The following is a 142,946-nucleotide window of genomic DNA, read 5'->3' as shown; positions in this document are numbered from 1 at the left end:
TTCCTCAGTTGAGAATTCTTCGTTTAGCTCTTTACCCTGTGTTTTAATAGGGTTATTTGGTTGTCTGGAGTCTAATTTCTTGAGTTCTTTGCATATATTGGATATTAGCCCTCTATCGGATGTGGGATTGGTAAAGATCTTTTCCCAATCTGTTGGTTGCCGTTTTGTCCTATTGACAGTGTCCTTTGCCTTACAGAAACTTTGCAATTTTATGAGGTCCCATTTGTCAATTCTTGATCTTAGAGCATAAGCTATTGGTGTTCTCTTCAGGAACTTTCCCCCTGTGCCCAAATATTCGAGGGTCTTCCCCACCTTCTCTTCTATTAGTTTCAGTGTATTTGGTTTTATGTGAAGGTCCTTTATCCACTTGGACTTGAGCTTTGTACAAGGAGAAGAAACTCAAGTTATTTGTTTTTAAAAAGAAAAGAAACAGAAGAAACATAGCCAAACTCCTTCTACAAATTTAGCATTACTCTAATATCAAAGTTAGGTAAAGATACAACAACAACAAAAGAACTATAAGCAGATGAAGATAAATGGAAAAATTCTTAATAAATGACTTGCAAACTGTTTATGTGTGTATAAAATCCACCATGATCACGTTGGCTTTTCCCTAGACGATGCAGTACCTACTTAACTTAGAACCTAGACTTAAGTAGGTTCAACCTACTTAAGTTGATATATGTAATAATCTTGTAAAACAACATAAAAACAAAATCATAGCATCTCAATATCATCTTAGTAGATGTAGAAAAGTCTTTTGACAGAAATCCAACATGCTTTCATGATAAAAGTCCTAGAGAGAGTAGGGCTGGAGGGAACATTTCTCAACACAATGGAGGCCGTGCATGACAAGCCCACAGCCAACAGCATCCTCAACAGAGGAAAAACTCAAAGCCATTGCACTAAAGTTATTATGATGTCCACTGTGTTCTGTTTCTGTCTTGACGTCATCCCTATGAGCAGATAATATGCTGATACGCCAGGAATTCCAAAATTACACCTGAAACTTTCTAGAAATGAGTAACAGTTTCAGGATGGTATCAGGATACAAAATCATCTTACAACAAAAATCTTTCAAAAATCAACAGCCTCGCTACACACCAGTGACAAGGAAGAAAGAGATCAGGAGACACTCCTGATCAAGAGCTTCATAACAACAACGAAACCAGAATATGAGGGATAAACATAAGCATGGAGGTTACAGACCTCTACAGGGAGCATCTTAAGGAGAAGGCACTAGAAGACGGGAGACCTCTTCCTTCACAGGTAGGAAGAATTAACATTGTGAAAGTGACCAGCCTGCCAAAGGCGATGTATGGATTCAATGCAATCCCAATCAAAATCTTCATGACACTCTTGACACAAGTATTAAAAAGCCATTAAATGCACATGGAAGTGTAAAAGACCCAAATTGGAACCTAAGCAGAAGGAATGACCCATTTCAAGACACATGACAGAACTACAGTAAAAAAAAAAAAAAAATCATGTTACTGACACAACAACACACGTGTAGACCCAAACATGAGAGTACTTAACTACAGCCATTTAATATTTGACAAAGATGTCAAAAATACACACTGGAGGGAATACCGCATAGCATCTTCAACAGCGCTGCTAGGAAAGCTGGTGTCCACTTATAGAAGGGTGAAATTAGACCCATATGTATCACCTTGTAAAGAAACCAAGCCAAATGGACCAAAGATGTCCCTGTGAAACCCCAAACACTGAAAATGCAGAAGAAAACACGTTACGCGTCAGACCCAGATGCAGCAGGGAAGGAGTTGTGACTTGGATGACGTACGCCCAGGAAGGAAGACCAACGATTGGCAAATGGGGCCTCATAAAACTCAAAAGTTCCTGCTCAGAAAAAGAAACATATGATTGAAGAGGAAGCCTACAGAGTGGGGAAGGATCCTCACCAGCTGTGCATCTGGTAAAAGACTGATAGCCAGAATATACCAAGAACTCAAAAAACGGAGAGTTAAGAAGACAAATGACCTATTTTTTAAAAATTTCCTACAGATCCAACCGGAGAGTTCTCAAAAGAAGAAATAAAAATGGCCAGGAGCCAATTATGGTGGCACTGGGGAAGAAGAGTCAGGAGGGCTTGTGAGTTCAAGGCTACCCTAGCTAGGCATATCAAGTTTCAGGATGGCCGGGACTACACAGGGAGATGTTGTCTGGAACAAGTGGCAACGAAATATCTTTAAAAGTCTTCAGGATCCTGAGTGACCTGTGAGAAGCAAACTGAAGGCACTTTGAGGTTTCATCTTTTCCCAACCAGACAAGCTAAGATCCAGAGAACAACAGACAAGTAGTACTGTTGAGGATGCAGGGAAAGGAGAGCGCTCACAAACTGATGGGACTGCAAACTGGGGCAGCTGCTGTGGAAATCATGGTGCAGAAGCCTCACAAAGTTAAAATAGATCCGCCATAGAATCCATCCAGGCCACTCCTGGGCATATGACAGGACTCTATATCCTACTATAGAGATGCTTGCTCAGCCGTGTTCATTCACTCATTGTTGCTTTAGTTGCCATAACTGAGGATCGAAAGCTGTCCAGATGTTTACTTCCTGGTAACTGGAAATGTGGTACATATACACGATGGAATTCTATTCAGCTGCAGAGAAAGGGAAAATCATGAAATTCACAAGAGAATGGAAGGAAAATACACTGAGTGAGGTCATCCAAGCCCAGGAAGACAAGCATTGCACTTTCTCTTTTACTTGTGAACTCCTAGCTCCAACAACCTGACATAACCACAGAAGCCACAAAAGTAGAAACAGTCTCCAGAGAAGGAGATAATGAGACACCAGTGTTTCAAAGAGCAAAATGTTGAAATGAGGTTAGTCTTCTAACTGGAAGGAGAAACACAGAGGGAGAGAAGGGAAGAAAACATAAATGATATCAGACATATGAAAACCCACAAGGAAACATATGTATGCACATATATATCTAGTTTAAAGGGAATTATGCCAAATGGATAAGGAATACCTCATACACATACACAATGGAATATTTTTCGGCTGTTTAAAAAAATTATGAAATCCATAGGGAAGTGAATGGAGACTGAAGCAAGCATTGTGAGCATGACAATGCAGAGTGCAGAGGCAACCACTGCCTGCTTCCTCTCATCTGTTTGGATGTTAGCTTTGAATCTGCAGGTGTATGTAAGGACATTGGCAAGGGGATGGAGGTTGCTCTCAAGGGGAATGTGAAGGAGAATAATGGAATAGGAAGGGTTAATAGAGCAGAGAGTGGAAAGGCAGGACAGAGGAAGGGATACAAGGAATTGTAAGTAGCATAAAAGAAAGAAAGAGATCTCTAGAAAGTGTCATACAGAAATCTACTACTGCTAAAACACATACACACATGCACAAGCATATATGCACACACATGCATAAGAATATGTTCACACACATGCAGAAACATACACACATGCACAAGCATACACACACAAGCATATACATGCACAAGCAGACACACGCATGCACAAACATACACATGCACAAGCAGACACATGCATGCACAAGCATACACACACATGTACAAGCATACACACATACATGCACACAGGTACAAGCATATACACATGCACACACTTGTGCAAGCATTCATCATACACAAACACACACACACACACACACACACACACACACACACAAACACATGGGTTTGAATGGAATTACCTTAAGTGGGATAACAATGCTCCCAGTAGACACCACAAGCTATCAAGTTAAAAGTCCAATGCCCAAAATGGATTACCTCTTTTGAAATCATTGGCAAGTGGGTCTCACAGACCCCAAACATGATAGGTTATTGCCAATTCTCTTGGTTCCCCTCCAGACTCTATTGCTGAAGATACCATGGATATGAGTCACAGAACATGGAGACTGGTATTGACCAGGAAGCCTCATCTAGACTGGCAGCTCTCAGTACTGAAAGATGCCAGGCACCTTACTTGGAGAGAAAAGTAACCAGTCTTGCCCAGCTTTGTCGTCTCTGAGCTACAGTGGTGACTGGCTCAGCAAGACACACCCACTGGTACAAAACGGATCATCATGGAGCAGCCATTTTCTGATTGCATTTAAGATCCGCTTCCCACAATAAAACCAATACCTGGCACTGCAACTGGAGACCAGAGCCTGTGGCTGGGTCATGGGCCCTCATGGAGAACCAACTGCTGTTATTCTGCTCAAGGAGCATGATATTAAACTGACTTCTAATAATATATTGTTAAACCTATGGGTTAGTAGATCTCTCAACTAATATCAGAGACTTTTCTTTTAGCAACAGATGGGTACAACAAAAACCCACAATTATTCGAAGTGCAGAGATTAAGAGACTGCTCATCCCTGAGTGGGAGGTCTATATCAAACTCCTTCCTCTAAAGATGCAGGGATACCATGGAAGATGGGGCAAAAAGGCCCATGTTAGAGGTAGTAAGTGACAAAGAAACTGCCCAGACGCAGCTGAACAGCTGCACATTGGAACTCACAACAGTTGTGACCGCACAAATCCCAGACAAGTTCAAGCCAGACAAAACACCAGCATGGAGAGGGCAGGAGGGTCAGCGTCCACTCATAGCGGGAAAGCTGTCAGCATTCAATGACTACTGAAAGACGGAGAGTCCATTTTCTTTCTAAGACTGTGGCCCCTGGTAGCTTAACCACATGTGAGTGGAAGGCCACACATCCAAGAGAATATGGGAAGCACAAACTGAACGTATGGGTTTTTGTTTTTGTTTTTGTTTTTTTTTTTTTGCTGTTGTTAGAGTGTGGGTGTTGGGAGGGGTGGGCCTGTGTTTCTTCATGCATGTGTGTGTGTACAGAGTTGGGTAGATAAAGAAAAGAACGTGGAACATGGAAGAGTTAGAAGTGAATACAATCAAAACACACTGAGTGACATTCCCAAAGAACTAATTAAAAATCAGGAAATCTCTGTCCCCCTCCCCATCCCTTCCTCCTTCCACACCCCCCCCGAATAAAAAAATAGGAGAAAAATATCTTTGAGCCTGCATTACAAAAAGAGATGCTGTGTAAGTGTACAATTCAATCAATGGAATCAGCCATGTTTGTATTTTAGTTTGCATTACAAACTAAAATGTTGTGTGAGTCTGGACTGTTAATAAGACACGTTATTTGATTCCGCAACATAGACAGACATGGTGCACGTATCTGGGTCACAAATAGATGCATTGTATGACTCTGGAAGACAAGTGGCCATGTTATACTAGTCTTCAACACAAACAGCATGTCATGTGAGCCTGCAACACAAATGGAGAAGTGTATGAGTCTGTTATACCAATAGTCATGCTTGTGAGTCTTCAACACAGAGAGACATCTTGAGAAAGTCTGTAATACAGACAGGCATAATATATGTGTCTGCAATAAACAGCTTACATGAAAATGCATCACGATTAAACAAGTTGTATGAGACCACAATACAAACAGACATGACCTACGAATCTACATTACAAAAAACATATAACTCCATACATAACACAAACATGTTACATAAATGTGCAATACAAGCAAAAAGTACAGCTTGAAATATACACATGTGTGATAGTTTGTATATGCTTGGCCCAGGGAGTGGCACTGTTGGGAGATGTGGCCTTGTTGGAGTAGGTGTGGCCTTGTTGGTGTGGGCTTTAATACCTTTGTCCTAGTTGCCTGGAAGTCATTATTCTGTTAGCAGCCTTCAGATGAAGATGCAGAACTCTCAGCTCCTCCTGCACCATGCCTGCCTGGATGCTGCCACGCTCCCGCCTTGATGATAATGGACTGAACCTCTGAACCTGTAAGGCAGCCCCAATGAAATGTTGTCCTTGTAAGAGTTGCCTTGGTCATGGTGTCTGTTCACAGCAGTAAAACCCTAACTAAGACAGAAGTTGGTACCGAGAGTGAGGTATTGCTGTGATAGGACTGACCATGCTTTTGTTTGGAAGAATGTGGATTGGGGGACTTTGGATTTGGAAAGCATTGGAATGTTAAAAGTGAGGCTTAATGAGCCATCCTAGAAGGAATATGGAAGCCTTTGTTGCTGTGAGTGATTTGAACTGTGCTGACCTGGAACAAGAGGAATCAGTGGAGAAGAACTTCAGATTGTGGCCTAGAGATTGTTTTTGTAGTATTTTGGTGAAGAATGTGACTGCTTTTGCCCTTGTCTGAAGATTCTGCCTGAGGCTAAGGTGAAGAGATTTAGATTAATTACCTTGAAAAAGGAACAAGTTGAGAAAGGAAAAATGCAAATGTACACATTCTATGACTTTATGATACAAACATATTACACAAACTGCATTACATACAGTTTATATGAGCCTGCAATACAAACAGACATGTTATGTTAGCCTGCACTAAAAACATACATGTTGTATACATATATACAAAACAGACATGCCATGTGAGTTCACAATACAATCATGTTCAATGAATCCACAATGCATAGAGATATGTTGTATCAGCCATCATATAAACAAGTTGTATGAGTTTGCAAGCAGACATGTGTGTGCGCTCACAATAGAAAGGCGCACTGTGTGAGTCTTAATACAAACAGTTAGTTTGAGGCTAAAAACAGTCAGGCTATATGAATCTGTAATACAAACAGACATATTTCATGACTCCACAACTCACATAGGCATGTTGTATATATCTACAATACAAACACACGTCATATGAACTTACAATGCTAACATACATGTTGAACGAGACAATATATATAGTTTTGTTGTATGAGTCTGCACACAGACACGCTGTGATGGTATGCAATAGAAACAGACATATGAAGACTTAAATATATTATGTAAGTCCTCAGTCAGGTTGTCTGAGTACAAAATACAGACATGTTGTTTGGGTCCCATATAAAGAGACAGACATGTTATAGATGTCTTCAATACAAATAGACAGGAAGTATAAGTCCAAAATACAAAACCACAAGCTGTATGAATCCAATATACAAGCATACAGTTTGTACGAGTCATCCATACAGACACGATGTATGTGCCTGTGATGCAAATGCACATATTCTATGACTCTGAAACAAAAACAGAATGTGATGAATCAGCACTACCAAATGACATAAACATTTTGTATGGACATTCAGTCCAAGCAAACAAATGGTATCAGCATACAATGAAAGCAGAAATGTTGTTGAATTCCAGAGTACAAACTTTCCATGTCGTATGACTCTATAATAAAAACAGATGTATAAATAAATACTTAATACAAACGAACATGCTGTGTGAAGCTGTAATATGCTCAGACATGTTCAATGAATCCACATTACAAACATGCATGCTGTGTGAGCCTACATTACAGACGTGTTGTTTCATGACTATAAGCACAGAGAGACATGTTTTATGAGTCCACGAGACAAAACCAAGTGCTGTGTCTACAACATAAACACACATGTCACACGAGCTGACAATGTAAACATACATCGCAGGAGTTCATAATACAAATAGAAGTGTTGTGTGACTTAATACTAGAAACAGACATGTCGCACGTGTCGGAAATACAAGTAGTCATAAAATATGGCTTTCAATAAGAAAGATATGTTGTATGAGATTACAATACCAGTAGATACGTAGCACAGACAGGTGGTATGTGACTGAAACAACAGACAGACAGACAGACAGACAGACAGGTTGAATGTTTCTGATGTACAACACAGGATGTATGAATCTAAATACAGCTATGCTGTATGAGTCTGTATATGGACAGACTTGTATCAATCCACAATATTAACAACCATGTTAATGAAGATGAGATAACAATAGACAATTGTATGAGTCTGCAATACAAAAGCCATGCTACATAAATCTGCCATACAAACACGTATGCAAAACATGTCTGCAATAGAAACAGGCATGTGCTGTGAACCCACAATACAAATAGGCATACTGTATGAGCCTGAAGCAGAACCAGAAACATCCTATGAGACTTTAATCCAAACCAGCATGTTGTATGATTACATACATGCATATTCTCAATACAAAATTCACGTCATAGGAGTTCATGGTAAAAATACATGTGTTGTAAGTTGCCATTATGAACAGACACTTTGTGGTCATTCTGTGGTAGAAACAAACAAGTCCTATGAATATATAATATAAAAAGATATGATGTAGGACTCCATAATCCAGACATGCTGTATGTATCTGCAATGTAAATAAGTTGTATGAGACTACACTACAAACACACATGTTGTATGTATCCACAATAAAAACAAACATGTGGGAGTCTACAATACAAACATGACATATGAATCCAAATTACAAAAACATATGTTTTATTATTACACAGTATAAATTGTTGTACAACAGATATGTTGTATAAGTTGATTACAGAACAAACAGGCATGTTCTATAATCCTGCAATGCAATATGTGTGAGTATGCAATGCAAACATATATTTGAGGCCAGAATAGAAACACGTGTGTTGTATTAACCCACAATGCACACAGACAGATTATGTGAGTCTACAGTATGAACAGACATGCTACATGAATATGCAGTACAGTTTGTACGAGCACTCAATACCAACAGGTACACTGTATAAATCCACAAGCTGAACAGATATGTATGAGTCTGCAATAAAAACAGATATGTAATATGATTCCATAGTACAGACATGTGTCAGCTTGAAACACACAGAGATAGATTGCACGAGTCTGCAATACAGACGGACTTTTTGTATGAGTCCACAAGAAAAACACAAATGCTCTATGTGTCTAATATACAAATAAACATACCATATGAGCTCACAACACAATCACAAATGTTGTATGCATCCACTATTCAAACTTACATGTAGAATAAGACTACCATACGGATGAATGTGTTGGATGATCTTGCTATTCACGTAGATATCGGTATGAGTCAGTAACACAAATTCACATGTGTATGAGTCCACAATGCAAACACACAGGCTGTGTAAGTCTGCAACACAAACACAGATTTTATGAGCTGACCTTACAAACAGACCTGTTAAACAATATGGAATGCCGAGACGTTGAATGAGGTTGTAATAACAAACACTCATGTTATGTGCATTCAAGACACAAACATGTACATTATATGACCTTGAAATTGAGGTACATTGTATGAGACTCTAATACTAATGCATAAGACATGTGAGGCCACAATAACCACAGACGTGTTGTAACCGTCTGCAATATAAATAGACAAGTCGTATGAGTATATACCACACAGACAGGTTTCATGAGCCTGCAATACAAACAGACATGTTGTAGGATACCACAATAAAAACAGATTTGCTGTTCAAACCAGACATACAAATGGTAGTTTGTATGAGACCACAATATAAGCAGAAATGTTGTGTAAGTTGACAACGCAAACAGACATGTTCTATGTGTCTACGAAAAGAACGGCTGTATGAACTATGACACAATCGGCTGTTTGAATCCACCATACAGAGGTGGCATGAGCCTGCAACACAAACTCACATGTTGAATGAGTCTGCATTCATTTAAACAGAAGGGTTACATGAACCTGGAATATAAATAGATATACAGTATGACTCTGCAATGCAAACACGCATGTTGCCTGAGGCTGTGAGGCAGTTTATATGAGCCTTCAACAGACAGGTTGTATAAGCCTACAATATAAACGCATGTGTCCTATGTTGCAATGCCAACAGAAAGGTTTTCAGAGGCCGCAGTAAAAACATACATGCTGTACGAATCTGCAAAATGAACAGATATGTTCTATGAGACCACAATAATACAGATATGTTTTGTTTGTGTATGCAATACAGATATGCTGTGTGTGTGTGTGTGTGTGTGAGAGAGAGAGAGAGAGAGAGAGAGAGAGAGAGAGAGAGAGAGAGAGAGAGAGATATGCAAACATATATGTTGTAAGAGTCTTAATGAAAGCACATACATTGATTGTATGGACTCACAATACAAGCAGACATGTTTATGAGCCTGAAATTCAAACAGATATAGTGCATAAGTCTACACACAAATTTATTGTGTGGTTGTATATTGTAAACAAACTTCTCGTATGAAGTAAAACTATAAACACACATTTGTATAAGTTGATAGTACTAACACAGAGGTTGGGGTCTGGTACACAAACAGACATACTGTATGAGTCTGCAGTATTAATATATATGTTTTATGAAGATGCCACACACACACACATATTAGAATGAGATATATTTTGCTCAATTGTTGGCCAAAAGGGTCCCGTATACTCTTCCCCCAAATCACATGCTATTGCTAAATCTAAGAATGACTCTCTGAAACCTGATAAGGCTTTGTGATGAAGATAAAACTTACTTATAACATCAAACATGGAAAAACTCAAGCCAGCCAACTAGAAGGTTTGCCCATACTAACTAGTGTTCATGGTACTGGTAGGTATTTTGCATCCTACTGGAGAAAATCAGTCATCACTATCTGCCAACTACAAATCCTGTGACCCACAACAGCGACCTATCTGCAAGATACACGCATACAAATGTTATGGGAGTTGCCAAACACTTTTTAAAAGGCCCAATCCATGAGGTGGAAGCCATACCTGACACTGCTGAAATGTCCAAGAATCTGAAACTAAGCAGGTCACGGGCCCTGGGAAAACCTACCATTATTGTTCTTCTGAAAGAGCATAGCTAGGGAAATACAGCTATACCCACATAGTGATCAGTGTATCAGCCACCCCTCATCGGAGAAGCTTGTTTCTGCAGTAGACGGGATCAAAGACCTTCAAAACTGGACAATGTACAGAGAGTGAGAGACTTTGGAGCCCTCAGCTGCTCCCCTCAAGGCTCTGTGCTGAAGAGGAGGCGGAAGAGTGTGAGATTCAGAGTGTGTGGAGAACACACAAGACATGCACAGGTTCAAAAATCCTAGCACAGAGAAGGGGGAGTGGACACAAAGTCCCACCCCTAACCAAGAAGCTATTTGCAATTGATATCTACTGGAAAGGGGACAATCATTTTTCACCAATGAAGAGTCAGACTCCAGGGCAGGCCTAAGTCAAGAGTAGTAAGCTAACACAAACACACTCGGGGTGTGTGTGTGTGTGTGTGTGTGTGTGTGTGTGTGTGTGTGTGTGTGTGTGTCTGTGTAAGAGAGAGACACACAGAGAGACAGGCACAGAGAAAGAGAGAGGGAGAGAGAGAGAGAGAGAGAGAGAGAGAGAGAGAGAGAGAGAGAGAGAGGCAGGCTTAGGGTTTCCATTGCTGTGAAAAGACAGTATGTCCAAGGCAACTCTCATAAGGACAACATTTCATTGGGGCTGGCTTACAGGTTCAGCGGTTCAGTTCATTATCATCAAGGTGGGAGCATGGCAGCATCCAGGCAGACATGGTGCTGGAGGAGCTGAAATTTCTTCTACCTCTTGTTCCAAAAGCAGCTAGGAGAAGACTCGCCTCCAGGCAGCTAAGACAAGGGTCTTAAAGCCCGTGCCCACAATGACACACTTCCTCCAACAAGGCCACACCTCCTAATAGTGCCAGTGTCTGGGTGAAGCATATTCAAACCACCAGAGTGTGCATACACACATGTGTGTATGTATGTGTGTGTGTGTGTTTATACTTTTCATTTTGTTAGTTTTTTTCATTACTTTTTCTTTTTCTCTTGTTCTTAGTTTGTGTGTTTTGATTTTTATTTTATTTGTTTTTTTCAGGTTACCTGTGGTTTCAGGATGGGGAGAGACAAGAAGGCAAAGGTGAGAGGCAGAGAACATGAAATCAGGTAGGTATGAAGTTGAGAAATATCTGGGAGAAGAGGGGAGGAAAAAAGAATATGAGTAAAACACATCATATAAAATTTCTTAAATAAAACATGTAAACTACACATGTTGAATGAGTATAAATATACACATGTTTAATTCCACAAAACAAGAACAGGCACTAAGTGTTTCTACAATACAAACAAGCATATATACGTTCACAATGCAAATAAACAATTTATGAGTCCACAAAAAAGAGATAGAGTATGAATCTATTGTACAAACATATATGTTAGATGAGTCTCTATACAAACAGATATAATATATGAATCCACAATAGAAGACAATTTTTATCATTCTACAGCATGAACTTGTAATAGAGACATATTGTATAATCTATAATAAAGTTGGCGAAAGTCTATAAATGACAAAGTCTATAATCAGACATGTATGAGTCCATAATACAAACATACATGTGTTAGTCTACATATAAGCAGATATGTTGTGTGAATCTATAAAGAAACATGTTATATGTCTATCAAAGACATATTATGTGAATCCATAATACAAACAGGCATGCTGTACAAGCCCACAATGCAGACACGTCGTATGAGCTTGTTATGTGAACAGGCATGTCATGAGTCCACAATCCAAGCACACATGATATATAAATCTCCAATATAAGTAGACAAGTCACTAGAGACCACAAAACGAATATATATATGTTTTAACAGTTTGAACTATAAAGAGAGGAGTTGTATAACTCTCCCTAATTCCAACTACTACCTGGTATGAGTCTGGAATATAAAAAGACAAGTTGTGAGAGGCAAACACATATTAAATGAGACATGTTGTATGAGACCACCAAATAAACACACATGTCATATATTCTGCACTATAAAGTACATGTTGTATGAGGTCACAGTACATGCTAAGTTTTGTACCATTCTACAATCCAAGCAGGCATGTTGTATGAGCCTTTAATAGAAACAGACATCATATATGAGTCCATAATACCAACAAACATGTGGTATGAGTCTTTATACAAATAGGCACGTTTTATAAGTCTGCAATGCACACGGGACTTACTACTCCACAGTACAAACAGACATGTTGATGAGTCTGTCATGCAAAAAGACATGTTTCAAGAGTCCATAATACTAATGAGTATGTTATATCAATTCACAATAATTACAGGCATGTTATAGTAGTCTGTAATAGGACAGGTTGTATGTCTACAATAGAAAAAGACACATTGCATGAGCCTCTAGTACAAATAGACATGTGTGAATCCACAATAAAAAAACAGCCTGTTGTATGAATCTACAATACAGACAGTTTGATACCAAACTGTCATACATACAGTATGAGACCAAAATACAAACACACATGTTACACGAGTCTTCATTATAAGCAAGTATGTTGCATGACTCTATAATAATAATGGGTAGGTTGTGTGGTCCATGGTACAAACGGTTGTATACTTTGGCAACAAAAACCAGTCCTGTAGTATCAGTCTACAATACAACCAAACAAGTTTTTTGGCCATGGTGGCTCACTCCTTTAATTCTGGTTCTCAGGAAGCAGAGGCAGGTGGATCTCTATGAGTTAGAGGCCAGCTTAGACTACATAGTGAGTTCCAGGCCAGTCAGTGAGACTCTGATTCAAAACAACATAAGCAAACATACATGTTCTATGAATCTGCAATACAAACAGTGTGTATCAGCCTTCAACACAATCACACATGTTGGAGGAGCCTACAATACAGACAGAAGGGTTGTGTGGCCCTGCAATAATAACAGACATGTAGAATCAATCCTCAATACAATCATGCTACATGAAGCCACAACACACAATGACAGTTTTATGAACCTTCAATACACACAGGTTTGATGAAGCCACAGTACAAACACACACGTTGTTTGAATCCACAGAGCAGACAGACATGCTCCGTGAGACCACAATACACTAAGACATTTTGTATGCATAATCAAAACGAGCAGACAGTTAGCATGAGACTGCAACACAAGCAGAAAGGTAGTACGTGTCTGAAATCTAGACAGGCAATACAATACAAATTGGCATATAGTGTAATTCTGTATTCAGAAAGGTAGTTTGTATGAGACCACAAACTGTGCTGCTCCACAATACAGAGAGAATGTTGTTGTTTTACAATTCAACGACACAGGCAGACTGGATATGAGCTCACAAGACAAAGAGGAAAGTTGTGAGTCTACAATACAAGCAGAAACAGCAGAGTCTGCCTTCCAAAGAGATATGTCATGTGACTCTATACTAGGAATGGATATGTTGTGTGAGCTCATAGCAGCCATGGACTTTTAGTTACTGTATAACACTATCACACAGAGACATGTTGCACAAGCCTTTAATACAACAGATACATTGTATAAGATCACAATAGAAACATATAAGTCAAGTTAACTAACATAGCTATTACCTCACCTTCCCTCCCCTGTGTGGTGTGGTGTGTGTGTATACCTGTCTGTCTGCCTGTCGCCTGTCTGCCTGCCTTCCTGTCTGTCTGTATGTCTGTCTGCCTGCCTGTCTGCCTTCCTGTCTGTCTGTCTGTCTGCCTGCCTGTCTGTCTGTCTGTCTGCCTTCCTGTCTGTCTGCCTGCCTGCCTGTCTGTCTGTCTAGTCTAGTCTAGAGGTAAATATCTATTGTCTTCCTGAGCCAATCCCCATTTTACTTTTTGAGACAGGGCCCCTCACTGCACCCAAACTTGATGATTCACAGGGCTGGCTAGCCAATGAGTTCCTGGGACCCTCCTGTCTCTGTTTTTGCAAAGCTGGGACTGCAGGCACACTGTGCTCAGCTCGAGTTCCCCGTGTTAGCTTGACAAGCAGTCCACAAGTGAGCTTCACCTCGTTTATTTTTGGCAGTCTGCACACTGAAGTACCCTCTCAGTGGACGTCAGGTATGCAGAATATGGCAGCTCACTGTAGTCAGTCCACCATTGCGAAAGAGGGCTCCAAAAGCTGTTCCTCTCCTCTAACTGAAAATTAGTTCCTCTGCCTCCATCCTCTCCAGCGCCGGTAACCACCGTTTTACACTCAGTATCTGTGAGTTCAACTTCACATTCCACACGTGACTGAGGTCATGTGGCCGCTTGCCTACCTGCATGTGGTGTGTCTCACCTGAAGTACTACACCTCTGTTCGTTCAGATTGTCGTGCGGGACAGGAAACTGTCCTTCAAGTCTGGATAGTACTCCCTCATGTCTCTGCAACCACATTCTTTAATTTTATCTGTTTTTATTTATCAGCTGTGTGACAGGTTTGACCCTCCTGCTTGGATTTTATGACTGGTACTGTGACACACATAGAAATGGCCACATCATTAGTATAGAGTCCATCCCTTTGGCCATGTATGTACCCTAAGACTGCTGGACCATACACTTGCTCTGTTTCATTTTTTTAAAAATATTTTAAATTTTACACATATGGATGTTTTGCCTGCATGTTTGTCTGGGCACCACACTTGTGCCTGGTGCCCATGGAGGTCAGAAAAGGGCATCAGATCCCTGAGATTAGACTTAAAGACAGCCATGAGCTGCTATGTGGGTGCTGGGAATCAAACCGGGGTGCCCCGGAAGAACAGCCAGAACTTTTAACTGCTGAGCCATCCCTGTAGACTAATTTGTTTGGTTGGTTTTAGTCAGCCCCGCGTTGTTTTCCAGAATGACCATGCTGACTGATACCCAGAGCAGCAAGCTTTCTGTTCCTCTGAAGGCTTTCCCTTCATCTTTCCAATGACTGATGACCGACAGCCAACAGGGGGTTTCATGGTTTTGATTGACATTTAGCGACTAACGAATGAGGCTGAGCGTTTTTTTTTTTTTTTTTTTTTTTTTACGTATCTATCCACCACTTTCGGTTGTCCATCTGGGACGCGGCTAAGATCTGTTGCCCATTTTTAAACTGGTGTCTTTCTGGTCTGGACTGAGTTGTTGGAGCTGCTTGTGGTTTCCCCGGCTCTGAGGGGGGCACCCACTCCCCATCTGTAGCTGTCTTCATTCTGCTGATTCCTCCGCTGTGGGAGCCTCCGCTTTGATAGGCTCCTGGGTCCTTTTGTTTGGCTTGCAGGGTTTAGGTTAACATGTAAAACCTCATTCTTAAGACCAAAGTCATGGAGTGCTGCCTCTGCTTTCCCCTATGAATTCTACAGTTCCTGGCATTTTATCTACACTGACGGGATCTTTGGGCGTGGCCTCAAGTGAGGGTTGTTTTTGGTTTCCATGTGGAGATCTGTTCTCTACCTGTCACTTACTGAGGATGAAGATCTAATTTATTCTTTGTGTAGAAGCACTATTGAGTAAGCAAGATATCTTCTCCACACCTTTCCACCCGAGGCACTCTGTCATCTTTCCTTAAAATCAACTAATCACCATGAAAGACTTGCTTTCCGGGTTCTGTGGGATCCATGGGACCACACATCCATTCTTACAGCGCTGCTCTGCCGCTCACGTGTCTGTTCTCGAATCCTGCTATGCTGCTCACGTGTCCTTGCTACTCTTTCTATTACTAAAGCTTGGTCATGGATTTGATGCTGGTATCAGCTCACGTGTGACCTTCAGCTCTGGTATTTTATTCCGTTCGCTCGCTTTGAGGGTTTTGTGTGGTTTGCATGAATTTTAGCCTTGTTTCGTCTGTCTCTCAAAGGTCATGGGATTTTGCTAGGCCATATGTGGGATCTCTGCATCACTCGGGGTGGAACGGATAACTTAGAAATATTTTTTCCAAAGCATGACCATTTTTCCAACTGTGCCCTTAAATTTCTTTCAGCAATGTTCTCTGGCTGTGGATATATAGATCTTTCACTCTGATTACATAAATTCTTGAGGATTTTTGTTGTTGCTGCTGCTGCAGTAAATAGAATTGTCTCTCCTCTTTTCACCTAATTTAACTAAAAGTTTGTATTACATTTGCTTATTTATTTGTGGGTCTGGGCAAAGAAAACGAGCCAGCCATGGTGTGTGCATAAAGTTAGAGGACAACTTATGGAATCATATATTCCGAGTCTTTCTTGTCTCCCATTGGACCGATCTACTGCTGGGAACTCTGTAAGCACAGGGTGGCTGCACCTGTACATCTAGATGCCCCGTGCTCCCACTTCCGTGGTCTCAACAGAGTTTGTAATTTATTTCTGTCTATCGATTGTCCACACGGATGCTGTCTGAGTCCCACATCCATGAACTTTCTCAAATGTCTCCTTTTATTGATTTCCGCTTTCATATTATTCAGCTGGAAAACTTCTTTGCTAAGATTCCCACTCTTGCTAAACTTCAGATGGTCTAGTGGTCTAAAGTGGTCTATCTGGAGAAAGTTCTGGGTGTGCTGCAGCAGTGGGGTTCCTGCTGTGAGGGGAGCATTCTGTGTGTGTCTGGAAGGTAACAACACTCTTTCAACATCAGTACAAAGCGAGCCTGCAACGGATCAAGACTAATATTCCTGTGATGCTAAATGGGCCAGAACTAACAATGGTAATAAGAATGTTAGTGGAAACCAATAGTTCACATTTGAAGGATGAAAGAGAATTGATACATTGTTATTTTAATTTTTAAGTTGCACTCAGTGTGTGTGTGTGTGTGTGTGTGTGTGTGTGTGTGTGTGTGTTTGTGTGTACAGTGACAGACATATGGAAGTCAGAAGACAGTTTTCTGGAGTCAGTTCTCTCTTCCCACCTGGGGATTGAACTCAGATCATCAGCTTGACGGCAAGCACCTTTGCCTGCTGAGCCATCTTGCCAACCCCCAATACATTAGTTTGAAAAGCAGCAGATATGCAGAGACAGTCAGGTGCCCACCAGGCTTCCCCTGATTTACTTAGTAAGGAGAGAGCAGATGCCAGGGGGGCTTTTTACAGAAGTCTTCAGCAGACACATAGAAGGAAAGAGACAATGCTCCTCCCCAAGAGTCGTAGACTAGTTAATTCCAGTACCCAGCATGGGAAACACTAAGAGACTACCCAAACAGTTTAGACTATTGCTGTTTGTTGCCATTGGTTACTGACCAGAGGTTGAAGGTAAGACCCTATTGCTGAAGACTCCATGCACTTCAGATACTGGACTCAGAAGTTCCAAGCTAGATGTGACTGCAAAGCCTCCTCCCTGAATCATAGCTTCCATGGTACCAGAAGGGGCTATGCAAGATTCCAATGACCAGCATGACAAGATACACCTAAGAGTTCAGTAGTGGCACACACGTCACTGCAGCAACCAACAGCTTTCCACTTAAACTGGAGGCCCAGTCCACAAGAGGGAAATCATGCCTGGGACTAGAAACCTAATCAGTCACCTAGTGAATCTATTAAGGAGTGCCAACTACTACCACTCTACCAAACTGGCACAATTCCTAACTTTATTCTGAATTCTTAGCTTTACCCCCAGAGAAAAGTGCAGTTCTCACCGTCATCAAAGAAACTTCTCTTTGCAACCGATAGAGACCAATACAGGAAGCCACAACTGGTCAAAATGCAAAGAAAAACTGACCATAGGATGCCCAGCTCCAACTGATGTATTTACAACACAGCTCCTGAGATTGTGGCTCAGGGAATATATTGTAAGAGCCAGAAGACCAGGAAACCTCCTGGGAGATTGTGTCTGAAATCATATATACCCAAGCAATTCTAAATGGACCCAGCAGATTGTGTTTATATAGATTGTTTATATATATATATATATATATATATATATATATATATATATATATATATATATATATATTTGTGTGTGTGTGTGTGAGAGAGAGAGAGAGAGAGAATAACAAAGAAAGAGAGGTCATAAATTGAAGAGGGAGGGGGCAGTTGTAGGTGGGATCAGAGGGAGGACAAGGAAGGAGAAATGATGTAATTATATTTGAATTTAAAAATATCTAAAGTAAGTAAAAAGAAAAGGAAGGGACTGAGAAAGCTGGGTGAGGCCCTTTCCTACACGTGATGAGTTCATGAAAACAGACCTGAGCACCAACTGACGTCTTCAAGTGTGGCGTGGACAGCACCCACACCTTTCCAGAGGCCACGAAGCCCCACTGATGGAGACCTACTCACTCTAGGTCCAACTTCGAGCTTCCAAGAAATACAGAAGAAAAGTATGGTAGCACTACACGGGAGGAAGTAAGTCAGAACAATCCACACAGACAGCAATGAAGAAGGAAGAAAGGGGGCTTGTGAAATCAGAGAGACCTGAAAGTCATGCCAGGAAATGTTACTGTTGAACTTTTATTTTAAACAACCCCAAAACACTAATGAGACAATTCATGAATCAGACACTAGACACTGAGTTATATAAAGGGAATCTTTTTCTAAAAAAAAAAATTCACATTTTATTTTTTATTTTATGTGCACGGGTGGTTTGTCTGCTTGTATGTCCATGCATCATGTGCATGCAGTGTCTTCAGTGAGCAGTAAAAGGGGTGTGAGTCCCCAATAGTGGAGTTGTAGGTGGTCAAGTCACAAGCCACCATGTGGGGGTATGGAATGGAACCTGGGTACTCTGGAAGAGCAGTCAATGCTCTTAACCACTGAGCCATCTCTCCAGCCATGTGAAAAGATGCTACTGATACTTGTAGTTGTGGCCAGGGGACAGTGGCAAAGTCTTTCAGGAGAAAGTCCAGTGTCTTGGTAGTAGGAGACCCTGTGATTCTCAGGCACATTGGAGCTGCCACATAGAGGAGAAGTTCTGCAGAGTACCAGCAAGAAAGCAAGCAACTCATTAGCTTTCCATGAGTCTATTTCTACCAAAACCCACCCCCTCTCTGTGGGGATGCAGTGTGGTAGGGGGGTGTACCTGTATTATAGGGCACAGAAGCCAGAGGAGGGCATCAGGTATGTGTATGTGTGTGACTCTGTGTGTGTTTGTGTGTGTGTCTGTGTGTGTGTGTGTGTGTGAGAGAGAGAAAGAGAGAATGAGAGACACCGTATGTGTGTTTGTGTGACTGTGTATGTGTGTGACTGTGTGTGTGAGAGAGATACCATGTGTGTGTGTGACTGTATGTGTGACTGTGTGTGTATGTGTGTGTGTGTGTGTGAGAGAGAGATACCGTATGTGTGTTTGTGTGTATGTGTGTTTGTGTGTATGTGTGTGACTGTGTGTGAATGAGAGATACTGTGTGTGCGTGTGTGACTGTGTGTGTGTGACTCTGTGTGTGTGTTTGTGTGTGTGTGTGAGAGAGAGATACCGTATGTGTGTTTGTGTGTATGTGTGTTTGTGTGTATGTGTGTGACTGTGTGTGAATGAGAGATACTGTGTGTGCGTGTGTGACTGTGTGTGTGTGACTCTGTGTGTGTGTTTGTGTGTGTGTGTGAGAGAGAGAAATACCGTATGTGTGTTTGTGTGTATGTGTGTGACTGTGTGTGTGTTTGTGTGTATGTGTGTGACTGTGTATGTGTGTGACTGTGAGTGAGTGAGAGATACTGTGTGTGTGACTGTGTGTGTGACTGTGTGTGTGTGACTATGTATGTGTGTGACTGTATGTGTGTGCATATATTGGTATGGGAGTCCATCCCACGTGGAGGCCAGAGACAGACGTCAGGTGTCCCCCTCTACCTCTCTCCTCTGAGAACTTACTCTTTGACCATTTGAGCTGAAACGCATTAGATTGGGTGGGGAAGGTGGCTCAGCGAGGAAGCGTTCTGACAAACACCTGGTTTAGATCCCAGCACTCACGTAAAAAAGCTTCACATGGCTACATGGGCCTGTAACATTTTATGGTGTTCCCTGGCCACCTTTGTCACCTCAGCTGAGACCACACCTTCAGGTTCTTCTACATCAACACCTCATGCTTGTTTCCAGCATCTACTGGGATCAAAAGTTGTCTTAGTCTGGTGTCGCACCTTTAGTCACAGCTGGGGTGGATTATGAACAGAAGAAGTTATTTCCTCATAGTTCCAAAGTCTGGAAGACCATGGCCAAGGTGTTGGGGTCTGGTTAGGATCACCGCTCACAGAGAGCGCTTTACTGATGTCTCCTCAGATGATGGAAACGGGAGGCAGCTCTTCAGGACCAGGTTAGCAAGGGCATGAACGCCCTTGATGAAGACTCCGCCTCCCAGGCCACCATCACCGTTTTGGTGAGGATTTCCACAGAGAAGCTCTCTCGGGGACCGCTGGCTGTGTACGATTCTGTTATGTTAGGAATGATCAGATTCTGTTTAACGAACGTGCTATTAATGAATATTTTCACACATTCAGATGTTTTAACACTTCCTCTAATTATATGATTCTGACTTTGGCTGACAGCACAATTCATTAATGCCATTGTTAGTTCTGGCCCATTTAGCATCACAGGAATATTAGTCTTGATCCGTTGCAGGCTCGCTTTGTACTGATGTTGAAAGAGTGTTGTTACCTTCCAGACACACACAGAATGCTCCCCTCACAGCAGGAACCCCACTGCTGCAGCACACCCAGAACTTTCTCCAGATAGACCACTTTAGACCACGAGACCATCTGAAGTTTAGCAAGAGTGGGAATCTTAGCAAAGAAGTTTTCCAGCTGAATAATATGAAAGCGGAAATCAATAAAAGGAGACATTTGAGAAAGTTCATGGATGTGGGACTCAGACAGCATCCGTGTGGACAATCTATAGACAGAAATAAATTACAAACTCTGTTGAGACCACGGAAGTGGGAGCACAGGGCATCTAGATGTACACAGGTGCAGCCACCCTGTGCTTACAGAGTTCCCAGCAGTAGATCGGTCCAATGAGAGACAAGACCCGGAATATGTGACCCACCACAGCACCTGAAGGGAATGGCAGAGAATGAAGGGAACCCAGAGTGAGCTGAAGGAACAAGACAGAGCAGAAAGAAATAAAACTGGTTTTAAAATGTCATATGTACAGCTCAGTTGGGTGTGGTGGAACACACCGGAAACTCCAGGACTGGGGAAGTGGAGGCAAAGAGGCTGGACAAGGTCATTCTTAGCTACATGGTGAATTCCAGACCAGCCTGAGCTACATAAGACCCAGTCTCAAAAAAAAAAAAAAAAAAAAAAAAAAAAAAAAAAAAAAAAAAAAAAAAAGCAGCCAACCATCCAAGCAAATAAACTCACTGGAAATAAAAACAAGACAGGGGCTGGAAAGATGGCTTAGTGGTTAAGAGCACTGACTGCTCTTCCAGAGGTCCTGAGTTCAATTCCCAGCAACCACATGGTGGCTCACAACCATCTGTAATGGGATCCAATGCCTTCTTCTGTTGTGTCTGAAGACAACTACACTGTACTCATATAAATAAAATAAATCTTTAATAAGTAAAGAAACAAAGACAAGACAACCAACAAAAAGGACAAAAAACCAAAACCAACAAAATTGTGGGCTACATTGGCCATGAAGGCAAAGGTAACACCGGATGTATAAATGGCAAGGCAGTCTGTCCTGCTGACCCCGGGGCCCTGGGAGCAGAGCACCTGGGCTGCCTGTGGCTTCTTCTATGTGCAGGCATGAACTTCTCTCCCAGTGCCCCAGGGCAAACATTTTGGCGACTCTGGGATGAAGAGTGTCATAGGCCACACATGGTTTAGTGTGTCACAAGAAGCCATCCCAACAACACAACACCCACACCACCCAGTACCCCCAAATTCTACATGTTCTCTTACACCCCAGCAGATCTGAGGTCTGCTCTTCAGTCAACTAGTGTCAGGGTTTTCCTGCCTTAGCCTCCCTCCTTTCTTCCCTCCTTCTCTCTCTCCCTCCCTTCCCCTCCCGCCTTCCCACCTTCATTCTGTCCTCCCTTATTTTTTCTTTGTTTGTTTCTTTGTTTCTTTTTTAGATTGAAATTATGTCTTTACTTATTTTGTAAGTTTATATATGGAGGACATATGGCCCATGTGCTTTGTGTAAAGGTCAGAAGACAACTTGGAAGACAAGTGGAGAAGACTCTTCTCCACTTCTGCTGTTTGAGCCCTGGGGACTGAACTCAAGTTACCAGGCTCGGGAGGGAGCAAGTGCCCTTACCCCTGCCACCTCGCTCACCCACTTTCAGTTTTCTTCATCATAGTGTATCAAGTTGTGGACTTGCTTCTAACCAATGATATCTTAGGTGAGACCAAGTGACCAGCTTCACAGGCCTCCCCACTGCTTCCCCAGCTCCCAGGCTCTATCTGTCCCCAGAGCCACTGACCTTTTCCTTTCTAACAGCCTGGTGTTTCTTTGGTTATATTATTTTTAATTCTAATTAATTGGATTCTAATTAATTATGATGAAACATAAAAATGATACATATTTCTAGTGTGGATGGCATTTCCAGGCTCAGCTTCCTTCCTTCAGTATTTAAATCAAGTTGTGAATCTTTGCCCTCAGTTACTGATCATGTCTCTCTGAGAAAACCTCTGAGACCCTTTCTTGTGTCATGTCACGCCGTCCTTGCTGTCAACTGTGATGTGTCACCAGCACTCCCTCCTTTTTTTGCCTTGGCTTTCCCAAGATTCCTTCCCCGATCCTTGTGGCAGAGACTCGGAGAGTGAGTCGGTAAAGTGTCCTTGGGCCAGAACAGAAGGACCAGCTATTTGCAGAGTATGGTGTTTAATATTGCTATCAGCTGCACAAGATCTAGAATCACCAAGGAGATAAGCCTCCAGGCACACCTCTGAGAGACTGTTTAGACTAGGCTAGCCCCTGGATTTGAGTGTAGAGACTATCTTGGTCAGCTTAATTGAGGTGGGAAAGAAGGCACGCTCTAATGGAGGCTAACAGCATCCCCAGGCAAAGCCATGGGCTGACAGAAAGAAAAGAGGCAGCTGACAGAAGCCTTTTCCCCACTGCTTCTGTAAGGCCAGCTGCCTTACCCTCTTGCTGCCATGTCTTCCCGCCATGATGGATGGGACGGTTGAACTATGAGCTGAAATAAAACCTTTCCTCTTAAGTTACTCTTGTCAGAGTAATTGTCATACCAACAGAGAAAGCAACTAATACATCCCCAAACACTCCTTCAGCAGTCTATGCCTAGTGTACATCAGTGTGTGTGCTATAAGTGTATATTGTAAGTGTGTGTATGTGTAGTGTCAGTGTGCATGTTCTGTAAGCACATGTGTGTGTGTGTGGTATGAGTGTGTGCATGTGTGTGTGTGGTATGAGTGTGTGCATGCGTGTTTGGTCTTAACATATGAGGATGTAACCATGTGTATGTGTGTGTATGGTATTAGCATGTGTGTGTGTATGTGGTGTAAGTGTGTGCATGGTGTGGGTATATGTGTGGTGTAAGTGTGTGTGTAGTTTAAGCACGTGTGTGCATGTGGTATATGTGTAGTATAAGCCTGTGGGTATGCATGTGCTATGAGCGTGTGCATGTGTGATATAAGCGTGTGTGTATATTTACATGTGGAGAGGTAACTGTGTGTGTGTGGTGTAAGTGTGTGCATGGTGTGGGTATATGTGTGGTGTAAGGGTGTGTGTATGCGCATGTGGAGGCCAGAGGTTGGCATTCAATATCCACTATATTTCTGAGACAGAATCTTTTTTTCTGAACTTGGGGCTTGCTGGTTTGGGCCAGGCTGGCTGTTTGGGGCACTCTGGAGACTCTTGTACCTCTGCCCCTCCCCCACACTGGGGTTATAGGCAGCCTGAAGCATTTTTCTTGTGGACGATGGAGGTCTGAACCCTTGTGCCTAGGATATAGCACTCTAATCTGTGAACAGTCATCACCTCCTGCCACCCCCCACCACCGATATCACACACATTTTTTTTTTTGAGACAGGGTTTCTCTGTGTAGGCCTGGCTCTCCTGGAACTCTGTAGATGAGGCTGGCCTCAAACTCCTGCCTCTGCAACCTATGTGCACCACCATGATTTTTTTGTTTGTTTGGTGGTTGGTTGGTTAATTGGCTGGCTGGTTGGTTGGTTGGTTGGTTGGTTGGTTGGGTTTTCAAGACAGATTTTCTCTGCGTAGCCCCGGCTATTCTAGAACTCTCTCTGTTTTTAATCATATTCTTAAATCACTGTTTCTGTCCGATTATAACCAGTAACTTGGGAGGAAAACGGTGACTGACATTTGTCTCTGGCTTGAGGTCTCTATGTGTGTGTACAAATGCAAACACACCACATCACACAGGTGGAGATCACATGACAACCCGGGGTGCCAGGCTTTCTCCACCTTTTGTGAGTCAGAATCTCCTGTCACAGTGTATACCAGGCCACTGGCTCAGGGGCTTGCAGGGATATTTCTGTCTCCACTGCCCACCTCACCTTCAGGACACTGAGAACAGATTTGGGGCCCCACATTCACCGCTATGTGCGCTTAGGGGATCCAAACTCCTGTCCTCCAGCGTGTACACCAACTGTTTCGTCACCAACTCCTCTCCTTTCTCTGATCCACGATCTTACCAAGCCACCCACCACGTCCTCTCTGTTGACCGGTTTCAGTGGCAGCCATGTTGGCAGGTTCAATGCTCTCCCTTTGAGTCTGTGGTGAACCCTTTCCGCAGAGCTCAGGAACAGCTGGTCCATGTTACGTCATCTTCCTCCATAAAGGGAGGTGCACAGGATGGAATGAAGTCTTTCTCCACACACGTTCTTAAATCTGGATTCCTTCTTTGTCTTTGTGCAAACTGGATCTGCCGAGGTTTAAACATCCTTCCAGACACAGCTCTGGATCTGCCCCAGACATGTCCCATCTGCTACTCCTGTTAAAGAAAAACATAAGCCTTAGGCAAAGGATGGCCACCACTACAACTTCAATCTATTGCTGAATCTATTATAAGAATATTGGACCTTCTATAGGAGGGTAATGGGAATGTTTACAGACTCCCATATGGGGCAATTTCTCAATGGGTTCTTCAAGGAGCTACGCTTTTATGGATGAAGATTTAATACTTTGTTCTCTTGTACTGTCCCTTTGAATTTAACCTCCTTTGCCCACTGGTTTTTACATTGATGGTGACTGGTGAAGGAAATGTCTCCTTGGGGAGATTTCAGCCATCTTTGCATTTTGCATTTGCTTTTTGTTCTTTTTTGTTTGTTTGCTTTTTCGAGACAGGGTTTCTCTGTGTGGCCCTGGCTGTCCTGGAACTCACTCTGTAGACCAGGATGGCCTCGAACTCAGAAATCCGCCTGTCTCTGCCTCCCAAGTGCTGGGATCAAAGGCGTGCACCACCACTGCCCGGCTTGCTCCTTGTTCTTAAAGATGGGAGCCATCTTGACTGTTCTCTTAGGGACGGTAAAGACACACTTAGTCCTTACACCAGCACACATCACCAGCTGGATCCATCCTTCACCTTTGACCATTTGTCTTCGGGAGCCTCTGTCTTGGATTTCTGGCTTTACTGTTGACATATTAGTGGCCAGTTCACTGCTGTGCTGTTACAAAATCATGGCACTGGGGTTGTGAAGTAGAAAAATTAGGACAGAATTAGCCAAACTCAGCTCTGTGGAGTTCCCATCAGCCTTTGGGAGCCCAGGTCATTGCCATGAGCAGAGTCCCCACAGCTCTTCCTGGCAGCTTTCCCCTTATCCTGGCCCCTGAAGCCGGAGGCTGGGGGTTACAACTTCAAAGTCAGTTTAGGCTATACAGTGAGTTCAAGGCCAGCCCAGCAACTTAGAATCATTCTGTTCCCAAATAAAAAGAGATAGTGTAAATTAAAGAGCGAGGAAGCGCCACTGTGGTGCAGAACTTGCTTAGCATGCTTGAGGCCTCAAGATCGATCCTCACAATGGGGGAAAAAGAAGCTATCAAGGAAATGTTCAGTGGTGGCGCACATCTTTAATTCCAGCACTTGGGAGGCAGAGGCAGGCAGATTTCGGAGTTCGAGACCAGGCCTGATCTACAGAATGAGTTCCAGGACAGCCAGGGCTACACAGAGAAACCCTGTCTCAAAAAAAAAAAAAAAAAAAAAAAAAAAAAAAAAAAAAAAAAAAAAAAAAAAAAAAAGTTATCCTGGATCCTGACCAAGGAGGCTGATTGATTATTGGGAAGAAAAAAAAAAAAAACAAGGGAAAAATAATGCTTTCAGGTTTACCAGATGCTCCAAGGTGTGTGGTTTTACTTTGTTCATTTTATTTTTAGATAGAAGAAAGCTTATTTTGACTTCAGTTTGTGATTTGCTTTTGTTGTTTGTTTTTCTAACAGGGTTTCATATAGGCTGAAACCTATATGAACCTTCCAGGATGGCCTCGAACTCACTTCTCAGCCAAGGGTGACCTGGAACTTTGATCCTCCTGCATCTGTGTTGTGATCATTGTTGATTCCAGGAGTGTATGTCACAGACAGTTTGCATGGTGTTGGGTATGGAATCCCAGCTTCAGGTATGACATGCAGACATCCTGACCCCCAGCTGCATCTCCAGCTGCAGTGTGACTCTTGAAGACATTTCAGTGTTCTCTAAGCACCGCTCCATCAACACCACTGAGGAATGCCTTCAGAGTGCCCCCCCGCCCCGCCCCGCCCCGCCCCGCCCCGCCACTGCTCTGTACAGTTAGTAAGGATCACATTTTCTAACAGTCCTTAGCCTCTATTGCAAGCACAGAGGAGCAGAGAGTAGATAAGAGAACACTAGTGTGTTCTGATTCTTCACTGTTTGAGGATCTCCACCTCGTGTGTGCTATGCCACCAACTCCTTCTTCCCTGAAACCTACACTAGCACCTTCCCACTTCCCTCCCGACTCATCAGGTGCCATGCCCTTCATTTCCTTGAAAACAAACACTGGTACCTTCTGCCTGACTCAGTCCTTACTTCTGAGACCTGCCATAGTTCTTTTCAAACTGAATCTTGGCCATGAAGCAGCACTGAAGGATGTCCAAGGAAGTCTGTCTGCAAGAGCCTCGGGAATGAGTTAACATCGGTGTCACGAAAAACGAGTCAGTCGCCCTTCTGTTTCCCAGGGGCCTCAGCTCATTCCTCAACACTACCACCACTGTGTATCTCTCTGTGTCTCAGTCTCTGTCTCAGCCTCTCAGTCTCTATCTCTGTCTGTCTCAGTCTGCCTGCCTCTCTCTGTGTGTGTGTGTGTGTGTGTGAGAGAGAGAGAGACAGAGACAGAGACAGAGACAGAGACAGAGAGAGAAGATAGGCACTGCCCATTCCACAACACTACTCCCACTGTGTGTATATCTCTCTGTCTGTCTATCTCTGTCTGCCTCTGTCTGTGTGTGTGTGAGTTCATGGGCACTGCATACGTCCAGGGCTCATGGAAGCCAGGACTTCAGCCCCTCAAAACTGTAGTTATAGGAGGTTGTGAGCCACACGCTGTGGACGTTAGGAACTGAATTCAGATCCTCTGCAAGAACAGTACGTGCTTTTAGCCACTGAGTCATCTTTCCAGCCCTTTTGTTAATGTTAAAGTGTGTGCATGTGTGTGTGTTTGCACTCTTGTATTTGTGCCCATGGTAGTAAAGTGCCTGAGGAAACGAGAAAAGGGCATCAGATTCTTTGGAGCTGGAGTTAATGGATTGTACACTGCCTGATATTGGTCCTGGAAACTGAATTCTGGTCCTCTGAAATAAAGGAAAGAATCTAAGCTTCTGAACCATCTCTCTCTAGACCCTTTGTTACCTTTTATAGCATGTTAATACTTATGTTTATTTTCAATTAATTATTTATTTTATTTACATTCCAGACATTGTCCCCCTCCTGGTCCCTCCTCCCACAATTCCTCATCCCTTTCCCCCTCCTCTTTGCCTCTAAGAAGGTGCTCCCCTTCTCCCCCACTCCCAATCTCACTTCCCTGAGGCCTCAGGTCTCTACAGGGCTAGGCTCATCCTCTCCCACTGAGGCCAGAAAAGACAATCCTCTGCTATATCAGTGTTGGTGCCTTGGACCAGCCTGTGTATGCTCTTTGGTTGGTAGCTCAGTCACTGAGAGTTCCCAGGGGCCCTGGTTAGTTGAAACTGCTGGTATCCCTATGAGGTCACCCTCCCCTTCAGCTCCTTCAATCCTTCCCCAATTCTTCCATAGAGGTCTCCGACTTCAGTTCAATGATTGGGTGTAAGTCTCAGTCAGCTGCTGGTAGGACCTCTCAGAGGACAGCCATGCCAGGCTCCCATCTGTAAACACATCATAGCATCAAGTCAAGTCTTGGTGTCCACCCCCTCCCCCCCCATGAGATAGATCCCAAGTTGGACTGGTCAATGGACAGTCTTTCCTTCAGCCTCTTTTTCATTTTTGTCCTTGCAGTTCTTTTAGACAGGAATAATTTCTGGGTCAGAAATTTCGATGGTGGGTTGATAACCCAGTCCCTCCACTGGAGCCCTGTCTATCTACTGGAGATGGTTTCTTCAAGTTTCCTTGCTCCACTGTTGTTCAGATAAGGTTAACCTCATTGAGTCCTGGGAATCTATCATATCCCAGGTCTCTGGAACTTTCCTTATTAATTTTTAATTATGTGAGTGTCTGTGAGTGTGCTTGCACGCATGAGTGTGCCTGAGGAGACCGGAAGAGGGCTTCAGATCTCCTGGGGCTGGAGTTACAAGCAGTGGTGAGCTGCTTAATATGTGTGTTGGAAACTAGACTCTGGTCCTCTTCAAAAGCAGCCAGTACTTGTGACCACTGAGCCATCTCTCCAGCGCCTGATGCTCTAACCACTGAGCAATCTCTGCAGCTCTCACTCACTTATTTTAATAGCTATTCTCTAGGGAGTACTTGGGAGAGGGAAGCTACAATTTAATTAAATAATCTGCGAAAAAGTAGTCTAAATTTTTTCTTTTGGGTTCTTTAGCTTTTCCTTGCTTTGTTTTATCTGTTCAATGTCAATCATATTCTCTCTATCATAATATTAATAGCCTGGGGCATGAGGCAAATCTTCCTTGTTCCCTGTTCCGGACAGTAGTAGAAACACCTTTTGAGATTCTTCATTAACTAATACGTTGACTTCAGGATATTTCATTTACTATGTATATGTATATTGTATTTAGAGATTTTACAAATGTAATATATATGACAGTCATTATATATTAAGAAAACATTAATTTTTATTTGATTTATAAAGTATAAACTAGGATTAAAATTGGCAAAGATTACTCCATTTATTAATATTGAGTCAAACTTGAATTTCTATAATACTTGGATATAATGAGTTTTATTTTTAATACCATTTTGGGATCTGTTTGCTAATGTTTTTATATATTTACACTGATACTCATGACTGCGATAGGGGACAGTGTGCTTCAGAGACAAGGTTATATTTACTGAATAAAGCTAAACTTGAAGTTTTCCTTTTACCAGACTTTGATATAATTTAAGAATCATTTGGAATATATAATCTTTTAAGGCTTAGCACAATTCTCCTGTAAAACCGTATGGGCCTGTTGCCTTTAAAAAGAAAACAAACTTTTCTTTTTCTTTTGTTTTTTTGGGTTTTGTTTTGTTTTGTTTGTTTTAAACCTGATCTCACGGGCCAGACTCATCTGGACCCTCTATATATTCTGATATCCCAGGGACCTGGAATTCACAATCTTCCTGCCTCAGTCTCCTGAGTGCTGGGGTTGCACATGTGGTACCATGCTTTAATAAAACTTCCTGCTTAAATAAAAACTTTGAAATATAATGCACATAGCTTACCGCTCAGTAAGTTTTCTTAGCAGAATATCTTTGTTACAAGCATTTATAGGAATAAACAGAAGCAATACATACCCAGAACATTTGCTAGTCCTCTGACCCTGGCACTTACCAGGAGCCTGTCACAGAATGCTCTAATCAGGAATTTTCCCAACTGTGGGAACTGTTCTGCTTAGACTTTTGTATCTGTGGAAGTCAATTGGGATAGATACGTTTTTGTTCCTGGATGATTATTTCTTCTTAGCATCTAAATTATTTGTACTGAATTATGCAACTTAGCCTCTGAAGACTGAAAAGCAATGGGCTTTGTGCTCACCTGCAGACACTAGACTTTGCGTTAAGGTACACACGGCCCGTGCATTACAATCACATGATCATGGGGTCCAGCCAGATGTTTCTTCATCTAACCACCTCCGTCTACATGTTCCACACAGGAGGGAAGAATGAAATGGCATCTAGAAAGACAGAAAAGAGCATTAACTGGCCTGTCTATTCACTTCTGCTTCCTGCGGCTCTCGGCCACAAGAGCCTATCAGATGTGGAGGCCTGGGCCCTCCTCTGGCTGGTTGCTGAGGAACCTTAGGAGCCCCTCCCTTGGAATTCATGCTCAGCAAGACACAGCCCAGTTGTCCACACCCCTCCACAGCAGTTCTCTTGTTTACAGTTAAACACTTTCCTAATCAATACAGGCCAGAGCCAGGACCGGGAAACTAGCTGCTCGCAGAATCTGAACATTTCAATAGAGCAAAATTATCTGGAGACACAGAGGTCTGTTCTAAAGCAGAAACGGGGTAACAGTGACTTCATGACAGTCCATCAACTTGCAGGGACTTTTTATAATAAGAGCAATACATGTACACACACACACACACACACACACACACACACATTACAGCAGATACAATGTATGTATTTTGAGTTTTAAGCCCATGCTTGTATAATAGGATATGGACTGTCATCAGAGTCACAATTAACACCGTCCCAAGAGTTTAAAAGAGAGATGCTCTTTCGAGGCCTTCAGCAGTCCTGGTCCGAGGCAAAGGCCAAGTAGTTGAAGACTATCTAGTGAATTCACTAGTAATTAATAGCAACAGTACTATTGATGGTGACTTAGTGCCAGAGGTGGGGTGGCTAGTTCTTCTGTATCCTTCACACTCCTGTTTATAAAACTCTCACCTGTGGCCCAGCAGGTTTAAGACACTAGTTGCTCTTGCATTTGAATGTAAAACCCAGGCTCAGTTCCCAGCACCCACACGGTGGCTCACAACCGTCTATAACTCCAGTTCTAAAGGATCCAGTTCACATGCACACATGCAGTCAAACACTCCTACATGTAAAATAAAAACATATATTTTTATATTAACCCCTCCAGAGGCCTCCTTCTGCTCTCTTGTCTAACGGAGGCAATCCCCCAGTTCCTCCTCATTTTCCATGATCTCTATTACTTAACCCCTCAGAGGCTTTGCCTGAAGCTGCAAATGTTTTGATTGTTTAGTTGGTAAACAAGAACTGGGCTCTCTGCCCTGCTAGAACAGAAACTCCACATAAACAAACTAGCTTGCTGGCACAGATGTGCTATAAGTTTGTGCATAAATGGGATGTGAAGTGGCCAAAGCCATTCCGAAGACCTTCTGAGGGGGCTTGGTGATAACCGGGCTCTGTGGGTGTGATCCTTCCTTCTCAGATAGCTGTGGTCAACACAGGAGTGGAACCGAAGAGCTGGCTGGGTTCTAGGTCCTTCATCACAATTAGAGGGCTCAGCATCTATTTTTACATTTTGGTCTCCAAAAGGTCTTTGAACCATCATGTGGAATTCGTGGCCCAGACCCCTGAGTAAAGTGTGGCACAAATTGTTACTTTCAGAAATTGTGTTGTTTTACATTCAAATGAAGACTTAAAATTGAGCCTGAATATATATACATATACATATACATATACATATACATATACATATACATATACATATACATATACATACACATACACATATACATATATCCAAAGCAAAACAAACAAACAAACAAACAAAAAGTGGCATCTTAACGAATCTCTGAACCCTTTTTGAATTCTTAAAATTCTAGAATTTTAAATAGGTACATGACACACATAAAAATAAATATATGATGTAGTCATTATATATTAGGAAAATGACTATTAATTTTCCATTACACTGCTAAAATGCAAATTAGTAAATCTAGTACCAGGACAAAAGGCAAATGGAATTTAAAATGTCTTAAGCGGACTCGTAGGGTGAGGGAAAGAAGGTTTGAACACAACCGAGTGGACAGTGGAGTCCCTGAGACTAAGCACAGGGCCAGTGGAGAGGAAAGAGCATTCCCAGGGCCAGTCTCAGAGGGAAGGGAATCCACCCTCCCACCAGATCGTGGAATCCCATGGCACCCTACAGGATTTCCCCTTGGAGTCACATATTCTGGACTCCTGACAACTGGCATTGTGGCAGAAGACTAGGGGATGTTTTCCTGTCTTCCTGCATCTTCTAAGGCAGGATTCTATTCCATCCAGAAACCTGTCTTCATTGTTTCTCTCAGCCTTCATTACTCTTGGAGAAAATGGCGGCAATAGCCAAACAATCACCTGCTGACCGGTATTGACAATATAGGGAGTGTAATTGTACTGCCCTCCTTGTAGAACATACCGGAAGTCTCTGCAGGCTTGAGCCATGAAGGTGGAATTCTAGAGAATCATTTGACATAACTGCCCCGTGGCCTGGGAAAGTGTGTTTCCACTTTGAAGCCTATTTGGGTCATGCTAAGCCATCATATGTGTGTTGCCCAGGGGAGCCTCTAGACTGTCTATGGAGGAGGGGACTACAGGAAGCCACCTTGGGACAGGATCTGAGGGGTCAACCTTAGCTTTCCTGTTAGCTGTCTATATAGTTTTATATTTTCAGGTGAATTCGAGAGAATGAGTTTTGTTTCTGAACGTATTGAGGGGCTGTGAGGGATTGTGGGTATTCATGGGGATTGTGGGTATTCATGGGGATTGTGGGTATTCATGGGCTGCTCTGGCTATTTGCATCTAAGCCTTGTGCTCAATGGTTATTATGTTAATTGGGAGTCTTTGGAGAATTTCAGGAATTTGGGGCTGGCAATTATTTGCATAGCAAATCTCCATCATAGATTTTATATTTATTGGATAGTTTTTAGGGATTATGGGAATTTGTGGGCTTGTCTTCTTTTATTTGTTAGGCAAGTCATTGGATTGAATATTATGTAAATAGGGCGTGTCAGTGGAGGATCATGAGATTTTATGGGTATATTCAGCTATCAGCATACCAAATCATTAGATTGAATGTTTATTGTGTTAATTAATGGAGGTCTTTGTAAGACTACGAGATTTGAGGGCTCTTCTGGGTATTTGTATAGAAAGCCCCCATTTTAGATTATGTATTTATTGTCTAGTTTGGGGGGATTATGAAAATTTGTAGACTGACCTGGTTATTTGCTTAGCAAGCGACCATCTTGTAGTGTATGCTGAGCAAACAGTTTGAGGAATTGTGGGATTTTGTGGGTGTGTCTTTTAGCTGTTTACAATTGGGTAATTCTGAGAGCTGTGGGAAGTTGTAGGCCTATCATCTAGCTATTTGCACAGCAAGTCACTGGATTGGATATTTATTATGTTAATAGAAGGTATCAATGGAAGACCTTGAAACTTTGTGGGGGTGTCTTCTGGATATTTGCACAGCAAGCCTTCATCTTGGGTAGTATACTTTTTGGATATTTTAAGGGGTTGTGGGCATTTATGGGGGTGTCTTATAGCTGTTTGCAAATTAAACCTCAATCTTAAAGGGTGCATTTATTAAATAGTTTTGTGGGATTGTGGAAATTTGGGAGGGCTGTCTTCTTGCTAGTTGTATAGCAAGCCACCATCTTGGATTATGAATTTATTGAATAGTCTGAAGGGATTATGGGAAATTGTAGGTGTGTCTTCTCTTTGCGTGCCAACCCTCCATCTTGAGTTTCATGTTTATTGGAAAGTTTTGAGGGATTATGGGAATTTGTGGGTGTGCCTTCTAGCTATTTGCATATTAAGTCTCTATAGACTGCATTTTCTTTGGTAGTTTTGAGAGATCATGAGAGTTTGTGGGCCTATCTTTTGGCTATTTACATAGCCAGCCCGCATCTTTATTTCTATTGTATGTTTATTTAGGGGGAGGGTCAATGGAGGATCATGGGAATTTTTTACAGTGTCTTCTTGCTAGTTGTATAGAAGCTGCCATCTTGGATTGTGGATTTTATTGGATAGTTGTGAAGGACTGTGGGAATTTGTGGCTATGTCTTCTGCCTATCTACATATCAAGCTTCCATCTTGGAGTATATGTTTATACATATAACTTTGAGGGATTGTGAGAATTTGGGGTTTTGTCTTTTTGACTACTTGGATAGCATGTCACTGGACTGTTATGTTCATTGGGGGTCTTTAGAAAATTATGGGAACTTGAAGATGTCTTGCTATTTGCATATTGAGCCTCCATCTTAGATTGTGTCTATTGGATAGTTTGAAGGGATTGTGGGAGTTTGTTGGCTGCTTGGACTGTGTGCATAGCAGGCTCTTGGACTGAATGTTTGTTTTGGTTATTAGAGGGGTTGGGAAATTATAGGGATTCTGAAGTGTCTTCTATTTGTCCAGCAAGCCTCCATCTTGGAATACACATTCATTGGATGTTTTTGAGGGATTATGGGAATTTGTGGGCTTGCCTGGACACTTGCAGAGCAAGCCTCCATCTTGGAATACACATTCATTGGATGTTTTTGAGGGATTATGGGAATTTGTGGGCTTGCCTGGACACTTGCAGAGCAAGCCTCCATCTTTACTTGGATTATTTTGAGAAAGTTCTGGACTTGTTTTGCACCCAAATCTGCAAATTCTAATTACGAGGTTGAGGCAATGTGATCTAGTTGGGAAGATAGAGAGAGATACGAATGGTAAGAACACCTTTTGTGGTCCTTCTTGGCAAACATACTTGAGGTAAACTATAATATTTAATCTACCTGGGTTTAATTAATTTGGATAATAGAATAGTTAGTGTATTTGGTGGCCTTGGTTACAGAATTAACTTGCCTCATTTGTTTCATTACAGAGACATGGTGTGTTAATGCTGGGGTCACACTAGGCTCTTCCCTGTATGGTAAGCACAAACTCGGGGGTGTGAGTCTGAAGGGCAAAGATGAGGCAGGTACAGTAGGCCTCAGTCCCAAGCCATAATCCAGTTAGGCTTCACTTTGGGCCTCCCTACTGCCCCCCATCTCATGCCCAATCATATGTTGGGCCCCATCTCACTCCCAATCATATGTTGGGCCCCCCCATGTGTGCCCCATCTCACGCCCAATCATATGTTGGGCCCCCCATGTGTGCCCCATCTCACGCCCAATCATATGTTGGGCCCCCCCATGTGTGCCCCATCTCACGCCCAATCATATGTTGGGCCCCCCATGTGTGCCCCATCTCACGCCCAATCATATGTTGGGCCCCCCCATGTGTGCCCCATCTCACGCCCAATCATATGTTGGGCCCCCCATGTGTGCCCCATCTCACGCCCAATTATATGTTGGGCCCCCATGTGTGCCCCATCTCACGCCCAATCATATGTTGGGCCCCCCATGTGTGCCCCATCTCACGCCCAATCATATGTTGGGCCCCCCATGCATGCCCCAACTCACGCCCAATCATATGTTGGGCCCCCCATGTGTGCCCCATCTCACGCCCAATTATATGTTGGGCCCCCATGTGTGCCCCATCTCACGCCCAATCATATGTTGGGCCCCCCATGTGTGCCCCATCTCACGCCCAATCATATGTTGGGCCCCCCATGCATGCCCCAACTCACGCCCAATCATATGTTGGGCCCCCCATGTGTGCCCCATCTCATTCCCAATCATGTTGGGACCCCCATCTCATGCCCAATCATGGGACCCCCCCCATGTGTATCCCATCCCATGTCCAACCATATGTTGGGCCCCCCCATCTCACACCCAATTGTATGTTGTTGGGTCTCCCATGTGCTCCCCCTTCTCATGCCCAATCATATGTTGGGTCTCCCATGTGCTCCCCTTCTTATGCCCAATCATATGTTGGGTCCCCCATGTGTCCCCTTCTTATGCCCAATAATGAAAGCTTGTTTTATTGAATGACATGTTATGTTTTATCTTCTTTAGCAATTGGATTCACATACTTTCCCCATGATTCTGCTTATTGACTTTTCAGAACTCTTTACTTATTAGCCAGCCGTTTCTTTTACCCAATTCCACACCCAGGATATTTTTATGGGATTTTTCATTTTCTTATATAACCATTCCTTCCAACTTCCTTAATGGCAAGAACCAAAACTCTTACTTAAATGTGTGTAATTAATCTGCACTAATTCATCTTGATGGGCAGCGAGCAACCCCCTGGGGGCAGGGGACAGGACAACGGTTGGAAGCTTTGCTGTGCCAAGGATTAGGTTCTCCCTGTCTATAGTGGCAACCCCTCACCCCACTTACAGCCCTGGGACCTGTTCTCCTCCTTCCGATCGTTGCCTAGACCAATCCCACCCATGGACCCTAGGACCCACTAGCCGCAAACCAAAAAGAAACACCAGATTTTGCTCATTTTTAATTTTTATTTTGATTTTTTAATGCTGCACAACACAATATTTATTTCATTTTGAATTTCATTTATTTCTTTATTTCTGTTTGTTGCTGCTTTTATTTTATTTACTGAAGTGAGAGGGAACTTTTGTGGCCTTTTTCTTTTTCTTTTTCTTCTGTAGGCCGCCTTAAGCTTACTAAATTTGGAACATCTAAGCAAGCTGAAGGGAAGAGGGGGTTTTTCAGAATCACTGGGGAAAAAAAGGAAAGGTTGCGGTGTTGATCATGCCCTATGGTGGGTGATCAACTGCTTGTACAATTACGTTTCACTCTTAATTAATTGTGCTTAAGGCTGAATTAAATTTAAGTGTTCCCTTCTTAGAGCAGCTCGTATTGGCGGAGATGCATGCGCTGGATGATGTCACGGCAGTCGTTGAAGACACGGCGGATGTTCTCAGTGTCCACGGCGCAGGTAAAGTGAGGGTAGCAGTAGTGGCGCCCATCTCCACTTGCAGTGCTGATTCTCTGTGGGCAGAGAGACTCGGTCAGCAACCCTCTCCAGGAGGCCCTCACCCAACGCCAAAGACCAGTCAACTCTGACTGGCGAATACCCGCGAGGTGGAGTAAGGTACTACAGACAAGCCCTACTCACCAGAAACTCATCTCGGATGAAGTACTTGGCGCGGGTCACACGTGGGTCCTCTCCGGGCTCGGGAGTCGCTGCAAAAAAATATAAACATTATTAATTATGCTAATTAGCTTAGAAGACCTAGTCGTTGTAGCCCATCACCCCCAAACTTTTGATCTCTGCCTATGAAAGTGAGGGAAGTAATTGTCCCTGGCTTCCCCGTCGTGGGAGGGGCTAGCGGCTCTTAGCCACACCTTCTGCCCAAGAACCACCCAACTAAACCAGTGCAGAGAGCTTACCATCCTCAGGAGTGGTGTAGCGAGCGAACTCTGGAAAGTAGTCCTCAATCTTCGATTTCCCAGCGAGGACCTTCTCAGCAAGCAGATCTTGCTTGTTGAGGAAGAGAATCACAGAGATGGTGCGCAGCCATCTGAGGAGAGATGGACCGGGTAAGAGCTGGGGCCAGAGAGAGCTGCAGACCTACAGGGTGAGCCAAGTTGGGGAGACCCCACACACCTGTTGTTCCAGATGCTCTTGAAGAGGTTCAGAGCCTCCTGCAGGCGGTTGGTCTGGTTGTCCTCCCGAATGACCATGTTGTAGCTGCTGCTGGCTACCACGAAGATGATGGCAGTCACATCATTGAAGCACTGGATCCACTTGCGGCGCTCATCGCGCTGGCCGCCCACATCGAACATGCTGGAACAGAGAACATGGGGTTACCCTGGGCCCACCACTCTCCAGGCCAGATAGTTGGGACTCGACCACCATTCACTTACTGGAAGTTGACTTTGTCCACCTGGAACTTGGTCTCAAAGATTCCAGAGGTCAGGACGCGGCAGCGAAGCAGGTCCTAGAACAAAGAGGGGGGTCAGTGGGTCTCACCCTAATTTCCCTGAAGAGAACCAGCAACGTGGAGCCCCAGCCTTGAGGCCAGAGGTGCATACATACCTGGTCACTTGGCACGTAGTCGTCCTGCTTGATCACATCAATCTTGTCCAGGAAGCTTGGAAGAAAAGGAGACACGGTGATCAGTGTGTGCCAAATGTCCCCCACAAGGCAAGTGGCAGTGGACTCAGCGCTTGCTTTTGACATGTAAGAGAATTTTCAAATTCCATCCCTTTCCTAAAGCAAGGTACAACTGCGGCTTTAAGGGTGCACAGGCCTCTGTTCCAGGACAAAGCAGAACCAGCCCTCCCCATCTGCTTTGGAAGAATTTCATTGATTATTGAGAACTGAGCCAAAACAAGCTTCGAGCACAAAGGGGCCGTTCTTGCATGCACCACGTTGAACAGGAAGCAACCACGAAGTTCCCTTCCTATCTACTGGGTCTGTGAAATAGAAGAGCCCAGATAGCAAACTTTTACTTTAAAAGAAAAAAGAAAAGGAAAGGAAAGAAAAGTTGCTCAGCTACAGGAAAATTAACTTTTGCCTTTTGCAAGACTGGGGTAACGTAATGTGAAAAAGTAATATTAACACTCCATTGGAGGGTTGTGGGGAGTGGGGGCGGAGGGCTGGGAACTCTTTTAAAGTAGACCAATCAGAAGAGAGACTTGCAAAGGAGCACAGTCTATTTAAAGTAAGCCCCTGAGTTTTTTGGGGTGTGTGTGTGTGTGTGTGTGTGTGTGTTTGTGTTTGCCTTCCCCTTCCTTTTTACCAGTTCCGAGTTAGTCTGGCTTAGAGGATACACTAACTGGCCCAATCAATCTTACATTACAGCACAGGCCCAGAAATAGCTCCCCAGCCACCCTGGCCTCCAGCATGTTGCCATGGCAACAGAACCACAATTCTATAAATAGATCCTTAGCACCAAATCTTGTGAGAAGACATCTGGAGTGGGGCCAACCAAACTGCAGCTCAACAAACACAAACCTGGCAGCTTATGAACCAGGTCCAGGCCCAGTGCCTGCCCTCCAGCATAAAGGTAGTTAAATGGGCACACCACTGTGCACTCAGGCTGGGAAGCATCTTATACAACTTTAAACTTGTTTTCTTTTTCTTGAAGTTTCCCCTAAAACTTTGCGCGGTTGGTGCCACGTGGTAGCTTTCAGGGGTGCACTGCACTTTCGACAACAACAAGAAATCTTTAAGGTGGTATGATCCCCAAGGAACCCGGCTCAATCAGTGTTAATTAAAGAAACTGACCCCAGCAATTCCCCACCGAGTAGCTGAGCCTCCCCATCTTGTATCTGCACTTAATTTCTGAATTGGATCCAAAATACAAATCACAAACAATTCCAGGATCTCCATTTGTTTTCTGTTTCTATAATTAGTGCTTCCAGCTTTTAGTACAAACTTTTGAGAAAAATCAGGAACTTTGCTGGAGGAGGAGTGGGGGCTGGGGCCTGTGGGGACTGCTTGTCAGTTCCTTGAAAGAATATATAACTTTGTGTATTAAATCACAACATGCTATATGTAGCAGCCAGTCCCTGTGGGAGAGTGGGCCTCGGAAAGGGTCACTGTCCCCCTCCCGCCATGAAGCTCAAGAGCCTTATAAGGCACTGGTCAATAAAAAGTCTCTGTGTTTTGTATGAAGGGCCAGTATGTGCTTGCTGTGTGGTGTGAGCCCCTAAATGCTTAGAGATCATTTCCATGAGTTACACCACTTTATTACAAGTAATTATTTTGTCTTGCTCTAACAGGTATTGTTTATGTAAAATAATATCAATGTGCTATAAAGTGCAATCAAAAGCTTTATAAAACAAATGACCCAGACTGGAACTCTCTGACTACTGGTGGGTTCGTAGCTTCCTGGCTTCTGAGCTTTTGTTTTGTCCTGAAGCTGGTGGGAGGGAGGGAGGGAGGGAGGGAGGGGAGAGCCAGCAGCTACTTACTACTGGGCACAGTCAATCAGCTGGTACTCGTTGGAGCGTTCATAGCAGGCACGCACTCCCTCATCCTCCCACAGAGCCTTGGCATGCTCATAGAATTCCTGAAAGAGAACCCAGGAGAAACGTTAGCTGAAAGACGTATGCTTGCACCAGTTGGGGACCCCTGCCCCTGGAACTCTTAGGCCACCGTTCACTATGTGAGTCCAAGTGTGAGCTCCTGTGTTAATCAACACTTGGAAGGAGCCTGCAGTCCCGTTAAACACCCAGGAATCTGTATAATTAATTAGCATATTGTCATGCTTGGGAGGTGCTCCGTCTTGGGCGGCTGCTTCTGTTATTCTTGTGGGGGTAGGGACAAACAAAGTGAGTACACTTTCCCTCCAGAATTATGTGTACATTAAGAATATGTATTATCCTGTGGAAGGAACATGGGCCAAGGCTAGAATGTTGTCCAGATATCAGAGTATCGGATGTCAATGGCATCAGATGCATTGTGGGTAGGCTGCCATTTTGTCAATGGCATCAGATGCATTATGGGTAGGCTGCCATTTTGTCTCCGAGACACAGTCACAGGAGTCAGATGACTATAGAATCCATGTTGCATTTCCCCGTTTGAAATTTTTTTTAAATCAACAGCTATTTGTTTTTAAATGTACCTGCCTGTATTAATTTTTCTCATGTTTGTAGCCAAAACTCATCTAAAATATACAAACCCCACAAAAGTCTAACAAGAGGCAGCAATGACTTCATAATTTCAGACAAGCCTCTTCTTCCGGCCTTAAAATCCTTTCTCCCCCATGAAGGGTTAAATCGTACATGCTTGACACAGGGCAGTTCTACCAGCTCTAAAACTAGCTTTTAGAAAGCCAAGAGACCCTTGTCAAGAGAGTCAGGCTCCCAGGCAAAGGGGTGATGAGAACAATTTTATTTCTTGTAATGTTCCACTTTGTAATTTATGTTAGATCTGAGCATTGGAAGGTGCATATTTGTACTCGGCTGGATTAACTGGACACTCAGGACTCGTGTGCTATGTGTAACATGTGGTTTCTCTGTCCTCATGTGTATGAGGGGAATAATTGAGCTTGCCTTAGGTCAGGATCTTTCCCCCATAAAAATTTACTATCTGGTAAATGGAGGACTAGGCTGAGGGCTAGAGAAGATACAAGTTTGCTCATCCATTCTGGACAGAGCCCTAGTCAGGTCTTTACCGTCCTTTAGTCTTAGGAATATGCTTGGAATTAACTTATGCATTCACATGGCAGGTATGTATCTGGTCACTCTAGCATCCCTGATGCAAGTCTGGCCCTTGTGTTCCCTCTGGGACTCAGGGCAGGGGGAACCAGGGTTGGGGTGGAGCTTACAGGTGGGAAGTCAAAGTTCGGCACGTTCATCACGCTCAGAATGTAGTCCACTCTGAACTGGTTCTCAGGGTTGGCCAGCTCCACAGGGGGCACCAGGTTGCTCATGGCGGCCACAATAGTCTGAAAATGGTTTAGCAAAGCAGTCAGGGGGCAGCACTACGGGAAGAGGAGGTTGCTAAAAGATAAGAAGAGGCTAGGCACATACTTCAATGGCCTCCTTCAGGTTGTTTTTGATGTCCTGCACTTTGGTGGCCTTCTCACTACAGTGGGATTGAAAAGAAACAAAGAAAATCATATTGCATCCTGCCCACCAGGGTGTCATCTTCATTGGGACACATCAACTAAAAAGCATAGTATTCTGTTCTCCAAGGAGTTGTGGGCTAGATCCATAGGTTGGAGGCATCCAAATAAAAATGAATTACAATTTCCCAGCATGTCCTGAGGACAGGCCTGATTAGGCTAGATTAGAGACATGGCATCGAGAGCTTGATTAACTGTACCAGAAATTGCACCTGGTCTACCTGCCGGTCCAGCCACACCCTGCGGCTTCCTGAGTGGGCCTCACTTGATCAGCATACTGAGGGTTGTATGAAGGTAGCGTTAGTGCTTGCTTCTTATTGATGTTAGGGTTTCCCATTCCCATATTTGTAGATCTAATTATTTAAATATTTATGCATCTGTCACTGGGAGATGTTGTTTGGGTTTCTGTGGTTCATTACACTTTTGCACGGGTCCCCAGTTGTGGCTAGGAGTCCTGGTCCCCACATTGTTGGTGGGCATGGGGTTCATGTATACTGGGGAAGGAGCTAGCTAGATGTTCCCTTTGCTTATTTTAAGCAGCCTCCAGGATAACCTCTGTGGCCTTTCTGGGATGATTTGTATGCAGAGTCACAGATCCCACAGGTCACAGTCCAGTGTCTTCTGGTTATGGGGGCAGGTGGTGTCCCCCAGAAGGAATGCTAATTTACAGAGGTTACAGTGGTTCAAAATGCTGTGTCTTTTAGGAGACAGCCTATATGCCAGGTACAGCCATAGAGAGTCACAAGCTTGTATTTAGGGGACCAGCAAAGCCCCACCCGCCTGCTTGAAGCAGGCTCCATCTTGTCTGAGCCTAGTCGTCTGCATGGTTAGTGGGGGATTAGAAGACCCGCACGCATAGCACCCTCAGGGTGAGCCCTGGTGGCACAGAACAGGACATGGAGAGAAACAGACCCTTTCTGATAAGGGAAACTGAGACAGAGGACTGGGGTGGCAGGGACAGAAGTGCTTTTGCTGGCATTTACAATTGAAGTCACAAGATGGAGAGAGTTAAATCACACCCCCATGGTACAGGGTGGAAATTAGTAGAGTTGTGAGATGGGGACCAGCAGCTCCTACAGCAAGGTAGGCCTCAGGTGGAGATCTTGGAGTCATGTGCCTGTCTGCCAGAGGGATAGGGATCTTGGGGCATGTGGATACCTGCCAATAGAGTGGGGGCCTGGAGGATCCTGTGCATACCCGCCAGTGGGGTGGGGGTCTGGGGGATCATGTGGATATCTGCCAAGGATGGGGATCTGGTGGTCATGTGCATGCCCACTAGTGGGGTGGGGGCCTGGGAGATCATGTATATACCCACCAGTGAGGTGGGGGTCTAGGGGACATGTAGATACCTGTCAATGGGGTGGGGGCCTGGGAGACATGTGGATACCTGCCAATGGGGTGGGGGTCTGAGGGATCCTGTGCATACCTGCCAGTGGGGTGGAGTCTGGGGGATCATGTAGGTATCTGCCAAGGTTGCGGATCTGGGGTTATGTGCATACCTGCCAGTGGGGTGGGGTCTGGGGGATCATGTAGGTATCTGCCAAGGTTGCGGATCTGGGGCTATGTGCATACCTGCCAATGGGGTGGGGGGTCTGGGGGATTATATGGATATCTGCCAAGGGTGGGGATCTGGGGTTATGTGCATACCTGCCAATGGGGTGAGACTGGGGGGAGGGGGAGGCATGGGCATAACCACCAATGGGGTGGGAGTCTGGGGAATCATATGGATATCTGCCAAGGGTGGGGATCTAGGGTTATGTGCACCCCTGCCAAGGGTGGGGGTCTGGGGTTATGTGCATACCTGCCAATGGGGTGAGACTGGGGGGAGGGGGAGGCATGGGCATAACCACCAATGGGGTGGGAGTCTGGGGAATCATATGGATATCTGCCAAGGGTGGGGATCTGGGGTTATGTGCACCCCTGCCAAGGGTGGGGGTCTGGGGTTATGTGCATACCTGCCAATGGGGTGGGAGTCTGGGGGGGGGGGTTATGTGCATACCTGCCAATGGGGTGGGAGTCTGGGGGGGGTATGTGCATACCCACCAACGGGGTGGGAGTCTGGGGGGTATGTGCATACCCACCAATAGAGTGGGGATCTGGGGGGCATGTAGATACCCAAGAGTGGGCAACTGGAGGACATGTGCATACCCACCAAAGGGATGGGGACCTGGGGATGCCCACCAATAAAGTGGGAATCTGGGGTTGCCCACCAATAAAGTGGGAATCTGGGGGTCATCTGTATACCTGAGAATAGGGTGGAGACCTGGGGTCATGGGCAAGCCTGACAACAAATTGGGAATCTGGGGGTACCTATAATATAGTGGGGATCTGGGGGTCATGTGTTTACCTGCAAATGGGGTGGGGGGTCTGGAGTCATGTGCACACCAGCCACTAGAGTAGGGATATGGGGGTCATGTACATGCCCACCAATAGGACCACACCCAAAGAACCCATTCTTACACAAAGATTTATAATAGCTGATATTTGAATGGAGCTCTTTCCATGCAGGCTTGTATATTTGGGAGTGGGCCCTGTGTTGTGAATATCTATGTACTTTTCTTGGGGCCCATCTCTTAGGTGAGGGCCTGCAAGGTTTAGAGGTTGGCGATGTTCTCAACAACAGGAGGGAGGGGGTGAGAGTACTGCTACCAGAATTTTGACAGGGCCATGAGAGTGGGAAAATCAGAGCCCGACCCCCGCAGGAAGAGGGCAAGCTGCTTCTTGCTCCACATTTGCAATTAGAGCAAACCCACCACCCAGAACAGGAAACAGGCAAGAGGAAACCCCAAGTCCCGTGGTTACTGCAGGCAGAGGGGCTGTCCTAGGGCTGGGGGGACACTCAGGATGTGGGGATTGTACACACCTGAGAGCTGCTTGGGGCCCTCAGACTCTTAGCTCTAGCCACCACCCAGTGTTTAGAGACACAGTGTGCCCACCCCTCAGAAGGACCGGTTCTGTTAGGGCGGGGGTGGGCTTGTGTACACTGAAGCTCAGTTCTGAAATCATGTATTTCTGAGTTGGTGTTAGACTCTGGGATAGCTATATAGATGTCAGAGACTAGAAGACTCCAATGGAGAGTTCACAGGGGAGCCTCCCCTATCCTGCCCTGGGACAAATCTAGTTTTTTTTTTTTTTTTTTTTTTAATGGCTTCCTGCATACTGATCCCCAGATGTCTGATTTTTAAGGTCCCACAACAGAAAAAACGAGGGTAGGTGGGTATTAACTACTCCAATCTACATACAGGTAGAAGGAAGCATTTCCCCAGGGAAGAGTTTTCATTCAGTTTGATATTTCGTTCTAAGTAGTAGTATGATAATTGGAAAGCTTCCAGTCTTAAAATACAGATATTCTGAGACCGTGTTCGGCATTCATCTACGTATGTGAATAGGTGTGGGGGTGTATCCAGTGTAAAACAGCTAAAATAGAAAATCTAAAATCTAATTCGGGTGTGTAGTACTCAAACCTCTCCATTGAAGAGATTACTATGTAGATGAAGCCATCACGCTGGGGGCCCCGGCAGGTTTATCCTCATTTGTACTACTGCTTAATGAATTTAACGTTAATTGTGAAATTCAGAGAAAATTCCTTAGACATGTGCCAGTTCCAGGGTTCTAAATGACTAGAAAGTTGGGGTGGGTGGCATCTACAGGATGGTGCTCCCTCTCCCCCTCACCCTCCCCTTCCCCCTCCCCAAAAGTGTAAGGCAGATTAGTGGGGTTAGCATTGTTTAGTAGGTCCTGCCCCCTCTCCTGTGAAGTGGTAGGGAAGGCTATGTGATACCCATCCTCCACCCTATCTTTGTGCTTGTGGGGAAAGACAGACAAAAGAGTAGACAGAAGACAGACGCAAGATACAGGGATTGCTGAAACATGCAGAGAGTTTTATTTATCAGGAGTGTTAATACTTATTTTTAATACTTATTGTAGAGTCATAGGAAGAAAGACGTGCAGGTATTAGTAGGGTTGAAAGGGTTAGCACAGCACACAGTATTTAGGAGGCTCTCTCAGTAGGGGCTTGCCACACTTCTCAGATGCCAACTTTTGGTACAGCAGATTATCAATATATCGATGCCTTTTCTGATTGCTGTCCTACTACCCTGTTGCCAATTAAAGACTTCATCCCATCTTTCTGTTTTAACTTACGCCTAAAGGTTAGGTAATAGGTTAGGGACCCCTCCCCCTCCCCCACCCCCCTCCCCAGGAAAACAGAATAGTATTCTTATTAGTAGTTTCCTAAGACCCGGGCAATTCCAGCATGCAAGGTGGGATAACTGGGGTAGGACAGAGCGAAGATGGAGGACTGTAGCCATCATCTAGTGGGGGTAATAGACTCTAAAAGAAACAGATGAACAAACATGTGTCAGTCACTTTGTTCCCGACCCCCACATCCTTTGACCCGCCCGTGCCCGGTCTCAGAAGCCATTCCTTTTCCATGTTCTAGGCTGGAAGCTGCTCTATGACTGGACATGAGAAACAGCCCCTCCATCCTGCATGCTAGTGAGCGAATGGAACTGGATGGATGCCTGGCATGCGTGTGCGTATGTGTGCAGGCATGAGATGGTTGTGGGGATGAGAAGGCAAAATAATAAACGATGATAATGAGTGGGGTGCCATCACAAATGCTCTTGTTCATAGATTAATGTAAAGTGCCTTGCATTAACAGTTAAATTTTTTTTAATAATTTTTAAGGCCAGAGGTTGTCAAGATAACTGTCAACGGCTTGCCGCCTAAGGGCCACGGCATTAGGCGTATTTGAGGAAATAAATTAAGATTATTTTTCCGAATAGGTCTGAAAATTTAAAGTCAGACTGACCACTGTATGGGCAGAATTTTGTACTTTTGAAAGGCAAGTCGTTGGTTTCAATGGAGAACTGGGAGAAACAAAGACCATATGGAAAAAACACCGATTCTCAAAATCTTAAATTTTCATCGGAAGCCGAAATGGCTAACTTTCCCCCAGCTGTACCTAGTTATTCTTAAAACGTTTTCTGTTTTGCACTTTACTTGTTGACACGTCATTTGCAAATGCACACCAAGATGGCTGATGGCCCTGAGGTGATCTCTGCTCTGTTCCCCAGTCTGTGTCCTCAGTTTCCCCGCTATGTTCTTCATGTTGGTTTTGTTTGTTAGAGGAGTTTCTGTTTTCGAGTGTGCCTACCCATCGCTGTTGCTCCTGGCAGCCTGCGGGTCCTCTTCGCCGCCCCTTTTAAAGAGAGATTGAGAGCTCACCTATCTGCAAGGCACTGCAATTTCATACAAAACCCACACAGTCTCTGCATCTCTAAACAGCCAGGTAAGAAAACCTGACAGACCTGAGCACCATCCTCCCGGTTAATCCTTAGGTCGCTTCTCTGGCTAAATGGGGATGTCTATTGAGACTCCACACCTTCCTGCCTGCATGAGCAGGGCCCTCAGGAGACTCGGGCTGGGGACAGGAGGGACGGGTAATTGTTTTCCTCCGCTTTCGCTAAATGCACATGCACCAGGGACAGAGGCACAGACTTAACTCCTGAGAATAGGGCGTGTCAGATCTCTGTGTCCAATCCATGCCCACAGATGGGACATTCCTATTCCTGACTTCTTGGTGGAAAATGAATAACCCTTCTGTGGTGGTGCGAGCTATGTACGGGACATTGACACTCAGCTTTGAGACAGATTAGCTCAACCAATATTAATTTTTTTCTGGCATTTAACTTCAGAAAATTAGCTCTGAGTTAGGAAAATCTACTTTTGCCCTCTGCATGTCTGAAGGTCAAATAAATATTACGTTATACTCTTGAAAAATGTAGTGGTAGCAGGCCTGGACAGTTAGGGAATATTCAATAGCTCTGTCCAAGTACAGAGGGCGGGGCTGAGGTGAGGGTCCGGCCCTGACTTCCTCGTCAAGATGGAACTGTATTTACTGCTATACCACAGTGAGAGAACCTTTGATGAACAGGGTCAAAATAAGGAATCCAGCCCCCCACGGAGGTCCCAAATATCACTTTCACAGGCTAAATTTAACAACTGAGATCCACAAGGAAGGCAAACTGGGAAGGCGTCTTCCTCTTTTCAGAGAGAAAATAGAAATGAGAAGTTCTGGTTTAGAGCCCTCCACCCTCATTAACACTAAGGGAGAACTGATATTAAAAAAACTTAAGATATTTTAGGGAAATTTGTGAAATAATTAAACGTCGGGGACGACACCGCTTTCATCGGGTTCAACAATGGCTGCTGCATTTTTAAAACTGCTAGCCTCGGCCAGCTTTTACCCAGATATTTCTCAAGAAATAATTTGTGGCATGTGGCCACATTTCCTTCTGATTAACTAGCAGCATAGTGAAGAACCCCTTACACCTGGGCTAGGGTGTTTTCTGGGTTCTTTTTGTTGGCTGACAGGTGCAAATCTCCTTTTAGGTTTTAAGAGAGGCATATCAGGGATCAATAATTCCAGAATCAGTGTCTGATAAGGTGACAATAAATTACTTAATAAATTATAGGTACAAAATAGTAACTGAGTCAATCCTAAACCTAGCTACCCCCCTCCCTTTTGCATATTAAATAATCTTTGAATTTTGGGCTGTAACTCATGAACCCTAACCTTTCGCATGGGTGACGTCATTTTTTAACCCGATTAGTTAATCTAACAAATTCTAGAAGTTTCCATGAAAATCAGCTTGAGGCCCCCTGAAAGGCCCGCACTTGGTGCTGGAGCTGGTCAGGAGCTGGTCCCCTCTCCAGGGTTAGTTCCGTCCCTGATCCTTGCTGTCTCAAATCAGCACTGAGAACAATGGGGGCCAAGAAGAAAAGGCAAACTCCCCATTTATTGGCTGTTCCCTCAGTTTGCATTTTTCATGGAAGGCAGGACCCCATATTTGCCACGTATCTGTCTCTTTTTAAGAAAGAAAGCTTTACCCTCACTGCGGTATTGCCTCGCCATATTGTCTTAAACCAGAAAGGTCATTTCAAAGGCAAAACAGCCCCTGGATTGGCCAGAAGTAGCTAACTCCAGTCTTTCCACCCTTTTCAGACCTGCTTTTCAATTGTTCAGGTAGGAAAGTTGATTTCTTTTTATTTAATTAAAGAAATCTCTGCCTATCACACTAATTCTGAAGCAGAGAGGGACTTAGAAGCTTGAAGCCTGTAGGCAAGGGTTGTGGATTCCAACTTTTAAGTGAAGACGTAACTGAAAAGATGTTTTCCTGAAAGTACAAAACCCTACACCAGTTGACTCCAGTGAAACCCGCAGGGTGGTGGGTGGGAACCTCCTGTCCTGGCCATCTCTGGCTGGCCAAGGGGTGGCCAAGGCCCGTCGGCCATGTTGGAGCCGCACTGCAGCAGAAGAGGCTGCGGCAGAGGACCTGGCCTCAGAGACGCTGTCACCCGGCCAAGTGCTGTTCACTGTCCTCTGCAACCAGGCACCATTTTCCAGCGCGAGGGGCCGCTTTGGGTGGACACCGGTGCTTTTACTCTTATTCCTATTTGTTGCCCCAGAGGTTGAGAAGGGTGTGGGGGCACACCCATCAGCTCTTTCTTGGGCTGTCTAATATGCAAATTAGAAAAAAATGATTAGTGGCAATTAGCAGCTGTGCTTTCTAGGTTAGTACACACTCCTTCAAAAGTCCTGTGTCTCCCACAGGCCAGGTCGGCAGGCCTATCCTGCTCGGATGGATTTGACACTTACTCTCCGTTAAACCCATTAACATGAAGGATTCTCATCTGCTTCACAATGGTGCTTTTGCCAGACTCTCCAGCACCTGAGGAAGGAAAGTGAGGGCTTGGGTTAAGAAACAGGCTTGTCACACTTCACCTGGATGATGGCCTTGGAAAGCAGCAGAAGCAGCACACAACAACAGACACACAATGACACAACTGCAAACCTCTTTCACGTGACGACGCAGCGAAAAACAACAGACAAGTCCAACATAGCGTCTACCTGATGTATCTCACCATAGAGTAACAAGCAAGGATTAAGGGGCTCTGCTGTTCTCAAATAGCAGTTTTCCTTGTGAGTTTTGTTGTTGTTTTGTTTTCTCTTTGGGTGTTTAAAACTCATGAGGCAATGAAGGAATGACGTAATTGTCACTGGAGGGGTGAAAATTTTAAGTCACAACTGTGAACTTAGTATTGAAATGTGGCCAAAGGTACACAGAAATGCAGCAGCCACCTAATTTCCTGTTTGTTAGTCATTTTATGGTTAAAATACTCAGGAATGGCAGACAATGCCTAGACACTGCAGTCTCCCCCACTATCACGTCCCGCTGCAGCACCTCCCTCCCAACGCCACAATGCAGCAGCTCTCAAGCATGCTTCAGGTCCACCCTAAAACCACAGGGCTACACTGTGTCCACTTATCCACTCCCTTCCCCTGCACAAGGAATCTTTCTAAAGATACATTTTTCTCTGGATACAACTACCATGTTGCAGAGGGAAATGGAAGACCATCAATTATCTGTCAGCAGCAAGGGAGGGGGAGCAAAAAAATGCAAAAAAAAACAAAAAATTCAAACCACATTTCATTATCAAACATGGCACTGAGACCTCATGAGCGTCAGGCAGCATGCAACATCAACAGGGTCAAGAGGTTTTCAAAAAAAAAAAAAAAAAGGATAAGACTTTAATCGTCTGCACAAATATTCCTGGAAGGTCCTGAACAGGAAGAGTCTAGGCTTTTCCCAACTAAGAAAGTAAATAGGAACACAAGCCTCCATTTTAAATCACCTTCCTTTCTTTGGTGGTATTTGGAGGACCCTCCTGCCCCACCCATATCCATCAAGTTCTATGTGGATGTTTTTCCCCCTCCTCCCACAAAAATCTAAATTTTTTTTTCTTAAAAAAAAAAAATCTTGTTTTTTTTATTTTTGTACCCAGATAGAAGCGCATTCCTCACCCCCCCTTCAGTTTACCCCTCCTCTTCTCCACCCCCTATTCAGTTCACCCCTCCAATTCTCCACCCCCCTTCAGTTCACCCCTCCACTTCTCCACCCCCCCCTTCAGTTCACCCCTCCACTTCTCCATCCTTTCACCCCTCCACAAAGCCATAAGCAAGATCTGTAAAAGTTAAAATTGGTTCCCACAGCAGCATTGATTTCAAAGCAAACACCATCCTAATGAGCAAAATTCTCATAAATTAAATATAAAAGGCAATATTGGGTGATTTTCATGAGGGAAACCTAGAGGACTAATCAATCAGGTTCCTCAGTACTCCACCTCTCTAGGAACGTTAACATTTGTGACACCTGGGGGTTTTTTTTTTTGTTTTGTTTTTTGTTTTTTGTTTAGAGACAGAACTAGATCCGTGCCTCAGTTTCCATATTTGTGAGAACAGAAAACTGGGCTGAAGATAACTGCCAGGCTTTTGTTTGTTTTGTGGTTCTGCAGTTTACTTAATTTACATATTAGAAGTCAAAATTGGTTAAAGAAAAGGAGGGGGAGGATTAGGTTTCCTTTGTGGGTAATTATTTCATTTTAAGAAATGTAAAAATGTTGCCAATAGCCAGGGCAACAGATTTCTGTGCCAAAGGTCATCAATTAATTGTGGCACAATGCAGCCATGTAGACCAGAGACTTGAAAGAAGGCAGGGTGGGCTCAGAACCGCAGTCTCAAATAAAGTGGGGACATTTGAAATCACTGTAAACACACACACAAAAAAAAGATGTTAGAAATTTGATGTGTCATTAACACCATAGTGGACTTAAATAAGCACTCATATTAGCAAGAATGCACCATACAGAAGATTCTAGATGTTTCCAGGTGTGTACTTTGAAATCAGGGTGTATGCATATTATTTACAGCATAATTATGCTTTTAGAAGTTTCCCATATATCATCTAATTACTGAAATTGCAAATGCACCAATACCAACAGGATTATTTTCACCTATTAACAATTTTCTGCTTTACTAAATCTGGCCCATGAAGAACAAAGACTTGACCCCCTCCAAAGAGATCAAACCAAAAAACGCCACTGCAAATTAACACAGCCTTCTACACTTTATTTTTGATAATAAAACTATTTTGTTGAAAAGTGACCCTGCTATCAGTGAACTTACAAATTTATTCAGATAGCCAAAAGATACCAAGAAGTGGAAAGCTTCCATTCTAATTAATGTTGTGTGATGTTTTTGTGGTCATTTCAACAATTTTTGTGTGTGCCTGTGTGCTTTGGCTGCCCCCACCCCAGCACCTTAAAAAAAGGAAGGAGAGACATCCTTTTAGTTTGGGATCCCCCCTCATTTTTTCTTTCTTTCTTTCTTTTTTTTTTTTTTTTTTCCTTTTTTGCCAAGGAGGAAAAGTTGCACTGAAAAAAAGAGAAGAAGAAAAAACCCCAAACAACCAAATGTCACTTGCCAAACAACTAATTAATGTCTTTTCATCTGCTTCCACCCCAGAGTCTTCTCAGAGCACTGAGTCCCCCCTCCCACCTTGAAAAGGACAAAAAAATTTTAAAAACGCCATTTCGAAACCAAGAAGCCATTTACAGACAAATGTCATTTTCCAGTTATATCTTATTTATGAGTCTGTTTAAGACAGGATTTTATTTTTTCACTTGTGTCTCCACTCCCAAAGAGGCAGAGTAGCAGGAAAACCTGTGTGTTAAGTGTCTGCTGCTCGGGAGGGGGCACAGCTGGGGGGTCAGCTGCTTCCATTTAATGCACTTCTTTGCTTTTCAAAAAAAAAAAAAAAAGCCTGTAAGTCTAGAAGGGGGGGGAAAGGTCACATTGTAAAATGACGTGTCATTTGGCTTCACTGGGCACTTTGCGTACTTTTTTTTTTTTTTAATTTTCATTTTTTTTAAATCTTATTCGATTTGATTCTTCTTCTCTTCCTTCCACGGCCTGGCCTGGCTCAGGACACGTCTGCTCCGCGCACAGTCGGTCCTGCCCGAATCGCCCCGAGTCGCGCCCAGAGTCCGCCACGCTCCCTCCCCCCCCCCCCCCACTTCGGCGCCACGACTTGCCCGCGCCCCCTCCCCCCTCTGCACCACCTTTACCGCCCCGTCCTTTCCGAGGGGCTGATGTCACCCGCCCCTCCACCCTGGCGGCTACTTCCCTCGCCAGAGTCTCCCGGCCGAGGTCCCTGAGTCCCCCCTAGTGGCCTTGGCCTCTCTCTGGGCCCCCTCCCAACAAATCGCACACCCCAGTGAGGCGGGTCCCCCTCCCTGGGCCCGCCGGCCCGTTTCCTGTCCCTAGCCCTACTCTGTCGCAGTCCGAGGGGCCCTGTGAGCCTCCCCTCCCCCTCCCGACACGCACCCTGGCCCCTGGCACTAAGTAGGCCTCGCGCGGACTCGGAGCCAGGGACGGGGGAAGAGTGTGGCCAACTGGGGGGACGAGACCGAGCGAGGGGGCCCCACGCCCAATTTGCAGCCCCCGCCCGGCCGAATTCCGCCCCGGGGTCCCCTTGACGGCCTCGCCCCCTGCACGCGCGCGGCCCAGCGGGCCAGAGGGCCTGGGAGCGAGCGCTAGAGCGCCGGGGAGGGGGGCGGGCTCGGCGCGAGCGGCCTTGCGGGTCGCCCCGCGGCACTCCCGGGCCGGGCCCGCTCCCCCCCGGGCCGCCCTTACCCAGCAGCAGCAGGCGGTGCGTGGCCCGGTAGACCTGCTTGTCCTTCTGCAGCTGCTTCTCGATCTTTTTGTTGGCCTCGCGCTGCGCCTTCTCCTCGTTGCGCTGGTCCTCGGTCTTACTGTTGCCGAGGCAGCCCATGGCGGCGGCGGGGCGCGGCCGGGCTGCGGGGCGGCGGGGACGGGGCGGGCGGCCTCGGGCGGGCCGGGAAAGCGGGGAACACGGGGAGGGTGGCGGCTCGGACTAAGGCAAGCGCGCGGCTCTCCGCCCCTCGCTCCGGAGCCGAGGCGGAGCAGAGCAGGAGCCGCGGGAGCTGCTGCCGCCGCCGCCGCCGCCGCCGCTCTTATTGCCTCGGCCCGGGCCCGCCGCCCCGACCCAAAAGCGCCGTGGCGGGCGGGGGAGCGGGGGGAGGCGGAGGCGACGGCGGCAAGGGGGGTGGGAAGAGGAGGAGGAGAAGGAGGGCCGCGGCTGGGAGGGCGGGCGCGGGCGCCGGGAGGCGGTGCCCGGAGGCCGGGCAGGGGTCCCAGCACCCACGTCCGGCCTGGGCCGACTCCACCGAGGGGTCGCCCCCTAGCCCCACCCGCAGTTCAGGGCCGGGGCCTGGCCGTACGGCGGGGGGAGAGGGGGCGGCCCCGCGGTGGTGACGACCCCTCACACGATGCCAGCGCTCCACCCCCGGGCCGGGCGGCCCCCGATCCCCCTCCTCCTGCAGCAGCAGGGCGGGCAGGCGCCGCCAAGGGGCCGGGGTGGGCGGAAAGGGAGGGAGTGCGGGCCCGGACTTAGGAAAATTTCGAAAAAGAGAGAGAGAGAGAAAGAGAGGGAGAGACACTGAGAGAGCCAGAAAGCAGGGAGCTAGGAGAAAAGCTAGGGAAGCACTAAGGCAAAGGACAGAGCAACCGAAAAGGAAAATGTGTCCACACACAAGCACTAATAAAGATCCACACGACACAGCAATGATGGTGGAGATGGTGGTGGTGGTGGTTGATGTGGTGGTGGTGGTGGTGGTGGTGGTGGTGGTGGTGGTCGATGGCGATGATGATGGTGGTGGAGGGGTGGGGGGCTGACTAGATGAGCCGCTCGTCGCGCCCCCGGCGCCCGGTGCCCCTGGCCCGGGATCGCCCACGGCCTCTGCGCTTGGCGCGACCACTCAGGAAGGAGAAGAAGGCGCAGCCCAGGAACACTCTGAAGCAGCAGGTCGCCCCGAACACGAAGCCGCAGCCACGGCCCTGCTCCGTGCGCCTCTGTAGCAGGAAGTTGAGCACCCACGAGGGGCTGCGCACCGAGAACACCAGGAACACCACGAGGGGCATGTGCGTGCTGAGTGCGCCTGCCTTGGCGGGCCCGGGCCGCCACACGACGCCCCCCACGCGGGGAGGCGCGTAGTAGGCATCATCTTCATCCTCGGTGTCACTGTCCCATCGGGCCCAGGCCCTACTCGTGCCCCCGGTGGCGGCGCCCCCTCCGAGCCCGGCGGCGCCCTGCCCGGCGGCCTCGTCTTCGCCTGCGGCGGTGGCGGCGGCGCCCTCGGGGCCTCGGGGCTTGGCTGGAGCTTCTGGCACATTCTTCTTCATCTTCTTCATCATCTTCTCCAACTTCTTCCTCTCTTTCTCTCTCTTCTTCTCCTCCTTTCTCCTCTGCTCCAGCAGCTTCTTCTCCATCTTCTTGCGCTCTTTGTCGGTCAGCAACTTTGCGGGCGGCGCATCGCGCCCGGCGTTCACGAGGACCTTGACGGACTTCGGGGGCTTCGCGGGGACCCCGTTCTTCTGCGAAGCGAACGGTTCTGCCAGCACCGCAGCCGCCACGGCAGCTTCGGCAGCCACTTCGGCGGCAGCCGCGGCGGTCTTCCTCTCGCTCTCCGCCGCTCGGGCTTTGAGCTTCATGGCCATCTTCAGCATGGTGCCCCGGCCACCTCGGGGAGCTTGGCTCGCGCCTGGCTCGGGCGGTCTGCTTGCCCCCGGCCTCGGGCTTCCCGGCTCCTGTGCGCCCCGTGTCGGGGGGCTCGGCTGCAGTCTCTGCTGTGCTGTCTTGGGGTCACCGAGTGCGGCTTCCCGGGCTTCGTAGGGGGCTGATGGGCTGGCTGCCTAAGAGTTAGCGTCAAATAGGATGAGCAAACAAAAAAGCGACAACAAACAAACAAACAAACAGAAAAAAGCACCCAACAAAAGCAAGAAACCAAAAAGCAAGCAAGAACTAAGACCTGCCCAACAACTCAAAAGGGGGAGAAAAGAGTATAGAAAAGACTAATAATAATAATAATAATAATAATAATAATAATAATAACACAAGAGAAAGGAAGTGCAGAGGTGCAGATGACAAGAGTTTGCTATTACCCTTAGGTGCTCCTTGGGTTAGCTCTTGGGGATGCCAATGGAGAAGAGAAAAGAAAAAAGAGCAAATTGGAGGCTGCCTGCAAGGCGCGAGGCAGGGCAGCGGCGCCAGGCACCTCTGCCCTGTCCCGGCTCTTGCCCGGTGCTCTTGCCCGCTTTGGGCACCTCGCACTTGGGCAGGAAGACCCCACACTCCCGGACTTACATGTGAGTGAGGCGCACTCACACGCAAAGCAGCGCCTGCCTGCCCGTCCGCCTGCCGCCGCCGCCAAGCTCTGGGACAAGGGTTCGCTCCAGCCGGTGCTGCAGCCCCGAGCCCGAGAGCCGGGAGCTAGCGAGCGCCGCTGGAACCAGCCACCTGAAGCAACCCGCTCCGCGGTGCCGACGCGACTGAGTGTCCCCGCCGCGGAGCGGGTTTTTCTAACCAACCTGATGACGCCCCAACCTCTTCAGAGGACGGACCCATAGCAATGGCCCCTATAAAGCGAAGGGGAAGCACGAAAAATCAGCCCACCGAGGACGTACCCAAATGGGCTGCGCCGCAGGCGGGGGGTGAGGGCAGATGCGTGGGCACCTCTAGTGTGGGTAGGGGGCGCGGGGAGCAATTTACTGAGGGGTACGGGCGCGCCCAAGACGGTGGGCATCCGACCCCGCCTCCTAAACCTGCCTCCCAATTTTCCGTGTAGTGGTGTAGCCCTGGGCAGCGTGGAAACTATGCGACGATGACAACGACGCTTACCCATGTGCGCCTTCTTACCTCAGCTTCCCAGATAGCGCACGCGGGGACGGCGGCACACCCCTCCCACCCTGCGGCGCGTGCCCGTGGAGGTGGGTGGCGGCGAGGTAATTAACTGCAATGCCCCATATGGGGGTTCGGATCTTCTCACAAACAGTATTATGTATACCCGACTACCATGGATAGAAGAAGCAGGCAGCATTATGCAGGCAAGGCGACAGCCGAAAAGAAGAGTCATGGCGGTGGTGGATTGCGGTGGTGCACACGGAGTCCTAGGTGGGAGAGGCTCGGGCGCCACGCGGGGCTCTAGGATAAAAGGGAAAAAGTACTTTAGCGAACATGAACTTTTCGGAGAATTATTTCAAAACTCACGAGTGTCCCGCCCCACTCCTTAGCCTCCACGCTAGGACATGGTAGAGAGCACGGGGCTAAGTCAAAGATTTTGAACCACCTTCCTTGGGTGGACTTGAGGGTCTGCCACCGGGGTCTACTTGGATACTATTAATTCATTCATTCAATAATCGACCCACAAGCACCTTGTACCCAGGTGGACCGAGCCAATGGTCAGACTAAGACATGGTACCTTCCCTGAATGGGACAAGGCAGGCGCCAGTAAACCCAGATCTGCCGAGTAACCATAAACTCTCTTCCAACGTAGCTAGCGTTCCTTTCACTTTTGAACACAGTTCGCAAAACTCGGGAAGCTGGGGAGAAGGGAATAGAAATGCAGATTCTGGATACAAATACACCCAGGGGCCTGAAGGGGAGAGGGTGAGCGGCTTCTAATGACTTATTATCGTGGACAGCTCTATCTTTTTTTTTTTTTTTTTTTTTTTTTTTTTTAAAAAAAGGAAGACACCTTGATCACTCAGCAGTTTTCGGGCACTCCTTTCCTCAAGTTTACCACTTCAAAAATCAGAGAAGGTGTACCATATAAAGCTACAGTACACTCACTGTTTTTCTTGGTCCTTGCTGCTACAAATCTACCTCCATTCTACACTTTAAAAAAATAAAAAAGGATTTGAAAGAACAACAGAAAGCGATTGAAAGCGACCAAGGATGTCTTGGAATTATGAGCAGGAAGCTAAACCTAGCAAATGGGCCTTTGCTGCCTTGTACTTGGTCTCGAACTTTCTCTGCGTCCTCAAAAAGTTACTTCTTATCTACGGCTGATTATGGCCTCTCTTCATCACAACACACACTTGAAAAATACAAAAAACTCAAAGCAACTACTACCTCAGGTTGATACTCTTCCCTACCCCCCCCCCCCAACCAGAGTGGATGAGAAGAAACATTTAAGTAATCCAGATGCACTTAAGTGACAGTCACTCTTGAGTTCCCAGCCCTCAGCCTGCTCTGCAAGTGATGGCCTGAAGACAGGGGGCTACCTTTTACTTCTTCAGACAGCCAACAAAAACTTCTTGATTGAATTTGATTCATCTGTCATTTGTGAAATTAAAGACTTAGAAGAGAGAGGACCTGGCCAGAAATTTCGGTTCCGCTCCAGTTGTTCAAAAGCCTCTTCCTTCCTGCTTCCCGTGTGTGTGCCGAAGCACAGATACATTGTATTTAAAAGGTAAGGAGTTAACAGTAGCCAACACAACCTCCGTGCCTCTACAGTAACTACATAATCATACACTGAGCGTAATGGAGAGTCTCTGGGCCTTCTCCTATTAGAGAAATAGCACACCCAATGTTTAAAAAGACTAAACTGTCTGATGACATACAGTGACACATGTTTTAGGCAAGGCACAATTGGGACCATTGTCCTAGAAATGTGTAACACAATGTCAGGGTTCTCTCCATTCAACTAACTTAGACATTCTTAGGAGAAAAAAAAATTTTTTTTTTAATTTTAACTGTTAAGTTTTGCCTGTATTTTATTATGACTGACCAGAGATCCATAAAGAAAGTATTTACTTTGTAAATAAGCAGCAGCAGGTGGTATCAGGGGTTTATAGGTAAGTAAAGGACACCAAGAGCCTGAAACACAAGCTGCTTTGTGGTCTGTTCAGTTTTCTGTTTTCAGTTGACACAAAGTGAAAGAAGAGATTTTATTTAATTGGTATGGTGAGCTGACACCATCTACGGTTTCGGCCTAGCATCAACCTGCCCGAGCCCTGAAAGCTATGTATGTGCCTTATTTTTCAAAAGTCTTCCAGAATTGGAACTCGCAATATAGAACTTGTGAGTGACCAATTGATTTTAATAGATTGCCCTGCAGTTTTAAACACAACGTTTATGCTTTCAAAGTAAAGCAAATGAATTAACATAATTCCTGGAACACTGCACTAGAAAGTGCCCCAGTGGAAAGTGTCCTCATCAGAGTCAGGGACACATGGACATCCTAGAAACCTTAAAGCTCCAAGTGACACCATAAAATACATTGGCAGAGAGGATGCAGGTTCCTCCCTGGCTCACGCCAAAGCCAAAAAATTTGAAATAACACACTCCTAAACTGAAATACTGGGTCACCTAACATACAGTTTGACCATATGCTTCAAGCCTGGGGTTTGAACTCTACGGGTTTCTAAGTTTTGTGTTCCTCAGCCCTTCTATATCTTTCTTTCTGAGAAAGAATGCTTCATCTGCTTTCGGAATTATCAACATTGCTACAGGTTAGAATCTTCAAAATTGTATTCATATTTAATGATGTAACTGAGTTTTTGGACAAGAATGTTTTCGTGAGCCTTTCATTAGTCGGGGTCACTGTAAGCTACTTTCTAAGAGCCTAGAGAAAACACAATTATGATATCATTTTAATAGCCCAGGAAACAATAACTAGGCTTCCACTGAAACAGAAACCTTAGCTGTAAGGCTTTAATAATAGTACTTAGCGATGCATTCTGTCTTCAAAGCACATTCTGCACTTTAATTAGCCAGATGACTGGAACTGTTGCCTCAGATAAACGTTACCTGCAGCCTTAGCCATATTGGAGGTGAAAGCAGGTATTAGAAGAAGCTCTTCTAGTCCTGGCTAATCTCCATAAGAGGGCTTTAATACTTAGAACTGGAAAGTTTTTAAACATCCAATGTCATGACCACTCATGACATTTTTTTTTTCATGTCACATCCACCAGTTAGTATTTCAAAGTAACTCCAAACATGTATTCTATATTAGACATTAGATACTTAAATGTCATTTCTTAAGGTCTAAGTCAACTACTAAAGAATGAACTAAGTACATGAGATTCCCCTGTTTAATATCCATCAGTTGATCCTCAAATAATCTTTAACTTAGAATAGAATCTCAGTCTAGTTCAAACCAAATAAACAGAGGCACTGGCCAGTGTGTCGGGACCCAATATTTTTGAGCCTGTGGGGTTTTTTTTTGTTTGTTTGGTTGGTTGGTTGGTTAGTTGGTTTGGTTTTATTTTATTAATTTATTTTATTTTTGTAGCCTTTATTGACTATCTGTGACCCAGAGAGGCAAGTTCCACCTGTAAGAGAAACTGTATGGCCTCTACCACAGAAGCCTAATCCCCCTCCCCTATGACTTATAAAATAGGGGACCAGAAGGAGAGTATAAGAGGTCCCTTTCCTTTGAAATGTAACTCTAAACAGTGCATTGATTCTCCTGGATAAACACTTTAGACAGCAAGAGAGAAAGGAGGGAAAGATCCACTAGGAAGGTCTCAGCAGCATAATCATGCACCACAGAACTCATGAGAAACGTGGAGAAGGAAGAGAAGGTGGCCCCATTCACCCAGGGCACACCAGCTTCAACAGGATACCCATGAACCAGCCTAGCAAAAAGCGTGATGTGAAAGGCTATCAAAGAGTTCTCTCAACTAACAACTACTTTCCCTAAAGTAAAAGTTGGTGCAACTGGTGATGTGATCCTGACATGGAGAAGAAAGGGTGTTTAAAATACAATGTCTTCAGCTAAGGTAAGTTTGTTAAATTGGGCTCATTAACTATAATCCCAGAACTCGGGAATTTAAGGTAAGAGGAGTTGTTTGAGTTTGAGGCTAGCCTGGGCTATAGAATAATACCATATCTCAATAAAATACATAAAAAATAGCTTCTGCCAAATGTTTATTTTTAAATTATTTTCAGATTCTGAAGAATCCCTCCCCTAAGCCCTTGCATTCAGTTTTTCAAAATTAGTCCTATCCTAGGTTAGCTAAAAACCTAAGCTGGCAACACATATTTTGTAGCAGAATGTAACTTTGTGGGTATACATTTATATCTTTGGTTTTCACTGACCAAAATGCATTTTCAAATAGTGGATGATTTGACTAGTTCTACTTTGGGACAACTGAGATTCTGATGGGAGCCAGGGGTCCTTCAGTTCCACAGCGCTCCCTTTGTCTGCTGTTAGGAAACCCCAAATTAAGTTATCAATGTGACATACCTAATCACACGTTTAATTCATCCAGAGGTGTAGGTACCTTTTCATCTTTTTGTGTTTGCTCACACATGTTGAAATTGGAAGATATGTAATTATTATTTAGCTCCACCTGTTTTCCCCAGGGCGTACAAAGCACAGCTCCTCCTCCAGTGAGGAAGGCTCTTTGGAGGGGAGATGTGCAGAAGTCCCTGTCTGTCCTTGTGTGGACTCAGGCTCAGTGTTTGCTGGGATGCCAGTAGCAGCGCCCTCCCAACACCAGTTGGGCCTAGAGGGTACTGTGGCTCTCTGAGGTCTCTGCCTAGCTCTGGAAGTGTCAAACTGGAGAAAATTCTGCAGCCCCAAAGTACCAGGCATTTGTAAGAAGCCTGGAGATTGGATAAGGGGACATGTTTTAGGAGCTAAATGTCTTAGCTGTACCTACAGCCACCCAGGGTCTCTGCATGCCACTCAGTACTGGCAAATTTGCCTCAGCTCACTTTCTTGAACATTCCTGTCTGTCCCTTGCATTAGTCTCTACTATTTTCTCGGATTACAACTCCTTTTGTGCTAATTACACCCCAAGTTAAAAGAATGTCACTGACTTCACAAAGAATACAAAGCAGACTGGTTTTAAAAACTAAATCTAGCCAATTTCTTTCAGGACTTTAGGTGACTTCTGCTGCTTGTATTAGCTGGAGATGCCAATGTATTCACTAAGAAAGACTGGGTAATACATCTGGGGGGCAGTTATTAAAATGTGTGTTGCTTTTGGAGAACATTTATATCAAATGATAAGGTAAACTAAAACTGGGTGAGGATAACAGACTGGTTTTAAATGTTATCCCTATTAGCCAAACAAATAAAGGACCCCAAGAAATTTCCTACGGGTTAATAGGCAAACACTGGCCACATGGAGTGGTTTGTTTTTCCTGAGAACAGTACATTACCAGCTAGTGCTGAAAGCATGCTACAGCTGTGACTTGTAGCTTGGACACTAGCTTAAGTGACAGGTGTACTCATCACTTGCCCAGACTGGCTGAAATGACAAGGCCTAACTCAGATATTTTTCCCCCAATTAACTGATGCCAACATTACATCCATCCAGGAAAGAGCCTCTAGCTACAGGCACAGCAGAGCATGTGTTCTCAGTCTTCAACATTTCAACAACAGTGTCAGCCTTGGGCCAGAAGGGAGCTGGGGCTCCCTAATTGCAGAACCATAAAGCAGGAATGGCTCTTCCCAAGGAAGGCAGGAGAGAGCAGCTACCTTCTCTAATGCTCAGCTGAGGGAGTTTCCATGACTGAAGCAACCTCAGGGTTCTAGAAAGCATGTCACCAAAATTGGTGTCATTAAAGGAGGTGGCACAAAGCTGGACATCCAGGGGTGAACATACTAATTAGGTCTATTTTTAATCACTAGGCTGCAGTGATCTAACACTAAGAACTGAAGACTGGCAGAGTATCCCTTCACCTCTGGACGAGGCCAGTGCCTTGGGGTGAGAGGTCAGCAGTCACCTAATGACTTTAACAACAGAAAAGAGGGGTAGGTGGAACATTAGTCCAAACCCTGGGGTTCTAGTGGAATGGCAACTGCTCATGAGGGGGTGGCACTGAGGTGCTACAGAGCTGCCTAAGCCAAGTGCAAGAAGATGAGGTTAGGTTTGCCGAGTCCTGCTCAGAATAAAGGCTCTTGACTGTCTTTGGTGAAGATGACTGAGCTATATGGTGAAGCTGATTGAAAACGCAGCTAGGATCAAGAGATATTCAGTCTCCTAGTTAAATAGACACCCTGTATACTTCTGGCAATTTAAGGGCACACCAATGTCTAAAACCCTGCCTGGCCCCTCACTGGAGTTTTTAACCCAAGCATCTAGGAAGTTCCTGGAACACAGTCATTTAAAGTGATTTGTCATACTGAAAGGATGACTTTCTTAAATAATCTTTATAATTTAATTTCTATCAATGAAGTAGGTTATAAGTAACAAATATGTAGATATAAAGATGACCCTTGAGCAAGCTTAATATTATAATTTACAACTATCGGGGTTCATCTGCTTTCCCTGCTCTTAAATTGATTCTCACTCCCCCAACTTTGTCGAACTTTCCTGCCCTCTAGATTGACTGATATGTGCAGATGGCAAAGAGAAAGTGAAGCTGGGGGGGGGGGGGGGCTTTATAACAAATATTTCATTTTTAAAATGAATACAAAAGAGGCTATGACAAGGAAACACAGAGGCCCCATTCCTCAAAAATGAGAAAAATAAAAAGGTATACCTGGGTGGAGGGCAGAGAAGGGAGGGAGGGAGGGAGGGAAGGGAAAAGAAAAAAGGTAAGAAAAGCCAGCTAGCTAGAAGCAGCCTGGAAACCCCGGAGAGAAACGAAATCACCATGGTTTATCTTGCTTAGCTCTTGTCCCACTGCCTGCCAGCTCGAGGCACCATTGGCTCAATTTCAGCAACAAGACTTTGATTTCAAAGACTCATTAGAATCCCGAGGTCCCTGCTTAACAGGGAGACCAAAGAAAAACAAAAAACAAAATCTATGTTTTCAATTCTTGGCCTTTTCATTTTTCTACTCAAAACTTGGTAAAGGGCTAAAAGTCCATGTTCTGAAGGCCAAGACTGTTAATACAAATTAAGAGATCCAAGCTGGTCTATAGGGGTTTAGTCACTCCCGGGCTCTGCCTGGCCTGTGCCCCAAAGGAAAAGTGAGGGAGATGGATCAGGAGTAGTATCTGGGGATGGTGTCTGCATTCTCCCCTCTGCCTGGGGTGTTTGTAAACAGAGCTGGACTAAACCACAAAGGAGCCAACCTGCCTTCTTCTCTCCCACCTGCCTAGCTTTTTGCTGCACTGATAAAACAGAAAGGAGGGGGAAATCTGGCATAGACCAGCTAAATTGTCTATGCAGATGAGAGAGAATTGATTGGCTTGGCTCAGCTTTGGTGACTGTGAGATAAAAAATGGAGGGAGAGTGTGTGTCAATTTGTCCCAAACTAAAATTATAGACATTTTTCTTTTGTGATAAAAAACACTTCTGATTGGTTTTTTTTTTTTTTCCATGAACTGGATCAAGCTGGTTGTTACCTAAGACAAAGCAAGGGTGAATGGCTTTTGCTTCCTCTAAATCAAAGATGGCTGCAGGCAGTAGACAGACCTTGCCTCTCAGGCTGCTGCTGCTGCTGCTGCTGCTGCTGCTGCTGCTGCTGCTGCTGCTGCTGCTGGGAGCCTTGGGAGCCTAACGGGTCCACTCTCCCTGCCCACCTGCCTGTAGGGACCAGCCTGCTTTCTCACCCCCAGCTTCTCTCTGCAGCAGTTTCCGAAATGGCTACCCCGAGAAGGCAAGAGACTCCCACATTTTATCTACATATTGTTCACGTGTAAGCTCCCTTCCTTGGCTGCCTTCATGGTCATATGTGTTTCCTGAAAAAAATTAAACTTCCTTACAGCATGGGGGCTGTGTGGGGGTGCAGTCGGGGCAGGTGGTAGGTGATAGGCACAGATATTCAGGCAGACTGATTGCTTCCGGACAAGACATCCAGACGAGTTTTCACAATTGGACTTTCAAGCAGATTGCTAGGACGTATTAGTGTCAGGAAGACAAAAACCTCAAGTCAGAAAGGTCACCACAGGGGTGGACAATGGAAGGCTATGGGGATGGCAGCGAGTGCTACACATTTCAAGCAAGGAAAACCTGGGTTTTTAAGTTGTGCCAAACGGCTCAAAATTCAGTGGAGCGAAGCTACACAGATGAAAGGGCAGCCTTAAGGTCGTACTGTCCACAGCGGCTTGGTGCTGCTGCAGCTGAAGTGTAGCCAGCAGCACTTTTATTCTAGCGCCCTATAAAATGTAAATGACAAACCATCTAATCTCTGCCAATATGAATTCTGACATGAGGACTGAGACCAGTCCTTCAGACACCATTAGGATCCCATGACCTTAGTGTTCCTACAAAATCTGGGTTTTTTTTCCCCCAATGTGCCTGCTTATTGTTAAAAAGGGATGAAATTTTCCAATACTTTTCTTATTCTGACACCAAAAGTGCCAGTCCTCTAACACAGGCTTTCTCTGACCCCTAAGCTGGGTATACCTCTATATCGCAGGTATCTGGGATATTTTTTTTCTCCTCCAAATAACAATCATTTTTAAATGAAATCTCTAAGCAAGTAAAGCGATAAAATTGGGGTGCTGTCCTTGTTATCTTTCTCTCCGGCTCCCCAAGCATTGCTTTACAAATAAAAAAGGGAAAACAAAACAAAATAGGACCTATTATATTTTTCAAGTTTTTTTTTTTTCTAATGTAGATCCACTAAAATCTGAGAGGTGGCTGTTCATTCCTGCATCTCTGTAGCAGGCAAAACTGCCTTGCAGAGTGTCTAGGATAAATTCCCTGCTTGGACCTGGCTCAGCTGTGGGGAGAGCAGGCTGGCATCCCTGCAGTACCCCGACCACCCTCCTCCTGGAAGATGCCACAGATGCAGCATTCTGTTTGTTAATCCTGAGTGGTTTTATTTGTGAATGCCAGTAACTCACCCATCACAAAGCCCTAAGTCCTCACTGGCTTATTTGCAGCTGCTGGCTAATAATAATCACCAAAATCCCCCGTGTATGGAACAGTGTGTCAACTGAGTGAGGGGAGTAAGGGGGCCCCAGGAAAAAGAAAATCACACATTGTCTCAGAAGAGGTGATTGTGTGGTGAGTACCCTGGAGTTAGTGGGAGATGGACATAGCTGTGAGTGCTAGATTCAAGGCTGGGGTCCCTCTCAGAATCGATGTCACTTCTAGCAGATGTTCTGTGTGTAATGGTTACACAGAAGCTGCTGTTAAGATGGGCTCAGACCCTGTCTTCTGCTCTCCACCTCACAAGCAGGGGTGGGGGGGGGTAGAGAAGCAATGTAAAACTCCCCCACAGCCCTATAACATGGTCTCTGCCTGCAGCGACTCCTGTCTCTGGGCCTGTTGGCTCTGGGTCTCTCCAGTTCTAAGGCCCTTGCATGTACACTGGAATGGCACATCTGACCTAGGTACTGACCTGAAAGAAAGCATAATTTTTAACAGGGGGTGTGTGGCTGACCACAGCTTTCCAGCCACTAGAGATAGACCGCAGCCAGAAAGACTGGCCTGAGGACTAAAAACCTCATCTTGCCTATAGAAGGAAAGGGAGAAGCCAGCACCTAACAGGTGGCTGGCTCATCTTCACTTTTCAGGCTCCTCCCTTCACAGTCCTCTGGTAGAATAGAGCAAAATGGTGTAGACTTGGGTAGGAGTGCATGGTCTGCAGGGAAGGCTTAGATTCTCTTATCAAGTGCATCTGTCATTCAGAGGTGACAGCTGTCTGCTCCCTGAACCCCAACAACCCCTGTCCTTTATGGGTCTTTTCCTCCCCCCACCCCCTACAAGACATCTTCGTAAAAAGCTGAAAACATCTTGTTCTTTCACTGTAATTAAGGAGCCGTCAGGGAAATGGCATGGCTGATTTTGTTTTGTTTGTTTGCTTGCTGCTGCCGGAGTGAACCTGCTCGCCACTCTTTCCTTTTCTCTCATTTGCTCAAGTGGTCCTTTCTCTGCCTGAAATCAGCCCCTTTGCTGATGGAGATTTTAGCTGGAAGCAGAGAGTTCTAAGCAAAATCCTAACCTTGGGAGGGTGGGGAGAAAAATCCACGTTTTGAGCTGGCCTGTGTTTGCATCAAGGTGCCTGCACGGCCATTTTTCATGGTGGGGAATGGTAACTATCTGGCTTTGCATACCAGTCATTGTCAGGACCCACAACTTAACAAAACCTAGAGGCCATTCTCCCTGTTGGCTCACCTAAGGGGTAAGAGGAAGCTATTTAGAAGGAAGTGGAGAAGTTTGATCTGGGAAGATAAAGTCCAAATGCCTTTAATGCTTGAAGGGAAAGCGTGTGAGTGTGTATGTACTATTGTTGCCAGCCTTCCTGCTGCAGGCTTGAAACAAAGCTGTAACTTACACGCATAATTAATCACCTTGTTCCTAGCTGAGTGTCACCCAGTTGCAGGGAAGGTCATTTCTATGTGGCGTGGACACTGAGCTACTGGAGGGTCTCTCTGCAACAATGTCTCATCTTGTGACAAGGTTTTCCTCATCCTGTTAACCATCACAGAACTTCAGGCAAGGCACCTTGAAGGTAGGTAACATTCAAAAACCATCAACAACAACAACAAAGCCCTATCCTCTAAGAGATGTTGAGCTCTCTCTGCTGCCAGAATGTGACATACATTCAAACATATACTATGGATGCGGTTTATACTATTCATCCTTGTCTTCAACTACTTACACTTTAAGGAAACTCACAGGTCAGGTGCTTTCAAAATTACCTTAATTTCCTTTTCCTAAATATCATACACCTTGGGGAGGCCCCCTTTAAGTTACACTGGGGAGCTTAATTGGCAGGCTTCCGGGTTTCTAGAGGGTGTGCTAGTATGTGGCATGTCAGACTGGGCATCCAGGCCTCCTTCAGCTCGATCACTGCTGGTTAATGCACCTCTGAGTGATTCCAGGTTAAGGTGTGCAATCAACCTGTGCCACTAAGCACCAGGCTTTCCTCTGACTGTGACCACACAGCCAGGAGGCCGTCCGTGCCAACAAGGCTATTTTGTGGCTTGTTTACTAGCCCTTCTTGGTCTTTTCTCCATGCCTGGACCTTCCATTTCTTGTTTAAAAGAATCAAAGTGACCAGACTACCAACATACTATGCTTCCCTGGAGGTATGGGGGCTTAGAGGGTTTCTACATCCTGGGAACACAGGAAAGGAAAGCCAGTATGCTGTACAGGAGGTTGCTAGGCAGTCACAGTCCTGAGCAGGGAAGAATGGGGTGAGAAAAACAGGTAATGAGGGCCTGACTCACCCTCCCTGTCCCCCACACTGCCCCTGTCCTATTGCTAGGGACTTCATTATTAAAAATGTGACTTTTCCTCATTTTGGTCTCACAGAACTGTTTATCATGAGTAACCTTCTAAGCCTTTGGCAGCTAATGGGATTAACTGAACCGAACACAGCCACCTGTAGCCCTGTAAGGAGGTCTGGGCCAAATCCCCACCTCTCAAATTCGCTGTGAGCTCCTCCCTGGGGAGCAACCCCAAGTCCCTGTTTGAGTTCTCTGTGGAGGGTAGAGATTTTAAAGGAGAAGTTTAGGATTCTACAAATCTGAATTTAATTTAGCTCACTATAGAAAACTCACTTAAGAATCCTTATAGTTCAGTCATTTGCCAAAAAAATAAATAAAACCCACCCGTGTATGCATACATGCATGCATACATACATATGTACACATTTCAACGATACACGTAAGTGTACATGTAACCTACCTAGGCTAAACATTAGAAATGTATTGATTAAGATATTGTATTCCAAGGGGGAATATGTAGACAACTTACAAGTATTTGTGAAAGGAAACCTAAAAACAAATTCTAGGTATTTTTCATTCTATAGAATTAATGACAGCATTTGAATGCAGACTTTCTGTTTCAGGGAATAGGAAAAAGGCCTGAAGAGCAGGATCTAAAATGGTAGATCAGAGCTGAGACAGAGCACAGTCCAGGATCTAAAATGGTGGATCAGAGCTAAGATGGAAGGCAGAAGGTTGTGAGCAGTGTGAAAATACTCTGGCTGCCAATCATAGCTACTTTCCCCATCCTACCAGCTAAACTGCAGTCCTTAACACAGGCAGGGTATTTTAAGGTTGAGAGAAAAAATTTTGAGCCCATTTCCTGAGAGAATTTCAGCCCTGGAAGGTAGACCTTGGCCCATACCGAGCAGACATTTAAAATGGGACCTGGCTAAAGGTCATATTTGATACCACACTTGACCTAGCACCTATAACTGCTCACACAGAACGCCTCAGCCTCAGGTCAGCATGAAAGTGGGAACGGTTGTTTGTCCTAGATGCAGATGTCTGTTTATTTTGACCCTCAAAGGATAAGTTCTTCTGGGTTTTCTGCAGCTTAGTTATTAAACAGCATCATCTCATGTCAGCTCTGACTTAGTTTGCTGACTTGGGTTGGAACACCCTTGAAAGACCACTGAAACCACCTTCGGATGAGCTCTCCACCTGTGAACTGCTGTGTCTACTCTCCCAGAATGCCTTCCTAGAAATTACCCAGAACTGTCCACTTCCTGTGTCTGATTTTTAAACACAGGACCATAAGGGGAACAACCATGTCTTAGACCTTTGGCTTCCACACAGGGAAGGGCACATTTCCGTGTATATGTACTGAATGGACTGACTGAATGAATGAATGAATAAAAATGCCCAAATCAAGGCAGACTCACCGACCCGGGCAGGATTCATCCTCTTGAGAGGCATGGCGGACACATGGGCAGCGACTGCGTGCATAGTGAGGCTACTAAGCAAGCAGACGGGAAACAAGAACATTTAACATACACGTTGATTGGAAATTTGGGGGCAACTTACCAGGGAGGGTAAATGGGCTCATATGTATAAAAGACTAGAGAGTTTCCCATGCTCCTTGCCAAGGTTAACAAAATCTACATAGGAGTAAACCTGAGGTCTGCCAATGGTCAAAAATGTGGAAAAATTAACTGGTGACAACTGTTCTCATTTGGAACCATGCTGGAGAGTGGCTCTCTGCCTAAGCTGGCGTGTCAATTTTATGCTAGATTCCCAATCTCCCCTTTTTCTTCCTCAGAACCTCTGTGAAACCCCCCACCACCACCAATTCCAAAGATTCCAAAATGTTACAGAAGTTTCACTGTATGAACACGTGTGTGAGCATGTTTGAGGGGAGCTCCTCTCAGCTATGAGAACAGCAACCCTGCCCTCCCCCCAATCCCAAGCCATTTTGTTAAGTCTCAAAGCAATACAAATTCAAGTCAAGTCAATTAGCAACACATTTCTGACTCTTGGCACTTTTTGGGGAGGGCCAACCACTTTTCCTGGTGGAAGAATCTGAATCATGAGAAGGAGACCAGCAGGATGGTCTGGAAGCCCTTTCTCTTAGTGGTGGCTGTGCCTCAATCACAAGACCCAAATGTGGAAGAATAGGGTCCAACCAACTGGGCCAAGGGTTGAGTTGTTTTGTTTTGTTAAACTTGACCTAGTGAGTAAAGCATAGGACACCGAGGCAGCTGACAGAATATTTTCCTTACTACAGCCAGGAAACTGAAGCTGTGCTCTTTTGACTTGTGTATGCTTATGGTGTCTTCCAGCCTGTGCCCTGACCCCAGAGCTGAGCCATCAATCTTGTCCCTGTCCTCTGGCTTAACCTACCCCCTATTTTCCCCTTACTCTTCCTTACTGGAGAGACTTATCCTCTCAACTGAAGGTACCCAGGAGAATAAAAGTTGTTTTTCAAGCGAGGTGGTAGAGTGGAAAAAAAGGAAGGAAGGGAGGAAGGAAGGGGAAAAAAAGATAGAAAACAATGCCCATATGGAACCTGGCTGGAGCCAAATTCTTGAGGCCATCAACCTGCAAAACTCTCAGGACTTCCTTAACCTCTGAATGCATGCTCAGTGGACAAAGAGCGCATGTTCACCCATTGGACTGTCCTGGCTTTGTTCTGGGTAATTACTCAATCAAAGGACTCACAAAGATAGAGTGGGTTGTTTTTTTGTTTTGTTTTGTTTTTCTGTTTCTGACAAAAAGGTCCATGGTGTGCCAGGTTGCTTAAAACAAAATAGAACAAAACCACTCAGTGGGCGAAGCATGTGGAAACACTCAAGAGAATCAGGTTGTGGCAGGAGGGTGTGGTAGGGGGGAATTCTAACTTCAAAATTAAATAAAATATTTGGATTCAGGTAAGAAACTCTGAAGAAAGCAAATGGGGCCTGTTGGGAAAGAGAAGCCAGTGGCCAGACCTCAGAGAGCCACGGTGACTCCATCCTGGATCCACCTCCAACCTACTGCTTGCTGCTTTCCCAAGTGGGTCCTGAAATCTGGTCACCCTCTGAGCCTTCCCTCTTCCTCCTCCTTGCTTAAACCCAGCCAGGTCTTAGCTGTGTTCACTGGTAGCAGTCCATTTCTGCTTGAGCAGTGATCAGTACTTGAAACCCTGATCTCCTCCAAGACTAGAAGTTTCCCCAGGGCAGGGACTTCATCTGGAGTGGAATGTTAACTTGGCAAAGGCTTTCCTTCAGTTCGCTCTTCCCTCCCTTGCCTTGACACTGGTTCTGACATCATTTCTGTGCTTCTTTTCCTCTTGCCCTTTGTATCTCTCTCTCTCCTTCCTTCCCTCCCACCCCCCAACAATAAAGAACTAGCTAAAGGAGGTGATCTTAACTAACAAGTAGTTCTTGAGGACCCACAGACTTCAAAAGCTCAGGAAAAAAAGGAGAAGCAAGGATCGGAGAGGAATCCAAATTCCCTTCCCCGTTCCCTACCAGAGTGAGAAGGTTAAATTAAGTCAAGGATCTGTGGAGAGATGGCAAAAGGTGGGAACTAGCCTCTGTACACACGCTTGGGGTGGGGAAAGCCAAATAAAGAATCCTGGGACCCACGGTTAATAAATACTTCTTAGTTACACATCTGGGTGAGGAGCCAGAGATAAGGACACTCACAACAGGGCGGGGGCTGGGGCTGGGGTCCGGGGGCTGGGGACAGGCTTGTAACCTTATGACTTCATTTTAACAATAAACATCGCTCCTAAAAGAAAAGGGGCCAGGCCAAATGTGAGGCGTGGGAAGGTTTTCAGTCTTGTGGGAAGTGAAAGTGGGCATTGTGTCCCCAGATGGGATTAGGGGGCCTAGTAGGGTGCCGTACCTGATAAGGCAGGGACTTGTGTGTTTGGAGTTGGCCTGAGAACCCCGTCAAATGAGAACAGATCAAAATTTGACACCCTCCAATGTGTTAAGACTAAGCACCCAGGGACCCAAGACAGGATGACACCCCACCCAAGGACACCCTTGAAATATGGGGCTGTTTTCTGTTTGGGTTGTCTACATTTGATCTAGAGAATTCTACCCATTCCCACATTTCCAAGCAAAGCCAGCTATTCTGAGCTCTTTGCTGACCTCTGGTGGGTAGGTCCACTAGTACTAGAAATGGGCTGCTCACCTATACCCATAGCTACTCTAACACCTGGGGACAGCTCACTGCCAGCCATGAAAGTCACATTTTAGAAGCCCCGAAGGTAGGGGTAAAGGACCAAATCCCCCCCCCCAATAAAAAAACAAAACAAAACAACAACAACAACAAAAAACATGCTTTTAAACCTTCAGGAAAAGAAAACACAAGACAAACAAAATGGACAAGAAGGAAAAAAAAGTTGTAACAAAGTTTGAAGAGAATTGAGGAGCAGAGTTGAGGAAATGTAAACCTGAACTAATACTTTGTATCTTATTCCTCTGACTGTTAGATTTTGGAAGAGAACTAGAAGAGGAGGCTGTGGAGAATGAAGTACTAAGGCTGGCCTTAGTAGAAGAGGGTGAGTTCCCAGCAGTCTACCGCCCCTGCCTGGGAAGCCCACGTGCCTTTCTCAGTTGCTGTAGAGGAGACTGGCAGTGGGATCTGGGCAAGTACAAAGGCACTGTCTTTGGGACCTAGTCCTGCATTGTTCCACTGTGTCTAAAATGCCCTCTCCTCCAGGGAGGCTCCTTGGATTTCTCCTAGGAGCCTTATGTATGTATTCCTTTCCCAGCCCTTGGCTGGGTACAAAAGGTTGAACTTTCTGACCTCTGCTGCTACACAAAATGGCTCCAGGTAGGGGACCCAGAAATGATAGTCATTTGTTAAAGGACAAAAGATGGCCCTAAGAGGTTTTCCCTACATTATCTGCCATTTTGGTAAGGACCCATTCAAAGGGTTTGTGTGTGTGTGTGTGTATGTGTGTGTGTGTGTGTGTGTGTGTGTGTGTGTGTGTGTGTGTGTGTGTGTAGGGAGATGCTAACAAACACCTACTTAAAACTTCTCCTAAGAGAATTAAAAAATTCTAAACTGAGAAAGACACCCCCCCCAAAAAAGACAAAAGGATGTGCCCAGGGTCTCAGAACTGCTCCTGGAAAAATGAGAGCTTAGCACTGTTACAAAAGCCCAGGAAAGGGGGGGGGGACTTCCAGGTTTGCGGCCCATTATATTTTATCTTTCTGACCTCCTAAGGTCTACAAAGTGGGGATACTTGTCACCAGAGATCAATTGCTGGCCTGAAACCTTAAAAAAATACACATTCTTTGGCCTGGGGCGGAGCTGCGTGCCCAGGAAGAAAGATAAAGGAAGGGGGCTGTCTGAAGCAGGCGCAGGCGGGAATTTTCTAACACCAGGCTCTCAATTGTAAACTCGGAGCGCCATCTGCCAGCCAGTTCTGAACAGCCCTCCTTTGTTAGGATTTTCCTATTTTCCAGCCCTAAATAGTGGGTGTTCTCCTTTTTTCCCCTTTAAAGTATATGTGTGTTTTATAAATTCTGGCTCAGAAGTGGTCTCCCTGCAAAAAGATTCTACTATTTTTTTAAAAAAAAATTGAAAATGAAAAGAAAAAGAAAACAAGAGAGAGAACAGGAAGAAAACAAATAGGTAAAATGCCCCAGGACCTTTGTTTCCTTCCACTGTGAATTTGGGGTGCAAAGACGATCCTTTCTCTATTTAAGGCAGGCAGGCTGGCCCCACCTCTTCCTTCCTGAGGACCCTACTCCCTGCTGGGAGCTACCTCTACGTGGGGTGAAGGTGTTTGCTTCCTGTCACCTTGAGTGTCTGAGGGTGAGCCTTGGCTTCATCGGTTTTAGATTTGTCTGCCAAATAAGTTGAGTTTCTGCTCTGTGCTCTGCTTTCTCCAGATGTTCCTGCCCTAAAATCCCACCTTGTGAGTACTTCATATACATAGAGGGAGGGAGACCTGGGAGACATTGGAAGTTTCTGGCTTCCTCTTAGAACAACTCATCAAATTTGGTACTTCTTTGGCCATGGCAGAACCTCGGGTCAGCTTGAATATTTCAAGATGTATAGTTAGTCTTTCCCTAGCATCAATTGGCAAGCATATGAAACTCTAAACTCAAGTGTTGGAATCAACAAAGGTCCCAGAAAAACCCCTGAGCTTAAACCAGTGCTCTCTCCATCACCGTAGGACCTTCTGCAAAGGTCGGGGATTCTCTGTGTACCACTGCCCCCACTACTGGACTTTTCTCCCCGTTGATGCAACATAGGAAAGTGATAATATGAAACATTTCTAAATACTCCCATTAGAAAGTGTGATCCCTCCTAAGTGTACATCTTAAGCCCTCACTTGCATATCTGCTTGGCAAAACAAAATGACCTTCTGTGCTCTCCTCCTAAAAGCAAAAACGAAAGAAACCGAAGTCACATGAACACTAAAGTATAAATAGCCTGGAGTTTTTTGGCTACCCAACTTTAAAAAACTTTTCCCCTAACATCTGGCATTAGATTTTGGTTTCTGCCTTAAGTCTTCTAAGCATTTCCTTGGAAAGATGTTGTACTTGGTCCCAGGCAAAATCTCAAAGTCAACATTCTGAGGTTTTTCCCTGAGTAATTTCTAGGATTGTGCAGTGAGGCAGTGAAGGCTTTTCCTAGTTGGGGCACTTTGCTTAGCGGAACCTGGAACACTCAAGCGAATCTGCAAGAAGTTTGGATGTTAAATGCTGCTTCCCCACCTCACATGGCCAGCATCTAACTGCTCAGACCCAATCTGTCTTGCCTGATTCGCCCTAGTCTTTACCCTGATAGCTAACTTGGAGGTGTGAAAATCTTAAGTTCTTTAAGGGGGGGGACAAAGAATGAAAAAAATCTTTACCTTTAAAAAGTTACAAGCTGAGAATACAATTCAAGTCAGCATGGCATGAAGCCCTGCGTTCAGCCCCAGAAGCCAAAGGACAGAGACAGATAAGGTGTTAGTTGGTGACTCGGGCCCACTAAAGCTCAGATAATCTAACTGAGCCTTGGCCTGATGGATAGACGTGGGATAGAGGCTGACTTTTAGGTGGGAACGTATCAACTGTCTTATCAAAGCCCTAAATACAATCCTTTTGACCAGAAAATGTCTTTGGTCAGGAACTTCTGGAACCACTGTTTCCTTTCTGACAATATCCCTCCTCTTGCTCCTCCTCCTCCTCTTCCTCCTCACTGTAGTCACCTTGGTTTCATTACCACACGAAGGTGACAGGTCACTTTTCCATGGGTAGATGGCTGTCTTTGGAGTCTACATCATTAAGGCTGGTGTGCACAGGCTAATTCAAGACTCTTTTGGTCTGGGTGAGTACACAGGAGGTACAGGGCACTCCTTCGTTGTCTGGATATCCATACTCCTTCTACGGTCACAGAATTTACCAGTGCACACCAGGCAGAGGGAGACAGGCCAGCATGACACTGAATTATCACAACTTAAAGAGCTCTGTGTACAATGTTTAAGGGTTAAAAAAATGATCCATGTGTGCCCCTGATACTGGCTGCCCATTGGCTAGTTAGATATTAACCTATCAGAGTCCTAGACCAATACATTGTTTATTTGCCTGAAATAATTTCTTCTTCTCACCTATTTAGAGTCATCTGAGGGTCACTCTTGGACATTTGTGGATATTGCTTCTATCCAAGAATGTAGGCCACCAAGATTAGCGTGCACATTGCTGACTGGTTAGTAAAAAGGATAACTTTCCTTCAGATGACTTGTCTGTGGAAGAACAAGTTATGTCACATGTGGTGTCTAGCTTCCTCAGGACAAAGGATGGATAATGTCTAGGTAGGAACTTTCAACTATGGGTGACATTTAGTGGTCATCAGAAAGATTTGGGTTGTCATACTTAATTGTGGAAGGTGGTGGTGGTGGTGGTGTGTGTGTGTGTGTGTGTATAATGTGTGTAGTTGTGGCTTTTGGTGATCATGGTGGTTGTATTATGTGTGTGCTCATGTGTATGTGTGTGCGTGTGGGTGTGTGTTTATGCTCATGTGCATATGTGGTGGTAATGTGTGTGCGTGAGTGCATGTGTGTGTATATGCTCATGTGCATGTGTGGTGGTAATGTGCGTGTGTGTGTGTATATGTGTGTCTGATGTCAGATATCTACAGTGTAGAGAATAGGTCCCAGCCCCCATGGCGAAATGTCAGTGGAGTTGCTTGGAAGACCCCTTTGTAAATAAACCCTTTAAATGTTTCTAAAATCTCAGTGCAAGGCTAAAAAGAGTAAATGATAGCTCAAAATATGAAAAATGTGAACCTGACTAAATTTTAGGGACCCCCTATGGGCCTCATCTTTGGGGTGGGGGAAAGCATGAAAGTAAATAAGGACCATTCCCATCTCACTGGCCTCCCCTGGTCTCTCTCTCTCTCTCTCTTCTGCCTTATACCCTCTCACCATCTAGTGGCCACCTGAAATATCAACTCTTATTTACTGTCTCCAGGCTTTTCTAAAGCCCACCACCAAAATAACTCTTATCTGAGGGAACAGTGGGCAGGAGGCTCCTGTGAGACACATGTGATTTTATTGATAAGCTATCTAAGTATACACTAGGTCCATCAGAGCCATTCAGAGTGCAAATGCAAGGAATTAAGACGTACACTTCCCACAAACACTAAAAACAATAATAAAACCAACAAACAACTTAAGGGACAAATTACAAATAAACTCTGCCTTTCCTAAGAAGTGACAATTTGGGCTTTGGTCCTGGCCCTTGGACACTTAGAGATGACCACATGGAATAATAATAGATTGAAGGCAGTCCTGTTTTGAAAGGTTATGTTTGAATGCACTATGTACCTGTGCACTTCCCCAGGAATGCCACCTACTCTTGACGCTGTACCCTTCGGGGAGTGAGGGGAAGTTATTTTTATTTGGGGTCAGTGAGACCAGTAAGCTTCTTTTACTGCTTTAGAAGCTGCGGTCCAGACCCAGGATGGGTCTCTGAAGCCCTGGGGGACTTGAAATATCTAGCAGGTAAGCTTCAAGATACTTGCTCTCATTTCATTTGTAGCTCTGGGTTTCCAGACCCATTGGTGCCTAGCTTTGGATTTTGTGTATCATCGTGACCATTTCTGTTGACATGTGTGGGAGAAAAAAAAATCTAGTTTTGGACTTACCTGTGTGCAGGTTACCTGTAGAAATCTCTTCAGAGTTGTTTACACATTAACAACCAGTTTGCTGAGGGACAAACTGGTTATGTAGGAAGGAGGAGAGAGGTACTCAGAATCTTTGACAGAAGGACAGGCAAGAGCCAGCAAGTCAGAAGAGAGGCTCCAGCTGACTGTTCTGAAGTCTTCGAAAGAGGTCACTCTCCCTTATCGGTGGCAGCGAGCAAGCTCGACCGTGACACTCCTGAGAAGGTAGGTACATGAGCTTTCCCCCTTCCCATTATCAAAGAATAATGAGACAAAGTTTAAGTACTTGCTCTGTCCCCCACACAAAATGTGTGTGACTGTCATAAACACCGACTGATTCACATTAAATTTTAAATCAGGTACCAATTGATGTTACTTTGACACCTCTCTCCTCGCCCCAAACTAAATCATTCAAATTTAGCAAGATCCATTGTTTGGGTTTGGTGGGAAAGACTCTTTTAAGTCAAAATATTCCTGAATTCTCCTGAGCTTTCAGAACGCCCTGTAACACAGTTTGGGATTTTACCTCTAAGGACAACAGAAGCACACTTCCTTAGTCAGCATTTGCTGCTTCCCCACAGGTCGCTTGCCTGCTGCTCCTTGGTTATCGATTCCAGTGTGGCACATGCAAAATACTTCCAATAATTCTAACTTCAAAAGTCTTGTGTCAGAGACCAAAGCATTCTGTGTCCCCTCAAGCCTGTGGTGGTTGGCAATAATTGAAGAGTTAACATTTGGGGGGGGTAGGGTGGGGGGTGGGGAATAGGTCCTTACCTCTCTCTTGGGGTCTTGTCCTCTTCCACTCCCACCAGCTGGTCTGCCTGCCTCTGCGGTGATCTGGTTATGGGAAGGGAGACTAAAGAGACTTTTGTTTGCATGTAAAACAACGGCATTCAGACCCCTGAGCTAACTACACAATCCTGAACTAATATATACATAGGTAACTAGTAACAGGAGATAGAGAGGAGGGACCAGCAGGAATGGCAGATGATACTTGTTCAGAAGGGGGAAAAAAATGACCCTCTTCAGGTTTTCTCTTCCTTCTGCCACATTACCATATAATCCTAAATTTGGCAAGGTCTCATTTGTCTATTGCTTGAGTTAACTTGTGGTTACAAACTGAGTAACAAGGAGTGAACTATAAAATGTAGAAGCCAGAAATGTGGGGTGCCTAGGCTCAAATTAACAGTCTCTCGTGGAAAATATACAAAAATAATAAAAATAAAATCCAATAAAATAAAACCTCACTTGAAATAGAGAAAGGGGAAAAAAAAGAAGTTGTAAACTCAACATCTGGGGGGAGCTCACATGTGAAACACTCTAGCCCTTACACAATAAAAAGCTTCACCTAGGAATCTGGCTCTCCTTTTAGGGAATTAAGAAGGAAAAAAGTCCTCCTCTCTGAGTCCTCTGGAGACTAAGCCCCCTCTGGCAGCTTGCATCTGAGACTGCCCACTAAGTATTCTTAAGCTGCATAAAGGACTCAAAGATTCTTCATCTGAAATTCCAAAGGAAAGGCCGGATCCATTTTCTTTCTATTCTCTCTGAAGAGCTTGATCAGGGGTCAGGGGTCCATAGGTCAGCCTAGGAATGTGATGCAACAAGGGAGCACTCCATCCAGTGGGCTAAAGTCTTTAATAGGTGGGTGTCAGACAGAGTCCCAGTGTCTGCTGCTGGGAGGCCTGCAGTTCTTGGCCTCTGCTCACTCTGGCCCCCATTGTTTCTACTTGGAAAACATCTCCTCTTTCTGTGAAGTTTCATTTTAAAATAGGCAAAAAGCACACTAATTTTAACTTCATGAGAACTGTGGGAGGTGCATTTAACCTGTGTCATAGGTTTAAAAAGAGAAGAGTTCAGAAGCTAATTTTCATTTGCTGTTTGTGTGTCTCCTGAAAGACACAAAGGCATCTGAAAAGCTATAGTTCGGCTAAGAAGGGGTGGGCACATCTTCTTTGGAGGGGGAACTGATTGTGAAAAGAAGTAGACATGCCCAGAGCTAAGGGTTGCAATTTTAAACAACAAGGCTATCCTCCCTTTAAAAAAAAATTAAATTTTCTGCATTAAAATAAATCAACAAAACAAATTCAAATAATGGATTCTTGATAAATGGGAAAATGGGACTTAGCTGTGAACTAAAATTAAGGATTTCTTTAAAAAGACCAGGGGAAAAAAAAGTTATTTGGGACCCTGTAATCCTTTAGCAAGAACTTTGTAAACCATAGCATTGCCCATTCAGGAATGTGTACACAAAACCAACTGCATTGTATTATTGTTGTTGTTGTTGATTATAGTAATAATAATTAATTATATTAATTATATATTCACTATATTAGTAATAATTAACAACAACAGTAATACTAATACTAACAATTACTGTTGTTACTCATGTTGATGTTGTTAAAAGCTTGAACTCTGCTAAAGAAAACTATCCTGGAATTTTTGTCAGAAAAGATGTCAAGAAAAGCTATGTTATAAAAAAAAAAAAGAACAACAACAACAAAAGAGAAAAAAAGCTTCTGTATGTGTGTGTATGTGTGTAGGGTGAAGCAAATGTGTGTTGTGTGTTGTGTATGTGTGTTGGTGAAGCAAATGTATATTATGTGTGTGTGTGTGTGTTGTATTTCATTATGTGTGTATGTGTGTTGTATGTGTATGTGTATTATGTGTGTGTGCATTGTGTTGTATGTGTATATGTGTGGGGGTGAAGCAAATGTGTTGTGTTGTATGTGTGTCTTTGTGTGTGTTGTGTGTTCTGTTATGTATGTATATGTGTGTGTTGTATGTGTATGTATGTGTGCTATGTGTGTGAATGTTTGTGTGTGGTGTGGTACGTGTGTTATGTGTATATGTATATATGTGTGTGTCATATGTTATGTATGTGTTCTGTGTGTGTGTTCTATGTGTGTTGTATGTGTATTATGTGTGTATGTGTTTTATGTGTGTGTTTGTGTTTGCTATGTATATGTATATGCATTGTATGTGTGTTGTGTATGTATAGGTATATGTATGTGTTGTATGTGTGTTGTGTATGTGTTGTATGTATATGTTTGAGTGGGTTGTATTGTGTGTGTTGTATGTGTATGTGTTGTGTGTGCATGCTATGTATGAGTTATTTGTCTGTATGTGTGTTGTATATCTGTTGTATGTGTGTGTTGTGAGTATATGTATGTGTTATATATGTATGTTGTGTGTATATATGTGTATGTTGTGTTGTGTATATGTGTATGCATTATGTGTGTTGTGTATGTGTGGGTATATGTATATGTTGTATGTGTATGTGGGTTATGTGTGTATGTGTGTTGTGTGTATGTGTGTTGCATGTATATGTGTGTTGTGTATGTGTGTTGTGTGTATGTGTGGTGTATGTGTATATATGTTTGTATGTGTTGTGTATATGTGTATGCATTGTATATTGTGTGTGGGTATATGTATGTGTTGTATGTGAATGTGTGTGTTATGTTTGTGCTATATGTGTATATATGTTTGTGTGTTGTGTTGTATGTATTGTGTATATGTGTATGCATTGTGTGTTGTGTATGTGTAGGTATATGTATGTGTTATATGTGTATGTGTGTGTTGCGTGTGTATGTGTTGTGTGTATGTATGTGTTATGTGTATGTATATTTGTGTGTGGTGTGGTATGTATGAGTATTATTGTATGTGTTGTGGTTGTATGGGTATATGTATGTGTTATGTGTTGTGTGTGTGCATGTGTTGTGTATGTATTGTTTGTGTGTATATGTTTGTGTGTATTGTGTATATGTGCATGAATTGTGTGTGTTGTGTATGTGTTGTATGTGTGTATGTGTTTGTGTGTGGTATGTTGTATGTGTTGTATATATGTGCATGCATTGTATGTGTTATGTATGTATGGGTATATGTATGTGTTATATGTGTATTGTGTGTTGTATGTATTTGTGTGTGTGTTGTGTGTTATGTTGTGTGTATTGTATATGTGTATGCATTGTGTGTGTTGTGTATGTGTGGGTATATGTATGTGTTGTGTGTGTGTATATGTATGGTGTGTGTGTAGTATGTGTGTATGTGTGTATGTGTGTTGTGTGTGTCTTGTATGTACGTATGTTTGTATGTGTTGTGTGTGTTGTGTATGTGTGGGTATTTGTATGTGTTGTATGTGTGTGTATATGTTTTGTATACATATATGTGTGTTGTGTATGTGTTGTATATATGTGAATGTTTGTGTGTGTGTTGTGTGTGTTGTGTATGTGTGGGTATTTGTATGTGTTGTGTGTGTGTTGTATGCATGTAAGTGTGTTATGTATGTGTTGTATGTATGTGAATGTTTGTGTGTGTGTGTTGTATATGTGTATGTGTTGTGTGTGTTGTGTATGTGTGGGTATTTGTATGTGTTGTATGTGTGTGTATGTGTTTTGTGTACATATATGTGTGTTGTGTATGTGTTGTATGTATGTGAATGTTTGTGCATGTGTGTTGTGTATGTGTTGTGTGTGTTGTGTATGTGTGGGTATTTGTATGTGTTGTGTGTGTGTTGTATGCATGTATGTGTGTTGTGTATGTATTGTATGTATGTTGTATATGTGTATGTGTTGTGTGTGTTGTGTATGTGTGGGTATTTGTATGTGTTGTATGTGTGTGTGTGTGTTTTGTGTACATATATGTGTGTTGTGTATGTGTTGTATGTATGTGAATGTTTGTGCATGTGTGTTGTGTATGTGTTGTGTGTGTTGTGTATGTGTGGGTATTTGTATGTGTTGTGTGTGTGTTGTATGCATGTATGTGTGTTGTGTATGTATTGTATGTATGTTGTATATGTGTATGTGTTGTGTGTGTTGTGTATGTGTGGGTATTTGTATGTGTTGTATGTGTGTGTATGTGTTTTGTGTACATATATGTGTGTTGTGTATGTGTGGGTATTTGTATGTGTTGTATGTGTGTGTATGTGTTTTGTGTACATATATGTGTGTTGTGTATGTGTTGTATGTATGTGAATGTTTGTGCATGTGTATTGTGTATGTGTTGTGTGTGTTGTGTATGTGTGGGTATTTGTATGTGTTGTGTGTGTGTTGTATGCATGTATGTGTGTTGTATGTATGTGAATGTTTGTGTGTGTGTGTTGTATATGTGTATGTGTTGTGTGTGTTGTGTATGTGTGGGTATTTATATGTGTTGTGTGTATATGTGTTGTGTATGTGTTGTATATATATGAATGTCTGTGTGTGTGTTGTGTATATGTATTGTGTGTTGTGTGTGTATTGTGTTGTGTTGTGTGTTGTGTTGTGTGTGTGTTGTGTATATGTATTGTGTGTTGTGTGTGTTGTGTATGTGTTGTATGTATGTGAATGTTTGTGTGTGTGTGTTGTATATGTGTATGTGTTGTGTGTTGTGTATGTGTGGGTATTTATGTGTTGTGTGTGTATGTGTGTTGTGTATGTGTTGTATATATGTGAATGTTTGTGTGTGTGTTGTGTATATGTATTGTGTGTTGTGTGTGTTGTGTTGTGTGTGTGTTGGGGGGGGGGAGCAGTGAAGCAAATGTGTGTATTAAGCCCCCACAAAATGGCTTCCCCCAAAAGGACAGCTTACATTTCATGTTCACTCGATAGACATTTACAGTCAGTGGTCTGTCAGGACCTGGCTAGAATTCAGAAAGCAACAGACTGTTAGACACCTGTCATTTAACAAGGGATTTTAAGATCACAGTGAACATTCCAACCGTCATGCTCTCAGCCTTGAGAAAGCCATACACAAATTGTCAAATGGGCTCGGTGAGCATTAGCATCATCTCAGAGTTAGAGGCCTGGGTCCTTCACATACTTACCGTGTACCTTTGGGAGAAAAAAAAGGCCCTGGCATTTAATCTCTGTGATTCGAGTGGCTGTGTTTGTGGGATGAGGTACTAAACTGCTTTTAGTGCCCAGTACTGTTTCAAAGGGCTGATGACTAGACAGAAGACTTTAAAAAATGCAAAATGCAACTAAAACATGTTACCATTATCATCGATGGCCACTAACAATGTTAAAAGCATGAGCCACACACCCCCTTTCCAAGGCTGGGGGTGGTCCCATTCCCTACAGTTCATACCATGTTCTTATATGAGCCAGAAACACAGAAAATTACCTATTTAGAAAAAAAAATATTTTTGAGATAAGTTGAAAATTTTTAAATGATCTCTGCAAAACATGTTGTTATTGCAGATGTTACTGGACATGTAACACTGGAAGATTCAGATCTTCCTTAATTTTAAAATTTGGGGTTAGGGGAGTGGGGAGCTATGTGCCTCCCACTGCACCAGACAGTTCAGTGGAGGCCTTCTGAATTTAGAAAAAAAAAAAATGGCTGCATTAAAAAAAAAAATACAGAAAAAAAAATCCATATGTTGAGATGCAGTACAGTCCTGTACCACTTGGCAGCCAAATAAATTATTATATAATTAATTGTGATTTGCTATAAAAATGAGGCATTACTATGGTGGTCATATTAAACATAGTTCTTTACCTACTTGTAATAAAGGCAGGAGATGCTAAAAAAAATTCTGACCCAGTAGTCCCTTGCAATTCTAAACCAAGAAATAATATCTAAATGAAGTTTTGAAAAGAAAAGAAAAAAAAATGTCTAACCCACTGATTTTAAGCTAACAGAAACATGAGAACAGTCTTTGATTACATTCTGTTAAAGAGCCTCATCTCTCTAGACATTATAGAATTTTTATTAAATATTATCTTTCTATCTTTAAAAATAATTCTAACAATATGTTTGGGCAATAAAAACAGAGTATGCACACAGAAAAATGCTTTTCTTTTAAAGCAACAGATGAGTCTGGATGTGATACATGAAGAAGCATGTTACAGGATGGTCATTTGATCTACCATTTCAGGGGTCAGAAGGCACAGATATCTTGTTTAACGTAATGAAGCTAGACAGTGAAAAAGTCTCGTAACTGTGAGTAAATCCTCTCCTTCTGCTTCGACCCTCCCCAATCAATAACAGGGACCCAGATACAATCCATCTCTTGTTCCTTCCGCAAAATGAAAGCAGCCTAGTGGGAAACTGCAGCCTGCTTTGACAGACAGGGCTGCTGCAGTCTCACGCAGCAGGGACCAATGGCCATCTTAGAGGCACAGGCAAGGCCTAGGCCAAGGCTGAGCAGCCTGCCTTCTGGATGATGCTGCATCTAAAAGAACAGAGTGGCTGATATTTACAAAGGGCAGGCAGGCCAGTGCCATAGTACCCCCAAAAATGTGCTTCTCTTTGGGCTTAATTATCCCCTCTAGGGAAAAAAAAAATCTGATACAAGGGAAGCATCTGCTATTCCGAAAGAAGCTGGCCTCAGACCTGAGAGAGCTCTCTTTGCTGCAGAGAGCTGCATTAGCAGACAGCGTAAACTTCTGAGCCCTTTCTCCCTGTATTGGGGCAGGGGGTGGGGGGAGGAAGAAGACCCAAGTCCTGATGCTACAGGGACACTTGAATGAAAATTTCTCGGGGAAGCTTTGTTTCTCAAAGGAGGCAACTGAGGCCCCAGAATATAAGGGACATGCCTACTTGACCAACAGGGACTCAGATGTGCAGAGTCACTTAGGTCTTCTACCCGAAGACATCTGTGCCCCCACCCACCCCCAACTCACAGGTCAGCTTCTCAGAGTATGGAAATAGACCTGCAGTGAAATCCAAGCCTTGTCATGTAAGGTACTATGCTTTTCACGTAACGGGGACATGTGAAATTTATAGCAGTTCCCTTTTCCATGTGTTTGATTCAATGATACCAGTATTTCCCCAGGTAGGTATAAATAAAATGACCATCCCATTGAAACCCTGATTTGCAGGAGGCATATCACAGCAGCACAGTCATGTCAGCAACGTCTTTAATAAACACCATCACAGATTACCAAAGGTTTCACAAACAAATGAAGCACAGCCTTAGAAACTGTGATCCTGAGATCCCTTGACAGGTTTTAGAGAATAAAATAAATTAATTGTGGAGATTCACTCGGGAAGATTTTATTTAAGCCACAGATACAAACCATTGTTAATTGCTGTTTTGATTAATCTAGCAAGAAGAATGAATGCCTCAGGTTGGAAATGAGAAGTCTGGTGTGGGAGGGGCTCTGGCTGTAGAATGAGGGGAGTGGTCTCTTCGAGGGGAGGGGACGTGGAGAGCTGGGGAGTGGGTTGATGGGGGGGGGGGGAGATGAGGGCCTCAATAGGCGTCTATCTGGCTGGCATGACATTTCTTTAATCTTCATCCTAAAAATCTTTATTTTTTTTCATCCCCAACTGATTTATAGAAGATCTTACCTTCAGTCTTCCTTCCCGAAGCTAAAGCTGCTTGAAAAAGATTGACAAGCAAACATATACACAGTTCACAAGTAACATTCCCAGCTTCCCATGCGTTGGCCACACATTTAGTATGCACTCTGAATATTTATTGTTTTTATTTTAATGGTAATTAAAATACAAAAGCAACATTGTACCCCCAACATACAACTCCCAACCTTCCTAAACCAGGCCCCTCCTGCCACAAATTGTAAAAATATAAGCTATTGCCTTACCTCGGGCTCTTCGCTAAGAAGAAAATTATTTTAAATATATATAAACCCAGCCACGCCCACCCCCTTGAAACTATCCCCGTGTGTTTTGAATGTGGCCTTGCCAACAGGGCTAAAGTATCCCCCCCCCCTTCCTCCTGCTCTACTCCCCCTCCACGGGTGGACCCAGTATGTGTGTTCGTGTGCCCTGAATACAAAATACACATGTTTTGAACAACCCCAAAGCCCCAGAAACCTGAGTGTCTGGTTTTTCAATCGTTAAGGCGGGAGGGTTTGACATACGTATTGAGAAGTGAGGAAATGCTTAGCGCAAAGGGAAAAAGAGAGAGAGACGTACCGGGAAAAAGGTTATGGAGGCCCGCGGCTGCGGGCCCCACTCCCCCCAGCCATCGGCCCAGCAGATTACCCAGGATGCCACGCCACCGTTGCCTGCGCGTTTTCCCTCTGCTCGCTGCAGAGAGTCCGCACACAGGTTATTACAGAGTGTGTGTACCAACACGGAAAGTTTTGGTGGCGCCATGGCGCAAATCACAAGATAACCTATTTCAGAGTACAAATATAAAATCCGGCGGTACGTTGAAGGGGCCTGGGATGCAAATTGGGACACACTGGGCATGTCATGCACAGGCGAACACAGAAAATGGACACCAACACACACCAACAACAAGCTGTCTGAGTCGAAGCAGCCGTGCCAGGCGAGGCGGGGGCGCGCACCCCGATGGCCCTAGCCCACCGCGGTCACGAACAATCGAGCCGGGGGAGCCCCGAAGGGCCCACCCCAGCAGTTCTGGGCTCACCTCACGCCCCCGCCTGTCCAGCCTACGATCGCTGGCGCTGGCGCTGGCCTCCGGCCGGTAACGACCCTCAGTGTCGCTCGGCACCACTTTTCTCCCTGGAGGGCATACAGTTCGGCCACCCGAACCCTCCAAAAGGCCCCTTTCCCACCCCCGGGCAGAGTTGGGGTCCCTGGAACTTCTAACAGGGTTTCCGGACCCCTCCTCCCACGGGCAAGGCCCAAGCCCCACCGGAAGGCCCTGCCACCCCCTCCCTGGGCGCCCGGGGCGGCCCTACTGCCCAGGGGCAGAAGCTGCCGCATTACCTAGAAGCAGCAGGCGGTGTGTACACATGTAGTCCATCTTCTCCTCCTCCAGTTGCTTGTCGATGAGCTTGCTGCGTTTCTTATCTGCGCGCTTCTGCTCTTGCATCTCAATGGCTTCTTTGCGCATCTGTTTGCGCCTCTCCTCCATAGGATCCTTGGCCTTCCCGGGGCTGAGGGATCGTGATCGGGTACACTCGGAGAGACCGAAGCAGCTTCTGAAGGCTCGGGTGAAGAAGTTGCGTACTGGGTTGCTCCCGACTGTGTGGCTCCGGGGCAGGCCCGGGCGGCGGTTTCGCCGCAGAAGCCACTGGAAGCAGCCTGTGGCCCCTTCTTCCGACTCATCACTGGAGGACTCGATCTCGCAGATGCCGGATGATGCCTCGTACCTGCAGCAGCTTCGGCCCCGCTGCTCGTACTTGTCGGGCCAGGCATCCGGGCGCGGAGCAGGCCGCGGAGTAGGCGGATCAGCAACCTGGATCTCGGGGCTGGGGGGTCTAAGATGGGCCCTGCTTGGGGCGGCAGAGGCTGACCGGCCGGCAGCGACTGCGCGGGCAGCAGAGGCTGCCCGGGCGGCTGCTGCTGCTCGGGCAGGAAGGGATGCCCTGGTGGCCGGAGTTGCTGAGAGTGATCTTGCTCCCCAGACCAAAGGACCTGCATAGGCTGCCCTAGCGGCAGCTGCCCTAGCCGCGGCTGACATCGTTGGGGCGCCAGGGACTGCCCCGGCGGCTGGATGGGCTCTAGCGGATGGGACTGCCCGGGTAAAGGGCTCCTTAGGGGTGATAGGGGCTGCCCGGGCGGCAGGCTCCGCCGGGGTGGCAGAGACTGCCGCGGCTGCGGGCTCCACCTGGGTGACAGGGGCTGCCCCGGAGGCAGACTCGGCCATGGTGGCAGGGACTGCCTCGGAGGCTGGCTCAGCGGCTGGCTCGGCGGCTGGCTCGGCAGCTGGCTCGGCGGCTGGCTCGGCGACTGGCTCGGCGACTGGCTCGGCGACTGGCTCGGCGACTGGCTCGGCGGCTGGATCTCCACTGTCTTCGGACTCAGGCTCTGTCTCGCAGAGGGACTCCGACTCGGACTCGGCAGGGCTGGCTGGGTCGTCCGGGACTGCTCCTCCGTCAGGCTCGTCACGGACAGCTGGGGTTGCTCCGACTTCTTCAGGATCTGTTTGGAGATCTGAGGATGCTCCTGGGGCTGTTCCGACTTCTTCAGGATCGGTCTGGAGATCTGTGAGTATCTCTGGGTCCGGAGGAGCTCCGCCGGCATCAGGCTCGGTGGCGGTGGCGACGGCTTGGGCAGCAGGGGCTGGCTTGGCATCCATTGCTTCAGGCTGGGTGAAGAATCCGTCTCCTCTGTCCGGAGAGGGGACTTTTCCTTCCACCGCTGCAGCGGTGGTAGGGCTTCCTTCCATCTCGGCTGCTTCTCGCTCAACTGGGGGTCTCTCTGCGTGCTCGCTCTTATCTGGGGCTCCCGAGACTTCGATGGGCGGGCCATCACTTGCGATTGGGGGGCTGTCCATATTGACAGCGGTGTCGTAGTCGACCCCACTGGAGGCGCTGCCAATCTCAAGCAGGGGTCTGGTGATCTCCATTGGGGGGATGTCGCATGCGAAGTTAGGAGGAGATCTGACAGCCTCGCGGAATGGTCTGTCAATGGCGCCTTGGACCCAGAGGGGAGGCGCGCTCTCGGCGGGAGCGAGGCAGAGCGTACTCGGGACCGCGACTGTCGGGAACTCGCCGCCAATGCCGATTTGTGGGATGACTCGCGGGAGTCCTGGGGGTGGGCTATCGCCCCCGAATTCTTCTCCATCGAACTGAAACGGCACAGATTCTTCAGGTGGAGGACTGTAGTCTTCTCGGAAGCCAGCGTTTTCAAATCTGAGGTTCCCGGGCTCCGCGGGAAGAGCTCTGGGGACCAATGCTTCCGGACCTCCTGGAGCAAGGTCTGGGACTTGCAAGGGTGGCTGGCGAAGGTCTCCCTGGGCAGGCTCATTGAACTCAAATGGCATAGTTTCTTCTGGTGGGGGGGTATAGGCTCCCCGGCCTGGGGTCGCACCAGTGGGGGTCCCGGGCTCCAAAATCGCTGGGTTGAAGGCTTGGAGGCCTGATGGGGTCCCAGATGGTCCAGGCTGCTCCAGGGTGGGCCAGAAATCTCCAAGACTGGGCTGTTGCGTCTCAAATGGCATGGCTTCCTCCGGAGGTGGGCTGTAGTCTCCACCCACTCGGACTTCCTCGAAGGCCTGGCTGCGACTGTGGATGTCAGATTTGGGGTCTTCTGGGGGTCCGCTGACCTCACTGCCAGTCTCGTCGGTGATGGGCTCATCGTTAGACGGTTCGGCCTCCAATTCTTCGGCTGGGCCAGCCCCAGCACCGGGGGCAGCTGCCCCTGCGGCTTCCAAAGGTTCTTGCTCGGGCTGCTCCCCGATTTCAGCGGGGCTATCGTGTTGTCCTGACATATTATTGCCGTGGAGGCGGTTGAGCATGCCCATAACACGGTGGCGGCTTTTCAAAATAAATTGGAAGCCCCGTAAGACGGAGCTCCCAGCCAAACTAGGGTGAAAAAAATTATATTTTTTAAAAGAATTCAAATTTTGACTGGAAAGTTCTCCTGCCTCAGTTTCCAGCCTTTGTAAGGATAAGTGATGAGGGTCTAGGACCCAGGACCATGGCTGAAGCGAGTTATTTCTTGCTGGTTAAGTCTGGCACCTTCCTAGTTACACTTACCCCTTCGGGCTGTGGTCGGCCAGCAACTTTAAGAACTTTCCTGTTCTTTCTTCTTACTTTGTTGTACTTTAGCTCCGCCCTCTTGGCATTTAAGAGCGTGCCGATTCGTCTCGAAAATCGTGAAAAGAACTCTTTCTCAGCCGCCAGAGGACGCAGGTCTCAGTGCTGAGCTGGCTCCGGGAGCTGGCTCCCGGTGCCGGCTATTCCCGACTTTGGGTAAGGGGTCTGATGAGCGGAGGCCTCGTACGGACGTCCGGCTCCGTCGTCTCCTCTCCCGGACTGATTCTGAGTCTCTCTTCCTCGCCTTTTCTCTGGCCAGAGAGAGCGCGAGCTCTCTTGCGTTGCTGGGCCACGTGACGCAAGACGTGGGCATTGGTCTGTTTGAGCACAGGAGCTGAAAGCCTCCCTCCCCATCTGATTCTTCTGGAGGGGAGGAGGGACTGCAGGAGGGCTTTATCACCCCGGATTTTACAAGTATGCGGCGAATCCCTTATCTAAAGACCCCACACACAGGCAATTACCCATATTTATCTCCAAGTCAGAAAAAAAGAGGCTTTAGGATACAAGGAAAGGGGTATGCGACAGGTGGTCGTGAGCCCACCGGTAGGGTAGAGACGGGGTGAGGATGTACCGAATGTAAACATGCAATTTATTTTTTAAATGTTCCAGAGTACTTTTCTTTCTTTATTATTTTTTTTGTTAATGTTTGTTGGTTGTTGGGGATGGCAACGGCGAATCCCTTCAATGTCCCCCATCCCCATTACACCTCGGGGGTCTCAGCAGTGGTATAGTGTGATGCAGTAAGGGCTCGCTCTGTTTATGTGAATGGTGACGCAGTAGAAATAAAGGTCTTGGCAGTGCACTGCGGAAAATCAAGCAAAGCCCCCTTAGGCAGTACTCATGCTTGCCGCGCTTGTGTAGATGGGGGAGGGGGCGCAGGGCTTACCGGAAGACCCCTACCTTCCTCAGACCTCACACGTCTATCTTCGGGGTTAGGGCAAAAGGAGATTTGGGGTGTGGTTGATGGCCAATTTAGGGTGGTCTTAAAGACTAGAAAACCTGATATGCACTCAACCCACCTACGAGGCACACTTAACCGTGCCGCGGTGACAACGGCTGCCGAGACTCGCGTCTTCCGGCCACCGGCGCCAGCTGCGGATCCAGTGTTCAGTTCCTCTATCTAGCTTCTCTCCAACCCCCTTTCATCCCCTTCTGTTGTGAGCACCATAGAGCATTTGCTATACTTGGAACAGCAACAGCCCACCCAGGCGATATTAAGCGCGGCCGCGGCTGCGCGCCCCTTGTGGTGCTGCGGTGGGCTCAGAGCTACAGGAGATAAACAGTCACGTTGCCCGGTGGGCTCAGCGAATAATCACAAAATACCTTAGGTCTGGGATCTGCAGGGGAATTCAGGGCAGGGGAGAGGGGGTTTTTGGTTTGTTTGTTTGCCTTTTGGGTTTGGGGGTTTTTTTGTTTTGCCGCGCGCGGCATGCGCACACCGCGGTCATTTTGCCAGCAGGTAATGGCGATGGAGCGAGGCATTGTCTTTTGTTGCAATGCAGCTAGGCAGAGGGCAGGTCTGGCCTGCAGGACCCCGAAAAAAGAGAGTATATTGTGGTACATGAGGCGGGCTGCGGCAGTTATGCACCATGCAGATGGCTATATTGCAAGATGTATGCCGGTGCACCGCGGCAAGATTTAATTTTCTGAAGTCTAACGTGTCCCTCTTCTCACTGCAGGCTCAGCACACTGCAGCCCCTTGCCTACAGCATCCACGTGGTCTCCCCGAGCAGAGGCAAGCAGACAAAGTGAACCCTTAGAGAATGCCTGCGACCTGCCGAAGGCGTGTCACCTCAACTCTACGGGCTCTGCACACTGCATGCCGGACACTTTGAACTTTGGTCCAAAGTTTGGCCAAGTACCCCCCACTCAAAATGGCGAAACGGTTTGAACATACACGGAATGTGCCAACTGGGTCTCAACCACTAACCCACTCCCCTCCGACCCCAGCGACAGGTCAGCTATTGGGCTGGGGTCACGCCAATCATGGATGCCTGGCGAATGAGCAGGGGGCTTCAGACCGGAAACCGGATATGGGTGGGAGGTCCAATAGGGGGCGCCGCGTTGGAACGCCCAGAGAGGTTGTACTTGCTGGGTTGGTTGGAAGCGGTTGGCGGGCGGGCGGGCGTATGGCGGCGAGGCCTAGAAGGCCACCGTCGCCGTGAGTGCCTTGGGGGACAAGCTTTTTGATGCCCTAAATCGCCACGGCAAAGTGGGAAGGTCAGGGACCCCCATGGACCATCCCTTGGGCTCATGATGGCGGTAGGCTAACCCACTACACAGAGGGCTATCGCCGAGGCTCCGCGGAGAGAGGCTTTCCAGGGCCTTGTGGTGGTGAGCCAGGCCTATGGAGAGAGAGAGAGCTTACTGCTCCGATGCAGACAAGCAGTGCAAGATGGACAGATTTCATTTCTCAGAGATGCTGAACCCTGCACAAGGTGAAAGGTCAGTAGACGCTGAGGTTGGAGACCCAAGGAGACCGCCACGCGGATCTGGTGGGCGCTCCAGGCCTCGCACACCCATCCCCAAAGCACCATTCATCCAAAAAAACGGGCTCAGGTTCTCTTTGTTCAGACATTCTTACGCTCTGTGAGAATCCTTTGTTCCACATTCTTTCTTATATCATGCTTCTCTGACAGGGAGAAACATCCAGAGCATGCCAGTCTCCTCGTGAAAGAGCAGAACGGCATGAAAATGGAAAGAGAAGGCCTCCAATAGGAGGGGTTGCAAAGACCAGATGGAGAAAATGGCGCCTGGAATGGGTCTCCATGGCAAGATGTCTTGACTGAATAGAAGGGGCGGGGCAGAGCGGGCACACCTTCACCTATGTGGAACAAAGAGTCCAACGTGAAGAAGTGTGGGGCCTGGTTACATAAATGATCGGACACCTTTGCTCCTGTAGAAGCAGTAGGAAAGTAGGGAGAAAATGGATTTGCTTTCTAAGGCGTCCATGCAGCATCCGGGCTCTTTTGGCAGGAAGTGGAGAGGAGGAAATGGAGTAGATGGTGAAAGGTGTGTTTTACTCCCCCCACCCCCCTTCGCTGGTCAAGATTTGAATCGAGTTTTTAGAAAGGGCACAACCAATATGGAGGGTGGTGGTTCCGATTTAAAAAAAAAAAAAAAAAAAAACAAACAAAGGGCTGTGCACAAAGGAGCTCCAGCAGCGGAAGCCCTTAGAGGAGAGAGACCCAGACACAATGGAAAAAGGATACTTAAGGGTTCCAGAGGCTTCCTGGAAGCTCTCATGTTAGACAAGTCACAAAAGGTGGATGAGTCAAAGAGTACCCACCTGGGTTGTGGATACTGTGAATTAAAGAGGGGAACCAGGGAGGGGCTGGCATGGAGGTTGAGTCTCTTTTGATTTCAGACATGGCAGATTTGAAAGGAAGATGGACGGTTTGAGGGAGGGTTTTTGTTTGTTTGGTTTTGGTTTTTTACAACCAATTTCTGGGAAGGAAGTGTCTGATGTTTAGGAGAAGGGTAGAAGGCAAAAAATTCAAATTGTCCATCAACCTGACTGAGGTCCGAGATAATCAATGAAATGTCTCCAGTGGATGTATAGTCAAGAAGAGAGTGGGGCAGGCTCCAAAGGCAGAAGTGGGAGCGGCCGCGTGTGTGCATCTGCATCATGGCTTTTGAGCCTTACACTGGGGACTTAGCTCAGGTAATGTTTTGCTATGGTGACTGTCCTATGTGAGGCAGGATATTAAATGGCTTTTCTAGTCTATACCTACCAGATGCCAGTAGCATCCCCTTAATATTAAAATAATATCAATGTCCTCAATTTGTACAGATATCCTCTGATAAAAAAAATTGCCCCTGGTTGGAAAAGCTGAGAAAGAGTCTTTACATTGACTTAAAGAGGGGAAAAAAGGGCACTTTAATTTAAAGGTAAATTCATGCTGAGAAAAACAGAGCTCAGTACTTAATACTGATTGTCCCCCTGCCCTGTGCTCTCATTTTCCTATAGTGGCTGAGCAAGTCAGTTGGCTGCATAGAGCTAATTGCAAAGTCTCTGCTGTATACCAGCAGCAAGTTGAGGAGGCCCTACAGAGGAGCCAGTGTGAGAGAAGCTGAGCAGCGCAAAAGATAACGGCATGGCCTGTTCAAAGGACTTGGGGAGCCCAGAATGGTAAGGAATTGATGATCAGTGTGCCGGTTGACTGGGACTCACCTGGGTGGGTCGCACTGTCTAGTTCCTGTTCAGGTTGGTGACCTTGCTGGCTTAATACATGTGTGACACCAATGGGAGCCATTATTGTTGGGTGTTGGTGAACGCCTGGGCTGGTGCCTTACCCTGCTAGGAGTGAGGTTTCTAATGTTTCACATTATAACTACACACTAGGAAAGGATATTTTTCCTCCCCTTATTTGTGTGTGTACTCAAGTGAGTGTGTTTGTGTGTGTGTGTTTGTGTTTGTGTTTGCACGCGCGCATGTGCTCAAGCATGCGTTCACGTGGGGGTCAGAAGAGAACTTGTCGGAGCTAATTTTCGCAGCATGTGGGTTCCATGAATCAAGAACCTTTGTTTACCTGTCTCACCAACTCCCTAGCCAAAGATAAGAAATGCCGTTCCTATTCCAGCTGACTCTGTAATGGTTGTGATGGGGAGAGGTAAATGCTGAGACCGGCGAATGGACTCTGAGTTACAAAGCTGCAGGCAGGAAAGGAGTGGCAACGAAGGCTTGCTGGTGTGAGGGGCCAAAGCTAAGCTTGGAATGTGCTAGCATGGCAGGCTATGGAGCCTGCTAGCATGGCAGGCTCTATCAGTTGAAGAAGGGGAGTTTCTGTATTAGAGAGGAGTGGTGAGTCTTACTCCTGTTTCCCTGGGCTCTGCTTCTCTGAGGAAAGTCAACTTGCTCAGTGCAGTTGGCCCAGATGCCCAAGTGAGAAATGCCCAAGTGACCTTTTGAAAGTCATACCAACCAGAAAGAAGGTGACTGTGCCTCAGCTTCATTACCTAAAAAGTTGAGGCGGGTTCTGTGATACCCTGGGCTGGGTGCTTGTTTACAGTCAACAATTATATTTATATTTACATTTTAGGGTTTTTAAAAATAGGTCGTCCCCCCCCCACCTTTTGGGGTTTTTTTTGTTTTCTGCCAAAAGCCCAAGGCCCATCCAGATATCCCAAGTAACTGCTTCTTAACTTTTTTGATTTATCCCTGTAGCCAAAAAAGAGAAAGCCAAGTAGGAAAGGTTCCTTGGGAAGAAGAGAGGGTGGAGTAAGCAAGATATGGGGGTGGGAGGGCAGAAGCTAGGAATAGCAAGACCATTTGCTGTGAGGTTCTTTTTGGTTTGTGGCTTTGAGGAAGGGGCAGCCTAATAGGGAGCCTTCTCTGCATGTAGTCCATACGTGTGCCATTAATTTTCAGGCAAAGGAAACAGATATAGAAAGAGAAGATAGAAAACAGAATTCAGTCAAACATTAAGTCGCTCAGCCTCCCAGTGACAAAGGTTTTCTGAGTGTTTCCCTGAGTAGCAATAAGACTTAGAAGCTGTTCAATTAATTACTGTTCAATTAAGACTGCTGCAGCCCTCCCCCCTCTCCCTGCCGTCATCTCTGCCAGCCATGGCCGGTGGAGGCAGCAGCAGCTTACCGCTGTCTGCAGAAGGGGCTGCATGGCTGGCCTGTTTGAGGCAAATGTTAATTAAGGGAAGATGTCCCTAACAGATAGGGCAGGATACTGGATTAGGGACTGGCGTGGGGCTTGTGTTCTGGGGATGAAATGATATTTATGAATGCAGCTGGTCAACCCTCGATGAAAAGCCCTGATAGGAGGTGAGGCCCCTCCCTCCAGCTTATTAGCAGTAGCTCCATCTCAATGGCTTTCTTTGTGGAAGGGCCATCAAATTGTGCCTTAGCATGCCACACTCCCACCACCTGTGCCTGCACACGGTGTCCACAATTTGTTGGGGTTTCTTTGTGCAGAACAGCTGAGAATGCAGCTGAAGCCACTGAGGGAGAAGTGCCTGTTGCAACTGAAACAACCAGGGGAAGGTGTCTGCCGAGGGGCAGGGTGGGGGTGGGGTGGGGTGGAAGGAGTGGGGGCTGGGATTCTAGAAGGCGGTTTGGTTTTAATAGAAAGGCTATGTAAGATTTCTGTAACTCATGGTGGACATTCTAGGCACACGAGGGCTTCTGAGCCTGAATGCTATTTGAATCTGAGGGGAGATTGTGTTGTTCATGTTCACCTTTTCACGCAACCTCAATTACCCAAAGCAAATTTTCCTAATGAAGTCTAATTGAAACAGACGCATAAGCCTAAGCCCGGAGAGTCAGTCTGGTCTTGCCTGGGGGAGGGAGAGACCTGTGGACTGGGCGGCTCAAGGATGAGGGGAGCCTCAGAGGCTGATCTTCCTTGAGTCAAAACCCAGTGCTTTTGTTAAGTAAGGTTAGTAGCTTTTAAGTCTTTTTGGTTAATGAATTTGAGGTATCCTTATGAGAACTCCATTCTGTAGAGATGAAGTTGAAATTCTCAGGCTAGATCTGTAAGACCTCAAAAGGGTGACTGATCTGAAATCCTCATTTGGTATCCATCTTTAGCTATTAAAAATACTAACACTGAGGTGCCGATGTTCCTGTTGTGCCTGGTCTCACCTTCCTCCCTCTTCAGTCTGCCGTATTTGGTTGTGTCCTCACCGGTTTGATTCCCTGTCTCTTCAAAGTGCTTTTGTGCACCCATAAAATGTGTTGTCTTTGTGCCTCCCCCTTCCACTCCTTGTCCAGAGCTCCTGCCGTGCAGCTCCTGCCCAGGAGCGGCACAGCTTGTTGCTTTACTCCCTGTAAGCCCACAGCCCTTTCTGCCTTCCTCACCTTGGAGCAGCCACATTCCCTTGCTGATGTGTAACATGTTCACCCTAAAATAAGCCCATAGGAAAAAACCACAGGGCTGTGAGGCTGGGGAAGCCACCCCTCCCCAGCTCCCTGCCAGGTCCTGCCTCAGCTGGCTGAGCACTCACTGTCAGTAAGATGTTGCTCTGCACTGCAGACGTATGCACTTGGGGGATCCAAGTCATTAGGCTGTGTATGTATTCTGGCCCCCCACCATATCAACTCTCCTGCTTCCTGGCTGGGAGTGGGGCTCCCTATCTAAGAGACTTTGAGAAAACAAACACTAGTAAAATTTGACCAAATTTTTAAATGCCCAAAAGGGGTTAAAACATGAAATAAATAAATGGTCAATAAAAAGTCACTTAATTTGCAGAACCAATTATGGGGAGAAGTGTTTGCTTTGAATTGCCCCCAGGCAATGGAGCCAAATTTGGCATGTGTATTTGTGTCTGTGGGGTGAGTATGTGGTATGTGTATGAGTGTAGCGTGCTTGTGTGTATGGTGTGTAAATGAGTGTGGGTGGATGTATGTGTGGTGTGTGGGTGTGGGTGTGGGTGTCTGATGTGTATATGACTCTGGGTGTGCTTGTGTGTGTCTGTATGAGCTTGGGTGTGTTTGTGAGTGGTGTGTTTGTGTGTCTAGTATGTCTGTGAGTGTGGGTGTTTGTGTGGTATGTATGAGTGGGTGTGCTTTTGTGTGTATATGAGTGTGGGTGTGTTTGTGTATGAGTAGGTGTGTTTGGGGTGTGCTTATATGTGTGTGGTGTGTATGAGTGCGGGTGTCATTGTGTGTGTCTGGTGTATACATGACTGGATGTGTTTATGTATATATGAGTGTGGATGTGGTATGTATATGAATGTGGATGTGTTTGTGGGGGGTTATTTAGGGGAGTTGTGTGTATGAGTGTAGGTGTGTTTATATGAGTGTGGGTGTGGATGTGTTTGTGGAGGGGTTGTATATGAGTGTGGGTGTGTTTGTGTGTGGGGTGCATATGAATGTGGATGTGTTTATGTATATGAGTGTGGGTGTGTTTATGTGTATATAAGTGTGGGTGTGTTTGTGGGGGGTGTTTGTATGAGTATGGGTGTGTTTGTGTATATGAGTGTGGGTGTGTGTGTATATGAGTGTGGGGTTATGGGGTGTCTGTGTGAATGTGTGAATATATGTATGAGTATGTTTGTGTGTGGATGAGTGTCTAGTGTGTTTAGTGCGCTTGTGTGGATGAGTATGTGGTGGATGAGTGTGCATGTGTGTGGCCTCTGGCATGTGACAGCATGAGTGTCTGTAGTATGTGTGTGGATGAGTAGGTACATGTATCTGGTACGTGTATGCATGCGTATTTGTGGTATGTGTGTGTGTGTGTGTGTGAGTGGGTGTGAGAGTGAGCTTAGCTTAGCTATTACCAAGCCTTGCAGCATACATATAAAATGATTATGTGAGTGCTAAAGCTGGAGACAAGGACCACTGGGAAAATGGCTGGAGAAAAGCCCCTGGGAGGGAATGATGGACAGGTGGAACCCTTCCTTTATCCCAACTATCTAGAGCCTGTAAGCCTGCACTGTCCTTAACCTGCACTGTCAGCTGGCTCTCTCCCGTACTTCATAGCTAGCATCCCTAATGGGCTTGGACCAGCTGGGTTCTGGAAGCTTCATTCTAGATACTAACCACGGGGGAGAATTCAGGAGCAGTACGCTAGCTCCCGCCCCCCACCTCCCCACCCCCACCCCCACGCAGTGAACCCTTCGTTCTCTACAGGCCCTCTTAAACATTTTGCCAGGAGCTGAAAAGATCTGACAACACAAACACACTTCTTCACAGTTAGTGCTTTTTATTTAATCAACATTTGAGATTTGGGAACGAATGTCAGTCACTAGAGCTAGAGGCTTGGCTCCACACTTCGGACACCAGAGAGCCATTTTGTTCTGCTAGTGCATTTTAAGAAGAAACTGAGGCAGAGGAGTGTGAGGGAAGACCAAAGGCAGTCATCAGGGTGGGAAAGAGGCACCCTGGGCTCACCCATTATCTTTTGCTTTTTTTTTGGGGGGGGGGGGGTCTGCTTTTGCTTGCCTCTGCTGCCTGGCTGGGTTTGGGAGATGGGTTAATTAGTGCCAAACCCACAGCAGGACATTCCATCCCGGGATCAAAGGCATGGCTTGAGTTTCTCATCTTGTTACTAAGTAGTACTTTAAGAGGGAGTTGTATTTGAGTTAACATGTGACATCACTGGTCTCTGGCCCTGAATAATTGCTTGTTCGGGGCCCTGACTTGCTTTTGTGATGGACTGCTGTCCTGCTTGCCCCACACCATGGTCTCTGCTCAGTTTCCTCTTCCTCTTTTTCTTTTAGAGCATGACAAAAGGAGAAAATCCACTTAAAAAAAAAAAGTTTATTCTTACCAGTTCTGATGTTTCAAGTTTCTTGTTAACGGAACACTGCTGCTAAAATGTGGGCTAAAGAGTCAAAGGTTGTAAGCAATTCCAGAGGACAAAAGGCTTCAGGCACATAAAAAAAGCAAACAAAAAAACATACTTAAAAATCAATTCTAGAGTTTACACCTTCCCATCTCATTCTCCTAATCTCACAAATATAATTAAAAGTTTTATTGGTAAACTAAAAGATACTCAAATCTGGGTTTTGCCACCACATGGTATTTGAACACTGCTACATAATTTAAAAGAAATTCATTTAAAAGAAATTCAATAAGTGCACCCTTCCCCCACAGAAGGAAGTTCTCCCATTAAGCAAATGATTAATGCAGCGAGAGATCCTAAAGATTGTGGCACGCAATTTAACTAGCTTTGCCACCAACCCCCACCCTGCTCTGGTTGTCCCATGGTGCATCTCCCTCAGCAATCTACCTACAAAGGGAAAGGGCCAGCCAGCCCATTCAAATGCTAACCCCGCTTTAACCGGGTGAGGAGACAAAGGGCCAGTTAGGGATGTTTGAGGACCTGCTAGAAAAGCCCCAGGAAAAGTAAAGCCCTGAGCCTAGTGAGTGAACCATTTCACAGAAAATGGGCTTGGAATGAACGGGTGTTTTACCAGAACCTTGTGTGTGGGTGGTGGGGCTCTCCCAAGGGTGGTCTGCTCCTATATAGCCCGCGGGGGTCTTTTCACCAGGAGTCAGAATAGCGCTAGGGAGGGGGAGGTGCCGAGAGGGAGGGTTAGAGGGTTATGCCGGTGGTTAGCTGGCTGAGCTAATGCGGCTACTGTGACTCAGGTAGACAGTAGAAGGTTAGTAAGAGACAGCAAAATGCATGTTCCTGTTTGAATGCCCAGGGTATGAGCCTGGTACACTGCTCACTTAGGCTTCTTTTGTTGTTATTGCTGTGTTGTTTTTTATTTTGGTTTGTTTGGGAGGGTTGTTTGTTTTTCCCCCGGAGACGCTTTCTCTGTGCAGTCCTGGCAGTTCAGGAACTTGCTCTGTAGAGCAGGCTGGCCTAGAACTCAGAGACCCACCTGCCTTCCCACCCCCACCCGACCCTGCTGAGATTAGAGGTATGCGTCACCAGGCCTGGCTCTGGGCTTCTAAAAGAGCAACGTGAGGGGGCGGGGTATAGAAACTAGAGACACTTTAAAATTTTTATCTATCCCAGAAACAAGGCAGCATCCTAATTTAGTTAATGAAAAATCTAACTACTGAAAAGTGCGGCTTCTCCACCTGTTAACTAGAAACCTGTTGCTTGGTAAACGCAGGCTACTAATACATCACAAGACAAAATGGTACCAATCGTCAAGAGAAAGTCACCATCATCGTTTATCTTGCCGAGCATTTTAATTTAGGAATTTTCATGTTTCACTTAGACAGTTTCACCCTTTTAACCCAAAAGCCCCCGCCTCCTTTCCGCAGACTACCGGCTCATCCTCTACCCACTGCTAACGAACTGCTTCCCGCTGTTGACCAAAGACGCAATTAGCCGCAGTGCGCACAGCCCACCCCCACTTAAGTTCTGGGGGCTGCGACGCCATCCCAGGAAAGAGGGTAGGTCCTGGAAGGAGACTACGTAATGCTTTCCTTCCAGCACCATTCTCCTCTTAGGAGCTCTGGAGCCCAGCCGTCTTTGATTTCAAGCTTTGAAACTGCTTTTTTTAACCAGATTTCCCAAATCATCCCATAAAAACATCTCAAGCCGCCGCAAGACCAGCTGCCCACACTTTAAAAAAAAAAGTTTCTAAATGGATGAGATACAGTAGGTGCGTTTTACTTAAGATTAGCCTTTCCGCCAAAGGCTGGAGGGGAAAACATTCCAAGGTGTCTTACGAGCTTGGCGCTGGGGCAGATCGCCGGCGATCTCCCCTCCCCCACAGGTTACAGATTCCAAATACAGCCCCACCCGAGCTGAAGATGACCAAAATGGCTGTATCGCGCCCTCCCTGCCACCTCTAAGTCCTAAGCGCAGGATCCGACATCTTCCCAGCTTGGGATTTTGCCACGATCTTTTGGGGACACCTTTGAAGGTGTTAAACTGATAGCCACGACCCCCTTACTCAGCCTGTGCCTTGATCCGCTTTACCTTTCCGCCCAAAACCACTTGGTACGACTCTCACTCCTTCTCTCCTGCCTCTAGGGCCTAGGCGCACAGTCCTGGACCTCTCCGAACAAGTCAGATCTGCCTAACCAGCTGCGCAATACCCCGATATGATCCTAGCCGTCCTGCTAATCCAGGTAGCCCATAAGGGCACCCCTAAAGATCCCTGTACCTCTGCCGAGTGTCCTCCAAGCACCATTCATTATCAAAAACTCCTATCTGCGCGGGAAGTTTGGCTTTAGGATGCACAGGAGAGGTGCGCGCGCCCCTTTTCACGATCTCTGGCCTCCTCGAACCTCCAGAGGTGAGCGGTGTTAGCCAAGACTGCTTGCACGGCGTGGGGGGGGGGGGGGGCACTGGCTCCAGGGTCCCGCGGCCGCAAATTGGCCATACCGGTACCCGATTTCCAGGCTCCGCGCCGGCTGAATGCCACGTGCGACTTAGGCTCCAGAGTTGTTACCGAATCCCAAACGCAGTTACTTTCTGCGCATTGCAATAGTGTAGCTGTGGCGCAGTAGTCTCAGATCGCCAAAGTTGGTGCGTGCACCTCCCGACCGAGCCCAGTGGGCTTTACCTAAAGCCAACTCCGTTGCTGAAGACTAACCTCTCTAGGAGGAGGGGAGAGAATATAGAAAACAAGTGACTTACCTTTGCCGTTTATGTGTGCGACTCCAAACCTGGGGAGCGCTGAGAATTCAGTGTGGCGCACCGAATTCAGTGTTGCGCACCAGGTGCCAGCTCGGGGACCTCAGGTTGTTTCCAGCGAGGCGCCAGAAAAGCCTCGCTACCAACAAACCTTTAGTCTCCCAAGCGCCCCTGGGTGCCCTGGAGAGATTTGAAAAGCCCTCTCTCCTTTTCCGGGGTGTATTTTGGGCTGATTAATGGGCACCGTTCCCTTCCCACTTTGCCTCCCACCTGTCTCCTTCCTCCCACCCTACTGTTGCAGGGGCCCCCGTTTGGTCAGGGCAACTAACCTTTATCCATGAAAACAAGGAGAATCTGGACGGAGTCACCCATTAGTGACGCCGGATGGGGATGGGCCCCTTTCTGGGAGGGGACTCCGGGGACTGGTCGCGACGGCGAGCTGGCCGCTTGGTCTTGCAGCGGCGGGGCTGCCTGTTCTCCTCCTCCTTGCGCTCCTCTGACTCCTCGGGGTCCCGAGGATCCTGGTCTAAGGGCCCTCGCTGGGGCTCCTCCCCCTCGCTTTCGCTCTCAGGCTCCTGAGTGGTGGGCTGCGCACGTCTCAGGGAGGCGTCGGCGCTCTGCAACTTCAGGGCGTGCAGACGCTGAGTGAGTGACTGGTTGAAGGTGGCGCCCTGGGGGCCGCGCTCGTCCTCTGGCTCGGTCTCAGGCTCAGTTGTAGGGGCGGTCTCAGGGTCGGACTCAGGCTCGGTCTCAGGCTCGGTCTCGAGTTCGGTCTCAGGCTCGGTCTCAGAATCGGTCTCGGTCTCGGTCTCGTAGTCGTCCTGATCGTACTCTAGGCACTCGGGGCGGGCCAGCTCAGGCTCAACCTCCTCGTGCTCGTGATCAGACTCGGATTCAGAGGACTCGGGGAGTACCTGTGGGACAGCTACAACGGCAGCGGAGCGGTGGTGGGCGTTAAGGAAGCTCCGGCGCTGGGCGGCACGCTGCTGGGCGCGGGCGTTGGAAGAGGCTAGGGCACGGAGGAGAGCAATGGAGCAGGAGAGCCAGAGGAGAGCGGTGGCAGCCCGGCGGCCAATGGGCGGGCACAGGTCGTTGTAATTATGGCGAGCTCGGCGCCACTGCTGAGCCCGGGACCTGCGATCCATTCTCTTAGGTGCTCACCGAGAAGCCGACTCACCCTCTGGCTCTGCAGAGAGTGGCCCCACTGCGCAAGGACTGTTGGAACCGAAAAGGATTAATCTTATGAGGTAAGAAGCTGGGGTCCGGAGACCCCAGTCTCACCTTGGGGCAAAAAGAAGGAATGCACCTACCTTCCAACCACTGCGAACTTTCTAAAGCTCCGCGCCTCAGCTTGCGTCTGTAAGTAAAAGAAAGGGATGGGTAAAGAAGAGAGAAGCGTTGTCTCCTCCAGGCTCCTCTCGCTAAGTCTCAGACTCTCAAGTCTAAGACTCCGAGAGGTGCCTCCACTGATCCTCTCGTCTGGGAGAGGATGGAGGAGACTGAGGAGAGATGGGGCAATGGGGCCCTATAAAGTTGCGCGGACTTCTGCCGGGCATGTGCAGTAGGGAGGTGTTTGGGGGCGGGAGTGCCTCCCCGCGAGCTGTGCGGTGGCGCATAGCTCATGGCGCAGACCCTAGTGGGCCGGCAGGTGGCAGGCGGGAACCTTGTTTGAGTAGATTTGGCCAAAGCATCGAGGTTGGGGGGGTGCGGATATCGAGGTCTAGCGAGCGAAGGGAATAGGATAGCTACAGGTTAGCGGATTTTAGAAGCCAAGTGTAGATTTCCACGGGGGTTTGACCCCACTCCTCAACTTTTTCTCCATGAGCATAGCCACCAAACAACTGAAAACCAGACCGCAAAATTGTAAATATTCAGGGGAATGAGGATCCGTCTGTGAATGAGTGTTAATGACCGAAGGGCTTGAATGCTTGAGGATTGGATCCTCAAGTAAACGCTAATCATATCAAAGGTGGTTACTCCTGTCAGGGCTGTTAAAGTAACTGTAATTAGAGCAGCCTCCAAGAAGGTATGGACCCTTTTGACAAACAAGCCCACCCCGACCCCCGCGGCGGTAGAGGTAGGAATTTGCAAGCCGATAGTCAGCACATGGAGAACTGTTCCACTGAGGTGTGCTGGAAGACCATAGGAAGCGCGAGTATCCAAGAGAAGGCCTTTCAACGGCTGCTCTCCGTGTGGGTTTTTAGGGTAGTCATTGAGCACGGACTCATACATTTCAGCTGTGAGGGTTCAACCATCACACTGGAGTCCCCGGCACACGCGGAGCTCTGTTCTAGGTGCTGAAGACAGCGAGGAGCCCGAGCAGGTCTTGGATTAGAGAAAGGGGTCTTGAGGGGTTAATGTCTCTTAACCAGAGCATCAGCTCATTTTTCCAGCATCGTTACTTCATCTGGCTCACGCTACATGAGAAAAGCAGGTACGTCAGCGAGAGCATCATGGCTAGGGGGCGGCCAGAGACCACTGGATCTGTGCTGTTGGACTCGGAAGGCCAAGGTAAAAGACCTGCTTGCTCCTGAGCGGTGCAAAAGCTGATGGACTCAGGTAGGTCCAGGAGGGGATGGAGCCCTGTGGGAAGTGGGTTTGGGACTCGTTTATCTTGCCTCTTGCCTTGTTAAATATAGAGTGCCTTTTTTTTTTTTTTTTTAAACAGCAGAGCTGTATTACCGGAATGCATGAAGTCCTGGCAGGGTGGGGTTTGTTTGTTTTTTTTTGGTTTATGGGTTTTTTTTTCCTCTTTTTTTTTTTTTTTTTTTTTGGGTTTTTGGGGTTTTTTGTTGTTGTTGTTGTTTTTGTTTTTTTTTTTTTTTTAACATGGGACACATGTCACACGTTGGACTGTTTTTTCCTTGAGTCCATGAAGAGTCATAAGAAGAGGCACTGCTGCCTCTCCAAGCTGCTCCCCCAGGGTTCCTTCCTGGAGGTGGAATTGTGACTTATGTCTTGAAGCTGGTGCTGGCCCTAGGTCACTTACCCTCATAGACTTGCACCTCAGCACCAGGCTGTGTTGAAGCTCCCAGATGCAGCGTTACCTACTTAGGTCCCTGCCCCTCTGTGTGGTTGCAGATTGTATATCTGTCTTGACTGTTGGTGCTGCATCTTGTGGTCCAGGAGTTAATGTGTAGCCTTAAATGCTGTTTTGATTGAGTGGGATTGGGTTAGGATAGCTTGTAAACAAGTGTGTGGCTGTAATCGAGTTGTGCCCTGCTGACTCTTAGGATATTGCTGTGATTCTTGAGCCATCCCAAATCCGTATCTCTGCCTTCCCACCCTGATGAATGGAGTGTCTGAGGGCTCTGACCACGTCTGTACACTTAACCTTATTTTTTTTTTTCAGCTAAAACAGTTTTGCCGACATCATATGGAGCACACAGACATTGGTCTAGCCAATTTTAGGGCACACACAGAGAGAAGACAGAACTATGGGTGCTGGTAAATGCCTGTTTGATAGAAACTGATGCCAGCTGTCAGTAGTGAGGTGGATGAGGGTTTTTAGTGTGTGCAGGAAAGTGCCTCATGTTTCAGGGGGAAAGCTTTATGCCTGCAATAGAGATGGCAGCCCAGATTGCATGCACTGATACAGAAGCCCTAAGACTGCCTGTCCACGTTATTAAACAGTATGCATTATATAATGCACATTGGGACCAGGATCCTGCATTAACATTGCTCTTTCTCTGCAGGATGCATCTAGTCAGCCTACAGACACTTAACAAAACACATGTTTTAAGCTCCAGTCATCTGTATAGTTACAGAATTATTTCAGCATGTGTTCAGCACAGACTCCAGGAGGAGCAGGGCTGCACCAAGAGACAGTTCCATCTTGCACTGATTGCTGAGGTCGAGCAAATGGATCTACACAGAAAATGTTCTTTAAAATGCATTATGTGCATAACTTTAAAAAGTGCTTTGCTGCAGGGTGAATTTCAAAAGGGACCAAGTAGGTGATGAACGACCTTGGGTGTTACCAGCTGAGGTACAAGGGGTTCTCTGTGTCTGCTGGTAAATAAAGTGTGGTCATATATTACCTTCAGGCTTTCCAGAAGGAGGAGTTGGCCAAGAAAGCAGTTTCCAGTTTACAGTATCATACAGACAGGTTTTCATTTGGATGTATTGTGAAGATTGTGAAGCTCAAGGCTCCTTGAAGGATTGTCTAGTGGAAAAGGGTCTACTAGTTATTTCACATAGCTCCAAGGGTGCTGTGCACAGGTTGGCTTCAGCCCAAAGAGGGATATTCTATCAATTAGGGCTCTGAAGTAGAATGGCCTCTTCATCAGAAGCTATACTAGGTCAAAGGTCAGATGACCACATGCTAGATAGAGATCTTTCCATGGTGCTCCTGAAATTGCTAGAGCTAAGACAAGGTTTGATGACAGCCCTCTTTAGTTGTTGCCTCCAGGGCTGTAGGAGGGCTCAAGCTTCCCACTCTGCCTCAGTTTCAGAAGACTCTGACAGGAGGGAAGATTTAAGACTACCCAGGTAGCTGAAGGTGGAGACTGGGCCCTGTTGCTGGCCAGGCAGGCAGGCAGGCACTGGGCCTTTGCTCTCAGGCACTCAGTCAGGCCAGTCTATTAATTACAGTGGCCTCTGGGCCTCCCCTCCTGGAGCTGTCTTGGAAATTACAAATGAAATTGGCTATTTAGTAATGGTGAATTGAATCACCTTTATGACCTAGACACTGTTCCTGGCAGTATGGCGAGACCAGCGCCAATGAGGATGAAGAGCAGCTGCTGTCCAGTGACACGAATGAATCTACGTGGGAGGGATCACAGGTAATGTCCGTCCAGTTTCTGAGGCCAGTGCTGATTGTTGTCGTCATCGTCTTTTGCTTGTCTTTTAAAGCCTACTCCAACTTAGACATTTCTAGTTTTTTCTTGTTTTGTTTTTCAAACTGAGAGCATTGCCCCCATTCTCCCTGTTCCGTTCCAGATGGAAAGAAGCGTGCTGGGAGAACCAGTCAGTCACATGAGTCACAGGGCCTACAGATACCAGACATACAATAGAGGCTGGGTTCTGCTGTGCCCAGCCAGCAGGCACAATGGCTGCCGGACATCGTTCCTAGGCAGTCATTGGGAACACGTTAATGGAGATGGAGAGCTTTCCCAACTCCTCTGGAGAGAAGTGAATGGAGGGGCTTGAAGTGTTTCCCACCCCTCACTGTAGCAATCAGCCAGAAAGGCTCAATCCCACTGGGAATTTGGCACAGGCACATCCTGTTCCCCAGGGTGACTAGGCACCGTGGGGGAATATGTGGTCTCTCTCCAGGTGCTATTTTGCTGTTACTAGGACCACACTGATCTCAGTTGACACTCACCAATAGAAATGGTGAAAACTCCAAGCTCCTGATTTTGTAATTTAGGGGGAAAGTTTAGCTAAAGCTAAAAGGAAACAATGTGGGGTGGGGAGATGGCATCTTTAGGATGTGTCTGGGTTCTGTTCTGACCATCATAGGTTTTATCTGTGTTGTTCCTGTTAAGAGTAAGATGGTGTCAGAGCTGAACCCATCAACTTGCCTTTTCTTGCCCTCCACTGTATGCAGATCAACACATACACACAACAGGATTCCTTCTGTCTTTCCCTATTTGTGGGATGAGTAATTTCTACACTTGGGAACCAGAGATGTGCACGGGCCCTCTGAAAAGTGTGTGTCCTTGCTTGGTTCTGTCTGACCTGGAGCTTGGCCTTTGTGGGCTCTGGGCTTCGCCGGCACGGATTTAGAGTCGCCTCCTCATTTGCTCCCAGCTGAGATACCAGTGTGGAGGAAGACTAGTCTAGATGCTTCTGGTCTTAAATGTCTTCTGCCTCAGCTTCTACCTAGAACTGTGTCTTGGGGTAGAAACACTACTAGCTCCTCTGGACCTAGCAACCCAAAAGGCCTTGCTCGCAGCTATGCAACTCTCCTGAGCTGTCCAACTCTCCTGAGCATCTCCCTCCCCCCTCCAGCCACCGTGGACAGAGAGCCTCCTCTGCCTGAGGTTCTGAGTCACCCTTCAGGCCTGGGGGAGGGAGCCAGGGAGTGGGCGAGCCTCTAGTCAGAGGAAAGAAGCCTTGGGGGTGTTGTGGTTCAGGCCCCAGCTCATAGAATCCTTTCAGCTTGAGCTCTTCAACTGTGATTAGACCAATTTTACATGTCTAGTCACTGAGGCCGCAGCAGATTGGAACTCTTTCTATATGTGCAAAGTGAAGTGGAGAATTGAGGCAATTATCTTCAGGCAAATGAGTCTGGGCTCTGTAATCAGCCTGTCCTGATAACTGGGCAAAATCGGCCTCATGAACAGAGAGCTTTGGTTTGAGATAGAGGATTCTGAGGTATTTGTTCTCATTTGGCTTTGTTTTCTAAGGTAGTCTGTTGGACCTCCCATCCCATCCTGCCCTTTGCAGTAGTTGGGCTGAGCCCACCCCCATCCCCATGGGCTCAGTGTACCGCCCAGAAGCTGCTCAGGGGTGCTCATGTATCCCAGGCTCCCTTTAACCAGCCTCTATCCATCTTCTGTTTACCTTTCTCTGGGCACCACTCTGAGATCCTAAGCTAGTTTACTGACGTACAGTGTTAGGAAGGCATGATTCCTAATGGGGCTCATGACGACTTTGCATGGCACACAATGAAGCTATGACCAGAGTGTCATCTTAGGTCCAGAAATGAAGGCAACGGTCCCAGTCCTCACTGTTGTTGTGATTAAACCCTTCATTCATTGTGGGCTTTTTCTCATGCTTCCCTCCTGACCCATCCATTGTCTGTGATGGAAGACGGCTTGGGTGGATGGAGCTGGATGAAAACTTAGTCATGTAATCTCCTGTGGGTTCTGTGGGGCCACAGTCACATGGGAAGGCTTTGTGGTAGTTTGGGTGCCCACCGAAAGGTGTAACAAAGCAGGCAGATGATGTGTGGGCACAGTGTCCCTCCTCACACAACAGCACAATTAGAGAACACTGTTTTCGTCTGCTGCCTCAGTGTTCCTTTGACTGTAAGTGCTTTAGGAGTGGAGGACTTGAGATGGACCTTGGGAAATTTGAATAGGAAAGACTGCTTTCTCCTCAATGTCAGGAAAGAGCCATCTTGTCCCCTTGACATTTTCTGGTCTCTCTCTCTCTCTCGCTCTCTCTCTCTCTCTCTCTCTCTCTCTCTCTCTCTCTCTCTCTCCTTGCTTTCTTTTTAATAAGAGAGAGACTGAGACACACACACACCTGGACTCGGCAGGTTTTAAAGGAGGTTTCTGCCTCCAAAGGTTGACTCACCCTGTGGTCTGCACTGTGTTACTATGGTCTTGTCTACTCCTGTTGAGTTTGTTGGATTGCACTGTCTTCCCGATGTGTCCCTTGGTTGCTTTACAGCCTGGCCGTCATTGTTTTAAGACCTGCTGGAGCCTGTGGCTTCCTCCTGCGAACTGCATCCTCGCTCTCTGATAGTTTGCCCATTTATTTTCCTATACAAATTTAAAAAACATTTTTATCAAGCTCTGTAATGGCCTTGGTGATGTTTTGCCTGGAACTGCATTCAGTCTATAAATTAGATGAGGAAGCACTGTGGTCTCTTCTCATTTGGTCTTAAGCCTGGAGTCTGGTCTCTTTATTTATTCAAGTCTTTCCCACATTAAGAGTTTGTATTTTCTTTATACAATTTGAATATAAAATGTGGTGTTTGATGCTTGAAGAGATGGCATACATAGGTTTCTCAGGCATTTGATACTTGTGTTGCTTTGTGAATGGGCTGTTTTTCATTAGGTTTTCAGGCTATTTATAACGTGTTTATGGGATGATATTGATTTTTGTACACTTCCCTCATATTCCACTACTACTAGAATTGGCTGGTTGATGAGCCCCCAGAAGCTCTCCAGTGCAAGCTCAGCCGACTTCTGGAGGGAGTGGGGAGGGCTTAGCTCCTCCACTACCGAGAGCCCAGCACTGCTGTGTGTGGAGAGAGAGGCAAGAGAGGTATGGACAACACATTGAGTTTTCACACCGAAACTCATTTAGGAAGGGACTAATCTTTACTGAGGCGACCGAAGCCTCTCTCCTACCTTTTAGGTTTTTGTCTTATTTTGTTTTTCAGAAGGACAGAAGATGATTATAGAAGTTTTGTATGGTGTGGTGTTTTTTTGCTTTAAGTTTTTAGATATTTTAAAAATAAGTACGATATTTTGGTTTTAATCAAACTGAATTCTACCACTCCCCAAATAATTTAAAATAGAGCTGATATTAGGATACAAGGCAAGCCTTAACAAATACAGGAAAATTTAAAAATTCCTTGTGCTGTACCTGCTTTCACTGTCAAATTGCAAACTAGCAAGAGAAACTAGAAGATTCACAGACTCAGGAGAACACACACTCACATACACCTACCTACCTCTGGATGATAGACAGGTGAATGAGAGGCAAAAGAGGAAGTCAAGAAACTCTGAGAAGGAAGTGGAAATAAACACAACAAATGTAGTCATTGGCTCATAGTGAAGTGTTTTTCAGAGCATTTATATCTCTGAGTGCTTTCTTAAGGAAGAGACCAGCGGGCATCAGTCAGATTCAGTCCCCAGGACCCATGTGGCCAAAAGAACTGCCTGACCTTCCTTAAGTTGGCCAATGACTTCCATAGGTAGGGGTGTGTGTGTGTGTGTGTGTGTGTGTGTGTGTGTGTGTGTGTGTGTGTGTATACAGACACACATGTTTTTTTAAAAACCCACAAAATTCTAAACTAATAGCTCACTGATGCACCTCATGGCCTTGGGTGAAGATGAACAGTTGAACCAAGATGAGGAACCTGCAGACCAGTGTCTCAGGGCAGAAGCCAGCCATGCAGACATCGTGAAAAAACAAAGAATCAATGAAATGAAGAGCCAGTTCTTTGAAAAGATGAGTAAGATTGGCAAGCCTTTAACCAAACTAACCAAACGAGAAGGATGAAAAGCCAGTTAATAATTAGCCATGAAGATTATATTATACATCTAATTGTATTAATTACTTTACAGCAGAAGTGAGGAAGGCAGTGAAACACGTGCCTTAAGCACATATAGTCCACTAAACTGGAAAATCTAAAGAAATTGATTTTGAATTTTCTTTTTGAATAAAAATTTTGAATTTTTATTGCATGTAACTGGCCAACATTAAATCCAGATGAAGTAAATAATTTAAACAAATCCAAAGCAAGTGGTGATGTTAATGCAGTAATAAAAACAATCTCCTTACTCAAAAAAAAAAAAATTAGGCTTAGATAGATTTGCTGGTGAATTTTATCAGACCTTAACATAAGAACCAAGGACCAGTGCTTCTCAAATGCCTCCATAAAACACGGTGGCCAGGAACATTACCAAACTCCTTTTTAAGAAAACGTTATTCTTTAGATACCAAGTTGGACACGGGAACACATACGGACAATAGGTGAGTTTTACATGGGTTTGCTGTCAGCACAGACAGGACAGGCAGGACAGGCAGGACAGAGTCGGCAACGGAAGCATTGTGTGCTCCAGCAACAGATCCGAGGAAAGACCAGGGAAATGTGGCTGTCTGTCTGCACTGCCTTCAGAACAAAGCAAATCAGCCCTTGCAATAGGCTTTTTTTTTTTGGGGGGGGGGGATAATTTTTGTTTTCCTTAACACCACAGATTTCTTTTGAAATTGTATTATAAAACTTCAGGGTAGGAACTCCTAGCTCCATGTTCCGGGCTCAGAGCTCAGGCCTTTGGTGAATCTGAGCTTCTTTTACTCTGAAGTTATTTTCATTTTGTTTTTCTGGATTGTCCTCATCCAGCATTGGTTCTCAACCTGTGGGTTGTGTGTGATCCTTTTAGGTCACAGGACCATCAGAAGGTATATAGATATTTACATTAGGGTAGTTATAAAGTAACTGTGAAAATAATTGTATGGTTGGGGTCACCACAGCGTGAGGAACTGTGCAAAAGGATTGCAGTTAAGGTTGAGAACCAAGGCTCTAGTCACTCGGATCCTGTTGAGCTAGGCTTCTGTTCTCATTCTTTTGGGGTTTTTTTTGTTTTGTTTTGTTTTCTAATTTTTTCACCCTTAATTTATGACTCACTGTGTTTTCTAAAATTACACAAGAGAGGGGCAGCCTTGTTTGACTTGTTTTTAAACAGCTTTTTCTCTCCGGTCTTTGCTTTCTGAGTGGTAGGTGGCTGGTGTTAGCAGTGATGCGGATAAAGGGGGTAAGCTGATGGCCACAGTGGCAGGAAAGAGAGAGATAGCAGAGCGGAATTTAATCATCTCAGGTAGAAAGAGCCCAACAGTCAGACCCAGCCAAGCAGCGTTGTGTCTGTGTGAAATACAACTCTAATTTCCTTTCAGTGGGTTTGCTTGTTTTTGAGACAGGATAGGCCATGGAATACAGAGAAGCCACTATGAGGTCGGATGGTGGTCAGCCATTGCAGAGCCTGCTCCCAACTCTTGATGCGGTGGGGAGTGGGAGCATCAAGCTGCAGAGGGGCTTGCACTGCTGAGCCCCCAAAGGAGCGATGTTTTATTTTCAGGGCACACAGCACAGGGAACCAGCGGATACTTGGGTATGCCAGGAAATGCCTTCCTGGGAATGTGTCCTATGTACTTGAGCTGAGACTGAAGGCTGGTTGATCCTGTGGTGGCAGGGGTGGTACCGGCAGGCAGTAGGGTTGTGGAATGGTGGGATGAGTCTGGGAGTGGTATTCAGTGGTAGGAAGCCCTTACCCTGGGACCAGGAGGTGCCTAATCAAGTTTGTTTCAAAGCTCTTACTCATACCAGGCTTAGAAGGTAAGGGAAACCAGAGTTGGTGGTAGCTGTAGAAATACATTAAATGGGAGGTTGTGAGAGAGCATTTAGTGACTAAGAGGCCAGCCACAGAGCTAGGGGACAGAATGGATTTGCCGAGGGAGATTGGCATGCGTATCCTTCATTGAGCAAGAGAAATAGGGACACAGCTGGCTGTGTGACAGCAGAGTACCCAGGTTCCCACATGCTCAGCACCTTCTGTTGAGCCGTGGGCTCAGAGCACTCTTGGACCCACAGGAATTGGCATCAGATGATGCAAAGATGTCTCAGTCTGGCCCTTAGACACTATTTAAGGAGGAGAAACCCAGTGCCAAGGAGCCCACCTTAGAGGTGTTCTGCATTACTTCCATCTTGTTGGACCTGCACAGAACTTCTAGAACTAGAAGAGACAAGAGAGAACCAGCCTTAGCCACCCTCAGTTTACAAGTAAGGACACAGGCTGGGAGATGGGAGGGGAGGGTCTTAAAGTCTAGTAGAGCCAGCCTGTGGACTGTAATGTACCTAAGAAAGAGTCTTCAAGTGGAGATGGATGGTCAGCCTGGGCTCAAATGCCAACCCTCTTGATATCAGACCTATTTTTGTCTACAACCAAATGGACAGTTGACAGTTCCACATTCTTTTCTTGATCACTTCAGTGCTGACATTCCACTGGCTCCTTTTTGAAAAAGCCGGAACTAGAAGTGCCTTGGAGGCTAGAAATAGAACTATACCATGCTCAAGTAGTCAGGCCTGGCCAAGTCTACACAAGGCTGGAAGGACTTGGCCCAGGTAAAAGCTGATGTAGTCTGGTGGCACACTTCTTTTGCTAGTTATTCAAAATTCTGTCCAGCTCCTAAAGCCCCCATGATTACTGAAACCTCGCACCAGACAGTGGAGGAGTGGAGGTGCAAGAGAAGCAAGCCTGCTGTGTCTCAAGATGTCTGCCCCGTGAACCCATGGCAGGCTAGAAGCTCCACTGGGTATATGTGGTTGTCTAAATGATATGTACTATCTAATAACTCCACAATACCACATAGAGCTAAGGCTTAAGTCACTTTGTGCCCAGAGTCTCTCTGCGTGGGAGAGGGCTGAGATTGTTTTCCTTGCCTGTGGGGCTAGGGTGTGACCTTGGCTTAATCACTCTTTTGCCCATCAGAGAGGAAAGTTAAAGTCAGCAACCTGTATTTCTCAGCTTTGCTGTGAGTGGAAAGGGAAGGAGGACATGGGGAATGGGTAGTGGTATGGTCTGAGGAAGGAGTGGGGAGCTCTAGGTTGTGGGTTCATTTTCTTTAGTCTGGTTGGTGACTGGACTTGTATAGAAATAAAGCCTTGGCTCTTTAGGGGGTCTTGGTGGTGCCCCCTAAAGAGCTCTTGACCTCACTCAGGTCATCCACTCACCCCTCCTGCAATAGCACCGAAGCCCGAAGGAAACCTCCTCTTCTAGTCCCGGAGCTAGACAGTTGAAGCTGGGAATGGCCGTGATTTAAAGAGTGCTCTCAAGTTTACACGTTTAAAGGTCCCTGTCCCCAGCCCCACCTTCTGCCTCCTGTGACACCGTTGAGTTAGTCACGGTGTAAGTAGAGTAAATGGTGGTAATTATAGACTACTGTTATTTTATTACTTTTAATGCATTTAACAGAGTAACTTCCCTCTTCCATAACTCCTTTGTTTTTAGCTGTTGATCCCCCTTTCCCCCAAACAGGGTTCACTCTGTAACCCTGGCTGTCCTGTACTCAATCACTTTGTAGACCAAGCTGGCCTTGAACTCAGAGATCTGCCTCCTCTACCTCCCCAGTGCTGGGATTAAAGATTTATGACACCATACCCAGCCTGATTTTTTTTTTTTTTAAATCAGTTTATGTGTGGTGGTAGTGTATGGAGTTTTTGTTGGGGGGGGGGGGGTGCATACATGGACAGAAGTTGTAGGGCAGTTGTTGAGTTCTGGGGATGAAACTCAGGTTTTTAGCAGCAGACATCCATACTGTCCCACCACCAGCCTTCACCTTACTTCCAGACTGCACTGGAGGAGGAGGAGGAGGAGGAAGAGGAGGAAGAAGAGGAGGAGGAGGAGGAGGAGGAGGAAGAGGAGGAAGAGGAGGGTTGTGATTCTAATAAGTTGAATTGCAACCAGGTAAATGGATGAATGGCCTGGGCCTGGTCTCTCCTTGGCATTTGCCTCCTAATAATACGTGGGCAGAAGTCATCGTCTGGAGGGACTTGGCTGTGACATTTACCACCATCAGACATGTTTACATGCAGAGGAAGCCGCCTTTATCATAAAATGCTTGGCCTGTGGCCTTGGGCTTCAGGGAACTGCTTCCTACATTCTTTGGGCTAGGAAGGGCTCTGCTTCTGCCCAGCGCCTCTGTACACAAGTCTTTCAAAATATTTTCAGAATCCTATTTTCATGTAAACATTCTTAAGCCTGTTAAGGAAGTTTTTGAGTATACCCAAGTACAGGTGAGGCCAGCAAGCCCAGAGGCTGCCTGTGGTAGCCTAGCCATCCATACCTCCTGGAGCCCTGTAAGGTGGGAGAAGTCCACAGTGTCTTATGTCGTTGCCCCTGTTTGGTTCTGGGGATAAGTTGAAGCCAGAGCAAGTAGGGAGCATTCAAGCGGCTTCCCCATGGTCCTTGTGAGGTGCCATTCAGCCAGGACTGGCACTGCCTTGGGCCTCAGGTGCAGATGGAAGCCCTGAGAGCTATCTGCAGCTACCCTTGAATTGGGAGCCTCTTGAAAGGCTTCCAAATTGGTCTTTGGCAATTTCTGGTTTTTCTAAGACCAAGTCAACATATCTTGAGTAGCAGGCACCCAGGCAGATTCAGCTGTGCCCTTTTTGGAAGAATGCATGGTGGGGACATTTGGAGTCCACCTTATGACAGTTGTCACCGTCTGTGTGGAAAGATTTTGTCCTAGGCAGCTGCTAGGCCTCTTTGTATTATATTAATAGCAGGGCCGTGGGGTCCACTGGGGTTGGAAGCCAAGGAGAAGAGGACAGCTGTGGCGGACATCACACCATGCTCTAGGCATGCTCTCTCCCATGTCCCAGGCACACAGATGGCCCACACCATGTCCTGCCGCTCAAAACGCCCCCAGTCCCCTGTCTGACTTCTCCTTATAGGGGCAGGAATGGGCTTCTGTGGGCCGTGGGCCATCCGGGAGACGAAGGAGCCAAATTAAGACAGCCTGACTGGAAAAGGGTTTGACTGGCCTGAGCTGTCAGTCAACAAGCAAATGTCCTGGAGGCCAGGCATGTGGAGCTAAGAAGGGAGCAGTAGCCCAACAACTGTGAGGACTGGGTCCTGTGTGGTCTTAAATGTCACAGGCCAAATGGTTGCTCAGTTGGCAGCAGGGTGGAGGGAGGGAGTTTGGAGGGCACATTTGCTATACTAGATATGGGCAGGGTTAGCGTCTGAACAATGGCCAGCCTGAGAAGAGGGGCCATGAGAACAATGGCTGAGACATGGACAGGTGAGGAAGAGGAGCTGGGGCTAAGGACAGAACTGTGGGAGCTTCAAGTGTAGACAGAAGGTTCGGAGAAACCACTGCTCACAGAAACTGTATAGGAAGGAAGCCTGGGGGCCGCGCCCTGCTCTGGTGTCAAAGAGAAATGAGTGACAAACTCCATGCCAGGCTTTCCTAGGGCTTCTTGCATTCTTCCCCAGGGCTCTAGGCAAGAAGCTGAATGGGTCCAAAGTGACACAGACCAAAGTGACTCTGGGCCTCAGAAACAGGAGCAAATTTGAGCACCCACCATTGTAAGATCAGACCTAGAAAACAGCTAGTTCTACCTAGATACAGGATATTTTAGCCACACATTTTTCCCCATTCTTTCTGTCTGAATAATAATAGCTGATTCACTGGTGTTTAGATATTAGATTTTATACCAAAATCATCAGATACTTAATTTATAACATAGAGGAACCTCTAGTCTTCTGAATCTGCCATCTACATGTCCACAGATGGCCATGGGCAAGGGGCGGCCACCCCCTGTTGTTCAGCTTTGATGCCTGCTGCCAGCCAACCTTGTCACTCATCTGAAGAGGGAGCTGGCTTTCGTAGGCATTTGCCCTTTTCCTTTTCTGAAGTAGTGCAGCTGTTCTTGTACCAGGAATACAGGGCCATCAGAGCTGAGTTGTTGGCTGCACTATCTTTGACTTTGCTATGACATTGGTCTAGGAGGGTGAGGCTTGTTCATGAACACAAGCTGGGTCTGCAGAAGAGAAGACCAGGGGATAAACAATGAACTTCCATTGGGGCTTGGGATAGGCTTGATAATCCGGTATGGTTGCCTAGTTCCCTCTTTGTGGCCCCTTAGTGACCTATGGCCTGTACCACAGAGTTGGGCAATTGCTGTGGCAACATAACATCCAAGCTGTCTGTCCCTGGGCCTCCCTTCACCCCGACTGGGTGAGGCCTAGCCTGGCATTGAGAGCATAGAAATCACCAAGAAGGTCCTGGAATCCGTAGCTTGCCTCTCTCAGTGTATAAGCACACACAGGGAAGGTGGCCCTGTGTTAATCTCTACCCTATACCTCCTGGGTTCCCTCCATTTCCTTCTCCCCAGTTCAGACTTGCTTCTTGGAAAAAAAAAAAATGTAGTTTTCTTGGAAACAGTGAGGCTTGGATATTCCCTATCTTCTGAAGCCTCAGGCCTGAGTCCTGTGGGCTTCAAGGGTGGCACTGTGTCATCGTGTTGCTGCTACTGCTCCAAGCTCAGTCTCAGTAATTCAGAAGCCCTCATTCTTATTGACCTGTTTGTAGAGTCTGCAGTGTAGAGTCCTAGGCCTCAGGGGACTCTATGTTCATTTAATTCACTTCATCTTCATGGCAACTTAGAGAAGCCTAAGTCCAACAGAGCTCCCAGCTTGCCGAGGAGCTGGGTGGTCAGGCGAGCGTAGCTCCTGACTGAGGGAGTGGCTGATGTGTCTAGAGCCTATTTCCAACACTGGCAGAAACTGAAGGGCCTCTTGGGGATGGGGGGCAAGATGATTCTTGAGGTGGATTTAGGCCTTCATGCAGCAGAGCTACAAGGCAGAGACAGCTGCTGGGGTTGGGGGCTATGAGGAAGCATAACAAGGAAGGCACGTGGGTTCTACACACTTAGAAGCACTGAGGGCTACATGTGAGTTGTCTACTTGGAGGAGTGGCCAGGAGATAGGTACTTTAGTTCAGGTCAGCCCTAGTTGGCCCTTGTGGTGGCTATGGTGCATGCACGAGGCAGGTGGTAGTTATTCGTGTGAGCAGAAGCTTAGGGTGGACCTGGAGCTGATGGAGGTCTCAGCTACCCTAGACTGAGGACTTGGGGCTGTTCGCTGAAATGGTCAGGTCAGAGAGGCTTTCTCTGGGGTCTCTGACAGTATAAACAAGAGAGACCCTTGTCCTTGTAGAATCTTCAGCTCTTTAGGGGCTCAGCCTGGAGCTAGCAACGGGTCTTTGTGGTCTGCTGAACAGTTAAAACATCCACCCCAAGAAGAAGTAGACTCTGGGAAGATGATTTGTCTAAGGTCATGGACAAAGAGGCCTTGTAAGATGACTTCCAAGTCTATTTCGTTAACGACCTGCATTCCCTCATTAGAAAAGGACCTGTATTTTCAAAAACATGGCTCTTGTGTCTCACATGGTCAGACAGTAGCCAAAAGATTGCCCATAAATGTGGCTGTTTGGCTGCTAGGACAGAACCATTAAGTTGAAGAGCTTTATAACTATGACCTTCGAGGCTGTGTGTCTGTTTTGTTTATGTCTTAACTTTCCCTACCCCACTTCCCTCTGTTGTGAGCATCTTTGAGCTTTCAGCACAATACTACCTTTGAAGCCTTACGATTGCCGTGTATGATGGGGAACCTCGAGGATTGGAACCTGCACTCTTTTGGCCTCTTCTACTTGAGAGCACAACCTTCAGTCCTGAGGGGAAGGTTTGCTAGCAGGAGAACTTGGGGGAGCTCTATCTCCTCAGGTAAGGATTGATTTTTTTTTTTTTTTTTTTTACCTTACATAGACCAAGTCAGTACCCATGGGGATGGGGCCTTTGAGTTGGGAAGTTGGTCTTGCTGGAGCAGAGGCCAGTGAGGTAGCTCATTCTTGGAGCCTGTAAATCTACAGGGCTGCTTAGAAATGGTTTGGTTGGTTCATAATGGCAATGCTACCACCGAAAGCCACCTTGATAGAACTAGAGGGTTTACTGTACAAGAAGATGCTTGTCCCACCATGGCCCTCTTTGTGCTGCTGCACGTAAGTGAGCCCATTGGATGCAGTGGTCATAACCAGATCTGGCCCCGAGAGGAGAGCTTCGGTAGCACGCAGACTCAGAGTGGCCCTCCGAGCACCCGCTAGTTCCTGCCCAGTTGACGACTTCCAGGCTGCTTCCTGAGTACCACAGCTATTTGAGGTAGGCTAGGAAGTTCCTGCTGTGTTTGAGAGAGATACCAAGAGGAATAAGAGGCCCAGGCCTTTGGCAGAGGAGGGCTGTTCTTCCCTTGGGTTTTATGACTGGGAGGAACTAGCCCTCTCTCTGCTTAGGAGTGGGCCAATGGCTTCACTCATTCAGACACCAATAGAATGTTGCTGGTTGACTCATCCCCAAAGTTCCCCTCCCCCATCAAGATAGCTGATAGAGATAAAAGTGTCAGAGATAGCTGTTTCTAAAAGCCATGGAGAACTGTGAGATCTTGTCATAGTGCCCTGAGCCCAGTACTCAGACCACCTGCCCATTGTCAGTGCAGTGGCTTCTGGGTACAGGTAACTGGGAGGTGGCTGAGCAGCCAAGGTCCTAGTTAGTGATCATTTGAGACCTTAGATAGAAAGACCTCTAGGGTCTTGGGGTTGAGGAGACAGAGGCAGAACTCTTAAGAGGAGATCTCCATCTGTATGCACACAGAACAGCCCGTGTGGAAGATGACAAGAAAGGACCTTTCTGGAGGGCCCCCCCTCAATCCTGTTGTGCTCGCTTCAGAGGGTTGGGTGGAGGCTCTCCTGAAGGTGTCTACAGAGCGTCACACAGTAAGTAGCCCCTGTTGCTCTAGAGAATGCTTGCTGTCTTGGGCAGCCTCTGCTAGGCTAGTCCTGTTCCAGTTAGTGCTCATAGGGAACCAGAGAGAGGCCCTGCTCTCGCCTGACAGTGTCCCGCTTCCCTGGGCTTGTACCATCTAATGCAGCATCTTCCTGCTCTCCTACATCCTTGTCTGGGAAACCTGCCTTCTAGCACCAGACCTTGCTTGATGTGGATGTTTGTTTTCCTGTCACTTGTCTTTTCTTTCCTGCAGGAGTGGGATGGACATCAGTTGCATCCACGTGACAGGGAGTTACTGCTGATCTTCATGGCAGCCCTCTTTTTATTTTGTTGTGAGGCAGGATCTCACTGAATTATCTGGACTGGCCTTAAAACTCGGTCCTCATGCCTTAGACTCCAGCATTTGAGGCATAAACTTCTGTGTCCAGTCTAGAGGGCATTTTGGTGAACCACCCCTGTAAAACTGAGCTCTGGAGAGGGGTGGGTCAAGCACCCAGTTTTGAGTTATTAACATCCAGCCTCTTCCATGTGTGACACAGTATCTGCCTAATAAATTGTGTAGAAAGATTGGTCGGTGTCATTCTCATCTGTGCACTGCGTGATGCCCAGCTCTGCCTGCTGCAGTAAAAAGCGGGTGTGCCCATCACTCATCCCACTTTCTCAGATTGCTTCTAGCACACACTTGGCTTGATCTTACTCCTTAGAGTCTCTTCCCATTAATTAGATCAGACTCAACTTTAAGAGTGCTGGAGCACCTTTCATTTAGAGTACAGTGAACCCTGAATGGAGGGATGGGTAGATGAGTGGATAGATAGGGGGGGTGTGAGTGGATGGTTGAGGGGGTGAATGGGTGGGGGTGGATAGATAGGGTAGGGAGGGTGAGTGGATGGTTGAGGGGGTGAATGGGTGGGGGTGGATAGGTAGGGTAGGGGGGTGAGTGGATGGTTGAGGGGGTGGGTGGATGGTGCATAGGTAGTGGATGGATAGATGAATGTGTGGATGGATAGAAATTGAAGAAGATTCAAATAAATAGAGCAGTTTAAGCTTTAAATAGGGAGTAGCTGTAACGCCCAAATGAGGGGTTGTTTATCATCTGTTGTGTGAGCAGAAGCTAGAGTAAGACCCACAGACGTGAATTCTGTAAAATCCAGTTTTCTTCCTTTGGGAAGCCAGCATCCAGGACAAAGAGAAGCCCCCAACAAGCTATTTACTCACCAGTCATAGGCCGTTGTCCTCAAGCCTGCTGTTTCTGCTTTTCCAGCACTCCTCCACACTAAGCCTCCTCCCCAGTGTTACCTGCTGTTCACCTCCCACCCTCTTCCTCTCTGTAGCCATTGTTCTGACTAAGAGGTAAGACTCTCCTAGTGGGAGAATGACGGGAATCAGGAACTGTAAAAATCGCCACATGTGTCAGGAAAGACTCTGGGAGAAAGTATAACTGGACAAGGGGCAGCTGCCCTCTGACCAAGAATCCCCTGGGATCCTTGCCCCTAGTCATATGCCCCTGTGCCTGGCCACTGCTCACATGAGGCTGGATTGTGGATTCTGGGGAGCCCCTTGAGCACCAAAGGACATGAATCCCCCTTGGCTTACATCCTCATCCTGTCATGACAACAGAAGCTCTTTAGACCTCGTTCCAGATCATACTGGGGACAAATGACTGTCTCTAGAGGGAGATCATAGGTGTCTGTTAGCTGCACTGATTTTACCTAACTTATTTACAAATTAATTCAAAGGAAACAAATGGAAATACATTTAGCATGTAGGTTGTCACCGGTCTTCAACTCCGTCTAACCTGTGGCTTTGCAGGAGGCCTGGCAAAGGTTCCAGTGGTATGAGGAAGTCTCCCTTCATTCACTGACAGAAGAACTCAATAGGCATGCACATACATGGCCATGTTTCTCCCTGTTCTCATGAGTATGTCCACAGTTGCTCTTGGAAGCAATGACAATACCTAGACTTTGGTGCAAAGACCATTTACCAACTAAGGGACCCAGCTTCTGGGAGGAAGGAAATGGGTGGTTCCTACTAAGACTGGTTGAACCCGGAGCTTGGGTGAAAAGGAGTGGGATGGACATCAGTTGCATCCACGTGACAGGAGTTACTGCTGATCTTCATGGCAGCCCTCTTTTTATTTTGTTGTGAGGCAGGATCTCACTGAATTATCTGGACTGGCCTTAAAACTCGGTCCTCATGCCTTAGACTCCAGCATTTGAGGCATAAACTTCTGTGTCCAGTCTAGAGGGCATTTTGGTGAACCACCCCTGAAAACTGAGCTCTGAAGAGGGGTGAGGAGCCATGGGAAGCCCCCCCTCCCCCCAAGCAGTTAAGTGTCAATGTGCAGGATCCCTGGTGGGCAGTAGGTAAGTCTGAAGTCTCTGATGAGTCTGGGCTCTGGGTCTGACAATGCTGGGCCCCATGCATGTGTATGGACTGTTTAAGGGAAAGGCCTTGGGTGCCTTTAATAGGAGAGCCTATAGGTTCATAAGGTCAGCCAGGGTCCATCTGAGCTCACCCCATCTGAGGGCTGTGAGCCTGACTATTGGTAATGTTTCTCACAAGTTGAGGAGAACCTAGAACACTTGGCAAAAGTAACTCAGAGGAGGCCTTGTTTGCCCAAGATATTTCCCCGTACTCCCCTGAAATTCTTCACTTTCTTGAAAGGCAGGATGTTCATGTAATTTGAAATGATTCTGGGCTGATGCCACTCTCTGAGAGAACAAATGTGCCAGAGTACCAGGCGTTGGCACCTGCCTGCCAATGGAGCCATCTGTGGACTGTGCCTTCACACCTAGGGAACATCTGTGACCACAGGTCAGCAGAAGGTAGGGCCTCAGCCTGTTGCCAAGGACCAAAAGGTTCAAGGCAGGGAGGGGGTGGGAGTGAGGTAATCACCTCAGCTTCCCTAGAGCAACCTCCTGAAGGACAGAGTCCTAGGAAGGCTGGAGGAGGAACAGAGAAGCCAGGGCCATCCCTCTTCCTGTTTGATGAGTCACTCTCTGTTAGAGCAAACAGCCCACAGGATGTATGTCACCCTTTGCCTTTCTTGCTCTGGGCCCCCAAGGTACAGCAAAGACTAGGTAGACATGGGCCTGTAGTGGAGTTTATATCCTGAGAGTCCTGGCAGAATGTGTAGAAGGGGCTTCTTAGAGGAGGAGTCATGTTAGTGGGGGTAGGAAGTAGAGCAAGAGAAGATGACCCCACAAAGCTGTCTTCATCCCAAGGTTGGATTTTTACCAGGGATGGGGATAAGACCACAGCATATTTCTGAGTTAAGGGACATGCCTCGGTCTACAATCTGGAAAGTTCTTTGGAGACAGCTAATTGAAGTCAAAGTAGAAACCAGAAGATTCAGCAGGGGCTGATGGGACTGTCATGGAGAGGTGTCACTACTTCACACATGGAGTCTTGGTGGCTGAGCCCCTCTGGCTTAGGGAGAAGAGCAGGTGTGATGTGTGGGCCATCAGGCAGGTAGTTTAATGGATGAATCTCCAAACCCACTAATGGGAGATGTTCATCTCAGTCCCTAAAGAGGGGGGTGGTGCTCCAGAAGAATGTAGTAGGAGAATTGTGGGAGCTCCAGGTGGGTATGAAAGGCTAGTGCTGGAAGGGTAAAAAACAGATCACACTCTGGGGAGTAAAAACACTCCCACCCCAATATCTACTGACTCTGGGCAGTTGCGTGAGATGATCTCATTACAGCTGTGGGCAAGCTTAGGAACCCAGTCCATGGTTGTCATCAGACTGATGGAGAGATCACTATTGGCCAGAGAATCTCAGATGTATAGAGTCTGCAAAGGGAGCAAGAGACCCCAAGGATTCCCAGGCCCTCCAGGGCAGAGGGAAAGTGAGGGACAGGGCAAAGAGACAGGCTTTCAGGGCTTGTGGGCCCCTGGAGAGCATAGTTTAAGGGAAACACTGACATCTTAGAAGGGTTAGGGTGCCATTATGCTGTGGACAAGGAAATGGAGGTCAGTGACAGCTATCCTACTGAGGTCACTCTACAGGTTTGCCCTTAGGGACTAGGGGATGGATGGTTTCCATGGGAACCTGACAAACACACATAAACACATAAACACACATGCACATACAGACACACATACGCACACACACAACCACCAACAAAACCCAACACGAAGTCTTCCTGGGGCCACCCAAGGGTGCAGTAGGGTATGTGTGGAGATGGAGATGGGGGCAGGCTAGGAAAGGGGCCAGAAAGAGAGGCTTCCAGGCCCCCCCTTTTTTTTCAGTAGCAGTTGAAAACCCATGGCTTGCTTCATGAAAATCCAATAAAATCAGCCTGTGACTCACCTCTCCCATCCCCCTGTTCTGTTGTTCAGCTCTCCAACAGGGCTCCTGAATTTGTCTTTCTTTCTTTTTTTTTTTTTTTTTCACCCCTGTTTTAAAATATCTGAAGCTCAAAAGACAGCAAGTTTTACATGGAATAAAAACAAGACAAACAAACACCACCCCCACCCCAAATCTTAGCCTACAGGATTGAAGCAGACTTTCTTTACTTGTGTTTTCCAAGAGAACTCAATTAAAACCAGACCTTAAACAACCCAGCACTCCTCCCTGACCTGGGCTGAGGGCTGAAACACCCTAAGGCTTTCTTCTCGCTTCCTAGTCCCACCCCCACCCCCACCCAGCGTCTTGAGAACTGCTCTGCATTCTATGGTGTAGGCATTCATTAATCAATCACCTTTTCCCTCTGTAGGGCTGGAAACTGAGGCTCAGGGAAGACAATGTACATAAAGCTCTTGGCTAATCTTCCATATTGAAATGCAAAGGGTAGTTGGGTCATGGTGGGACACATACATACACACACCCTTAATCCTCCCCCCCTCCTGCCATACTTGGGAAGCAGATGCAGGCAGAATTCAGAGTCTGAGGCTAGCCTAGTCTACACAGTGAGATCTGTCTAAAAGAATTGAAAAGAAGAAGAAAAACAACAACAACTTGGAACTTAGACCCTTTTTCTGGTTCTGGGGTAATTTTGTTCTTCTTTCCAAAGAACATGTGGCAATATCTACAGACAGTTTTTAGTTGTCACAGTTGAGGCTGGGTATGTTCCTGGTTCCCTGGGGGCAGAAGTTAGAGATGGTTCAACATCTTCCAATGGACAGGATAGACACCCCAAGAACTACCCAGCCAAGGCACATCAATGTTGAGAACAGAGTCACCACCCCACCCTCTCCCACCCCTTCAGGCCCCCTCTGGCAACTCGGGATTTCAGGAGAATAAATACAAGCCCATGCCACAGAAAGAGCTAGCAAGATAAGTACCAAGATGTCTCCACTTGTTTATCTCCTGCTGTAAGGAGGATTTTTCATGTCTCTTTCTCATGGTTTCCTGTACAGTTTGAATTTTTTAAGAGAGAATGTGCATGTATCATTTTTATAATCAGAAAAAAAAGAGCTGTTTTCATTTTGCAAAAATAAAAAAAGGCTTCAAGACTTATCGATTCTGACCCAGGCCCCCTTACTAACTTGCTGTCAGGAACAGCTATCTGGAAACCATGTGCATGGAGAAGGTGGGCACCCATCCTTCTGGCTTACATCATAGGAATAGGAAGTAACATTGTCCAGGGGAAGCTTTCTGAGCTCAGAGAAAAAAAAATTGTTAGGAGATGTATCTCTCTCTCTCTCTCTCTCTCTCTCTCTCTCTCTCTCTCTCTCTCTCTCTCACACACACACACACACACACACACACACACACACCACACACATTTCCCCCCTGAGATTGTGTGTGTGTGCTTTGTAGCATAGAAATCAGAGAGACTCAGGAAGGGTCCATCTGTGCCAGCTACCTGACTAGTGATGGACACAGGACATACCCAGCATCCTCCCATCCCTTGGGATATATTGAGATACTCCCACTGCATCAAGGCAGCTATTGGTTCCTGCATAATTTTGATTTTTATCTCAAAGTTGGACTAGGGCTGGATTTCTATACCAGAGAGCCACTGGCCATTTAGGTGAGATCATTCTTGATTGTAGAGACCATTACTGGGCCTTGTGAGTTGCTTAGCAGTGTTCTCAGCCTGGCTTCCCATTAGATGCTAATAGCACTCTCAACCCCCACCCACCTCGGCAAGTCGTGAGAAACCTAAAATGTCTCTAGATTTAAGGGCAAATGTCCTGTGGGGGCGCCCAAGGTCACAGCTGGTACAGACCCCTCGGCTCCAGCCTGCCTGGTATTTTAGACAAAAGACTTGATAAAGATGACAGTCCCCCACGTCAGGATCCTGTTTGCTGCATTTCTGAGTCACTGCCTGTATTTTTCTGTCTTTAAAAATCTTCCGTTTGTGTCTGCCCCCTCTAAAACAGCCTTGTACTGAAATGTGAGCCCCTTGGTGGTCTGGGAACCCCTGTAAAGCCCCCATCAAAGCCTGGGTCTAGAGCTCTGGTTTTTCTTGCAAACACTGACAAGGCCTACGGGAACCGTAGAAAGGAGCCACTGAACACAGGAAAACAAACCCCTTGTTTCCTGGGATTGCATACACCCACCAACTAATTGCGAGAAGACCAGGAGGGATGCTGCAGGGCCACTTTTCACGCCAGAGCCTAGATCGGAACAAGAAGATGAACTTTAAATTGAGTAAGATAAAACCAGTTTGGGAAATTCAATATCTCACCTCCCTTCCTGTCTTTTTAAAAATCCATAATTCATACAGAACCCAGTCAGGGGGTACGCAGCTCAAATTGAATTATCTTTTTTTCTCCCCCTCCTACAGACTGAAGCCAAAAGAAGCGTTTTCTTGACACGGAAAAAATAAGAAGGGAAAATTTCTGAGCCTGTATCTCCCTGTCTCTCTGAGCCTGTATCTCCCTGTCTCTGCCCCCACCAACCCCCAGCCCATAGGGATGGGGGCATCATACACCCACACTAAACAACCTTCTAAAGCTTATGCTAATTACAGTGCTTGGAATTCACCCTGCTACTGTCCACAGAAACTCAGGGGATGGGTACCCAGGTTTATTCATCACAATGCTGCTGCCTTGAAACAAGGAAACCATCACCTGGTTCAATAACCCCATTTGCCCCTCCTCCACATAATGGAGTCACGACACAGGACAGGGAAAAAAGAAGAACCTCAAAACTCATCGGGTAGTGACAGCAGTCCTCTTATTGCATTGTTGAAGCAAGGAACAGAATAATTTTTGTACTGCCTGTCTGCCTGTGATAAGAAAGGAGGGAAGCACTCATATGCACACGTATGCACAGGCTGTGTGTGCCTTGTGTGTGTCCAAGCAGAGGGGCAGTCAAAGAGGCTACAGGAAGACCTCCATGTCTGTCCTTTGTGTAAGTTGGTTTGTGTGTATGTATGTGTAAGGGGGTTGTGCACGTGTGCCTATAGGCATATGTGCACATGTATGTGCATGCATGTGAAGGCTAGGGACCAATATCTTGTCTTCCTCACTGCCTTCTGCCTTAATATTTCAAAATAAAGAGTCCCTCATTCAACCCGAAGCTCACATAGCTGGATGGGGGCTGAAGTTAGGTCCTCATGCCTCATGATAAGCACTTAACTGACCGAGTCTTCTCCCTTTTCCCCTCGTGTGCTGATTTTTTAAACCAAAAGTAAAAATCCTCAAAACAAAGTCAAAGTATAAAATTTAATTTCTTCAAAACAAAACAAGCTAACTGAAAACACTAATTTGTTATGAAAACAGCTTAGGTGAGAGGGATGAACCACAAATTCAAGCGTCCTTGTCTCCTGGGAAACCTGGACCTGGCTTCAGCTTCCAGAATGGTTCATTTGTTGCTATTGTTTTGGGAGGGTCCTTTGCTTTGCTAATATTCTATGATGGTTTAGGGTGGGGGGAGTCTTCCAAAGAATAAGGTATCAATCAATACCATCTAGTTACCAAAACATATTCCAAAGTCCCTGTTCCTTCAACCCCTTGCTTCCTAATGAGAAATGGAGTCGGCTTAGGGGACAGGAGTGTTAATGTGCTAATAAGCACAGTATAGACCGTTACTATGGAGAGCTCCCTCTTTGTGGCAAATGACTCAGATTTTTCCATTCAAAATGGTAGTGTCAAATTTCCCTTTCAAATCACGTGTTTAAATAAAGAACAAAACAAGATGAAGGAAATATTAACTAGGTCTGCAATGGCTGAAATTCAGGGTGTATGGTTCTCTACGCACCTCACCTCATGCCCCCATTTTTCCCAGTAAATGTACATTGCTTTCAATGTTCTATCCTTTCGGACTCTCTGAATCAACGTGATCAAGGGAAGAGAGGAAAGTAATGCGCATTTTCAGTAAGCTCTCAGTGACTCGGCTAGCAGCAAATCAGACGTGGAGAAACAGCCTCCCCAAAGGACAAGATGCTCTTGTCCACCTCTGAACAGCAGGGATGACCTTCACTTGCCATTCCATTTTAAAGTGTATTTTGTGTTCCGTTCTAGAATGTACTGTCCGTTCTGTCATGCCAATTACGCCTTAAGTGCTGTACATCCAAAACTGAGAAGGGAGGCCTTGATGAGCTCCAGGGGCTTGGCTAGATCCACACTTGCCTGAGATCCTTTCTCAGGGGTATCAGAGAGATCGACAGAGATGAGTTAGGGGACAAAGTCCTCTGCCTAAAGAGCTGTGGTCTAAGAACCAGTTAACACTTGAGAAGGTGATGCCACTTTGGCTTTGTGGGTACCTCAATGCAAGTGGCCTCTAAAACACCCAGCAGGACATGGGAAGCTTCCCACAGACCAGGCACAATGGCTTCTCCTAACCGGGGCAAAGAGAACTCCAGCTGAGTATTTGCAGAGTTGTCTTCCAGACACTTTTGTACCTAACACGTGCTCTTGAGTGGCTATAGGCTAGTCCCCTTGTGAGACTTTTTGGTAGACATCTGTCTGCTTGTTCATTTTCCTCTACTAGAAAGCTGGCCTCAACCTTCTCTCCAGTCAGCATCTTAGCTTGTTGGAGAACTGGGAAAGCCAGCTCTGGCTGGTCTATGATCTTTCTAGGACAGAAATGGCACAGCCTTTTGAGATTTAAAGATAGTCTTGACTATTGCGCTGATAGATGCAAGTAGGTTTGGGCCCAGGGAGCCTCCTACACCTGCCTGTTGGCGAATGCAGGGACCCCAAGCCATTTGATGTGGTCTGTATGAAAGATGCTGTCACCTAACTGGCATTTAGAGAGTGTGCTAATCTTGTCCATTCTTAAAAGGCTCTGCTCAGAGCCACAGTCACAAAGTCAGGGACCACTGGGGACAGGTCTCCAATCCAACTTTGATTTTGGAGGCAGGATCACCTTCAAGGCATGATGGGAAGATGATGCAACCACAGTTTCCCAGATGTGCAGATGCAGCAAGCCAGGAGTCTCAGGGAGGGCAGAGCACACTGCTATAGATGCTAGCTCTGAATCCATGCTTTTTAGAGAGAGACCGGCCATACCCAAACTGTAGGACATCTTAACACCTCAGCTCTCAGAGGAGAGGGCAGATCTACAGAAGAAGCTGGGAAGAGGCTCATGGTAGCAAGTCTCTGCCTTGATGGTCCAGGTGTTTAGCACTAGCTCAAGTTTGCATGTAGGGAGTTGCTTTGTCTCCAGGAACATCGTAGACCTTTGCCTCCTGGGTGCCGATGGGTACTCCTCCATGGAGGTGTCGGTGAATCCCGCCTTCTCCATTTCAGCTCCTACCTTCTGCCAGCCTGACACTTGCCTCAGGCCTGCCTGTCCTTGTTGGTCCAGTTGGGATGCACCACATCCTCTATGGAGCATGCCCAGGAGTCTAGCAGGCACTCCTGTTCTCTCTGTCTCTGTGTGTGTGTGTCTCTCTCTCTGTCTCTCTCTCTTTACTTTTTAATTTTTTTTTAATACAACACCAATGTTCCTTAGTATGTTCACAAGTAGCTAAGTAGCTGTGATTTGTTGTCTGTCATTACCAAAATGCATCAAGTCGAACCAAGAGAAATTTTGGTTCCTGCTGGTTAAAAACAGTTACATAATGCCCATGACCTGTTTTTGTTTCTCTGGTGGCTTCTACTGAGATGGGGGCTTTCTCTGAGTCTCTGCTGAACTCCTCTACACCAGCGACTGCCACCATGTAAGCATTTGATTCATGGTATAGAGTGAATGGAGAAAGGCAGCATTAGGAGAGGGTATACTGACTCCCTGGGCCGTCTGTCCCAGAGACAGGACCCTCACTGGGTGATTGAGGGAAGGCAACGGGCCTGAAAGCAGCTGTTCCCCGCCCCCTCCACGCCGAGAAAAGAACAATTGTCGACTCTAATCACTAACCCCGGCTGGTGAGCACTGGAGGGGAGGGGTCTGCAGAAAGCGCTGGTAAGCACTGAGAGGAAGGGGTCTGCAGATGGCGCAAAGCCCCTGCCTCACTCCAAATCACTTCCTCCAGCACTCAGAGAGAACAGGGAACTGTTGCCAGCCACCCCCACAGAGGAAGCAGGCGTGGGTGGAGGTCTGGGAGGCCAGCTCTGCCCAGTTGGCTGTGTGTACAGAGATGACCATTTTATACACCAGTGTCTAATGAAGGTTGCAGGTGAACGGAACTGATGAGAGCGTAATTACCCAAGCCCAGGCCTTGGAAGATGCACTGCCTGTGCTAATGGAAATGAGGCCAAGGGAAAGTGGCCAGAAGGAGGGCTGCTTCTATTTGCCTGAATTTGAAGTTTCTGGGCTCAGGAAGAGGTGGGGGTAGGGCAGGAATCGGCTAAGGAGCCATCTCAGCCTGTTTTCTGAACCAGCTCTTTCCTGTTTTCTTTAATCTTGAGTGAGGCTTTGGGGAATGATGTGAACCTGGTCATGTAAGCTGGAGCCTGTTGACACAGGAAACCAGGGGGTATGGATTAAAGGGAGGCAGGTCCAGGACACCCCTTTTCTCCAATCACGTGACCCTACTTCAGTCTAAAAGGGCTCTTGGTGAAGGAGATGGCCTGGAGGGCCCTGCAGAAGATGGCTGAAACCATTGCTGTGGAGGACATGCCCAGGCTCTTCTTCCAACGCCTGCTGATGGGCAGGGACATTCCACTAACTAGACATCTGTGCCCAGAGCTTTCAATGGCTCCAGGCTTCTTGGATGTGCTCACCTTCTGCCTCTGGCCATCTGTTTTTCCGTCCTGTGAAGCTGCACAGAAGGGATAAGGACATGAGCCTGGGGCTTGGGGACTTCCCTCCGTCTAGTCCCTGACTCTCTCCCCATTTTCTGAAAGCTGGAACTATTAGGGAATATGGAGACCCTAGATAGATGACACAGCCAGTATGACCGGGGCCTACTGGGATGGGATGGGATGGGATGGGTAGTAAACAAGGTCCTTTCTGCACAGCCCACACATGCTTAGGGGTCTCACATTGTAACTGAGCCTGAGACACAGACATCAGGTTCGGCCATGAACTGACAAATCACCACAGTAATGCGGTTCATGCTAGATGGATTCTGAAAAAAAAAAATACAGGTTCTAAGGCTTTGCCACAGACCTGCTAGAGTTAAGTCTCTGGGAGAGGGGCTGCGCATCTGTATTCTTATTAAAGCACCCCTTCCCATCGCCAGTCCTGGAGAGACTGGCCTGAGGATAATCCCAAAATGAAGTCTTTGCTCAGAAGGAGTCAGTTGAGAATTGCAGTGGATGGTGAGGACCAGCTTCATTTGCATGAGGGTAGGGGCCCCCGAAGTTTTCTTCCACCCTGAGACTCCTCTCCAAACAACTGGAGGCTGTAATTATACATGCAAAGTGAAGGAGAAGTACCTGGAGAATTCAAGTCAGAAGAATCACGTTCCTCTGAAATACCTAGATAATGAAAGAAAAAAATATATTCATGGCATAAAGTGCTCATGAATTCTCTCCTCTGTGGGGGCATACAGCTTAAAAGCAGGCGCTTTGATTAATCCAAGCTATATTAATTCCACGGTGCTTTTCTTCCCCCTCCCTCTGCCTAGATCTTCATATTTCTTTCAAAAAAAAAAAAAAAAAAAAAAAAAAAAAAAAAAAAAAAAAAAACCACACACACACACATAAATAAACTTGTCCTTTTGCAAAAAAAAAAAAAAAAGACCAAGCATTTCCAATCTAACTGGACAGAATGGCCCTGGAGTTGGTAGAATCCATTTAGGTGCACCTTTTCTTTTTTCTTTCTTTTTTTTAAGTATGCATTTGAAATCAGATGCATTCTTCCCAGTTCACTGGAAATGCTAATTTTTTTTTTCCCTCCATCACGTTTCAAAGTTAACATTCTGTGTGGCTAAGGAATCACACACTGCACGGGGGTACTTCAGAAGGACCAGGAGGGACTTGATCCCAAGCCAAAGGTGAGCTGAGAAAATGGTTAATTTCAAAAATAGATATCTGATTGGGGAGAGGAAAAAAAAATCTATAGGCTGATTCATTTCCTCTAAAAAGAATCCTAAAACTTCAAAATGCACTTGAAAAGAATAAGAGTCTAATCATAACGGGTTGCTTTTCAAGACCAACCTAATGCTATTTCAGCCTGTTTGTTCCTGACTCATCCCTGGCAAGGGCTACAGCGTGGATCCCAGCCTGTAGCCTTTCCTTTTTGTGTTCTGAATATTATGTGTTGCTGTTGCTGTAGCGGGTTGTCTGTGGTCTGTAGCTTTTTGGCCTCAGTTTCTCTAGTATCCAAACCTCAGGCTAGCTTCCTGAGAGCCAACCACCCTCACTCAACCTCTAGCTAGCTCTCTGAGAAGTAGCTGGTAGTCCCGTAGAAGACTCTTAAAGGTTTTAGCAAAGCCCTCCACCAGCTTATGGCTCTAGCCTTATCACAAAACAACACTTTTGTGGCTTAGTGGCTGGACCTAAGAGCGTTCTCGTAATCTTTGGGATCAACATTAAATCCTCTGCCATGCTCTGTATTACAGACCTCATGGAGGAGCTGGTAATTTACAGGGGTGAGGATCATCACCAACAATTTGGAGTGCATCTGGGGCATTCTTCCACTTTCAGATTACACACTCTAGTATTACTCTGGTGATGCTAAAGGAGCAGCTTCCTAGATTCAGGGTTGTAGAGACTGACACACAAAGCAAACCTAACAAACGAGGGGGGCGGGGGCAATGGCGCTTCTTATTTTAAGACAGCCACAAGAAACTACCTTCGCAGAGCAAATCTCAGAAAAGATAATCATTGGACCCCCAAGAGTAATATAGACGACAGCGCTGCTAATGTGGGTCAGGGCTGCTGAAGTAACATGTGCACCCTCCTGGTCCAGCAGAGTTCTACGTTTTGGATACTTACTCTTGTTGTCCATTTGACAAACATAGGAAAAGCTAACCTCATTTGATGACCTGTCTTCATCAGATTTTCCCATGGACGTATTTGTAGGGACATTTTCTTGATTATTAATAGCTATAGGAGGGCCCAGCTCACTGCGGGTAGTACCATCAGTAGGTTGAGTCTGAGTTATATAAGAAAGGTAGCTATGATGGTTTGTTTATGCTTGGCCCAGGGAGTGGCACTGTTAGAAGGTGTGGCCCTGTTGGAGTAGGTGTGTCACTGTGGGTGTGGGCTTTAAGACCCTTATCCTAGCTGCCTAGAACTCAGTATTCTGCTAGCAGCCTTCAGATGAAGATGTAAAACTCTCAGTTCCTGCTGAACTATGCCTGCCTGGATGCTGCCACGCCCCCTCCTTAATGATACTGAACTGGACCTCTGAACCCGTAAGCCAGCCCCAATTAAATGTTGTCCTTTATAAGACTTGCATTGGTCATGGTGTCTGTTCACAGCAGTAAAATCCTGACTAAGACAAAAATTGATACCAGGGACTGGGGTATTGCTGTGATAGGCCTGACCTTGCTTTTGTTTGGAAGAATGTGAGTTTTGGGATTTTGGATTAGGAAAGTGGTGGAATGATTTAAATGGGGCTTAATGAGCCATCCTAATAGGAATATGGAAGAATTGCTGAGAGTAATTTGAATTGTGCAGACCTGGTCCAAGAGGTTTCAGAGAAGAAGAATTTCAGTATGTGGCATAGAGACTGTGTGGTATTTTGGTGACGAATATGGCTAATTTTTGTCCTTGTCTCAAGAGTCTACCTGAGGCTAAAGTGAAGAGATCAGATTAATTGCTTTGACAAAGAAGCCTCAGATATACCCATCATAGACTTTGCACCCTGGTTAAGGCTCATGGAGAGCATTTTAAACAAGTGTAGCAAGCTGAGAAAGGAAAAATATAAAATATGTGGTTTGAGTATTAAAGGGGCACCAGGAAGTGAATGGAGCTGAATCCTGTGTTCAAGGATATTAAATTGAATTAAGGGAGTAGTGACCTTGGGATGAGATCCCACCCAGCTTAGTTTTGATCCAGGCATGGGTGGTATACACCTTTAATCCTAGGAGACAGGCATGCAGATTTCTGAGTTCAAAGTCAATCTGCAGAGCGAGATCCAGGACAGCCAAGCTTAGGCAGTGAAGGAGTTGGAAAAGAGGAAGCTGGTGGTGATGTAATAGAACAAGGAGGCCATGTTCCAGCTCCTGCAAGTAGCAGAACTCAGCAGCTTCAGCCATGTAGCTCTGGCTTTAGAGTCAGGAGGAGAAGGGACTACTGGGACAATCGATGCTGGTCAGCTGGAGCTAAGCAATTAGTGGTGATTAAGAAGAGACCAGCATCACTGAGGTGAAATCTTCTGGGAAGTGTTTTCTGAAGGCACAAAGAAGCTGTGTTCCACAGACAGCCAAGGTTGGACCTCACAATGCAGCTGGACTTGGTAATGTGTGAGAGTCTCCCAGGTGGTACTGATTTTGAAGGCATGAAGGGGTCATGAAGAGCAGCTGAGACTTGGCACTGTGGGAAGCCATGGAAGGCCATTGGTGAAGGTGCAGCCTCAGTTGTTGTTGACAGCCCAGGACAGAAGGGGTCATACAAAGGAGTTGAGGCACTATAAAGAGAACCTAAGAGAGGTTATTGGTGAAGCCTAGTTGGAGCAGAAGACCCCAGTGTATGGTAGACATCAGTACCATGAGATGACCACCAAGAACAGCAGCAGCAATGAAGTGAATCAACCTGAGCTTAGAGCACTACAGAGCGCAGAGCTGGAGAAGTGACACCAGCCCCTCGGAGGAGCCCGGAAGATCATGTGTGGATCCCAGACACTGAAACAAAAAGTTGTAATGTTGACGTTGCCTTGAAGACCCCAAGATTTTTGAGATGCCAGAGCCGTAAGATACCTTCTGAGGAATGCTGCTAACAGGGAGTGGAACCAGCCCAGGAGAAAAAAGTTTGTTATGGTCTGTAAAGATGAAAAGGGAGTTAGAGATCTGATATCCACTACAATATCAGACATGAAGAGTTTGGAGTTTGCCCAGCTGGTTTCCTGTCTTGCTTTAGGGATTACAGTTAAGTGATTGGAGGAATCTCAGAAAATACTTTGCACTTTGGACTTTTAATATTGTTGATACTGCTTTAGACTATGGGGTCTTTGGAAGTTGAACTAAATATATATATTTCTTATTATGCTATGTTTAGGTATGGCCCCATAGACTCATTTGTTTGAACAAGCCTATGGGGGCCAGGGAGTGGAATGTGATGGTTTGTATATGCTTGGTCTAGATAGTGGCACTATGAGAGGGTGTGGCCCTATTGGAGTAGGTGTGTCACCGTGGGTGTGGGCTTTAAGACCCTCATCCTAGGTGTCTGGAAGTCAGTATTCTGCTAGCAGCCTGTAGATAAAAATGTAGACCTCTTATCTCCTGCACCATGCCTTCCTGGATGCTGCCATGTTCCTGCCTTGATGATAATGAACTGAACCTCTGAACCTGTAATCCAGCCCCAATTGAATGTTGTTCTTTATAAGACTTACATTTGTCATGGTATCAGTTCACAGCAGTAAACCCTAAGACAGTAGCTGAAAATATGAATGAATGAGAGAAAGAAAGGAAGAAAGAAAGAAAGAAAGAAAGAAAGAAAGAAAGAAAGAAAGAAAGGTAGGTTAAAGATGAGCCTAGGATAAAATAGTAAAATATTGTTCCTCCATGCCTCTACTTCAGTCCCTTTCTCTCCAGGTTCCCGCCTTAGCTTTCCTAATGATGGACAGGAACCTGTAAGTCAAACAAACCCTTTCCTCTTTCACGTTGGTTTTAGTTCTGTTTTTTTTTTTGTTTGTTTTGTTTTGTTTTGTTTTTGTTTTTGTTTTTGTTTTTTTTTTTTCACAGCAACAGAAAACAAACTGGGACAGAGTGGTGTAAGCAAGGTCCAAGCCTTGACTCGCGCGGTCTGTCAGCCCTGTGAAAGGCTGGCTATTTGTCTCTTCCTGACTCTTTTGTTTGAGTAGCTAGGACCGGAACCAGCAGGTCTCCAGCCTGGAGGGATGTGTGTCTTATAGTGCTTTATCAGCAAAGGAAAGTCACCACACATCGTTGACACCTGCTGGGAGCGTACTACACATCCTGTGTGACTTCCACCAGGAAGACTGATGCAACTCATCTGACCAGAAAACCAGAAGCAAGTCAGTAAATGGTTCATGAGGGAATCTGAGAAAGCCCAAATCCCAGGAAATTACCACTCCAGGGGGTGACTCAGCCTCCCCTTATCTTCGAGTAATGGAACCTGGTATCAGTTTTATCTGTAGTAGTTTGTTCCTCCAGGAATGAAGCCCAGGCCACACCCTTCTCCTTTACACTGGGCTTCAGCTAGCATGGAAAACGAGGTGGGGCAGGGTGGACTGATCAAGGCTGAGGGCTGCCAAGGACAACACCCAGAGAGTTCCCATCTGCAAATCCCAGCCCTCGGGAGGCAAAAAGAGGGAGGCTTTCCAAGTTCAAGGCCAGCCTTGGTGGTTTGGATGAAAATGGCCCCCATAGGCTCATAAGGAGTGGCACTATTAGGAGGTGTGGCCTGGTTAGAGAAAGTGTGTCACTGAGGGTGGGCTTTGAAGTTTCTCTCTTCCTGCTGCCTGACAATTCAGATGTAGAACTCTCAGCTCCTCCAGCAGCAAGTCTGCCTGTGCCTCCACGATGCTAGTAGACTAAACCTCTGAAACTGTAAGCAAGCATTAGTGAAATGCTTTCCTTTGTAAGCGTTTCCACAGTCATAATGTCTCTTCACTGCAATAGAACACTAAGACACCAGTCAGGAAGTTGTAGCCTAGCGTGAGGTGCAAAGCAAAACCCAGTTTTAAGAACAGCAGCAGCAAGAACAATATGTTAAGGGTTGACTGACAAGGTTATTAGAGGCAGGTATCCCGCCACCCACTGTCATCTGGGAGAGAAGCCAGGTTCCAGTCCTGTGCCTTCCCTGATAGGAGACAGCAGTCCTTCCTTTATTCTCTAGTTTTGTGAAGAGAGGTGGCATTCATGAAATTGTGTCTCACAGGAGGCTCCTGGGATGTGACAACAGGTGATGGGCAAGGCCAGGAGTGAAGGAGGATTAAGGGGTAAGACTGTTGGGTCCCAGGGCCCAACTGTGGCCCATGGGCTACATCCCATCTTTTGGCAAAGGATAAATTTAAAAATTTTCAATGACTGCAAAGAAAAAAGTTAAGGGAAGAATATTTTCCTTGATAGATGGGAATCAGTTCTCTGTCTATCTTGGTTTTATATCTATCTTTTTATCTACCTATTCTATCTATCTATCTATCTATCTATCTATCTGTCTGTCTGTCTGTCTGTCTGTCTGTCTATCTGTAGTGGATTGAGTATACCTAGCCCAGAGAGTGGCACTATTTAGAGGTGTGAACTTGTTGGAATAGGTGTGGTACTAAGGGTTTAGGCTTTAAGATCTTCATCCTAGCTGCCTGGAATTCAGTCTTCCATTAGCAGCCTTCAGATGAATAGGTAGAACTCTCAGCTCCATCTGCACCATGCCTGCCTGGATGCTGCCATGCTCCTGCCTTGATGAGAATGGACTGAACCTCTGAACCTGTAAGCCAGCCCCAATGAAATGTTGTCCTTTATAAGACTTGCCTTGGTCATGGTGTCTGTTCACAGCAGTAAAACTCTAACTAAGACTGAAGTTGGTACGAGGAGTGGGATATTGATGTGATAGGCGTGGCCATTAATTTGTTTGGAAGAATATGGATTTGGGGAATTTGTATTTGGAAAGCAGCAGAATCCTTTAAGTGGGGGCTCAATGGGCCATCCTAACAGGACTATGGAAGACTTTGTTGCTGAGAGTGATTTGAACTGTGGAACCCAATAGGTTCCAGTGGAGAAAAATTTCAGTATGTGGCCTAACGACTGTTTTTTGTGGTATTTTGATAAAGAATGTAGCTGCTTTTTGCCATTGTCTGGAGTGTCTACCTGAGGCTAATGTGAACAGATTTAGATTAATTGCTTTGAAAAAGGAAGTTTCAAAACAGCCTGGTATAAATTCTGCCGTGTGGTTACTAAAGTTCACTCTTATGAAGAGCATTTTAATGAAAAGGAGCACACTGAGAAAGGAAAAATACAAAATGTATGGCTCAAGTATTAAAAGACATCAGTAAGTAGAATGCAGATGACTCCTCTGTTCTAGGAGATAAGAGATTAAGGGAGAGGGACTTTGGGGCAGGATCCCACCCAGCTAAATTTAGGTCCAGGTACTTAGGTACAGACTTTTAATCCCAGGAGACAGGGGGTGCAGATCTCTGAGTTCAAGGCTAGCCTGGAACAGAGCAAGTTCTGTGTGAAGAAAAGCTTAAATCCAGGCATGGTGGTACACGCCTTTAATCCTAACATTCAGGAGACAGCCCTGAAGTTCTCTGAGTTCAGAGTCAATCTACAGAGCAAGTTCCAGGACAGCCAAGTTTAGGCAGCGAGGGAGTTGAAAAACAGAAAGCTGGTGACAAAATAAAGGGGTCATGTTCCAGCCCCAGCAAGCAGGAGAACTCAGCAGCTTCAGCCATGTGGCTCTGACTTTATAGACAAGAGTAGGAGATGACTGGAACTATTGATGCTGGTTAGCTGGAACTAGGAAATTGGTGGTGATTAAGAAGAGATCAGTAGCCGGGCAGTGGTGGCGCACACCTTTAGTCCCAGCACTTGGGAGGCAGAGGCAGGCGGATTTCTGAGTTCAAGGTGAGCCTGGTCTACAGAGTGAGTTCCAGGACAGCCAGGGCTACACAGAGAAACCCTGTCTCGAACCACCCCCCACCCCCTCAAAAAAGAGACCAGCATCACTGAGATAAAATCTTCTGGGAAGTGTTTTCTGAGAGCACGAAGAAGCTGTGTTCCAGAGACAGCCAAGGTTGTACCTCATGCTGCAGCTGGACTTGGTAATGTGTAAGAATCACCCAGGTGGTACTGGTTTTGAAGGCGTGAAGGGGTCATGAAGAGCATCTGAGGCTTGGCACTGTGAGAGGCCATGGAAGGTCATTGGTGAAGGTGCAGCTTTAATTGCAGTTGAAGGCTCAGGATTGAAGGGGCCATGCAAAGAAGACGAGTCTTGGTACCCTAAAGAGAATCTATGAGAGGCTATTGGTGAAGCCTAGTTACAGTGAGAAACCCTAGCGTTAGACATACCAGTACCATGGGATGGCCACCAGGAACAACAGCCACAAGTCAGTGGAGTCAACCAGAGCCTAGAGTACTACAGAGGGCAGAGTTGACATGATTCAAGCCTGTTTCAGGAGCCCAGGAGATCATGTGTGGATCCAAGGTATTAAACAAGAAGCTGTACTGTTGAAGTTGCCTTGGAGACTCCAAGATGTTAGAGGTGCCAGAGCCGTGGGCTATCTGCTGAGGAAAGCTTCTAGCAGGGAATAGAACCAGCCCAAGAGAAAGAAGTTTGTTGCAGTCAACAAAGATAAAGAGTTGGAGATCTGAAGAGTGCTTTGACTTCAGACACGGAGATGCAGAGTGTGGAGTTTGCCCAGCTGGTTTTCTGTCTTGATTCTGGGATTACAGTTAAGTAATTGAATGAATCTCATAAGAGACTTTGAATTTTGGACTTTTAATATTATCGAGACTGCTATAGATAATGAGGACTTATGAAGTTGAACTAAATGTATTTTGCATTATGCTATATGTAGGTATGGCCCCCATAGACTCATATGTTTGAATAAGTCTGTGGGGGCCAGGGAGTGGAATGTAATGCTTGGAGTATGTCTAGCCCAGGGAGTGGCACTGTTTGGAGGTGTGGTCCTGTGGTTGTAGAGTAGGTGTGTCACTGTGGGCTTGGGTTTTAAAACCCTCATTCTAGCTGCCTGGAAGCCAGTCTTATCCTAGTGGCTTCAGATGAAGATGTAGAACTCTCAGCTCCTCCTGCACCATGCCTGCCTGGAGGCTGCCAGGCTCCCACCTTGATGATAATAGACTGAACTCTGAACCTGTAAGCCAGGTCCAATTAAATGTTGCCCTTATAAGACTTGCCTTCGTCCTGGTGTCTGTTCACAGCAGTAAAACCCTAACTAAGATACTATCTACTATCTATCTATCTTTCTATCTATCTAACTATCATCTATCTGTTTATCTATCTACTTATCTATCAAATTATATATCTGTGTATAAAATATTTGCTATCAAGGCCTTTGGGAACGTCTAATATGTCCTGGTTGGAATCTATGAAAGGACATGAAGAGATTAAGGGTGACACAAGTTGTCTTACTGTCTTTCCATATTTCCCCTCAATATGGAGTATCAGAACAGACCCCTGCAAATACAAGGCATCAAAGACTAGTTATTATTCACCTATCTAAAATGTCAAGTGTAACTAGATAGCACATGTTCTACCATTTATGATTAGGGTGGGACAAAGGACCAGCTCTCCAGTGTCCCCTTCTAACGGTTCTGGCCTTGCTTATGAGCTGACCTTCCTAGAGTGGAATGGGACTCTAATGGCTCTGTATTAGTCAGGATTCTCTAGAGTAACAGAACGTATAGACTGAATCTCTCTCTCTCTCTCTCTCTCTCTCTCTCTCTATATATATATATATATATATATATATGTATATATATATTTATATGTACACATATAAATACACACACACACACATATATATGAATGAAGGGGCATATATACTTTCAGGCTGTGGTCCACCTAATCCAACAATGACTGGCTATGAACAGAAAGTCCAACGGTCCAGGAGATTCTCAGCTGGTCTTCAGTATATGTATACACTTGGATCCCAGAAGAGAAGGCTCTAATGCCAGTGAAGGAGTGAACTAGTTAGCTAAGCAGGCAAAGAGCAAGCACTTCCTTCTATCATGAGATTATATAAACTTCCAGAGAAGGTGTGATCCAGATTAGATTAAAGATGTGGGTATATCTTCCCACATCAAGATCTGGATTAAAAATGTGCCTTTCTACCCTCAAAGATCTGGATTAGAAGTGGATCTTCCTAATCTGAATTAAGCAAGAATCTCTCACAGCCATGCCCTCCATTTTGGGGTTTTAATCCCAGACATAGTCAAGTTGACAACCAAGAATGGTCATCACAGGCTCAATTATGTTTCCTTCTGAGCCTCCTTACTTTTTTTTGTCTTGCTTTTGTTTTTCATCAGAGACAGCTGAGTGAGGATTATTAGGACACATGTATTTCTTCTAAGTTTATTTTTATGTATTTGAAGGCACAGAGTCTTCTCCCTCTGCAATAGAAGCCATAGTGAAATGGAGACTAGAACCGATATGGGTCATTAATGGACCACTAACTACCCTTGACTTCCAGGAGGTTAGGGAAACCATAGAGACATTCCCAGGCTATTTGCCCATGTTTGGCCAAATCATTACAGAAGAGACACCTCTTTTCTACTACCAGACAAAAGCAACTTAAAAAGAGGGGCTTGGTATGGCTGCTGTCTGAGGGTGTAAGTCCACCATAGCAGAAAAGCCATGTGGGAGAGCTTGAGGCAGCAACTTCCATTGTGTCCACAGCTTGGTTATGTTGAGGCAACTGGTTACATTGTGTCTACAGCAAGAACAGGAAGAAAAGTGGATGCTGGCTCTTTGGGTCACTTCTGTCCATTCAGGATGAGTCTTCCATCTTCTTTCATCTTCCAAGCAGATCTCTGAGATCAAGGCCAGCTTGGGATAGAGCAAGTTCTAGGTGAAGAAAAGCTTAAATCCAGACATAGTGGTACATGCCTTTCATCCAGGAGACAGAGCCATCCATATCTCCGAGTTCAAGGTCAATCCAGCAAGTTCCTGGACAGCCAAGCTTAGGCAGTGAGAAAGTTAGAAAACAGAAAGCTGGTGATAAAATAAGGAGGGTTATGTTCCAGCTTTGGCCACGTGGCTCTGGCTTTAGAGTCCAGAATAAAATCGACTACCAGGACAATCGATGCTGGTCAGCTGGAGCTAAGCAATTAGTGGTGATTAAGAAGAGACCAGCATCACTGAGGTGAAATCTTCTGGGAAGTGTTTTCTGAGAGCATGAAGAAGCTGTGTTCCAGAGACAGCCAAGGTTGTACCTCATGCTGTAGCTGTACTTGGTAATGTGTGAGAGTCTCCCAGGTGGTACTGGTTTTGAAGGCATGAAGGGGTCATGGAGAGTAGCTAAGGCTTGGCTCTGTGAGAGGCCATTGGTGAAGGTGCAGCCTCAGTTGCCGTTGATGGCCTAGGACTGAAGGGGTCACGCAAAGAAGTTGAGGTTGGCACCATGAATAAAGCCTATGAGAGCCTATTGGTGAAGCCTAGTTGCAGCAGAACACCCCAGTGTATTGGAGATGCCAGTACCATGGGATGATCACCAAGGACAGCAGCAGCAGTGGAGTGGATCAACCTGAGCTTAGAGTGCTACAGAGGGCAGAGCTGGAGAAGTGATGCCAGCCCTTAGGAGGAGCCCAGAAGATCATGTTTGGATCCCAGACATTGAAACAAGAAGCTGTAACGTTGCAGTTGCCTTGGAGATCCCAAGATTTTTGAGATGCTGAGGAAAGCTGCTAACAGGAAGTGGAACCAGCCCAGGAGAAAAAAGCTTGTTGCAAACTTTTATTATTTTATTATTAAAAAGGTGAAAAAGGAATTGGAGATCTGAAAACTGCTTTGACATCAGACGTGTAAATACAGAGTGTGGCGTTTGCTGGTTTCCTGTCTTGCTTTGGGGATTACAGTTAAGTGATTGGGTGAATCTCAGAAGAGACTTTGAACTTTGGACTTTTAACATTGTTGACACTGCTATAGATTATGAGGTCTTTGGAAATTGGACTAAATATTCTTTTTAAATTATGCTATGGCTAGATATGACTCCCATTGACTCATGAGTTTAGTGAAATGTCATAGTTTGAATATGCTTGGTCCAGAGAGTGGCACTATTTGGAGGTGTGGCCTTGTTGGAGTAGGTGTGTCACTGTGGGTGTGGGCTTTAAGACCTTCATCCTAGATGCCTGAAAGTCAATATTCTGCTAGCAGCCTTCAGCTAAAGCTATAGAACTCTCAGCTCTGCCAGATCTTGTCTGCCTAGACGCTACCATGCTCCCACCTTGAAGATAATGGACTGGACCTCTGAACCTGTAAGCCAGCCTCAATGAAATGTTGTCCTTTATAAGACTTGCCTTGGTCATGGTGTCTGTTCACAGCAGTAAAACCCTAACTAAGACACAAACTGAAGCTGTCCTGGGCTAGAGGAGTAGCAGTTGGATTGGGTTTGTTAAATACTGAAATTCAACTCCATAGAAGTGTTTGTTGTCATTTCCCCTGAGCTTCACAAGGACCAGGGGACTGGAACTGCTGAGTGATTTCATTTCGTCATGCCTTTTCTCTGGGCACCCAGCAGAGGTTACATATTTACAGATGTACGAAGCTTTGACCCTGAGTTTTTTTTAGTCCTCTCCAGATTCTAAAATGTCCTGCCCTTTTCTCAGGTGGAGGAAGGCTGTTTGTTCCCTGCTGGTTGCCATTTTCACCCCTGCTCTCTCCAGGTTCCTGTGAGCCTCTCTGAGGGTGCCCTTTCCACCTTCCTCTCTTGCACTGAGGGGTGGAGGAGGTTCAGCAAGGATGCTGTCCTCAGGCTAACTGCCTCTTTTGAGGCTTGAAAGCTGTCTTGGAACCTTTCTTCTGTCAATAGTCCTGGTGGCCCTTCTCAAGACTTGGCAATACCAAGGGAAACGCTGTG

At 46.1% G+C, this 142,946-nt stretch overlaps 4 protein-coding genes across 9 annotated transcripts; all 4 read right to left on the bottom strand.

The window, feature by feature from the left end:
- Window positions 1–37,046: 37,046 nt before the first annotated feature.
- On the bottom strand, window positions 37,047–101,717 carry LOC117703734 (guanine nucleotide-binding protein G(s) subunit alpha isoforms short). 4 transcript variants are annotated; one of them, XM_076930339.1, is made up of 12 exons: window positions 101,584–101,717; window positions 49,575–49,647; window positions 47,070–47,114; window positions 41,817–41,871; window positions 41,612–41,731; window positions 40,254–40,351; window positions 38,371–38,425; window positions 38,199–38,272; window positions 37,939–38,118; window positions 37,722–37,852; window positions 37,447–37,514; window positions 37,047–37,319 (listed from the first exon to the last, which is right to left on the bottom strand). In XM_076930339.1, the coding sequence occupies exons 1-12, from the start codon at window positions 101,624–101,626 to the stop codon at window positions 37,173–37,175; spliced, it is 1,089 nt and encodes a 362-aa protein (XP_076786454.1). In that variant the 5' UTR covers window positions 101,627–101,717; the 3' UTR covers window positions 37,047–37,172. The 4 variants fall into 4 exon arrangements, with proteins under 4 accessions (XP_076786454.1, XP_034351441.1, XP_034351442.1 ...); XM_034495550.2 differs by lacking the exon at window positions 101,584–101,717 and adding an exon at window positions 53,451–53,589; XM_034495551.2 differs by lacking the exons at window positions 47,070–47,114; window positions 101,584–101,717 and adding an exon at window positions 53,451–53,589 and having other exon boundaries at window positions 41,817–41,874.
- On the bottom strand, window positions 49,575–102,793 carry LOC117703732 (neuroendocrine secretory protein 55). Its single transcript, XM_034495542.2, has 3 exons — window positions 102,565–102,793; window positions 101,584–102,469; window positions 49,575–49,647 (listed from the first exon to the last, which is right to left on the bottom strand). Exon 2 carries the CDS (start codon window positions 102,397–102,399, stop codon window positions 101,626–101,628), a length of 774 nt encoding a protein of 257 aa, XP_034351433.1. The 5' UTR covers window positions 102,400–102,469; window positions 102,565–102,793; the 3' UTR covers window positions 49,575–49,647; window positions 101,584–101,625.
- LOC143441534 (uncharacterized) lies at window positions 53,532–56,186 on the bottom strand. 3 transcript variants are annotated; one of them, XM_076930340.1, is made up of 3 exons: window positions 55,981–56,186; window positions 55,779–55,802; window positions 53,532–55,529 (listed from the first exon to the last, which is right to left on the bottom strand). In XM_076930340.1, exon 3 carries the CDS (start codon window positions 55,341–55,343, stop codon window positions 54,513–54,515), a length of 831 nt encoding a protein of 276 aa, XP_076786455.1. In that variant the 5' UTR covers window positions 55,344–55,529; window positions 55,779–55,802; window positions 55,981–56,186; the 3' UTR covers window positions 53,532–54,512. The 3 variants fall into 3 exon arrangements, with proteins under 3 accessions (XP_076786455.1, XP_076786456.1, XP_076786457.1); XM_076930341.1 differs by having other exon boundaries at window positions 53,532–55,802; XM_076930342.1 differs by lacking the exon at window positions 55,779–55,802.
- On the bottom strand, window positions 85,024–89,252 carry LOC143433716 (guanine nucleotide-binding protein G(s) subunit alpha isoforms XLas-like). Its single transcript, XM_076930338.1, has 2 exons — window positions 86,474–89,252; window positions 85,024–86,266 (listed from the first exon to the last, which is right to left on the bottom strand). Exons 1-2 carry the CDS (start codon window positions 88,953–88,955, stop codon window positions 85,992–85,994), a joined length of 2,757 nt encoding a protein of 918 aa, XP_076786453.1. The 5' UTR covers window positions 88,956–89,252; the 3' UTR covers window positions 85,024–85,991.
- Window positions 102,794–142,946: the final 40,153 nt, after the last annotated feature.

Source organism: Arvicanthis niloticus, chromosome 2 (genome assembly GCF_011762505.2).
Source record: "Arvicanthis niloticus isolate mArvNil1 chromosome 2, mArvNil1.pat.X, whole genome shotgun sequence".
Taxonomy (NCBI): Eukaryota; Metazoa; Chordata; class Mammalia; order Rodentia; family Muridae; genus Arvicanthis; species Arvicanthis niloticus.
The sequence above is the reverse complement of the archived record's forward strand: the minus strand, read 5'-3'. Positions and strand labels throughout refer to the sequence as shown.

Excerpts from the sequence above, each read along its gene's own strand:
- LOC117703734 (XM_034495550.2), bottom strand. The coding sequence starts at position 53,589 with ATGGGCTGCCTCGGCAACAGTAAGACCGAGGACCAGCGCAACGAGGAG. Across the intron at positions 41,872-47,069 it reads GCCAGGAGCAACAGCGATGG|TGAGAAGGCCACCAAAGTGC; the intron begins GTAGGCACACTC and ends ATCCCACTGTAG. Across the intron at positions 41,732-41,816 it reads ACCTGAAGGAGGCCATTGAA|ACTATTGTGGCCGCCATGAG; the intron begins GTATGTGCCTAG and ends AACCATTTTCAG.
- LOC143441534 (XM_076930341.1), bottom strand. The coding sequence starts at position 55,343 with ATGCTGAAGATGGCCATGAAGCTCAAAGCCCGAGCGGCGGAGAGCGAG.
- LOC143433716 (XM_076930338.1), bottom strand. The coding sequence starts at position 88,955 with ATGGGCATGCTCAACCGCCTCCACGGCAATAATATGTCAGGACAACAC. Across the intron at positions 86,267-86,473 it reads ACACCGCCTGCTGCTTCTAG|GGAGAAAAGTGGTGCCGAGC; the intron begins GTAATGCGGCAG and ends TATGCCCTCCAG.
- LOC117703732 (XM_034495542.2), bottom strand. The coding sequence starts at position 102,399 with ATGGATCGCAGGTCCCGGGCTCAGCAGTGGCGCCGAGCTCGCCATAAT.